Genomic DNA, 144179 nt, shown 5'->3' with positions numbered 1-144179 from the left:
TTAGAACTTTTATATGTTATACACAAAGCTCAAAAACAGATGCAAGGTAGGCAAAAATGCAATGCAAAAATGGGGAATAAAGGGACAAGTTTCTTACCCTTGTAGACCCTCTTCACCAATGGTGAACCAGCTGGTTCTTCAAGCTCAAACCAGCTCCACAACTCCAAAAACAACCCTCAAGGGCCTCAGCTCCAAGAAAAGGTGTGATGGTGGGTGTTTGTGTGCAAAACTAAGACAAAACACACACAAAACACAAGAGAGAGAGAGAGAGAGAGAGAGAGAGAGAGAGATAGAGATGGAGGATATATGAACCCTAACCCTAAAACTCAAAACCCTCTGAAAATGTTGTCTAAACTCTCTAACCCTTGAACAAGAGAGAGGAGACTCTCTTTTGTAGACATATGGCCTTGTAAAGCTTCCAAAGGAAGCTAACAAGAGGGCAATCCCTCCATACACGTGTATGGAAGGGGTGAAAGTGTATGCCAGCTGCATGAAAATATCTGCAAAAGCATATGCACAGTAGTCGGCCGGCCAAAAATGCAATTGACCAAAAAAAGATAGCCGGCCGGCCATCTATAGTGCCGGTCGGCCAAACATTTGGCCGGTGGAAGCAAAACACAGCCGGTGGCCTCAAGCCATGGCCGGTGGAATGTGGGGATGGCCCACAAGTCATTCCCTGCCCCTCCAAGGCAAAGCACAAGTGTTTGGTGCAAAACCAGACACAAAACAATCGAGTTGAGAGATCCTGAGGCAAGGCGCATAGCCGAGACCTCCGGGAACTCAAGACGAACACAAACATGGATGATCACCGAGTGTTCAAGTGGTGACGTCCAAGTGTTGAGGACGGTCAAAAATGGGGTGTCTACAACATGGCATATGATTCCATTCAAGATATGTGATGAATCACGTATTCAGGCATTGAATTTAAACATTTGTTCAGTATGATAAGCCGAACCTTGGATGCATGCAAGATAATGGATGCAAAGCATAAAATTGTTGATTTGAAAAATGGTACTCTACACTGCCATCGTAAGTAAATAAGTAAAAGGGGGAAAGACGTGGGGTTGGAAGACATACACATTATTAAATATTTGCCGTCGTGCAAGAGATACGAATCAATGTCCGAGAGTCCGAATTAAACTAACTATTACAAAACCGAATGAATGAATAAGTAACTAACTAGCTAAGTTATAGTTAACTAACTAGCTAATCTATTACAACAAAATAAACTATCTAACGAATCATTGCGACAACAGTATTAATTACAATGATAATAACTGTAACCATTTTGAGATCATTAATTTACAATTTACAATGGAAGCACAAGGATGGCATGCACGTAGCGGTTTCAGAAGTAACTATGTCTGCCTTCCTTGGAATATGTCCTATTTTACCTTCAGTCACTGCCCTTTACTTCTGCAAAACACACTGCCTTACCAAACATTGATTGCTTGCCAGCTCGTAATGAAGCACAGTCGGGCCCAAATAAGGTCGATCGTGCCTTAATTTTATGCAAAATTCTGTTTTTGTGCTCTAAGGTGAAAAGCAGACAGAATTTTCTGAGCTCTGTTTGTTCCCTTACCCTTCTCTGTCATGGAAAGCCTCAAGAGAAGAACAAAGTCATTTCCGAAACCATCAATGAGCAATTTGCTTGCTTGATGATTTTGGCTATGATTTGGAAAAAAATCAATGAATGCAATGAATAACAACCACCCCTCCCCTTTATCATGAAGTGAGCTCAAAAGGGGAGAGTAAAGATGCTTCAAGGGTCATCAAAACACCATAGATTAACGTGTGATGACTCTTGACACAATAGAATCGGCATAACGTCCAGCCAAGCCTAAGCAAGATAACTAATGTTCTTTATATTAATTGGTTCATTTTAAGCCAAATTCATTAGTCCTTACCATTCTTTAATCCATTTCTCCAAGGTAATGATTATGTCCAATAAATGAGAAGCATGCCAAACGGGAAGTGATTCTCAACATGAAAAAAAAGACCATGCCGTTAACGATGAACCTCTATAGACATTAAGCCATTAAGCATAGATCTCTAGTTCATGTTTTGAATAACCATCAGCCGGTTGAAACAACTCTAATGAAAGAAATGGACGGTAGGTTGCACGTTAAAATGAGGCATCTTATCCTGGAAATTAATTAAAGAAAAGCTAGAAAAACGTGCAACAAGCTTTGTATAAGGACTTATGATACAACAAACGAATTAATCAATGCTTGAATCAATTAAGAACCTACTGTAGACCGCCGGGAATTCTGCTCCGCGCGCGAGGGCGCGAACTGTTGTTCTTAGCTACTACTACAGTTCGGACTCGATAGCACGGTTCTGAATCTGGTCTCGCAAAGTGCAATGCGAGACCGATAAATCACCAAAGAGTCCAAATCCGGCAAATCGTTTTGGAAAATTGATTTTTGTAAAGAAGTGCCAAACATGGACTGCTTTGCCAGATACAGAGTCGCCACCTAAATATTTTATTTTGGAAAAATTTAGAAAACCCTAACTCGTGCCTAAGGCCACGTGTCAGTCATCACCAAAGTTACCTTGGCTCGGGAACTTGGGTACGAGAGGGGAAGGTCATGCAATGAGCACCCCCACTCGCCCGATCAAAGATCGGCCTTAACTAACATGATATCTTGTTTTGGAAATCACATGCGTTCTTATTCCAGTGTATTAACCTAGAATTACTATGTGATGTGCACAGCATACAAGTATAGACTAGATCGCCTAAGTTGGAACAAAACATTGCATATTTGTTTGTTCGAAAACAGTTTGAAGTTTGCTACTCGCAGGTAGGCTAAATCAAGAATTTCAATGAATTGGTCCAATTCAAGAAATCCAACCTTCATCCATAGGCATTCAGGCAGTTAATCAAATAAGCAATTGGCCTCATGGCAAGCATGCTTTCGTGGCAACATTAACACACATGCAGTATGCTAAAGCATAAACACTCACAGTGTACTCCGAGCCAAAATAACAACTAGTTAGTAATCAATGCATGATCTTAGTTCATGTTAAGATGGCCAATGCAATGCATGCAAAATGCAACTAGAAATAGGCTCGGCTATTCTAAGATGGCATATGAAATGCAACTTGATAACATGTATTCAAATCGGTATTGAAATACAATGTAGTTAGTATGATGCGCCGAGCCCGGTGCATGCAAGACAGATGAGTGGATGCACGCATGCAGACATAAGGATGCTAATGGAAACATGCCCTAAAACTAACCATCAAAAGCAGGTAAGCAAAAGAGAGAAAGACTTTAACTAATTAACAAATTAATTAGACTAACTATTACACAACCAAATTGAATAACTAGCTACAACTAATTATTACAAAACTTTAACTAATTAACAAATTAATTAAGTTACAAAACCGAATGCTAATTAACAAATAAAGCATTAAAATATGTAGACTAGGCCGCCTCAGCTCTGCCTTGAAGAAGTTGAAGATGCATGCTTGATTCCCGTCCCGAAAGCTCTCCAAATGCTCTTTAGAGGCTCTATCTACAGGGTGTCTTTGAGAACTTGCTGCTGGATCTTACCAAAAACATGCTGGGTGGTGCACCAATGACCTACCGGCCATGAGGAGCTTCTGCCGACCACCCTGCCGGGCAAAGAGTAAGCACTGCCGGCCAAGAATGAAGGTCTGCCGGCCAGAAATGGGAAGCTGCCGGTCACCAGTGTGCTGTGACACCAAGCTGCAATAGAGCACAAAATAGAGGAAATGGAGGGTCTCCCAAGGATATGTACGCACTATGCCACCCCATATCACCTCAAAACATCAAGGGGGAGGCATAATCGGATCCAAGACCATCAATCACGTATTTTGATGCATGATGGCCAAAGATCCAACATGTGTAAATTCAATGTAAAATGAATGCACAAATAAGCATATAAAGCCTAAAACTCTATCATGCGTCATCAAAAGCGTCGGCGACCGAGAATTGAGGCACATTTCATCACTTGAAGTAGGAAACGTACCTCGTTTCTCGTGCTCAGATTAATACTTGATCCAAACAACAATGCAACACAAGCATGGCAAACATGCAATATGACTTAAGCATGCAAAAAAATGCAACTACGTGGCATACTCAATGCAATGTGACATGATTAACTTATCAAAGCTAATGATATGCAAACAATGCTAAAGCATGCATGCACAATGCAATGCTACAAGGGCAAATTAGCAATGTTAGGGACATGCATACTCAATGCAATGTGAAATAACTTGGCATACACAATGCAAATAACCACGTGGCATGCACAATGCAATGTAGGATGGCATACTACATGCAATGAACAATATGGCATACCCAATGCAATATACATAGCATACTCAATGGACTTAAACCAAAAGGGTAGACCTCAGTCATGCCCAAACAGTGGCCATTAGTGATAAAATGATGGTATGAAAAGCATGAAAAGGTAAGGCAAACATGCATGCCAATTGGCTCAAGGATCAAAGCACAAAGATGGGACTCTTAAGCACACTTAAAGAGTGACAAGCATGGATATGTGAAAGCACCATAAGTTTTGAAAACGTGCATGGAATGGTGCCAAACCAACCTAGCAAGACAAACAAAGCATCCAAGAAAGCTCACAGCTCGAAACTAGCAAAGGGACTTAAGCCATGGCCATGCAAAGCAAGCCTCAAAGGGGCAAGGGCATCCAAAATAGTCCCAAGGCAGGTCAAGGTGAGTCTAAAAACATGCTTGAACCTAGCCATTACAAGTTAGAACAAAAGGCCAAAAACATGAAGCATGCAAGGCTACAAAGGGGTACTACACTGCACCTATAAAAACCAAACATGGCATGACTTAACCAATAAAAGAACAGAGTTGTGGCATGTCAAAATAAGCCCAAAAACCCAATAAGATGGCATCCCAAAGACATAAGCATAGAGGCATGCACAATGATCCATTCATGAGGCATAAAACACCAACTCTCCAAGGCATTGAAAGCATGACAAAGGCAAGTGTATGACCATGAAATATGCACTAATATAAACTTAAATGATGCCAAAGCATGCAAAAATCAAAAGTCAAGCATGCAAGCTCCCTCAAAACTCAAGGCTAGTCAAAGCATTTGCTCTATAGCTATATAAAACATAAGTGATATGACCATGGTAGCCCAAAACAATAATAGAACAGTCCACAATAGGAATAAAATCATGCTGGAGCAAAGCCAAAATATGCTAGAATGATGAGCCAAAACATCATGCACACATGGCTAGTAAGCAAGATTTGTTCTACAAGTACATGAACCACTCAAGAGACTACCAAACCAACTTTAGACAGAGTTATGAGATGTCAACTGATGATCAAAAAAACACTGAAATGGAGCCAATACATGCTACTTTGATGAGCCACAAATGGGATTACACTACACGTACAAGAAGCATGCACAAGGTGACCAAACCAGCCATGGACAGAGTTAAGGCAAGTCCTAAAAGTCACAAAAAAGTGCCTGAACTAAGCCTCAAAAGTATAGGGATACATGCTCCTTTGATAGGCCAATAACTCAAGCAAAGAAAACAAAAAGAGAAGGGGTCACCCCCCCTCTGATTTTAGGCCTCAAAACCACATGCCTACCACTGAGAATCCACTGAATTTCAGTGACTAAAAGGCCAAACAAAGACTAACTCAAAGGCCTTAAAGCATGGTACAAAACAAGGCCAAACAAGGCATACAAGAGGGTAGAACACGCTAAACACCAAAGAGGACTTAAACAATCATCAAAAGCACTTAAATACAGAACTTTTTTCAGTTGAAAGAAAGGCCTAAAACAATATGCAAATATGGCCAAAATAAGATACAAATAAATGCTAAAAAGGGGAATATACTCACCCTTGAAACTCAACTTCGAAACCAGCAACCTCAGGGGTCAAAAACCAAGTTTTAGAGCTCAAATAACACTCCCAAGAACCTCATCTCAAAGATGGTGGGGGTATCACTAGGTGTTGTAGTGCAAAAGTGAAAGAAAAAAGGACTTTAGAGCACAAACAAACACAATATAAAGAGAGAGAGAGAATGAGAAATATATAGAGAGAGAGAGATACAACTCTTCAAAATGTGCTGAACCTGTATAAGGGAGGGAGGGCCTCTCTTTATATAGAGGAAAACAATGCAAAGCTTGTTTAACAAGCTTGGAAAAGGCTTCATCCCCCCATACACGTGTATGGAGGAGGGATGAGTGAAAACGAGCTGGCTCAAAAGATCTGGCGTGAAATCTGCTGAGACAAAGGGTTCTGCCGTCCATCAGAGGTGGCCGGCAGTGTCTCATTGATGGCCGGCCGGCTTCATCAGTAGCAAGCAGGGAAGAATCCAAGGTCGGCAGTGCCAAACAGTGGCCGGCAGTGACCCATAAGAATCATGCTGAAAGGACCAACACATGGTCCAAAAATGCGGCAAAAAAGATACAGGGTTTGCAAAGCTCAAACCTGTGACGTTCCACCACGAAAGTCGAGTACTCGACGAGCAATCGAACTTGTGGTTGGATGTACCTGGAAGCACAACCAAGTCTTGAGGACGGTCAAAAATGGGGTGTCTACAGTTGCCCCTCTTTGACAGAACTCAAAAGTCACAAAGTGACAGGAGTGAATGTCAAAGCCCAAAGACGACCCATTTTTGACGAGGCCGAAGACTCAGGCTAACATTCAATATAACCAAACAGAGGTGTGCCCACAGGTTGGGAAAAAATGCAAATGACATACACGATGCAAGAGCATAACGTATGATTATACAAAGAAAGCTGTAATGAAACATTTATACACAATAAATGCGACAGTTTAAGCAGGCGAATTCAAACCAAACTACATTACATGCAGAAAGGATGTAAGAGAATTATACAATTCTCACCACGTCTCACGCGGAATAAATACAATACCGTCCGGTTCGCCTGGTCGCGCCAGCTTCAAATGAACCGTACAATAGGTATGATATCGTTAGAAACATGCTTAGCAATGCAAGTGAAACGTGCGTGACAATGCAAACGAAGTAGTGCATAACAATGCAAGTAACATGCGTAACAGCGCAAGTTAAAGAAATGCGTAACTGCGCAAGTAAAACATGCGTAACAGCGTAGGTTAAAGAAGTGCGTAACAGTGCAAGTAAAACGTGCGTAACAGCGCAGGTTAAAGAAGTGCGTAACAGCGCAAGTAAAACATGCATAACAACGCAGGTTAAAGAAGTGCGTAACAGCGCAAGTAAAACATGCATAACAGCGCAAGTTAAATAAGTGCGTAACAGCGCAAGTAAAACATGCGTAACAGCGCAAATTAAAGAAGTGCGTAACAGCGCAAGTAAAACATGTGTAACAGCGCAAGTTAAAGAAGTGCGTAACAACGCATGTTTTAAAAGTGCGTAACAGCGTAAGTAAAACATGCGTAACAGTGCAGGTTAAAAAGTGCGTAACAGCGCAACTTAAAGAAGTGCGTATCAGCGCAAGTAAAACATGCGTAATAGCGCAAGTAAAACATGCGTAACAGTGTAAGTTAAAAAAAGTGCGTAACAACGCAAGTAAAACATGCGTAACAGTGCAAGTTAAAGAAGTGCGTAATAGCGCAAGTAAAACATGCATAACAGCGCAGGTTAAAAAAGTGTGTTACAGCGCAAGTAAAACATGCGTAACAGCGCAGGTTAAAGAAGTGTGTAACAGCGCAAGTATAACAAATGGATGTTTAATATAAAAAGCAAATGCTAGGTGACAACGAAAGCATGCTTGATAATGACATCTTGAAGGCAACTTCCGGTTTACCTCTCGAAAGATTTGTGATGCGTCAAAAAGGATACACCTTATGCGCGTTGATGGGTGATAACCACCGTATATTGAGAACATGATTCTGGGATTCCACGGAGGCATTTTGAATCAAATTTTGAACACTCTGCAGTATTGTTGAAACCCAAGGACACATTCCAGGTAAAACAGGCACAGAATCTGGTGGAGGCCTGCCGGCCATCAGGGAAGGCTGCCGGCCCCCTGCCGGCCATCATTGGCCAGTGCCGGCCATCAATTAATGGGTGCCCGGCCACCGATGAGGGGGGTGCCGGCCACCGCTAGCAAATTCGGCCCTTTTGGTCATTTCGACCATGGGTGTTTAAATACTCCCAAAATCACATCATTTCCTTCAAACCCCTTGCACAAGAATGATTTCCCTTACTTTCTAGGTGTGCTTTCTCTCTAGATTCGCGCATTCTACGCGTTTCCCAACACCCTAAACAACCTTGAATCGTTTAAACCTCTTTGTCCTCTTCAATTTGAACCGATCAGAATTTGAATCTGAGGTGTCCTTTGTCATTTCCACCATTCAAGGATCATTCCCCCCGAACTTCTCTTGAGGTTAATTCACTTTTCTCGGGTTTTCAACATTATTTGAATTTTTCTCTCTCCTAGGGTTTGATTTGTTCAAAACTTCACCATTTTGTTCATATTTGCTCATTTTTGCATCTATCTCAGATGGCTGATGATATTCCGCATGATGGGGGGTTCCCGGCACTCCCTCCAGTGGAGCTTGCCGCGGACTTTGCGGCTAAGCCGGGGGTTAAGCCTCAGCCTTTACCACCGAGCATACGCCCTTTCGACCCCGCGAGGTATCACCCAAAGACTCATATTATACCAGTGGCGGGAGGCATCCATGCCTTTACTGATTTTGATGAGGATGCGCTAGACGACCTCTTGCTGAGGGAGCCGATGTCTCATTTGTCGGCCATTGTTATGGAGGTACCAACTCTACTTTTCTGCAACTTTACTTTCAATTATTTGTATTTCTTGCACTGTTTCGATCTGCTTGCATCACATTCTTTGATCTGACTGTATTTCGTACATTGTTGCTCTGTATTTAACTATACTTCACACACCATTGCCCTGTACGTACTCTATATGACTGTACCTCAGGCATCACTACTCTGAATTGGATTGTATTTTTAATACTTTACTGCTCTGAATGCAACTGTATCTTCAATACATCACTAATCTGAATGCAACTGTATTTTCAATACATCACTGATCTGATTTCAACTGTACTTTCAATACATCACTGATCTGATTTCATCACATAAACTGCCACAGGGCGGATCACGCTCCTTCAGAGGCTATGGTGCGACGACAGCTCGGGATTGGTATGGTGAGCTTCTTGCGAGGGTTCGCCAAATCATCGACGAGACCGGCTTCGGCCTATTTTGCTTCAGCTTGACACGGGTTATAGCGAGTCGCCCTCTCCTAGGGGCTCTTGTGAAGAGGTGGTGGGACACCACCAACTCTTTCCACTTCTCTGCGGCGGGAGAGATGACGATGACTTCCTTCAACATTGCCATGATTACTGGTCTGGGCGTTGGGGGTGATCCGATTCCTCTTGATCCCAACATGGGAGAGTGGGTGGCCGCATGGGATACATTACTTGGAGCGCGTCCACCGACACTTCGAGCGGGCATGGTTAGATATACCTGGTTCGAGGAGCATTACAGAGGGAAGGATCCCGAGACTGATGAGGAGGTGGAGCAGTACGCTAGGGGCTTCCACCTGTTGCTTTTCCGTAGCACCTTGTTTTCGAACAGGTGGAATACCGTGGGTTTATACTTCCTAGGCGCTCTGGTGGTGCTCCAACGAGTTCATTTTTATGACTGGGGCGCAGCTGGCCTCACCACTCTCTACGGATACATGAGCTCGACCTCTCGGATGTGCGGGAGGTTGATCGGCGGCTACTGGCGAGCTTCGGAGGTACACAGCTTAGTTCCCCCTTTTCATTATTTTGCTTAGTATTTTCCGTTTTCATTGTGTTCAACACTTGTACTTTCTGCAATCTCTGTATCTGCTCTTGTACTGTATGCTTTCTGCTTTGCATTTTCTGTACACCATACATACTGCACGCTACGTACCATACACTGCACACACAACATCTAACATCGGCTCTAGACCTGCACTCTTTATGCATTGCACTGCGTTCTGCTTTTTGCATGATCTGTACTCTGTTCATACACTATACTGATCACATCTTTCTCACCGCTGTGGGTGTACACATACTTCCTGACACTTGCTCCAGAGCCTGTGGAGAAGACCCCAGTGACAGTCCCATTTTCCGATGTATACGACGGCCAGCCCTGTCGTAGGACCCGAGAGAGTTTCATGTTCTTCCAACAGTTTTTTGATTCGATCACGGCACGCGAGGTAATTCTGTAACAAGATTATTTCAATTAACCCAATGCACCCACATTAGTTATTTGACAACTGATCGTCTTGTTCGTTCTCTTTTCTCAGATCACGTGGCAGCCATGGGATGTGATTCTGTCAAGACTCCAAGATCAGTACCACACTGCCCGGACTGTCTCTCACTACCACATCCTCTTCGAGGGCCCGATCTGTTGTGCCTGGTTTTTGAGTGAGTGCTTCGTACGCCAGACCTTGGGATCACTTGCTCCATTTGTACCGACAGCACCTCCACCATCGATAAGAGAGACACACAGGTTGTCCGTCGACTAGGTGATTCAATTCATGGTAGGATTGGAGCCGGATTACTTCCATGCGGAGGGCGATTATGCGCCCTTTATTCAGACACATCTGATGCCACCTTTGTCCGGTGTTCGAGGAGGAGAGGGAGCAAGGGCTCCGGCTGCGAGAGGGAGAAGCGGAGCGACCAGATCCCGTGGGAGCAGAGGTCCTGAGAAGAGACAAGGGACTGGGTGGCCAGAGCTGCCTACTACTATGACATGCCGACAGCGGGCTAGAGAGACTTTTCAGATTCCCATCGCTCCTCCTCCAGCTGTTCACGAGCCCGTCGGAGTTCGAGGCTCGACCCTGGTATGTACTATACTTTGCACTATGTACAGTCATTTCATTCCATTTGATACCCCGTAGAATACTAATGACTTCAACGCTTTTGCAGGCTCCTATTGAGTACACTAGTCAGTCTCTGGAGCTGAGCGCCTCGGTGATGAGGATGCTGCTGACAAGCATGGACCTGCTCAATATTTTCAGTATTCCGATAAGTTCTTTCAAATTACACGCCATCATTTGCACAATTCCACATTGCACTGATCTGGTACATTGCTCCCATACACCGCTCACAGTATGCATACACTGGAAATCATTCACTGCTCACAGCATACTATTCTTTGCATCTGATACATTTTGATTACTAATGCATTTTGACGAATTGCCCTTTTTCAGATTCCTTGCCTGATGCCAGGCCCATCAGATGCCCCAGCAGGAGCAGTGGCAGGTCCTTCAGCACCTCCCCGAGCAGCAGGGAGAGTGGGACGACGGACAAGTTCACGGGGGCCTACCCCAGATGATTATGAGTCTGACGAGGAGGCAGTGAGTTCGCAGTCAGAGTCATCTCAGGATGGAGATGAGGCTGGGGATGGTTCAGGTTCAGACTCTGATGGTGACGATGTTCCAGAGTCCTCTCGGTCGAGGAAGAGGGCGAGGAGGACCTCTCAGCCTTGAGGCGACTGGCGCTGATTCAGATGCTCTGTTTTTGCTGTATTTCTCTTTTTACTAGTAGTTTTTGCACCTTGTACTGTGTCAGGTAGGTTTTATTTTCTTCAAAACTATGTACTTTTGTAAAAAGAATCTATGATGGAATGGAACAGCCCTTTTTGTTGAAAAAGTGTTACATTTGTACAGTCTATGCATCACATCGCATCACATCACTTTACACAACAATGTAAATGAGATGGAACTTTGTTTTGAAAACCAAACACTCGAATTGCATTAACCAGGTAGTGAACCGACTAATCAACAAAACAACTCGATAAGCAAAACAAAGCCTTAACAAGTTTACAACTCGATAAGAAAGTTACGACAATTAAATAAATTAAAGGAAGATGATTACAACTCGATACAAAAATGAAAACTAAAAACGTCTTAGACAAGACACAACAAAGTCCAATAGGACTAAAAAAAAACAAGACTTTAAAAGACAGGAATAACAGGACTCCACTGCAGCAAACAACTGGACTTTCACCAGGAAGGCCAGTGAGCATGAGGGAAAGCCTGCCGGCCACAGGGGAAAGCCTGCCGGCCATCAATGTGCCACTGCCGACCACTGATGAGCCACTGCCGACCATCAGTGAGCAGGGGTCGGCCATCAATGGCAGACTCTCTGAAACGTCGACATCTGTCCTCCACTCACTGCCTTATCTTCTATAGGAGTTCCAGCTTCGGGATTTCCTTATTCTAACTCAGTTTTTACACCAAATGAAAGGATTTCTTGTCCAAAATCTCACAAATTCGATTGCCAACTTGGATGGCTCGGAAAAGCTGAATTTCAGGGGCTTTGGCATAAGTGCACTATTCACTTTGAGTCGCACCCCGCTGCATTTTCCGTTCCTCCATGCCGCAGCAAGGTTTTGGAATCCGGTAACACACATCTTTAGCTTTGGCGGGCAAGAGATGTGTCCTACCTTCGAAGATTTCCAAGCTTTAATGGAATCCGAGCGCAATGAAGAAATCTTGCCTCAGCTCCGGTTTGGCCACGTTCAAGCCTTAGGATGGATGTGCGGTCTTACTTTGCATGATGCTCGGTCATTGATTCGTGACAGAGAGCTGGACATTCTGAGCTTGGTTCGTCGGTTTTCTGATGCCGATGATCGCGGTGACCATCATTGGCAGGGTTATCGGCAACATGTGCTTTGCTTGTGCATGTTGCCTCATTTCTTACTTACCCTAGGCTCCAGTGGATTTAGCACTCGTTTGATTGAGGTCGCCGAGGGCTTAAGAGAGGGTAAGAGCTGCATCACCATGACGCTAGCCGAGACACTGATGGGCTTGGACGCTTTTCATCGCCGGGAGATGGCTAGATTTGCCAGGAGTCCACTACTACTACAGGTAATGTTTCCCACCCCATCTCACATATATATTGCTCACATCACTCGACCCTTAGGCTCGGTTTTTCTCTCAAAACCCTTTTCCTACTTTTCTCTCAGCGTACACCTCTCTATTTTTAATCTCTCATCTTTCATCCCTCCCCAGATGTGGCTGATGGATAAATTGAGAGTGGTGGACTCATGCCCGGCATACTCAGCTCGCAGCTATTTCTTTCAGCGATGTCTAGTCGATGCCCCGGATGAGGGATGGTGGTACAACTGGATGTGCAATTTGTCTGCTCTGGACATTCTTGGCGTTGTCCCTGGCTCAATCTACCGGCGATGAGTTACAGCATGACCCGCCAGCCCAGGATTCAGTTGATTGGCCTGGCACACTGTATTTTTTACTTTTCGTTCTGGATCCGGTGCCAGTTTGGACATGATCAGACTTGCCTGGAGGAGGGGATAGAGTACCCTGCTATATTTCTGGTCTGAGGCACATAGCTAGCTCGGTATGCCACAGCATAGAGGATGAGAGAGCTTCTGGCCCCCGCTCCCACTTTCAGCTGCACCCTTTCTGATGAGTGCATAGATTGGCTCAATGAAGAGGCACAAGTAGGGCCCACTTTGGCATCAAAGGCCTCCACAAGCTCTGGGAGGGGACGCAGGAAAACCTGACTATGCCCCGGATTTATTTGCTTTTAATCATAACTTTCAAGTTTTCTTTATGAATGTAATGAAAAGCAACTTCAATTTGCATTCAAGAGTAGGAGAACTCTATATTGAAATCAATGTAATTGAAGGTTGTGGGTACTGAAAAATTTTCGTTTGGTCCAAAAATGGTCTAAGTTGTAAAAAGATTAATTTGGGCAAAATCAACTTTTATTAAAACTTTTCAAAACCATTTTCGATATGGATCAGAACTAGACATGCCTGAGATCTATCACTGAGATGTACACCCCCGGATCCCAGCAACTGGAAAGTTGTCCCTAGTCTGAATAGCACTGTATCGGAGATCACAATCGCGCTCTTGAATGAAGAATAGACAAATATGACCAAAAATGATCACATGGACAAAGTTGATCGGGGAAGTGTTTATGGCTGGACTTTAGGATGAAGTTGCCTACGTATCCCAAAGATAGGAATCAAGCTTTACGTAGTTCGGCTTGGGTTCACTCGTGTATTAACACTCTCCTTTTGCGATCTAAATTTTGCCAAGGCTGCCCTTTGCGGGTTTTCAACCTTGCGAGCTTAGTTTTTATAATTTCAAATTTTTCATGCTCTAACTTTTGCCTAGGTCGCCCTTTCGGGTTTTCGGCCTAGCGAGCCACTCAGGGAAAATATTTCTTCAACTTGTCCACGTTGATCAGTTAGGAGAACTTTAGGCCATCTAGGTCCATTAGAATGACAGCTCCACCTGACCCAATAGACTTGATGATGTAAAGACCAGTCCAATTGGGTCTGAACTTGCCCCTAGGGTCGTGGGTGGGAGCTCGGTTGTCTTTGAGCACCAAATCTCCTTCTTTCAAATTCCTGGACTTAACCTTCTTGTTGAAAGCCCTTGCAATTCGTCGTTGATAACCCTGAACATGGTACAGTGCTTTCAGCCTTCTTTCATCAAAGAGCATGAGTTCTTCGAACCTACTTTACTGCCAATCTGCCTCAGCTATCTGACACTCAGCCAGTACTCGTAATGACGGAACCTCAATCTCGATAGGTAGAATGGCCTCCATCCCATAGACCAAGGAATACGGAGTTTCCCTAGTAGAAGTTCAAATTGAAGTTCGGTAGACCCACAGAGCAAATGGCAACTTATCTGGCCAGTGCCGGTTGGTTTCCACCATCTTCTGCAAAATGTGTTTGATGTTCTTGTTGGCGTCCTCAACTGCTCCGTTGGTTTGTGGCCGATATGTAGATGACTTATGAAAAGTCACATTGTATTTTTCCAACAAGTCGATCACTTCCTTCTTGAAGTGGGAACCATTATCTGAAATGATCTCGTTCGGGACCCCGTAGTGACAAATGATGTTGTTCCTGATGAACTTAGCAACGTGCGATGCCTTCAACACCGCATAAGATTGGGCCTCAACCCACTTTGTAAAATAGTCTATCGCGACCAGAATGAACCCATGCCCATTCGACCCTTTCGGAGGGACAGCCCTGATCACATCAATCCCCGAGACTGAAAATGGCCATGGCGAAGTCATGTTGTACAGCTTCGACGGGGGAATGTTCATGCGATTTGCATGGATCTGACATTTGTGGCATCGCCGGACAAAGCTAATAGAATCCTCCTCCATGGTGGACCAGTAGTAACCCTGTCTGAGAATTTTCCGAGCTAGCATCACCCCATTCATGTGCGCTCTGCACTCTCTCCCATGGATGGCCTCCATCAGGCGTTTTGACTCTTTACCATCAACACACAGCTTATGCATCCCAAGATGACGTCTCTTATACAGTTTTCCCCCATAGACGATGAACTGAGCAACCATTCTTTAAATTACCCTTTTGTCCTTCGCATTTGGCCCTAGTGGATACGCCTCTTTTTCCAAGAAGTTCCAGACATCGTAATACCAGGGGTTCTCATCTTGTACCTCATCTATGGCCACAATCAGCTCGTAGGCTGGTGCAGATTTTTGTTTGATGATGATTGGATGCATTCGGACTCCGAAAGGAATGTCTATCATGGAAGATAGAGTTGCTAGTGAATCTGCGAACCTGTTGTTCTCTCTTAACAGATGAGCAAAATTCAGTTTCTCAAACCAAGGAATAAGCATGTCCAAGGTCTGGTGGTAGATTCTCATCTTTTCTTCTTTGACTTTCCAATCTCCTTTAGCTTGAGATACAACAAGGTTCGAGTCCCTGATGACGTCCAACCGTTTTGCCCCTAGTTCTAGAGTTGCTTCTAGTCCAGTAATACACACCTCATACTCTGTTTCATTGTTCGATACTTTGAACCAGAGTTTGAATGCTAAAGGAATGCGGGAATTGTCGGGCGCTATCACCAACACCCCTATCCCATACCCGTATTGGTTTGACGCTCCGTCAAAGTACATCGTCCAAAACTCTTCTTCGACATGCAGAATGGCCTCGTCTGGGAATAGGTACTCAACTGTTTCATCCCCTTCCACTGGCTGATCGGCTAGGAACTCCGCTACTGCTCTCCCTTTCACTGACTTGCGCGTCACATACTTCAGATAGAATTCGGAAAGGAGAAGCAACCAACGAGCTAGCCTACCTGTAAGTGCCGATTTCTCGAAAAGATATTTGATGGGATCTAATCTCGAAACCAGTATTACGAAGTGAGCTAACAGGTAGTGCTGCAGCTTCCTGGTAGCCCATGCCAAGGCCAGACAAGCCTTCTCCAGCGGTGTGTAGCGAGTCTCGTAATCCAGCATCTTCTTGCTCAAGTAGTAGATAGCTCTCTCCACTTTGTCCTCAGACTCTTGTGCAAGCATGCAACCCATTGTAGTTTCAGTCACTGAGAGGTACAAAATCAACGGTTTCCCCGACTCAGGCGGTGACAACACAGGTGGGTTCTGTAAATATTGTTGAATCTGTTCAAAAGCAGCTTGGCATTGGCCATCCCATTGGAACTTCGTTCCTTTCTTCAGGAGACTAAAAAGTGGTTCACAAGTCAAGGTTAATTTAGCAATAAATCGTCTTATGAATTGCACTTTACCCAGAAAGCCTCGCACCTCCTTTTCAGTCCGTGGTGGTGGCATTTCTAAGATGGCCTTGATTTTGGAAGGGTCGACTTCGATACCTCTTTGTGTAATCAAGAACCCCAGCATTTTCCCTGTTGTAACACCAAACGTACACTTCTGAGGATTCAGTCGTAACCGAAATTCTCTAATCCTCTGGAAGAACTTTTGCAAGGCGGTGTAGTGGCCCTCTCTTTCCTTGGACTTGACAATCATGTCGTCCACATACACCTCAACCTCTTTGTGGATCATGTCATGCAATATTGTGGTCGCGGCCCGTTGATATGTAGCCCCAGCATTCTTCAGCCCAAACGGCATTACCCTATAACAATAGGTCCCCCACAGGGTGGTAAAAGCAGTCTTCTTCCGGTCTTCAAGTGCCATCACAATCTGGTTGTAGCCTGAAAAGCCACCCATGAATGAGAGCAATGCGTGCCCCGCAGTGAAGCCCACTAACTCGTCGATATGCAGCAGAGGGAAGTCGTCCTTCGGACTGGCATTGTTCAAATCCTTGAAGGGCACACACACCTGAATTCTGCCATCCTTCTTCGGCACCGGAATTATATTGGTCAGCTAAGTTGGGTATTCAGATACCAGCAGGAACCCTGCGTCAATTTGCTTGGTGACCTCTTCTTTGATCTTGAGAGCCCAGTCTGGGCAGATCTTTCTGAGTTTCTACTTAACTGGTCAGGCCTCTGGGTTAAGAGGGATCCGGTGTTGTACAATCTGAGGATCGATTCCAGGCATGTCTTCGTAGGACCACGCAAAAACATCTTTGAAATCTTTTAATAAAGAGACTAAGTGCTCACGCTCCTCCGAAGAAACTGTGGACCCGATCCGGACAAGCCGCGGGTCCTTCTCAATACCAACATTAATTTGGGTGATTTCATCAACCAGGGGTTTTACAAACCTCTCATTCTCTTGTTCTAGCAAATATTTCAAAGCCAGAGGAATTTCTCCGTTGTCGTTTTCATCGAAGTTTTAAAAGTCTGAGTTAATGCAATAAATCAAGGGCACAGAAAAGTACTCAAAAGCCACAGCCACTCCATTCTCATTAATCTCTTCCAAGTCTCTTGATTCCTCTGTTACAACCGACTCAAAGGAAAAAGAAAAAGATGACCTGGACAGGACTGTGGCATCCGGGTTGTCACCCCCAGGAATACCGGACTCAGACTCAGACGAGCTGGAACTTGATTCTGACTCTACAGACTCGGTGGAATCAGATTTCAGCTCACTACCTGACCCGGTGCTGCTCGATAAGAATCCCTCCTCGTACTGCCAGACGAGGGAAGGTGCTATGGATGCATCCAAAATGTTCAAAGATGGGCTCGCAGCCATTTCATTCCCGATCATAGACACTGAGAGGTCATCCCACAAGCACTCATGTATGATCGGAGGATCTGATAGTAGACAAGCCAATGTTACCCCCATTTCAATCTCTACACTCTTGGAATCCACTTCCTTACATTGTTCAACCTCAGCTAATAGGTCTGTCTGCTCCTCGGCCTCATCATACCCAGACAACTGTAAGTCAAAGAATATCTCAAAACCCGACAGCCGCCTCTTCTCTGCGTTTAGCCATGGCTCTGGGAAGCCATAGAAGGGAAAGTCTTCCCCCTCCCGGACAAAATGTCCGTTAAGGGTGCCTTGGATAGGCCGATGCATCAACTCAAAATGCCTTTCGATCTGCTTGGCTCTGGCTCTCCCAACCATTTCTTTGCCCTTTCTCACCCAGTCCTCTTTGGTAGGTAGATAACCTAGACCAAAGGTATGAGGATTATGCGGCACTTCGGCCGACACTACAATGCCCTTCTGGCCACTGTTTCGTAGTCCCATCCTAGGGATATGCTGGAGCTTGTTCATGAGGTACACTGACTAGGCGCTAACATATAACCCCTCATCAATAGCTAAGATGTTCTGAATAACCCAGGCCTTGGCCAGAGTAAATCTTGACAAGAACACATCCTCTGTGCCATGCTTGATTTTCAAAACCAGTGTAGACACCTCTAGCGGCAGATGGATTGACGAATTCCCAAAAACAATAGCCACTCCCTTCCCATGGGGCTATTTTAACATCTGATGCAGAGTGGAAGAGACCGCCTTCACCTGGTGCAGCCACGGCTGCCCTAGGAGTAAATTAAAGGTTGCGGGAACATCCAAGACAAGAAAGTCAATCTCCTGCTTTCCTGGACCAACTTGCGTCCGAATCTTTACGGTCCCCATCACTTCTCTGCTGGTATTGTCGTAGGCCCTTATCACCTGGGCAGTTGGCACAAAGTCCGCAGGCTTCAACCCGATTGCGTATGCCGTTCTTGACAGGCACACGTTAATGGCAGATCCTGTATCGACAAGAACTACCGGTATCCATTTGCCTCTACACTCCACAGAAATGTAGAGTGGTTTGTTGTGGTTTGCACCCTTGGGCGGCAGTTCCTTGTCGGTGAAGGTCAACGTCAGGGAAGCTCCTCCCGGAAAAACCAATCCTACCAGTTGCTCAGGTGTGGTGTCTATTGAAAGTTTGGCTTTGTCCATAGCAGAAAGGACAGCTTGTCGATGAACTGTTGAAGCCATAAGCAGTCCCCAGATGGAGATGTTTGCTTGTATCTTCTTAGGCTGTTTTAACACAGCCTCTTCTTCGAGTAATTTATCTTTCTGTTTCTTTGCCTCTTTGTCCTTTCCGGACGCCTCTGGTTGATCTAAGTGCGGGGGCTTGAAATACCACCCGCTCTTAGTCATATGGTCAACTTCACCAATATACCAGGTATCATCAGGCTGGCTTTGTCTCCAGTCTTCATCTGTGTGGGCAAGACATAGGTTATCATCTTCCCACCACATGCCATAGGCAACCGACAAACACCTGTCCGGCTCCGTTACAACTATTCTTGTGCCCACAACACCTTCTGTTCCTGTGCTCGCAGCATGTACCGTTCCTATACACACCGCACGTTCTGTCCCCGTAGGGGCTTTGGCCTTCCTGGCCCTCTCAGAATCTTCGATTCTTTCCCGCTCAAACTGCTTCAGTGCGGCCTGTTGTTCAGTATCTTCCGTACCCAGACTGCTCGTGTTCTAAGCAAAATTCTTAACACCGGTGCTCTCCAACGATACAAACTGATTCCCAGCCCTTCCGGCCACTGTTGATGTCCCCGTCCCTGATGGACCTTGTTCTAGCTGAGGTTGTTCAACAACATTCGGCTGGTCGTCAAGCCACCCAGTAGACTCTGCTGACCCATCAAACCAATTGACTGCCACGTCTCCTAAGTCTTGCTCTCCAAAGAACTACAGATTTGCAATGTCTTCTTCCAGATCTGCTAGGTCATCTAGTCCCTGATTAGGTCCATCCTCTCGTACTACACAAATCTCTGCCCCCACTAGCAATTCCACATTTGGCCTATCCTGGCCTACTGATGTAATGTAACCGCTCGGGTTGTACATGAAGCTCGCAGACCCCTCAAGCTCTAACTGATCATTCTCATCTGTTCCCACAGTGACTTAACTCTATCTTCGATAGCCACCACCACTACTTCTGGTTGGGTTTGGGAGATGTCCAACATGCACAAGTCAGTGTTGTCAGGAATGAACACCTCCGGCTTGGGTAGGTGAGAAAGGGTGATATATATGCTAGGGTCGTATGACACAACCCCAGTTTGGATCAAATTGATGCGTTTGGGAGGTGGAGCTTGGTTATGTGGTGGGAGAGGATTAGTTGTGACATTCGGCTTTTCTGGAGGCATAATCACCCTGTTGTCGATGAGATCCTGAATCTCATGACATAATCGAAAGCACTGGTCGGTTTCATGACCATGCTGTTGGTGATAGGCACAATACTTGGCCGGGTTATGGGAAGTAAGGAGTCTATCTGGTAATGGCCGCGGCTCTAGGGGCTTCAGGAGCCCTTTCCTGATCAGAACCCCCAGAGCTTTGGACAGGGACATGTAGAGTGGAGTGAAGGTTCTTTGGCCTTGAGGTGAATACCTGACTGCTTATGAGCTACTTCCGGATGCACCGGTGAATGGTGTAGCTGCAAGGGTTCTTGGGGTGGTGGCGGTGACCATTCCCACATCTGAACTTCTGACAGCTGCTGCACTGCTTGTGCCTGCATTTGTACTGCGGTTGAATGCCCTCTTGGGCTGCTCCCTCTCATGGTCGATGAGGCCCTGTTTCATGGCATCCTCGATCTGCACCCCTATCTCATGTAAATCTGCAAAGATGGAGAGAGGGAGAACGATCATCTTCTGCATGAGCTTGGGTTAGAGGTTACGCACAACCATCTGAATCTGATCTTTGTCAACAGGTCTGATGGTCATCATCGAGGCCTTAGCCCTCCAGCGGGTCACAAAATCGGAGAAGCTCTCCTTCGACTCTTGCCTAGTTGTTTCAAGATCACGTGTTGTGACCTCGATCTGTGTATTGTAGGAGTATTGAGCTATGAAGGCCTCAGCCATCTCCTCCCAATTCCTCTTAACGAAGTCCTCTAGTTTTGCATACCAAATGGCCGCTACACCCGACAGGGTCCGGCCAAACAAAGAAAGCTTCTGCAACCTGGAGAGGCCCATCAGCCTTAGTATGTCCGAAAACAGCCGCAAATGCACCATAGGATCTCCAAACCCGTCGAAACGGTCGATGTGCGGCATTTTAAACTAATCTGGCAGAGTCACAGCCGAGTCGGTATACCCATCATCAATATCCGGAATGGATTTCGTACCATGAGACTTCTTGAATAGCTTTTCTAGCTTGGTTACTTTTAGCGCTGTGGGGTTGTAGACACCCCATTTTTGACCGTCCTCAAGACTTGGACGTCATCGTTTGAACACTCGATGATCATCCTTGTTCGTGTTCATCTTGAGTTTTTGGAGGTTTTTGTCGCACGCCTTGCCTCAAGACCTCTCGACTTGTTTGTTTTGTGCTTGGTTGTATACCAAACACTTGTGTTTTTGCTTCTGAGGGCAGGGAATCGCTTGTTGGCCATCCCCACACCTCACCGGCCTTGGCTTGAGGCCACCGACCTAGTTTTCTTGCTACCGGCCAAATATTTTGGTCGGTCGGCATTATTTTTGGTCGGCCGGCCATTTTTGTTGGTCAATCGACCATATTTTCCAGCCGACCCCTGTTCATCTGCTTTATGCAGATATTTAGTGCCAGCTGGCACGCACAATTCACCCCCTCCATACATGTGTATGAAGGGATTTGTCTCTTGCTTAGCTTGTTTTGAAAGCTTTGCAAGATTGGAATTCTATAAAGAGGGAGCTTCTTCTCCCTCCAAAAGAGTTCTAGAGGTTCAGAGAATTAGGGTTAGAGACTTTGTATCTATATATCTCTATAGTTCTCTCTTTTTGCATTTGTGTGTATGTAATAGTGTCCTAAAGGTGTTTTTGTTCTTAGTTTTGCACTAAGACACTTAGTATTACACTATACCTTGGAGCTGAGGTCCCTTGAGGCTGATCTTGGGGTTCTTGGGTTGATTTAAACTCAGAAAAAGTGCTGGAGTGGTGTTCTTGAAGAAAGTCTACAAGGGTGAGAAACTTACCCTTTTATTCCCCATTTTTGTACAAGCTTTTAACCTTTCTTGCATCTGTTTTTAAGCTTAAGTTATAACTGATAAAAGTTCTTTTTTTAAGTGTTTAAAATAGTTGTTTAAGATCACTTTGGTGTTTGGGGTTGTTTACCCCCTCTTAGGCTTTGTTTGGCCTCATTTTTGTGCATTTTTTGTGAGCTTCAGGACCACCTTATATTGGCCTTCTCACCACTGAATCTTAGTGGTGGGGGTGGTGTTTTGAGGTCCGAAGAAGGAGAGGGCCATCCCCTCTCCTTGTTGTCTTCAATACTTGTCATATTTGCCTCATATGTGAGCACCTTGTTTAAGTTCATGTTGGCCATGTCTTAGTTGATATTTGGTGTTATTTTGCCATGATATAGTACTATTTTAAGTTGGTCTAGACATGCCATGTATGCTCTATACACATGTCTTGTAATCTCATGTTTTGGCCTTAACATGCATCATGTTGTAACATGTGGTTTTAGCATGATTTTGGCTCAACTTTGTGAAGCTTCTAGCCTTGTTTTAACATGCTTGAGCTCTGATTTTGGTTGTTTTGGTTGTCCATGACTTGCTTTGTATAGCTACCATGCAATCTAGCTTATAGGCTTTGAGTTTTGAACCCCCTAGCATGCATTACTTGGCTTATTTCAGTGATTTGGAGTCACTTACCATGTCATTTCAGTCCATGTGGCATGCTTGTTTACTTACATTTGATGCTCCTTTAATGCCTTAAAGAGTTGTAGTTTTATGCTCCATGTTTGGACCATTGTGTATGCCATCATGCTTAGACCATTTAGATGCCATCTAAGTGGGGTTTTGGGCTCATTTTAACATGTCATGTCTCTGATTTTTGTTGCTTGAATCATGCCATGTTTGGTTGTCTTAGGTGCAGGGTAACACCTCTTTGTTGGTTTTACATGCCTCATGTTTTGGGAGTTGTGTCCTAGAATGTTTTGGCCTCTTTCCTCGCATGTTTTAGGCTCATTTGGACTTGCCTTAGGACTGTTTTAGGTCCTATTGGCCCTTTGGAGTTTGCTTCATGTAGCCTTGGTTTGAGTCCTTTGGCTAGTTTCAAGTTTTGGGTTTGGTTGCATGCTTTGCTTGATTTGTTTAGGTTGTTTGGCACCATTTCTAACATGATTTCAGAGCTTACAATGTATGTCATTTGTCCATGTTCATCCACTTTTAAGTGTGCTTAAGGGTTGCCCTTTTGTGCTTAAAGTGATGGGCTATTAGCATGCATGTTTGTATGTGGTTTTGTCCCTTATCCCTTAGCATTTTGGCCACTGATTTTGGCATGCTTGGGAGCTACCCGTGTTAGTGTAAGTCCATCTCACCATGTTGTTGCATGCTTGTTTCATTTTGCATGTTGTTGCATGCTATACATGTCCACATGTTTAGGTTGTATGCCTATTGCATATTGCATGTTAATATGCTCATATTGCATTAGATGTGTTGCACACTTGAGTTATTTGCATGTTTGCTTGCTTGCCTAGGTTGCATTGCATTAAGCATGCATTCCTTACCTCTTGATCAACCATGATAGAGGTTAGGGATCTTTATGTGTTTGTGTGCATTTCATTTGATATTGAAGTTGCACACTTGACTTCTTGGGCCATCATGCATTGAAATGCGTGATTGGTGGCCCGAGGGTCGAGAACCATGCTCCTCTAAGTCTCAAACATGTTGAGGAGGGTGGTGGTGCATAAATTGCTTTGACAATGCATTGCCATGTCTTGTCTGTCCTCTGTTGCAGCAAATTAGTATTCTGCAGGAAGAAATGGCTGGTCGGCAACTTTCAGTGCCGGCTGACTATCAATAACCAGCCGGTGATCTAATTTTTGGTCGATGACCATAATTCCATAGCCGGTGGTGCTCCCCCTTGGTCGGTGACCTCCCACAGCGCTCAGGGAGTAGTCCAGAAGTGATCTTGAGACTTATGCAGTCCTTAGAGGTGCAGAGTAGTGTAAACAGAGGCAACATGTGACATAGCGGTGGATTTCCAAGCGAAACCGAACATGCATGCATTCAACCCTCTTTCCAAGGCCTCTTTACTGCTTTCTTAGCTTAATTACTTCATTTAATTAGTTAAGTGTTGTGTAATAATTAATTAGCTTGTAGTTGGTTAATTTGTATTATTATTTCGGACCCTCCTAGTGAGGGCACAATTGTAATAAGTGTGCGTGTGTGTGATGTCTGTCTTCCAACCCCACGTCTTTCTCCCTTTTATTTACCAGCTTATGATGGTTAGATTAGGGTACGTTTCAATTAGCATACTTATGCTCGCATGTTTGCATCCATTTATCTGTCTTGCGTGCACCGGGCTCGGCGCATCATGCTAACTGCATTGTATTTCAATTCCAATTTGAATACATGTATCAAGTTGCATTTCACATGACATTTTAGAATAGCCGAGCCTATTTCTAGTTGCATTTTGCATGTGTTGCATTAGCCATCTTAACATGAACTAGGATCATGCATTTGATTACTAACTAGTTTCTGTTTTGGCTTGGAGTACTAGGTAAGCATTTACGCTTTAGCATCCTTGCATATGTGTGAGTATTGCCATGACAGCATGCTTACCATGAGGCTATTTGCGTATGTGATATGACTGCCTGAATGCCTGTGGGTGAAGGTTGGATTGCTTGAATTGAGCCAACTCACTGAAATCCGTATTTTAGCCTACTTGCGAGTAGCAAAACTCAAACCATTTTTCCGAACAAACGGATATGCAATGCTTTGTTCCAAATTAGGCGATCTAGTCTAAACTTGTTTTGCTGTGCGCATCACATAATAATTCTAGCTAATTAACTGAAATAAGAACACATGTGTTTTCAAAAACAAGATATCATGTTTAGTAGTGGCCGATCTTTGATCGGGCGAGCGGGGGTGCTCAAAGCTGACCTTCCCCAATCGTACCCAAGTTCCTGAGCCGAGGCAACTTTGGTGATGACGGACATGTGGCCTTAGGCACGAGTCATGGTTTCCTAAATTCCCCACAAAATAAAATATTTAGGTGGCGACTCTGTATCTGGCAAAGCAGTCCATGTTTGGCACTTCTTTCTAAAAATCTGTTTTTCAAAATGATTTGCCGGATTTGGACTCTTTGGCGATTTATCAATCTCACATCGCACATTGTGAGATCAGATTAAGAACCGTGATAATTTGAGTCCGAACTGTAATGAGCCCAAATGAACAAAACAGGGATTCCCTTCCAGGACATTCGGGGACATCTACAGGGGTCCACCTCGAACTCAATGGGAGAATCCGGTAGGTTAGTGGGCGTGGGTGCCTTGGACAGTTGTGGTAAGATTGGGGGCGGAGCCGGCCCCGTTGGGATATTCGTGTCTTCCTGGACATTAGCTGTCTCCCCGAGTATTGGAACTCTTGGTGGGGGAGGAGCTTGGTGTGAAGCGGATGCTTCGGTTTGCTGCTGTAGCCTGGCAATTAACTCTGCCTGTTGGGCCATGAGCTCGGCCTGGCGTGCGGAAAATTCTGTTTGACGGGCAGCATCCTACTGCATGGTTTTCATACTTTCCTGGAGTTGATACATCATCTCTTCCAGACCTACCATATTGTCTTGATCTAACTGAACTACTGGTATATCTCTCCCTGGAGTAAAAACTGAGACCTCAGCCTGGCTGTTTACTGGTGGGGTAGACAACTGATCTAACGACCGCTATACTGATACACTACGCCTTACTGATCTCCGTCTGGTAACCGGGGATAAAGAAAGGTACACTGCTTGTCCGTCAATCAGATCCCTAGATCGATTAAGTCTACGACCTCTAACCCAGAGTGCTCGGGGAATATCTACCTGGTCGGATGCAATGGTGCTAAACTACCTTGCAAAAAGATAAATAAAGCATAATAAGGAAATAATGAACAGAAAAACGGACAGCATAACGGCTTAAATTAACACAACACATAGTTGGTAAACACAAGTTGAATGAACCGTCCTCAACCACTAATCACTGTTCCCAAATTATTGCCCCAAATCTGAATCTGATACCTGCAGGTAAACTGATTCTCAAATACTGATGCCCGCAGGCCTGATGCCCAAACTTGCAAACTGATACATGCATTCCTTATAGAGGCCAACTCCAAAAGCACATAACAAGCAAGTGAGAGCCAAAACACCCCTATGTTGGGGTAGGGTTTCCCTGTCCTATTTTGTTAGGAGCTAGGGTTTCACTACGCACGCAGCGGTTTCAAACAACCTACAATCGGGTAAACAACCTGTCCTAGCTTGGAATGGTCACTATGGATTTCGATATGCACTAGGTCGAATGGTCAAAAGAGGGTGCCCCGGTAAAAACTGGGTTTGTGTTCCCGTCGTGGCAGAGCCCACAACCGGTCAGCCTTATGGCTCGCTTCTCAAAGCAAGCCTCCGACAAACCGTTCAGGAATAGCATACTGTAAACACGGTGTCCTACGCGCACCAATGCAAATGCAATACAAAGAGAGACATAAGTGTAGTCAAAACAAGATATCATGACTTCGAGTCAAGTTCTCTAATTCCCCAGCAAAATCGCCAGAAACTGTAGACCGCCCGGGACTCTGCTCCATGTGCAAGGGCGCGAATTATTGTTCTTAGCTACTACTACAATTCGGACTCAATGTCACGGTTCTGAATCTGGTCTCGCAAAGTGCAATGCGAGACTGATAAATCACCAAAGAGTCCAAATCCGGCAAATCGTTTTGGAAAACTGATTTTTGTAAAAAAGTGCCAAACATGGACTACTTTGCCAGATACAGAGTCGCCACCTAAATATTTTATTTTGGGAAAATTTAGGAAACCCTGACTCGTGCCTAAGGCCACGTGCCCGTCATTACCAAAGTTGCCTCGGCTCGGGAACCTGGGTACGAGAGGGGAAGGTCATGCAATGAGCACCTCCACTCGCCCGATCAAAGATCGGCCTTTACTAACATGATATCTTGTTTTTGAAAACACATGCGTTCTTATTCCAGTGTATTAACCTAGAATATGTGATGCGCACAACATACAAGTATAGACTAAATCGCCTAAGTTGGAACAAAACATTGCATATTTGTTTATTTGAAAACAGATTGAAGTTTGCTACTCGCAGGTAGGCTAAATCGAGGATTTCAATGAATTATTCCAATTCAAGCAATCCAACCTTCACCCACAGGCATTCAGGAAATTAATCAAATAAGAAATTAGCCTCATGGAAAGCATGCTTTCATGGCGACATTAACATGCATGCAGTATGCTAAAGCATAAACACTCACAGTGTACTCTGAGCCAAAACAACAACTAGTTAGTAATCAATGCATGATCCTAGTTCATGTTAAGATGGCTAATGCAACGCATGCAAAATACAACTAGAAATAGGCTCGGCTATTCTAAGATGGCATATGAAATGCAACTTGATAACATGTATTCAAATCGGTATTGAAATGCAATGCAGTTAGTATGATGCGCCGAGCCCGGTGCATGCAAGACAGATGAATGGATGCACGCATGCAGACATAAGGATGCTAATTGAAACATGCCCTAAAACTAACCATCAAAAGCAGGTAAGTAAAAGGGAGAAAGATGTGGGATTGGAAGACATGCATCACACACACGCACACTTATTACAAAATTCACCCTCTCGAAGGAGGGTCCGAATGAATACGCTAAGTTAGCCATGCTAAGCTATTCTAATTAATCTAATAATCTAATTAGACTAACTATTACACAACCAAATTGAATAACTAGCTACAACTAATTATTACAAAACTTTAACAAATTAACAAATTAATTAAGTTACAAAACCGAATGCTAATTAACAAATAAAGCATTAAAATATCTAGACTAGGCCGCCTCAGCTCTACCTTGAAGAAGTTGAAGATGCATGCTCGATTCCCGTCCTGAAAGCTCTCCAAATGCTCTTTAGAGGCTCTGTCTGTAGGGTGTCTTTGAGAACTTGATGCTGGATCTTACCAAAAACAGGCTGGGGAGTGCACCAGTGGCCTGCCGGCCATGAGGAGCTTCTGCGGACCACCCTGCCGGCCAAGAGTAAGCACTGCCGACCAAGAATGAAGGTCTGCCGGCCAGAAATGGGAAGCTGTCGGCCACCGGTTTGCTGTGATACCAAGCTGCAGCATAGCACAAAACAGAGGAAATGGAGGGTCTCCCAAGGATATGTACGCACTATGCCACCCCATATCACCTCAAAACATCAAGAGAGTGGCATAATCGGATCCAAGACCATCAATCACGCATTTCGATGCATGATGACCAAAGATCCAACATGTGCAAATTCAATGTAAAATGAATGCACAAATAAACATATAAAGCCTAAAACTCTATCATGCGTCATCAAGAGCGTCGGCGACCGAGAATTGAGGCACATTTCATCACTTGAAGTATGAAACGTCCCTCATTTCTCGTGCTCGGATTAATACTTACTCCAAACAACAATGCAACACAAGCATGGCAAACATGCAATATGACTTAAGCATGCAAAAAAATGCAACTACATGGCATACTCAATGCAATGTGACATGATTAACTTATCAAAGCTAATGATATGCAAACAATGCTAATGCATGCATGCACAATGCAATGCTACAAGGGAAAATTAGCAATGTTAGGGACATGCATACTTAATGCAAGGTGAAATAACTTGGCATATACAATGCAAATAACCACGTGGCATGCACAATGCAATGTAGGATGGCATACTACATGCAATGAACAATATGGCATACTCAATGCAATATACATAGCATACTCAATGGACTTAAACCAAAAGGGTAGACCTCAGTCATGCCCAAACAGTGGCCATTAGTGCTAAAATGATGGTATGAAAAGCATGAAAAGGTAAAGCAAACATGCATGCCAATTGGCTCAAGGATCAAAGCACAAAGCTGCGACTCTTAAGCACACTTAAAGAGTGACAAGCATGGATATGTGACAGCACCATAAGTTCTGAAAACGTGCATGGAATGGTGCCAAACCGCCCTAGCAAGACAAACAAAGCATGCAAGAAAGCTCAAAGCTCGAAACTAGCAAAGGGACTTAAGCCATGGCCATGCAAAGCAAGCCTCAAAGGGGCAAGGGCATCCAAAATAGTCCCAAGGAAGGTCAAGGTGAGTCTAAAAACATGCTTGAACCTAGCCATTACCAGCTAGAACAAAAGGCTGAAAACATGAAGCACGCAAGGCTACAAAGCGGTATTACACTACACCTATTAAAACCAAACATGGCATGACTTAACCAATGAAAAAAAAAAGAGTTATGGCCTGTCAAAATAAGCCCAAAAACCCACTGAGATGGCATCCCAAAGACCTAAGCATAGAGGCATGCACAATGATCCATTCATGAGTGTAGACACCCCATTTTTGACCGTCCTCAAGACTTGGACGTCATCGTTTGAACACTCGATGATCATCCATGTTCGTGTTCATTTTGAGTTCCCGAAGGTCTCAGTTGCGCGCTTTGCCTCAGGATCTCTTAACTTGCCTATTCTGTGCTTGGTTGTGGACCAAGAACTTGTTTGTTTTCGCTTCTGAGAGCAGAGAATGGCTTGTTGGTCATCCTCACACCTCACCGGCCTTGGCTTGAGGCCACCGGCCTTGTTTTGTTGCTACCGGCCATTGGTGATGGCCGGTCGGCATTGTTTTTGGTCGGCTGGCCGTTTGTTTGGTCCATCGACCATATTTTCTGGCCGGGACTTCTTTTTTGCCTTTTTTAGGCATTGTGCATGCCAGCTGTGCCAGCTGGAGCACACATACATGTCCTCCATACACGTGTATGGAGGATTTGCACCCTCTGCACCCCTTTTGCTCTAGCTTCTTGAGGAAGCTTGAACCCTTTGCTCTAGCTTTCTCAAGAAGCTTGAACCTTTGTCTTAGCTTTCCCAAGAAGCTTGACCCCTTTGTCTTAGCTTCTCCAAGAAGCTTAGGCCCTTGTTTTATTCTATTAAAGAGGGCCTCCCTTCTCCTTGAGGGGGGTTGAGCAAATGAAAGATATATATCAGAGACACCCTAAGCTTCTTGGAGAAGGGAGGCCCTCTTTTATAGAACAAAACAAGGGCCTAAGCTTCTTGGAGAAGCTAAGACAAAGGGGTCAAGCTTCCTCAAGAAGCTAGAACAAAGGTTCAAGCTTCTTGGGAAGCTAAGACAAAGGTTCAAGCTTCTTGAGGAAGCTAGAGCAAAGGGTTCAAGCTTCCTCACAGGTATGTGTGCTCCAGCTAGCACAGCTGGCATGCACAATGCCTAAAAAAGGCAAAAAAGAAGTCCCGGCCAGAAAATATGGCCCATTGACCACACAAACGGCCGGCTGACCAAAAACAATGTCAACCGGCCATCACCAATGGTCGGTAGCAACAAAACAGGGTCGGTGGCCTCAAGCCAAGGTCGGTGAGGTGTGGGGATGACCAACAAGCCATTCTCTGCCCTCAGAAGCAAAAACAAACAAGTTCTTGGTCCACAACCAAGCATAGAACAGGCAAGTTAAGAGATCCTGAGGCAAGGCACGCGGCCGAGACCTTTGGAAACTCACAACGAACACGAACATGGATGATCATCGAGTGTTCAAACGATGACGTCCAAGTCTTGAGAACGGTCAAAAATGGGGTGTCTATAGTTGCCCCTCTTTGACAGAACTCGAAAGCCATAACAATGACGGGAGTGAATGTCAAAGCCCAGAGACGACCAATTTTTGACAAGGCCGAAGACTTAGACAAGCATGCATGGTAGCAAGATATGTGCTCGAAGGCAGGGGCAAAATGCAAGAACAATGCATGGTGCCGAACATAACTTATGATCATGCAAAGAGAGCTATAACGAAGCAAATACATACAATAAATGCAACAGCTTTAAGTAAGCTAAAAACCAAACTACATTACAATGCAGAAAGGATGTAAGAGAATTATGTAATTCTCGCTACGTTTGACGTGGAGAATACAATACATGTGCGGCTCATCTGGTCGTGCCAGCTTCAAATGAACCGTACATACAATATCGTTCCTGTCCGGTTCGTCTGGTCGTGCCAGCCTCAAATGAACCATACATACAATATCGTGCCTGAAAAAGAAAGAGAACTTAACATGTACAATATCATTAGATACATGCATAGCAACACAAGTGAAAAGTGCGTGACAACGCGAGTGAGAGGGTGCATGACAATGCGAGTGGAAGGGGTGCATAACAACGCAACCCGAGTGTGTGCATAACAATGCGATTTGAAACAAGCAAAACAATGCTATGAAGGCACAAACACATATAAGTAAAGTACATGTGACAACGTGTACAATGTGTGGAGGTGAGGAAAAGTATACACATGTAAGTAAAGCACGCGCGGAAACGTATGCAATGTGTAAAGCAATTGTGAAGATAAGCATGAACACGTGTAAGTAAAGCGTGCGCGACAACGCAAGCAATGTGTGAAAATAAAGGAACTTGAACACATATAAGTAAAGCATACGCGACAATGTGAGCAATGTGTATGGCAGGAATGAACACATATAAGTAAAGCATGCGCGCTAACGCAAGCAATGCGTAACCTCCTGAAAATATGCATGAACACATGTAAGTAAAGCAAACGCAGAAACGCATGCAATGTGTAAAGCAAGCAAGGTATGAACACATGTAAGTAAAGCATGCGCGCTAACGCAAGCAATGCGTAACCTCCTGAAAATATGCATGAACACATGTAAGTAAAGCAAACACGGAAACGCATGCAATGTGTAAAGCAAGCAAGGTATGAACACATGTAGGTAAAGTACACGCGAAAACGTGTACAATGTATAACCACCTGGGGGGATGCATAAATACATATAAGTAAAGCACATGCAGAAACGCATGCAATGTGTAAAGCAAGCAAGGTATGAACACATGTAAGTAAAGTACACGCGAAAACGTGTACAATGTGTAACCACCTGGGGGGATGCATAAACACATATAAGTAAAGCACACGTGGAAATGCATGCAATGTGTAAAGCAAGCAAGGTATGAACACATGTGAGTAAAGTACACGCGAAAATGTGTACAATGTGTAACCACCTAGGGGGATACATAAACATATATAAGTAAAGTACACGCGGAAACGCATACAATGTGTAAAGCAAGCAAAATATACACATGTAAGTAAAGCGTGCGCGACAACGCAAGCAATGTGTGAAAATAAAGGAACTTGAACACATATAAGTAAAGCATATGCGACAACGTGAGCAATGTGTATGGCAGGAACAATGCAAATGAAACGTGTATGGCAATGCAAAATAGGGAAATGCATGGCAATGCATGTACCGAAATGCATGGCAATGCATGTACCGAAATGCATGACAATGCATATACAGAAATGCATGACAATGCAAAATAGGGAAATGCATGGCAATGCATGTACCGAAATGCATGACAATGCATGATAAGGAAATGCGTGACAAGGCGTAATAAGGGAATGGATGACAATGCATGATAAGGAAATGCATGACAATGCAAATGCAGTGTGCATAACAATGCACGATGAGAGAAATGCATGACAATGCATGTACTGAAATGCATGACAATGCAAAGTAAGGAAATGCATGACAATGCAAAATGAGACACGCATGACAATGCATGAACTGAAATGCGCGACAATGCATGTTTATTGAAATGTACGACAATGCGTGTAATGCATAACAATGCCTGATAAGGGAATGCATAATAATGCATGTACTGAAACGCATGACAATGCGCGATATGGAGATGCATGACAATGCAAAATGAGACACACATGACAATGCATGAATTGAAATGCATGACAATGCATGTAATTGAAATGCATGACAATGCGTGTAATTGAATGCATAACAATGCATGTAATGACAATGCGTGAGAGGAAATGCATGACAATGCAAATGAGGTGCACATGACAATGCGTGACAAGGAACATGCATGGCAATGCATGTGAGGTGCGCATGACAGTGCGTGATAAGGAACATGCATGACAATGCATGTAATTTGAGATGCATGACACTGCATGTGAACTCAAATGCGCGACAACGTACGTTTATTGAAATGGATGACAATGCAAGTAAATTCAAATGCGTGACTGGGCGCATTTGTTGAAATGCATGACAATACATGTAAACTCAAATGCGAGACAACGCACGTTTTGTTGAAATGCACGACAATGCAAATGAACTCAAATGCATGACAACGCACGTCTTTTTTGCAATGCATGACAATGCAAATGAACTCAAATGCGTGACAACGCACGTTTGTTTTTGAAATGCATGACAAAACAAATGAACTCAAATGCGCGACAACGCACATCTCTTTTGAAATGCATGACAAAACAAATGAACTCAAATGCGCGACAACGCACGTCTCTTTTCAAATGCATGACAATGCAAATGAACTCGAATGCGCGACAACGCACGTCTTTTTTTGAAATGCATGACAATGCACGATAAGGAAAAGGCATGACAATGCATGCAAGGTGCGCATGACGATGCGTGATAAGGAACTGCATGACAATGTAAAATAAGGAAATGCACAACAATGCATGTTTAAGGGAATGCATGACAATGCGAATGAAATGCACGTGACAATGCGAGATAAGGAAGATGCATGACAATGCATGTAAGGGGTGCATGACAATGCGAACTAAAGAATGTGCATAATAATGCAAGTATGGCATGCGCGACAACGCACAAAATGTGTAAAGCAACGCGAGTGAAATGATGTATAACCAACACATGCTTATAACAAAACGTTATAATGCAACGCACGTAAAGCAATTTCCGAATTCCTCAAGAAACAAAAGGATACGAAAAAAAAGGATACCCCTCGTACGTATCAAGTGCCACGCACAGAAGACAAGGCTCAAGGTCAACATGGAGACCGGTTAAGCTTTGAAAGTGCATTTCCTTGTACTGCCTTGATAAATGAAGGTTTCAAACTATATGAATGACCCAACTAAGGGTGTGGAAGATGCACCGGCCACTGGAGAAGACCACCGGCCATCCATCGGCCATGAAATAAGGTCACCGGCCAAATAGTTGGCCGACCGGCCAAAAATTGCTGTATCGTGGCCGTTTTGTCAATTGGCCACGGATCTTTAAATATAGGGCCTCAAGTCCTATATTTTCACTTCCTCCTTGGTCGAAAATCTCTCCCCTCTCTCTCTAGGTGAGTTTCCTCCCTTCGATCCGAGTTTTCGCCGTATTTTAGGGCCCTTTTCGTCGTTTTGATTCGTGAAAACCTCCTTGTTTCGCACGTTTTGAACCGAACAAATCTTTGTTTCGGTGTACTTTTCTCGATTTCCACCACTTGGGGTTTGTTTCTCCCGAGTTTACCTCGGTCTTTGTGCCTTTTTTGGACTCCGACCTTTCTGCCCATTTTTCATCCTCTCGAGGTTGACTTTTGGGTTGATTTTCCACATTCTTGCCTGGTTTTCACACTTTTGGCCATTTTCACACTATTCTTGAGATGGCAGACGACATTCCAGGCGGTGGGGCTCCCCCGGAGTTGGACGTGGACCCTGACGCTGAGCTCCTGCCTCTTCATATTCGGCCGTTCGATCCGGCGGCCTACAGGCCGACGATACACGTGCTTCCTCCTGACAGCCTCCGTCACTTTAAGAGCTATGAGCGACGCGTGCCACTGGAGCTTCTGCTGCACGAGCTAGAGTCACATCTGTCCTATGGCGCTTCTGAGGTACACTCTTCCCTGTTTCATTTTCTGCAAAGTAGAATACATAACTGCAATAGTTAATTTTGTTCTTTAACTATTTTGGCCCGGATACACCGATACATTGCATACTGTAGTTCACTGCGAGCACACCCACACCTGATATCTTTTTGAATCTGAACACGTGTACACACGCTGTATTTTCCACTGAACCACTCAAGCACACTGATACATCACATGCTGTAGTTCACTGCGAGCACACCCGCACCCGATATCTGTTTGAATCTGAACACACGCTGTATTTTTCACTGAAACACTCAACACTGTATTTGTAACACTGCTTCGTAACTGTTTGTCCATGCCTTCCGGGGGTATGAGAATGTTGCCGCCAGAGGTTGGTATACGGAGCTACTTGACGCGGTTCATCGCATTGTTGACCTAGCCAGATTTGGGGCCTTCTGCATAGGACTCTCGCGTCTCACTGCGAGCAGGCCCCTTCTTGCCGCTCTGGTGGAGACGTGGTGGGACACCACCAACTCCCTTCACCTTTCTGCCATCGGGGAGATGACGATGACTCCCTTCAACTTCTCCATGCTCACAGGCATCGGAGTGGGGGGTGATCCGATCCCCTTTGATACAGACATGGACGAGTAGGACGCCGCTCAGATGTACCTGCTCAACGCTCAGCCACCTCTCGCTCCGGCAGGGTTCGTGCGATACTCATGGTTCGAGGATCATTTTCGGATCCAGGCACGTACTACCCAGGAGGAGGAGGAGCAGTACACTCACGGTTTTATCATATTTCTGCTAGGGACCACGCTTTTTGCCGACCGGGCAAACACCGTCGCCCTCTATTTGCTGAGCGCGCTTGTGGATGTGACACAGATTCGCTGCTATGACTGGGGTGGCGCCAACTTGGCCACTCTCTACGGGTACATGAGCTCATCTTCCCGCCTCAATGGGCAGTTACTCGGAGGCTACTGGCGAGCCTGGGAGGTACATGTTCCCTTTTCTGTCTTTTCAGTTCTGTTTTACATTATCTGCACTTTATACATACTGTGCACACGCAATCTGCTCTACATTGACTGTACATTGCACACACTGCACAACACACCGCACACATTGCACAATACACTGCACACTGTTTTTTGATTTTCACTTTTATCTGTACACTGCTTTATCTGATAAGCCTACTGGTGTTTGCTCTATTTCGTTTTGTAGTTATGGGTGTATGCCTACTTTTCGAGGCTTGCCCCAGTACCGGACGAGGAGATGCCCCCCATGGTCCCATTTTCTCACCGCTTCGACATGAGGTACGAGCGGAGGCCGCGGGAGCCCTTCATATTCTTCCGCCACTACTTTGACACCATCACCGCAGTCGAGGTATGTCAAACATTTCAGTTTATTGGCTTTTATTTGCAATGTACCTTAAATATCATATAACAAACTGTATTTACTGCTATTTGCTATTTGCGAATGTGTGGGTTCACGATGCACGACGCTCGATCTTTGATTTGTGACGGAATGCTGGATGTTCTGAGTTTAATTTGTCCGTTTTCCAATGCCGGTGACCGCGGTGACCATCATTGGCAAGGTTTTTAATGACACGCCCTTTGTTTGTGCATGCCATCTCATTTCTTGCTTGCCTCAGGCTTCGGAGGATCTAGTGTCCGGTTGATCGAGGTTGTTCAAAGCTTAAAGGAGGGCAAAAGTTGCATTGCCATGTCTTTGGCCGAGACATTGATGGGTTTGGATGCTTTTCATTGCCAAGAGACGACCATATTTGTGGAAAGTCCACTACTGCTGCAAGTAATGTTTCCCACCCTTTTCTCACATATATATTGCTTACATCACTCGGCCCTCAGGCTCGGTTTTTCTCACAAAAACCCTTTTCTTAGTTTTTCTCTCATCGTACATCTCTGTATTCTTTTTTCTCTCATTTTTCATCCCTCCCTAGGTGTGGTTGATGGATAAGTTACAGGTGTGGACTCTTGCCCAGCATACTCAGCTCGTGGCTACTTCTTGTGACAACGTCTAGTCGATGCCCTTGATAAGGGATGGTGGTTCGACTGGATGTGTAATTTGTCCACAGACCGCATTGCTTGGCGATGCCCTTGGCTCAATTTACCGGCAATGAGCTACAACATGTCCCGACAGACCAGGATTCAGTTGATTGGCTTGACACACTGCGTGTTCTACTTTCCTTTCCGATTCCAGCTCCAGTTCGTCCATGATCAAATTTGCCCGGTGGAGGGGATAGAATATCCTGCTGCATTTTCGGTCCGAGGCGCACAGCTTGCTCGGTATGCCACAGCATGGAGGACTAGAGATCTCCTGGCCCCCGCTCCCACTTTTAGTTGCACTTTGTCTGATAAGTGCATAGATTGGCTTAATGAAGAGGCGCAGATTGGGCCCAGCTTGGCATCAGAAGCTTCGACCAGCTCTTGGAGGGGACGCAGGAACACCTGACTATGCCCCTGATTTATTTGCTTTAATCAGAACTTTCAAGTTTTCTTTATGAATGTAATGAAAAGCAACTTCAATTTGTATGCAAGAGCAAGAGAACTCTGTATTGAAATCAATAAAATTGAAGGTTGTGGGTACTAAAAATTTTTCGTTTGGTCCAAAAATGGTCTAAGTTGTAAAAGATTAATTTGAGTAAAATCAACTTTTATTAAAACTTTTCAAAACCATTTTCGATATGGATCAAAACTGGACGCGCCTGAGATCTGTCACTGAGACACACAACCCCAGATCCCAGCAACTGCAAAAGTTGCCCCTAGTCTAAATAGCACTACACCGGAGATCACAACCGAGCTTTTGAATGCTGAATAGACAAAGATGACCGAGATGATCAAATGGACAAAGTTGATCGGGGAAAAGTTTATGGCTGGACTTCAGGATGAAGTTGCCTACGTATCCTAAAGATGAGAATCAAGCCTTACATAGTTCGGCTCAGGTTCACTCGTGTATTGACCCTCACCTTTTACGCTCTAACTTTTGCCAAGGCCGCCCTTTGCGGGTTTTCAACCTTGCGAGCTTAGTTATTATAATTTCAAAAAAAATTTATGCTCTAACTTTTGCCTAGGTCGCCCTTTCGGGTTTTTGGCCTAGCGAGCCTCTCAAGAGTAATATTTCTTTAACTTGTCCATATTGATCGGTTGTGAGAACTCTAGGCCATCTAGGTCCATCAAAACGACAGCTCCTCCCGACCAAATAGACTTAATGATGTAGGGACCAGTCCAATTGGGACTGAACTTGCCCCTAGGGTCATGGATGGGGGCTCGGTGATCTGCAATACGAATGAATCTACAGTATCCCGGTAAGCTCTTTCAACCACAACCTCAAACTGTGCATAATCTATTTCACACATAACCTGATGCATCGCACTGCCAACATGGCACTTGATACACGACCCTCACGGCATTTGATACACTGTAACCCACAGACTACTCATAGCATTGCTCACGGCATTCATACACTGCACTCAGTCACTGTACTCTGTACTGACACACTGTTCATAGCATTCATACACGGCATTCTGTACTAATATACTGCTCATAGCATTCATACGCGGCATTCTGCACTGATATACTGCTCACAGCATTCATACACGACATTCTGCACTGATATACTGCTCGTAGCACAACTGATATATCTACTATTTGTCCTTTTCAGCCCCCATTCCAGATACCGGCGGTAGGAGGTGCTCCAGCAGGACCATCCGTGTCTGCCCGAGAAGGAGGGAGAGCAGGGCAAGGGACCACAGTACCCCCCCCCCCCCGGCACCAAAGCGGGGTGCACTCATGTTAGGAGCAGCTCGCGGGCACCGATTCCAGATGATGATGAGTCCAAGATAGAGGCAGAGACAGAGTCATCTGAGGATGAGACTGGAGATGACTCAGGCTCGGGCTCAGATGGTGGGGACGGCGACGACGCTCCTGGACCTTCATCCAGGAAGAGGACGAGGACAAACTCTCGTGCCTGAGACCAGTTGACATTGATCTAGACTTTTGCTGCTTTTCTTTCTTTTTTCTTTATTTTCCTTTTGGTAGTTTGAGCACTTTGTACTGCTTGAGGCAGGTTCTACTTTCCCAAAACTATGTATTTGAAAGGATGATGGAATGAAACAAGCTTTTTGCTGAAAAAGTGTTGCATTTGTACATCGCATCGTATCATACCATATCACATGACAATGTAATCGGATGGAAATCGAACATGCATGTACTGCCGGGTCAGGTATACCAACATAATAAATTAACTCAATAAGCAAAAATGAGACCTTAACAAGTTTACAACTCGATAAGTAGAGAGCAACAACTCGATAAGCAAAATTGCGACAACTTGGTAATCAAATGAATAACAACTCAATAAGCAAATGAGTAACAACTTGATAAGCAAATGAGCGACAACTCGATAAGCAAAATGGGTAACAACTCAATAAGCAAATGAGCAACAACTCGATAAGCAAATTGAAGTAATACAGGTGTGACTTCGCAAAATCAACACTAGAAGGGACTAGAAATGGAACTAATCACAAGTTCTCAATATGTTCAACATATAGAGTGTTCGTTTTGAACACACAGCTCGCATCACAGTACTCTGTTCATTTTGGTCATACGGCGCATGCAGAACACTGTTGATTCTGAATACACAGCCCATTCTGAACATTGCTCATTCTGAATTCACAGCCCATAACACAACATTCGGTTTATTCGGCATACAGCTAATCCTGAACAAATAGTTCAATTCGAACAGACGGGATACGAAGGTGGGATTGGCAGAAGTTGAAACATACTCAGATGCTCCAAATGTGGAAGAACAAACGTGAAGAATGGCACAGCACTCTGAGCACAAAGAGATTCATTTTGAAAATCGAGAAATGAGTTCTCAATCAGGTATTGAGCCTACGACTGAACACAGTGAAAAAAGAGACTCAACAACAGAAAACAAAATGTATACAACCTAAAGACAAACACAGACACCTGAAACGACTCAAGACAAGAATCGAGACAAACAAAAGACACGACATTCGGACGTGCACAGGGACCCTATTTCTCTGTGTATTGTTTCCCAACCTTTCTCATTTGTGATTCTCACATCACTCGGCCCTTAGGCACTATTTTTTTGAAAAATGCCCTTTTTCTCACTTTTTCTCTCAGCGCACATCTCTCTATTCTTCAATCTCTCATTTTTTTATCCCTCTCCTAGGTGGTTTGATGGATAAACAAAAGGTTGTGGGTTCATGCCCAACACTATTAGCTGGCGGCTATCTCCTCCGGTGTCATTTAGTTAAGGCCCCGGAAGAGGGAATGGAGTAACTTGATCCACTCGAGTTCGTGGCTTGATACCTCGTTGCTCGGAGAATGTTGAGAGCTTTCGGCCCTTTGTTGTTAGCTTCAGCCGTGCGCTTTTCTGGCAGGTAGAGTGCCCTTTCTGGCAAACGCGTGGATAATGGGAAAAAGACAGAAAGCCTGACTCAACTGTGCCCCTAGTTCATCATTTTGACCCTTTTTTGTTTTTGCTTTTTACTAAAACAATTTTGATCAATATAAAAGTTTGATTAACATGCTCGTTCAATTTTCTGACTTAAAAATCATGCAAGTTAGGTTGTGAGCACTGAAAATTTTCCTTTTTAGGTCCAAGAAAATGGTCCGATTTTGGAAAAATAGAACAATTTTCGAGAAAATTAGTCAACCTTAGTAAAAATTCTCAAAAACTATTTTTGCAAACGGCCCTGTTCTACAAGCACGGAACCTACTCTTGAGATGTACAACCTTAGATCCAAAACAATGGAAAATTGCCCCTTGTCTGAACGGCATCGCAGCACACTGAATGGCAACGGAAAGTTGCCCCTTGTTTGAATGGTATTGCGGCGCATTGTATGGCAACGGAAAGTTGCCCCTTGTTTGGATAGCACCGCTGCGCATTGTAATCAGCCTTCAGAGTGACGATCACAACCAAACTCTCGGATATAGAGAAAACAAAGATAATCAAAACCATTACATGGACACAATCCATTTGGGAGTGTTTGTGGCTGGACTTCAGGATAAAGTTGCCTACGTATCCCAAACATGGGAATCAAGCCTTACGTAGTTCCGGTTAAGGGACACTCGGGTATTAACCTCTCTTTTTACGCTCTACATTTTGCCAAGGCCGCCCTTCTGGGTTTTCAACCTTGCGAGCTTTGTTCTTCTTTTCTTTTCATTTTTTTTCATTCTTTGCATTTTTCCCTTTTTTTTTTTTTTTTTTGTTCTTTTTTTTCTTTTTTCCTTGCTCTAACTTTTGCTTGGGTCGCCCTTCCGGGTTTTTGGCCCAGCGAGCCTCTCAAGGGTAAAAGTGTAGCTTTGTCCATGTCAAATGGTTTTGAGATCTCGAAGCTATCTAAATCCAGAAGAATGGCTGCTGTTTACTGATGATGTCAGAGTCCATCCAATGGGGGCTGAATTTGCCCCTAGTGTTGTGGATAGGAACTCAGTTGTTCCCGGGTAGTACTTTCTTCTTTCCTCCTTTCTGGGATTTGGCATTCTTGCCGATCTTCGTCTTGGACTCTTCGAGTGCATTATCTAACGCCTTTTGCCCCTTGTTCGAGAGGTGCTTCTGATCTGGCCATACAAGTCTCACATTGTGATTGACCGTTGAACATTCTGGACGCAGGTTCAACTGTTTGAAAGCGAAAGGAGGTCGAGTCTCGAGGCTAAGAGCGATCCTAAGCTGCACAATCTCAAGAGCGATTCCACACAGGTCTTCGCAGAAACGCGCAAAACATTTTTTGAAAAATTTTAAGAAAGCGACTAATCGCTCATGCTGAAGACAGTGTAGAACCAATCTGGATCAAGTCAGGATCCTTCTCAGTACTGATATTAACAAACATGATCTCATTCATTAAGGGCTTAGCATGCCTCTCTTTCTCTCAATTTGATCAAATTTTGCAAATCCCGAGGAATTCCTTCCTCTTCGTTTTCACCATAGTGTTCGGAAAATGTTTTGAAAAACTTAGGTCAATGTAACAATTTCAAGGCACAGAAGAGCAGGTGACGAGCACTGCCGTTCCATTCAAATCTTCTGGCATAACAGGCTCAAAGCAGAAATAGGCACAAAACATGAAAACCACTGTTGTTTCATTTAGATCTTCTGGTGTAACTAGCTCCACGGCAGAAATAGACTCAAAAGAAAGCAAAAAGACAAACACAAAACAAAATAGTGATGTCCGAGGTAACACTCCCGGAATCACCCAACTTCTGAACAACAGGACTGACTCGATACAAACAAGACAGACCCTTAATCAAAAAGACTGACTCAAAACAACGAGACAAACCTAAAATAAAACCCCAGAACTAACTCAACACCCGAGTCAGAAACTACAAAAGCTAGCATTTGCAAACGCTCAAAACAGTGCGTGTCATACGCCAGATCTGAAGTAAACCAAGCACCGCCCGCAGGTGGGCCAACCCCTGATCACATACTTGTATTATCTTCGAAGTCCACAAACTCAATAGTGACGGACTTTGTTGAGCTAGGTGGGAGGATGACCTCATCATCGATCAAGTCTTACACTTCGTGGCAAAGACGAAAGCAGTTGTCGGTGGTGTGACCAGCCTGTTGATGGTACACATAGTACTGGGTGGCATCATGTGAGAGAGGGAGATTACTCAGGAGAGGCCGAGGCTCAAGAGGTTTTAGATGACCTTTTTCCGTGAGGATTCGAAGAGCCTTGGACAAAGGCATGTAGAGGGAATGAAAAGCCCTGCGGCCTCGAGGCAGATACTTCGAAGTCTGTGGACCTTTGCTGGACGCACTAGCAAAAGGATCGGCAAGTGCTGTCTTGGCTCTCTGATCTTTTCCAGGTGTAGGATTAGGGTTAAGAGGAACGGTTCTGGTACGACGGTCCTTATCTCGATTTTCCCTTTGGCTTGACTGCTCTCGGTCTGAGTGGGGAAGATGTCATCCATAGTCTTAGCTAAAACTGCGAGTACTTATTGCTTATTCAACCCCCCGGCTTTCAGAGCCTTAACAGCTTGCTGGAGTTATGCATAGGGATCTGCAGCCTTCATCTTGTTCTTTCCACTAGCCTCAGCTTGGTGGGAGGTTTGGGTTGTTACTTCAGTGCGAAGCCCCGTTGTCGTTGATACGTCATTGTCAGAGTTCGAGACAACTTCAAGCTGGCTGAGCTCAATTACAATTCGCTCCAGTAGCTGGGGCTCCTGCGGCATGAAGTTCCCGGCATATGATGTCGTTGGTGACGAAGCCGACATCCCATAGGCGAGGTCAGCCACAGACCTTTGGAGGTCGCCAATCATTCCCATTAACTCAAACGTGGTGGGTTCACGAGCTTGAAACAACTGGGGCATCCAGATCGGGTGCACGACAGGCGACCTAGGCGGATGGGGTATTTCAACATTGGTCTCATCCTTCAAGATGATTCCTTGGTCCAATGTGGATGTCATAACCACAATTTCCTCTGAATTTTGTGTCATCATAAGTCTGCTGAATTGAACGGAGATGATGTAACCGGTGACTGACGGAGCAGGTGAACCGAAAAGCCTTAACTGGTCTTGCCTCAACAAAGGAGAACGCTGGCAGCTCCAAACTGAATCTCTGAACTAAAAGAGAAAGTAGACATGATCTCAGCCCAATTTTACTAGAACAGTCATAAGTATAACTGAATAACTGTATTTGACCACTAATCATTGTTCCCCAAAATTACTGCCCCAAATCTGAATCTAATACCCGCAGATATACCTGATTCTCAAAACACTGATGCCCGCAGGCTTGATACCCAGACTTGCAAACTGATATGTGCATTCCCTGTAGAGGTCAACTCTAAAGCACATAACAAACAAGTGAGAGCAAAAACACCCCTATGTTGGGGTAGGGTTTTCCTGTCCTATTGTCGGGAGCTAGGGTTTTCACTACGCATACAGCGGTTTCAAACAACCTACAATTGGGTAAGCAACATGTCCTAGTTTGAAATGGTCACTACGGATTCCGAATATGCACTAGGTTGAATGGTCAAAAGGGGTGCCCCGGTAAAAAATTGGGGTTTGTGTTCCCATCGTGGCAGAGCCCGTAACCGGTCAGCCTTATGGCACGCTTCTCGAAGTGAGCCTCCGGCAAATCGTTCAAGAATAGTAGATGGCAAACACGGTGTCCTAAGCGCACCAATGCACATGCAATGCAAAGAAACACATGAGTGTAGTCAAAACAAGATATCATGAGTTCGAGTCAAGTTCTCTAAGTCCCCAACAGAGTCGCCAGAAACTGTAGACGTCCCCGAACGTCCTGGGAGAAATCCCGTTTTGTTCATTTGGGCTTATTACAGTTCGGACTCAATGTCACGGTCCTGTATCTAATCTCGCGGAGTGTGCAATGCAAGACCGATGAATCACCAAAAAGTCCAAATTCGGCAAATCGTTTTGAAAAACTGATTTTTAGAAAGAAGTGCCAAGCATAGACTGCTTTGCCAGATATAGAGTCGCCACCTAAATATTTTTTTTTGGAGGAATTTAGGAAACCCTGACTCTTTGCCTAAACTCTGGCAAAGCAGTCCATGTTTGGCACTTCTTTCTAAAAATCAGTTTTTCAAAACGATTTGCCGGATTTGGACTCTTTGGTGATTCATCGGTCTTGCATTGCACACTCCGCGAGATTAGATACAGGACCGTGACATTGAGTCCGAACTGTAGTAAGCCCAAATGAACAAAATGGGATTTCTCCCGGGATGTTCGGAGACGTCTACAATAAGGCATAAAACACCAACTCTCCAAGGCATTGAAAGCATGACAAAGGCAAGTGTATGACCATGAAATATTCACTGACATAACACTTAAAATGATGTCAAAGCATGCAAACATCACAAGTTAAGCATGCAAGCTCCCTCAAAACTCAAGGCTTGTCAAAGCATTTGCTCTATAGTTATATAAAACATGAGTGATATGACCATGGCAGCCCAAAACAGTCCTAGAACAACCCAAAATATGAATAAAATCATGTTGTAGCAAAGCCAAAATATGCTAGAATGATGAGCCAAAACATCATGCACACAAGGCTAGTAAGCAAGATTTGTTCTACAAGTACATGAGCCACTCAAGAGACTACCAAACCAACTTTAGACAGAGTTATTAGATGTCAAATGATGATAAAAAAAAAAAAAAACACTGAAATGGAGCCAATACATGCTAGAAAGACATGCTACTTTGGTGAGCCACAAATGGGATTACACTGCACATACAAGAAGCATGCACAAGGTGACCAAACCAGCCATGGACAGAGTTAAGGCAGGTCCTAAAAGTCATAAAAAAGTTCCTGAACTAAGCCTCAAAAGTATAGGGATACATGCTCCTTTGATAGGCCAATAACTCAAGCAAACAAAACAAAAAGAGAGGGGGTCACCCCCCCTTTGATTTTAGGCCTCAAAACCACATGCTTACCACTGAGAATCCACTAGATTTCAATGACTAAAAGGCCAAACAAAGACTAACTCAAAGGCCTTAAAGCATGGTACAAAACAAGGCCAAACAAGGCATACAAGAGGGTAGAACACCCTAAACACTAAAGAGGCCTTAAACAATCATCAAAAGCACTTAAATACAAAACTTTTTTCAGTTGAAAGAAAGGCCTACAACAATATGAAAGGATGGCCAAAATGAGATACAAATAAATGTTAAAAAGGGAAATATACTCACCCTTGAAGCTCAACTTCAAAACCAACAACCTCAGAGGTCAAAAACCAACTTTCAGAGCTCAAATAACACTCCCAACAACCTCATCTCAAAGATGGTGGTGTATCACTAGGTGTTGTAGTGCAAAAGTGAAAGAAAAAAGGACTTTAGAGCACAAACAAACACAATATAGAGAGAGAGAATGAGAAATATAGAGAGAGAGATACAACTCTTCAAAATGTGCTGAACCTCTGTAAGGGAGAGAGAGCCTCTCTTTATATAGAGGAAAACAATGCAAAGCTTGTTTAACAAGCTTGGAAAGGGCTTCATGTATGGAGGAGGGATGAGTGAAAACCAGCTGGCTTAAAAGATCTAGCGTGAAATCTGTTGAGACAAAGGGTTCTGCCGGCCATTAGAGGTGGCCAGCAGTGCCTCATTGATGGTAGGCAGGCTTCATCAGTAGCAGGCAGGGAAGAATCCAAGCCCGCAGTGCCAAACAGTGGCCGGTATTGACCCATGAGAATCATGCTGAAAGGACCAACACATGGTCCAAAAATGGGGCAAAAAGAATACAGGGTTTGGAAAGCTCAAACCTGTGACGTTCCGCCGCGAAAGTTGAGTACTCGATGAGCAATCGAACTTGTGGTTGGATGTACCTGCAAGCACAACCAAGTCTTGAGGACGGTCAAAAATGGGGTGTCTACACCTAGGACGGCCCTAAAAACATCCCCTAATAAGTGAAAATCAGTGGCTCAAAGTGCATGAAAATAGCCCAAAAAGATAAACAACAAACAAAGAAAATAAGACTAGTAAGCAAGAACAAGGAGGGGTGGCTAACCCCTCCACCTTTCAAACCTCCAAGCATGACTTTTAGCCTCTTTTAAACTTTGAAAATCAATTTGGAGAACAAAGAAAAGGGTGTAAAACAAGGATTTGAGCTATAGGTGAAGGTGTAAGAAAGAGTGTTAACTCTATCTAACCTTTGGTAGCTATTCAAACCCAAGCTTAGACACTTGAAAAAGGATCAAAACAATACAAAAATATAAGAACTTGATAGTAAATGATAGAAATGAAAGCAAGGCTCAACCACGGTCCCAAGGCTAAGGTGTGAAGGTGTGTATGTGTAGCTAGCTTTTCGTGCTCATTTCGGAAGGCGAATAGCCCTACAGTTCGGACTCCACTTGTGGTTCTGAATCTGATTTCACAAGTGCAATGTGAAATAGTGAAAACACAAAAAGTGTCCAAATCTGACAATTCTTTTTGGAAAATCGATATTTGAATCAAATGTCAAAAATAGACTACTTTGCCAAATTTCAGAGTCACCATCTAAATATTTTTGAAAAATTTAGGAAACCCGAGACTCGTTCCAAAGGCCATTAGTTCGTCATCACCAAAGTGTCTCGGCTCGGGAACTTAGGCACGAGAGGGGAAAGCCATGAATTGAGCACCCCACTTGCCCAATCAAAGATCGACCTCTATTAATCATGATATTTTTTTTATTTACATTATATGCTCTTGTTCAGATTTATTAGCTATATTACTATGTGATGCGTACACAAGGTATAGACCAGTTTACAAAAATTTGAACACTTGATCTCATGCTTTGTTTCGAAATTGTTTTTGTGAATTTGTCACTTGAAAGAGTGGGCTAAAATGGACATTTAATCAAACCATCCCAATTCAAGCATCTAGCCTTCATCCACAGGCATTCAAACAATTATATCATTTAAACAATTAGCCTCATGGTATTCATGTTTTGACAAGGTACACAAACATTCAATGCAATATGCTAAGACAAGTAAATGCTCACCTAGTACACCAAGCCAAAAAGTTGAAACAGTTAGAAAAATATGCATGCTCCTAACTTAATGCAATATGACTAATGCAACGCACACATTATGTATTTTAATGGGCTCAGCTATGAGCATGGCATATGATTCCATTCAAGACATGTGAGAGAGCACATAGGCAAGTAATGAATTTGAACTTTTGATATCGGGTTAGCATGATGAACCAAACATTGGATGCATGCAAGCCTAATGGATGTGAATCATAAGAATGCTAATGAAACGTGATGCCCTATACTAACCATTGTAAGCAAATAAGTAAAAGGGAGAAAGACGTGAGGTTGGAAGACATACAACTTATCACAACATTGCCCTCGTGCAAAAGGGTGTGAGTCAAAGTCCGAAAGTCCAAATTAAACTAATTATTACAAAACCAAATGAATAAAATAAACGAAGCTAACTAACTATGCTATTACAACAGGGATAACCAAGATAAATAAACTAGCTCTCTAAGCTAATTAACTACAAGAATTACAAATAAATAATAATAATTACAACACTTAATAATTAACGAGACTAATTACAACAAACGACATTAAATTAAATTAATTACAATAATCAAAATATAAGCGAGGAAGCGCAAGAATTTCATGCATGCACATGCACACTGTTCGAGAACAACTCTGTCTGCCCCAAGCTTGCTCTGTTTCACCTCAGCCACTACCCTCTGTTTTCTACAAAAATACACTACTGACCAAACATTGAGGACCGACCAGCCCTCAATGAAGCCCGAGCGGGCATAGAGAAGGCCAGTCGTGCCTCAATTTTGTGAAAGACTTTGTTTTGTGTTCTGAAATGAAAACAGTGCAGGCAAAGTTGTTCAAGCTCTGTTTGTCCCTTTCTTCCTTCTCTGTCATGGAAAAGCCTCGAGAGAAGGTTAGAATTATTTCCAAAACCATCAATGAGCAAATTGATTGCTTGATGATTCTGGATACAATTTTTGGACAAAAATCAATAAAAGGCAATGAATAATGACCACTCCTCCCTCTTGTCATAAATTGAACTCAAAGAGGAAGGTAGAGACGCTTCAAGAATCATCAAAACGCCATGAATTAGCGCATGATCATTCTTGACTCGATAAACATGGAATAATGTCCGGCCAAGCCCAAGCAAGATCATTCATTTTCTTCATGTGTGTTCGTTACTTTTAAACCAATTCTTTTAGTCATTTCCAGTCTTTAATCCATTTGTCTGAAGTGATGATTAAGTCCTCTAAAAGGAGAGAAGCATCAAATGGGTAATAATTCTCAATGTGAAAGAGAGATTACGCCGTTGACAATGAATCTCCATACAAATTAAGCCATTAAGCGTGAATCTCTAGTTCATGTGTTGAATAACCATCAACCGATTGAAACAACTCTCAAATGAAAGAAAGAGGTGACGAGTTGATTCTTAAAATGAGGTTATTACTATGAAAGTTAGACAAAGAAAGACTAAGAACAACATAATATAGGCTATGTACAAAGACTAATGCTACAACAAATGAACTAATCAAAGCTTGAACCAATTAAATACAGTAGGACACCCCTAAAACAGCCTATAATAAGCCAAAACAATGGCTGAAAATGTAACAAAAGAGTTCAAAAGCTAAACAAAAGGGCAAAGGTAATGAAGCTATATAAGCAAAAACAAAGAGGGATGGCCACCCCCTCCAATTTTAAGACTTCAAACCATGTTTTTTGGCATTAGTTCAACTCTGAAAATCAGTTCAAAAAGTAAAGAAAAAGAGTGTAAAGGAATCAAAGGTTGAGCTATGAAAATAGGTGCAAGTAAGGGTGTTAACCTTACCACCTTTGGTAGCTTATCCAAACCCAAGTTCCAACACTTAAAATAGATGTAAAACAGACCAGGAATACAAAAAATGGGTAGAAATGAAGTAAGAAAAGCAAGAACAAAAGTTACAAGCTTATACCTCTCAAAATGGAGTAAGCTTTGGTTGATGATCAAACTCACTCTAGACACACTCTCAAGCTTGAATTACACTTCTCAAAGGTCAACCAAGGTTCTAAGATCATGAGTCAAGGTTGTGTATGGTGTATATAGATAATACAAGGTTGGTAGGTTAACTCAAAGGTAGCTTGAAATGGAAGAAGGAGGAAGGAGGAGCTCTTTCTATGTGTATATCCTTTCTTTTAATTGTTCAACCCCCAAAACAGAGGTATATGGTCGTATTTATAGAATTTTAGCACAAAAGGTGATAAATAACTTCAAAAATGGACAACTGGCGGCCTCCCGCCCAAATAGTATATCTCTCTACTGAAGCCCGGCCGGCCCTCAATAGCCACGGTCAGCCCTCAATGAGGCATGGCCGGGCCTCAATGAATTCCCCTATTTTTTCTATTTCAGCCTCAACACAAGGTAGCACAAGGTGTAAAAATGAATTTCTTGGGTATGATCAATGGAAATACAGAAGGTTTGGGGTTACTTCGAAGCTTGAATAAAACTCCTTCGTTGAGACCTCGAACCATGTACAGTAACACTTTTATCACCGAGTGTTCCAAGTAAAGCACTCAAGCTTTACAGGCGGTCAAATTGGGGTGTCCAAAATATGGTGTGTAGATATAGGTTAAAGGTGGTAAGCTTGCTCAAATGTTGCTTGCATAAGAAGAAGGAACTCTCAAGAAGGTGCTTTTTAGAATTTTTTTTCAACCCTCAAAACAGAGATATAACTTCATTTTTATAGAATTTGAGCAAAAGAGGTCATAAATACCTTCAAAAATAGACAACTAGTGGTCTCTTTCCTAGAACAATGGTCCTCACTACCAAGGCACGACCGGCCATAAATAGCCACGGTTGGCTCCAAATAGGGCACTACCAGGCCTTAATGTGATACCCTATCTCTCTGCTTCAGACTCAACATAAGGTGACACAATGTGTAAAAATGGATTTCTGGGGTTCAAACAGTGGGAATATGTAATTTTTGGGATTGTTTCGGAGCTTAAACATAGCCCTTTTGTTGAGACCTGGAACCACGCACAACACCACTTTCATCATCAAGCGTACCAGACTAAGCACTCAAGCCTTGCAGACGGTCAAAAATAGGGTGTCGACAGATAGATGTCGTTCAAGATTGGGAACAACCTAAAAATATTTTTGAAATCCGGAGTTTCTTGGGATTAGCTGGGGATTATCATTTGTTTGTAAGGGACTTCTCTAGACTAGACGCACCGTTGACCTGGTAGAAAAGGAAAGGTTTCAAATTTTTATGGAACAAGACTTGTGAGAATTCATTCCAAGAACTTAAAACTAGGTTGACTATCACACCGGTTTTCATAATTTTGGAAAGAGGCTTGGGTTATACTGTTTATTGTGATGCGTCCCGAGAAGGACTTGGTTGTGCATTGATGCAAGAAGGGAAAGTTGTGGCCTATAGTTCACGACAATTGAAAACTCATGAGAAGAACTACCCCACCCATGATTTAGAGTTAGCAGCAATAATTTTTGCTTTGAAGATTTGGAGGCATTACTTATATGGTGAAAAGTTTGATGTTTTCTCTAATCATAAAAGTCTAAAATACCTGTTTTCCCAAAAAGACTTGAATTTACACCAACAGAGATAGATGAAATTTATGGAGGATTATGACTTCAAGTTGCACTATCATCTAAGGAAGGCCAATGTAGTGGTTAATGCCTTGAGTCAGAAATCTGTGAGTAGTTTGGCAAGTGTGGCCATTCAGGAATGGGATATGCTAGGCGATATCGATGAGTTTGATTTGTAATTGGGCGAGTCTAGCGAGGGTGCTACCTTGTTTACCTTGATTGTCAACCTACCTTGACTAGTAGAGTCATAGAGGCACACCAGGGTGACCATGAGGTAGAGACAATCCGTGATAGGATCTCTAACAGAGAAGGAAGAGAAGGTTTTGAACATACACTCAGATTTGAGTGTGAGGTATCTAGACCATTTATTTGTGCCAGAATCTTGTAGAGAGAAGGTACTTCGAGAATTTCATCACTCACATCTTGCGGTACATCCAGGAAGCGCTAAAATGTACCATGATCTTAGTCACCAGTTTTGGTGGAGGGTTATGAAGCGTGATGTCGCCTTATTTGTTTTGAAATGCTTTACTTGTCAACAAATGAAGGCTGAGCACCAAATGCCAAAGGGTTTGCTATAACCCTTACCTATAACCAAGTGAAAATGGGAGCATGTTACCATAGACTTTGTAGTTGGGCTTCTTAGAACACAACGAGGCAATGATGCCATTTGGGTGATTGTTGATAGGTTGACTAAGTCTACGCACTTCATTCCGAAGCACATCGGCGACTCAGTTGAGCATTTGGCATAGTTGTACATTAGAGAGATAGTTCGACTTCAAAGGGCCCCTGTGACCATTGTTTCGGATACAGATCCTCGTTTCACTACCCGACTGTAGCAAAGCCTTCAAAAGGAGTTGGGAACTAAGTTGACCTTTAGCACCGCTTATCATCCTCAGACCGATGGGCAGTCAGGGCATACCATTTAGATTTTTGAGGACATGCTTAGAGCTTGTGTCCTTGATTTCAAAGGGTCTTGGGAGAGGCACTTACCATTGATTAAGTTCTCCTATAACAATAGTTATCAGGCTAGTATCGAGATGGCACTGTTTTAGGCCTTGTATAGTCGTCCTTGTAGATCACCCCTTTGTTGGGTCGAGGTGGGTGATGCACTGATTTTAGGCCCGGAGATTGTTAGAGAAATGACCAAGAAAGTTGTTCTCATTCGAAAGAGGTTAGCTAAGGCTCAAAACTAACATAAGAGTTATGCCAATAAGAGAAGGCGACCTCTATCTTTCGAGGTTGGTGACCATGTGTTTCTTAAAATCTCACCAAGGCAAGGTTTGATGAGATTTAGTAAGAGTGAAAAATTGTCTCCAAGGTTTATTGGACCTTTTGAGATTTTAGATCTAATTAGAAAAGTGGCATACCATTTGGCCTTACCACCACGGCTTTTAGGGGTTCACAATGTGTTCCATGTTTCTATGCTTAGGAAGTACGAACCTGACCCTTCACATGTACCTGATTAGGTTGATTTGGAGGTAGATGAGGATGCCTCCTACTAAGAGTGGCCGGTTCAAATTCTAGTCACCCAAGAACAAGTGTTAAGGGGCAAGACCATACCATTAGTAAAGGTGTTGTGGAGGCACCATGGGATAGAGGAAGCAATTTGGGAACGGGAGGCAGAAGTCCGCTCCAAGTATCCGGATTTGTTTGAGAACGCTTAATTTATTCTAGATTGTAAATTCTCTCTTGTGTTTGAGAATGAATAGTTGAACTTGTAAAAACACTTGTTGCTATGATTGTTGTTGTCTTTTAAGCAAAAAAACTGTTGTAGAATTGTTACAATTGTTGTTGGACTTATGCTTGTATTGGTTGTATTAGTGGTTGTTAAATTGTGGCCTTGGCCCATGGAAATTTTTGATAATGATGGTGAAATGTTGTTGAGATTGAGATCTTCATGCTATAATTGATTTGTTGCTATTATGGATTCATTTTGTCATTAGTGCCATTGTTACCACTCGGAGCCTTGTTGTTGTTTTGTTCTTTTTCCTTAGAGGTGTTGGTGAGAGATGTAACCAAATTTCGGGGGTGAAATTTCCTAATGGGGGGGAGTTTATGATGTCCCAGGTTTTGGGCTTGAATAGTATTATGTAGTAGGGTAGTATGCTTTTCTTTCGGTGTTTGGTTTACCATATCAAGTTGTTGAGATTCCCTTTCTACTCCTACTTAACCTCTCTTAACTTTTTCCGAGTTGAAAATTTTGAGTTTTAAGCATTGAAACTTGTTTGGGATTGCAAAATCGAACTCTGGGTTTCTCGGCAAAATCGCCTGTGCGAAATTGGGAGCTACCCGAGCAAATCATCATAGAGTCTTCTAGGTTTTCTAGGAAAAAAATAGCTCAAGCAGATTTTGCGTCCCGCTCAAGCAGATTTTGGTGAATTTTTCTGGGCAACTCTCTGAAGCAATCTGCCCGTAGGGCAAATATTTTCGCTTGTGCGGAATTGAAACCGCTCGAGCGGATTTCGGTGCTTCTGTCTCGAAATTCATGCTATTTTCCTCAAAACTGATTCCAAAAAGTGTTTTGCATAAAATTTTCTCTTCTCTCTCTCTCTCCCTATATATATATATATTCATTTTTTATCTCCATTCTCTCCAAAAACACACCCAAATCCAACTTCTCTCAAAGATTAACCTTCAAGAGTTTCAGGGGGGTTTTTACACCAAATCAAAGAGGGCGGCGAGAGCTACATTTGTAGCCGATTGGATCATGTTTTCATCAACTTTGATTTCTAGGGTTTTCTTCCTCTTCATCTCTCATGCTTGAGGTTAGGATAATCTTTGAGTTATATATATATATTTGCAAGATGGTGCTTGTTTGGAGCATTTATTACATGTTTGAGTTATGATTTTGGGTTGTTAAATCCTAAATGATGTTAGAATATGATTTTATCTATTTTTCCCAAAACTTTTGAGAATATGAGTTATGTTCTAAGGTGTGAGTGTTGTTGTGGAAAAATCTCTTCAAAAATGGAACAAAACCTAGTTTTGGTGGAAACCCTAGAATTTTGGGATTTTGGAAAAAAAATTAAGGTATTGCGAAAATTATGCTTAGTAAATTTTCATGTGATGTAATGATGGAGAAATTCCCATGGTTGTATCTCATGAGGGAATTTCATGAAGGAAATGAGAATACATGAATGTTGATATTGTTATATTATCTCTTGGAAATGTATACTATGATGTTATATTGATAAGAGATGTAGAATTTTATCACAATAGAGGATTGTGTAGATGAATTGAGAAATTGAGAAATTCCAAGGCATTGATATAGAAATATGTTGCATTGGCACTTGATTTCATTATCATCACATTTCGAATTGGCATTGTTGAGATATTTAAATGAAACTTTATTATTGCATTGGACATTTGCATCGCTATTCTATTTTGTCATTGATATAATTGATTTTGAATATTGCATGGGAAAAAGTATTGCTTGAGAAAGGAAATTGTTTTGTGAAATAAGATCATATTGATTTATTTTTGAGGAAAATATGTTGGTAAGTCTAGATAGGGGGTGTAGTTAGTATTGGTTAAGTTGGCCAGAGTGTCCATTGTAAAAAATCGAAAACACATACGGATGAGGTACCACGTGCCTTCTGGTTAATTAGCAACCGGTAAAGTGGGGATTGGTAATGCTTGTTATGCCTACTTGCAGAAACCAGCCTAGAGATTGCCTAAGTCGTATTTACCATCACTTTGAACTCCATTGAAAGTCTTGAATTGTTAAATTCTCAAGTTTGCATAGTGCACAAAAGTTTTCAAAAGATAGAGATATATGTTCTGAACATGGCATAGCATATGCATTCATCTCAGGAGATTGTATAAAATGTATATATTCTGTTAAGATTTTCCGGCTGGTTTTGTGCTCACCCTATGAGATTTTGTGCAGGAAATGATGTGGTAATCCCACCAATTTAAAGGCGTGGAATATATTTTGAGAGCACAAGATTCTATTCTTTTGTTGTAATTATTTTAACGAGCCAAGGGCTTTACATGTATGGATTCAAAAAACTATTTTTGTGCAACCGGGCTTAAGCCTTGGAATTTGTAGTCCTTGGGGGCATTAATTTGTACTTGACTTATTGTGCCACATGCTATAAATTCATGTTTTAGAAATGTTGAATTTATATTCGCAGGTAGAATATCTTTTCTAAATCTCTCAATGGTTACTGAATACAAATGTTGGAGATTTAGGGTTGATGTCAATATTGAAACTTTATTTTCGTTTGCATTAAACAATGGAAGTAATAAATTTATATTGTGTTAATTTTCGGGACGTGACAGTCAATATAATTTATCCTTTATATTTTCATGGGAACACTATGCACTTAGATTGTCCAGTTTAGTCTTGTGGGCCCATTACATTATTAAAATAAAAAATAATAATAAAAATATATAAATTATCGAATAAACTAAATCAAAATAAATATATGGATAAATTATTTTGATTTATTTTTTTATTATTTTTATGACTAATTTTATATTATATGTTTAGATTGTCCAGTTTAGTTTTGTGGAGCCATTACATTATCATTTTAATAATTTAATCCAATCAGTTTATAATTCTCTGTATATAAATTAGTCATAAAAATAATAAAAAAATAAATCAAATAGATAATTTTAACCATATATTTGTTTTTGAAAAATGGGAGCTTTTTTGATAAATCCATTTTCTAAGAGTTTTATTCCATCCAACCCATAATCTTTTTGACTATTCCATTAGGTCCAATTTGAGATAAGAAGACCAAAATACTGTTTTCATCTACTTATGTTCCATTTAGTTCACATTATTTTCTTATATTTCAATAAGTCCTATGGGTGACATAATTACCAAAATACCCCTAATGTGATTGTTCACATCCTCAATGTAAATGTTCATATCGTCAATGTGTAGAGGCCCGGCCCATGTCGATCCTCGTGGGTGCCCGGAAAAATTCGAGTCGGGCCGGGTGGCCCACAGACTAAAAAAATATGCCTGGCCTGGCCCGGCCCGGCCCGTTGATAATGTGAATATTCACATTGACAAGTTAACATTCACATTAATAGGAGTGTAAAATTGGCCCGCGGCCCGTGGGCAGCCCGAAGCCAGTCCACCGCCCGGAGCGGGCCTGGGCCGGCCCGTTCATAATGTGAATATTCACATTGACATATTAACATTAACATTGATAAGAGTGTAAAATTAGCACGTCACCCGTGGGCAGCCCGAAGCCTAGGCCGGGTCGGGCCCGGCCCGTTGACAATGTGAATATTCACATTGACATGTTAACATTCACATTGATAAGAGTGTAAAATTGACTCGCGTCCCATGGGCGGCCCGAAGTCCGTGGGTGGCCCGGGGCGAGCTCGGCTCGGCCTGGCCCGTTGACAATGTGAATATTCACATTGACATATTAACATTCACATTGATAGGAGTGTAAAATTGGCTCGTGGCCCGTGGGCGGCCCGAAGCCCGCCTGCTGCCCAGGGCGGGCCCAGCCCGACCCGTTGACAATGTGAATATTCACATTGACATATTAACATTAACATTGATAACAGGGTAAAATTGGCCCGTGACCCGTGGGCAGCCCGAAGCCCGGCCCCGGGCTGAGGCGGTCCCGGCCCGTTGACAACGTGAATATTCACATTGACATGTTAACATTTACATTAATAAGTGTGTAACATTAACCCGTGCCCCGTGGTTGCCCGAAACCCGCCCACGGCCCGTGGGCGGCCCGAGGCGGGCCTGGCCCGGCCTGTTGACAATGTGAATATTCACATTGATATGTTAACATTCACATTGATAAGAGTGTAAAATTGACTCGCGTCCCATGGGCGGCCCAGGTTTGGGTCCGGGCTTACCGCGAGCCGCAGGCGAGCTTCGGGCAGTGGACAAATTTTACACTCTCATCAATGTTAATGTTAACATGTCAATGTGAATATTCACATTGTCACGGGTCGGCCAAGCCCGCCTCGGGCTGCGATCTGGATTCGGGCCGCCCACGGGCTGCGGGCCAATTTTACACTCCTATCAATGTGAATGTTAACATGTCAATGTGAATATTCACATTGCCAACGGGCCGAGCCCGCCTCGGCCCGAGGTCGGGCTTCGGGCTGCCCACGGATCACGGGCCAATTTTACACTCTTATCAATGTGAATGTTAACATGGTAATGTGAATATTTACATTGTCTACAGGCCGGGCCGGGCCCGCCCCGGGCCGCCCACGGGCCATGGGCGGGTTTCGGGCAGCCACGGGGCGCGGGCTAATTTTACACTCCTATCAATGTGAATGTTAACATGTCAATGTGAATATTCACATTGTCACGGGTCGGGCCAAGCCCGCCTCGGGCTTCGGTCGGGCTTCGGGCCGCCCACGGGCTGTGGGCCAATTTTACATTTGTATCAATGTGAATGTTAACATGTCAATGTGAATATTCACATTGTCAACGGGCCGGGCCCGCCCCCGGGCCGCGAGCGGGCTTTTTGCTGCCCATGGGCCGCAGACCAATTTTATACTCTTATCAATGTGAATGTTAACATGTCAATGTGAATATTCACATTGTCAATGGGCCGGACCGGGCCGCCCATGGGTCGCGGGTGGGTTTCGCGCCGCCACGGGACGGGGGCCAATTTTACACTCCTGTTAATGTGAATGTTAACATGTCAATGTGAATATTCACATTGTCAACTGGCCGGGCCGGGTCGGGCCCGCCATGGGCTGCTGGCTAATTTTATACTCTTATCAATGTGAATGTTAACATGACAATGTGAATATTCACATTGTCAACAGGCCGGGCTGGGCCTGCCCCGGGCCGCCCACGGGCCGTGGGCGGGTTTTGGGCAGCCACGAGGCGCGGGCTAATTTTACACTCCTATCAATGTGAATGTTAACATGTCAATGTGAATATTCACATTGTCAACGGGCCGGGCCGTGCCCTCCCCGAGCCGAGGGCGGGCTTTTGGCCGCGCATGGGCCGCGAGCCAATTTTATACTCTTATCAATATGAATGTTAACATGTCAATGTGAATATGCACATTATCAATGGGCCGGACCGGGGCCGCCCATGGGCCGCGAGCGGGTTTCGCACTGCCACGGGACGCGGGCCAATTTTACACTCCTGTTAATGTGAATGTTAATATGTCAATGTGAATATTCACATTGTCAACGGGAAGGGCGCGCCCCAGCTCGCGGGCAGGTTTTGGGCCGCCCACGGGCCAATTTTACATTCCTACCAATGTGAATTTTAAAATATTAATGTTTACATCATTAAATTGCTAATCGTTCAAAAAATATTTATAAAGGTATCAAAATTGAATATAAGGGCATAAGTGTCCAAAAAAATAGTGTAAATAAAAAAAATGGACTTTATGGAATAAAACTATACATACATGGGACTAAATGGGTTAAAAAATTCCTTCATAGACTTTTTGGGTTAAAACACTTCTAAATTGGACTTATCAATGAAAATCCCTTAAAAAATATATAGTACATTCTCCAAATTATATTTATTAAAAATTACACATCAGTGAAATTTTTATAAAGGGTAAATTACAAATACACCTCCTAAAGTTTAATTAAAATACAAATCGTCCCATGTGATTCTGAAAATTACATTCCACCCCTGAGATTTCTAATTTCATAACAAATTGCTCATTTTATTAATAAATCATCAAGTCAATTAATAGTTTTTAATAATGTTAGAAACATGTTTCAATTAATAATTTAAGTAATTTTATTATTGTATAGGAAAATAATTATTAAATTCATTTTTTTATCTTAATTCTGTTAAATAAGAAATTCTGACTCCAAATTTATTCATCTAGAATTTTTTAGATGGATGATTGTGTGGTAAAAATTAAATTTATGTAATATAATATATATGTATAAAATAAATCTTAATAACAAAATAATAATTTAAATAATTTATGAATTGATAAGAAAGTGTTTATAATATTACTCTATTATAACTGCGGTTATTAAATCAATGCAAGTCTTGTCATTGATGATTTACATATAAGGGTTTAGAAGAGAATATTAAGGTTAAGTTTGGCATGTTTAGGAAAAGTTAAAAAATTAAAAAGTTACTCAAAAAGTTAAAAAGTTAACATTATTCACCAAAAGTCAACAATTACAGTTGCACAATTCTCAATGCTAATTTTCCTCTACAAATCAATTTTTACAATTTTTTGTTACACATTTTTTCATGAAAAGTCAAAAAGTTAAGCCAAACATCCATATTTTTTTCCTTAACTTTTTAGTCCAAAAAAATAAAAAATACACTTATTTAGGACACCCCAAACAACCCTTGAAATTATCCAAATAAGTCTCACAGTTGGCTCATAGGGTCACACTCAACTAAACTGCCTAGTTCGCTTTCGAAACACTAGAGACAATCAGCTTACTATTTTCATAATTTGGAATTTGGTTGAACTTGGACGCTCCAAGTTGTTTTATTTATTAATAATTAGTAGTTATATCAAAGAATGAGATGTAATTTCTCAAACGTAATGTACGAATCTGTATTTTTAACCAATGTCAATAGGTGTATTTATAATTTATCTTATTAAAATACGTAACATTTGTTATGCAAGTTCCAATTCATAAAACAGTAAAGAAAATAAGTAAATAAAAAATAAACACACAAAACACAATATCTATGGTCGACAATATGCTTATATCCACGGAGGAGAAAAAAAATCAAATCTACAATGCAAAATAGGGATTACAAGGCTTCAAACCTCTCAACTTGGCCACTCAAGAATAACGTCACACACTCGACTGCCTTGACCATTCCTCCACAAAAGGCTAATTATAATACAATAAAAGTTCAATTTCTGGTTAAGAAAACATCTGAAAGGCCAAAACTGCATAAAACATACTCCCTCCGTCTCAAAATATTAGCTCCTTATTTCATTTTTCATTATTTCAAAATATTAGTCTCTCTTCAAAAATCAAGTACAAAAATAATATAAATTTCCTATTTTACCCTTCTTTTAAATTAATAAACAGTATAAAAAGTACAATTATGACATTAATATTTTTAAAAAATGTACTATCGAAAAGGTAATTTTGAAAAATTAAATTTTTTTAAAGTGCAATAATTGTACTATCAAAAAAAATTAGATTCCCAAAAGGGACCATTATTTTGGGACAGAGGATGTAGGATTTTCCAATATATTTCAAACTCACGGTTTTAAATATATATATGTATGTATATACGCATTTTGCAACACAAATATTTGAACAATTCTCTAGATGTACTAAGCATTCATCTGTTGTAAAGATATTCCAAAAAGAAAAAGGAAAGAAACAAAATGCACACTGTTATTTTGCAAGGACAATATTGAAGTGAAAACCAACCAAGACAATTTGTACCATTTTTCTATTCTCTGTTTGCCCAATAATCAGAACTTGAATTGAGTGGGTAGGGATCAGTATTAGAAGTAGAAGAAGCAGTCAATGGCATTTCAACTAAGCTGTCATTCGTGTCTGTTTCATGGCTACGTTCCAGATCGGCCATCATTCCCTTGGGCGTCATCTTGTGACTAAAAACAGTTGAATCTGAAACCGACTCCTCAATGACAACTCTGCCTTCGAGCATGCTCACAACTGAAGACATAGTAGGTCTAATTGTTGGTGTAACATTTGTGCACAGAAGAGCTATATTAATCATCACAATGACCTCTTTTTCGACGAAGTCTGGTCCCAACTTCGGATCCACTAGCTCCATCAATTTCCCTTTCTCATTTAACTCAAGTGCCTACAGCGAAAGAAACACATTGCTACCATTGAATTCAAGTATTTATATCCATGAATTTTGATTTGAACAAGATTTTTTTGCTTCAAAGGAAATTGAGAACTTCATAGAGATCTGTATTAGTATATTATAAAAAAAAATAAAAAATTGGGTTCACATGCAAACTTGTTTAAGATTTTCAATGTTACGTTGCGTCAATTAGAAGTGTATGCCATAAATTACGCTCCTCTAGTTTTGACCATTGTTATCTGTTATTTCACAAAAGAATCAATCTCATGTTATAGAGTTCCAATTAGTAGCATTTTGATTTTTTTTCTTTTACTTTTTTGGCCCAAAATCAAGCTCAATTGGATAAATAAAAAGGGGATGTAGGTGTAACAAGAAGAGCAAGAAAGGAAGGTGTTCAACATACCCAATCAAGAAGATAAAGTGAGTCTTCCTTTTGCCTATTGCTAGTGTTATTTCTCCCACTGACAATTTCCAATGCAACAATTCCAAAACTATAAACGTCTGCTTTGTCAGTCAAGTAACCACGCATTGCATATTCAGGTGCCATATATCCACTGCATATTCACAATGATCACATCACATTTGCTATATGAATGAAATGTTGTCATATTCATTCTAATTTAGTTAAAAACATGATAGCTTGACTTTATTTCCGTAAGGCTACCCATGGTAAAGGTCGGTGTAATTATGAACAGTAATAATGCAAAAAAAATAATAATAACAAAAAAAAAGGGGGAGGGGGGGGGGGGAATGAAACAACGAAAACTATGAAAATAATGATAATGAATGTGAATGTGAAGCGGGACTCACTATGTTCCAGCTATTCTAGTGCTTATATGGGTATCATCTTCTTCATTAAGTTTGGCTAGACCAAAGTCGGAAATCTTAGGGTTGAGATTCTTATCAAGCAGCACATTAGTGGCCTTGATGTCTCTGTGAACAATCTTAAATCTTGATTCTTCATGGAGGTAAGCCAAACCTTTAGCAATACCAATGCAGATCCTGTACCTTGTTGCCCAATCCAATTTCAACTGGCACTCTTTTAAGCCTTCAAATCACAAAATGAACAACCCATATAGAAGTACTAGTCAGTTAAATCATACATGCTTAAATATATGTGTGCATGCAAAGCAGTTGCGTAAAGCTTTGAAGTTTACCAAACAAGGCATGAGCAAGGCTATTATTTTCCATGTACTCATATACTAGCAGCAATTGATTTCCTTCAACACAACATCCGTACAACTTTACAAGATGCGGGTGTTGCAGAGCAGAAATCATTCCTATTTCATTCAGAAACTCACGATTTCCTTGCTTCGATTTGGAAGAAAGCTTCTTTACAGCGATTATAGTCCCTTCTGGCAAACGTCCCTAAAATTTAAGATAAAATGTACATTAGAAGGATTTTTTTTTTTATGGAACGACATGCATTATTATGATAGTTTAAGTAATCCATGTGTAGAGTACCTGGTATACAGAACCAAAACCACCTTCTCCAATCTTATTAGCGACATCAAAATTGTTTGTGGCAACTTTAAGTTGCCGCAAGGTAAATGAACCAGTCTGCAAGTCAAGACCCTTTAGATCTGTGGAAGAAACCAAGTTAGGTAAGAAAGATTTAAACACCTGATCCACAAAGTGAATATCTGCACTTCGCATGCCAAAATTTCGAACGAAGCCATGCCTTGTATTGTATGTTAAACAGTTTGATATCTAAACAAAATTTTGAACAATAAAATATTTTTTAAGAAATTGAGACACATTATGACATGAATATAATATCGCGTAGCGCTCATAATAAATATGAAAATGAGGATTGTAAGAGAATTGAATTTTTCTACAATTTTAAGGTTTGCAAATACCATGTTCCATTGTATCTTTACGTAGTAGGTAGCCTCTCCACCAAAGAATAACTAGAAGCAAGATGATAACAAAAGCTACAGCAGCCACGATCCCAACCACAGCACCCACAGATATGTTTTCATTTTTTGATACATGATCTGCATAACATTTGAACACAATTAATTGATAATAAATGAATAAATTGATAATTTGTAACACTTGAAATAAATGAATTGATCAATATTAAAAATTGTTTTACAAAAGACATGCAAAACCATTTTAGCTTGCATCCTATTTAACACTAAACTGTATTTTTTACTGTTTTAATGTACATGAAAATATGTTGGAACCTCTCATCAAAATAAAACAATTGTTTGCTAATGAAATCCCTTAAAACCTTTGAAACTGTGCCCAATTGAATACCTACTTTAAATTTTATGATTCAGTGTGAGATGACATAAATAAAAAACAATAATGAGGTTATCAACTCTATAATTTTAAAAAGTCGATTCCTACATGACATCATTTTCATGCAACTTTTCTAATAAATTTTGCCTAACCAAAAATAATAATAATAATAATTTGTCTAATTGACAGAATATCACAAGAGACCATGAATAATTTTTTTTTTTTTTTTTAAAGAAAAAGGAAGAAAAGTTGTACTATGATTTGCTTAACTATTTCTAGAGACTAATACTCCAAAAATAACATAACTATGAATGTTTGTAATTCATTATGAAAGGAAGAGAGTAATCACCAAAATCATACTTATTTTACTGTGAATTTAGGTATTTTTTAATGTCCCAAACATTTGAAAAGAAAATGAAAATAGAAGCAGAAATAGGCCTTGCAACATCAATATTGATTTTCTTTTTTTTTTTTTTGGATAACCAGATGTTCAGGCTAGCTTACGCACATATTATATCGATTTTCTTAATAGAAATAAAAGCCTAACACAGGAAAAAGAAATTTGAATACATTTGGTGTCTCGACTCCCAATCATTAACACAAGAAACATAGAGTTCGAATGAGGACAGCTTACCAAGGTTGAACACAGAAATAGCTGAAATCAGAGGACCATATACTCCTCTCATAGGGATACCAGTTGTCCCTTGACCCGCCCAATACAGGCGGATCTCCAATGTACTATTAGTCACAACTGTAGTAAATGTTTGTATGGTTTCCTTATTAACCCCACCTGCTGCTTTCTCAATGTTAAAATTCTTAAGCTTAAGCTTTCCCTGCAACAATTTCTTTAGAAGGTCATGATTTTGCTTTGGTAAGCCTTCATAAAATATGAAAAATATCAAATGGTGTCCGAGCATTAATGAAAACTAAAATTCTAAATCACATGAAAATCAATTTTCTACAATAGTTATATGGGTGCTAAAATCACCTGAATGTAAATATCAAATATACGCCTTCCAAGGCTGCTATATGTTTTGTCATCAGTAAACATGATCTCTGCAAAGTGAAGTTGTACAGTGTAATTTCCATTTAGCAGACAAAGCCCATAATAAGTCAGAGATATAGGAGAAAGTCGTGCATCCATATACAACTCGAAATTTCTCATAGAGAGCCTTGATGTAGTTTTCACTATAAAGGAATCAGATCTATTTTCATCCAAGAAGCGACCAGTGCTACTAGATGCCCAACTACTTCCATGTTGGACAAACTGTGCAGGCCCACCTGAATCCAAATCATCTTCATAGTTGGCCCTTCTAGTAGAAGTTCCTTTTCCACCACAATTTATATAAAAGGAAGACCGATCTGACACAAAGTATAACAATACTATCCATCATTAAATGTAGGTAAAAGTAAAAATAAAAAGATTAGAAAGTAGACGAATTGAAGAAAAAAAATAAAAACTCTAGAGACATAGAAAGAACGCACAAAAAAGACACAGACAAGATGGTTGTTTGTTCGGTGCACTATTTGTGTTACTAGGATGAGTAAAAAAATACATCCAATTTAGTCCCTATTAGATGGAGTCTGAAAGGAGTAGATTAGGTCCAAAACCTAACCTACAAGAAATAAAACACAAATAAAAAAGAAGCCTAACAAACACCTTTCCCTATCTACCCCAACATCAGTAGTCACAAATTCAGTTTGAGATATACTTTAATTTTAGTAAGACTATCAATGCATTGCTATGTCATACCTCACCCTTAAGGCACCCATTGTGATGCACATTCTAGATAAAATGCCGACATCATATTTTCAGCTTCAAATGGCTTGGCATTAGCCTAAAAAAAATTTCCAGTGTCTAAATCATATATTCATCTACAAAAGCTCTAGAAGCGAGATAATTTTGATCAGAAAAATAAGAAATTATCTATGACAAACATGTTTTTACACACATGAAAGCTTTAAGCACCATAATTTTGGTTGTAGGACCTCTGGTCCACAAGAGACTCGACAAGCAACTGTATAGCTGAATTTCAATTCTATCATCATCATGAAAAATCATTTCAAGTTTTTGAGCAAAATTTGTTGAACTGCAATGAATACCGATAACTAAGATATGAATATACAAACTTAATTTCTTTTTAATTTTTTTTTTTTTTTTTTGTCAGTGTTAGTAGATAGCATGACATATCCAGACCGCAATGATCAAGCAAGACCTTAGTTGCATGAAGGAGGGACAGGAGGAGAAGCAAGGGCATATAGAATTTTCTTAGGTTGGAAGCAAATTGTCTTTATTGAGTATAAATAAATATTTTATAAATAGAAACTAGAATGAGTTTGAGTTGTGTTTCTTTTGTTTCTATGAGATTTATATGTTTGAGATTTATATTTCTTTTTAATTTTTTTTTTTTTTTTTTTTGTCAGTATTAGTAGATAGCATGACATATCCAGACCGCAATGATGAAGCAAGACCTTAGTTGCATGAAGGAGGGACAGGAGGAGAAGCAAGGGCATATAGAATTTTCTTAGGTTGGAAGCGGCTATGGGAGTGTGTATATATTATTTATTAAAATTATAAAAATATTCTAACAATTATTGTTTACTGCTTATAGTTGTAATATATGTATTAAAATATGAATAAATATATAAGAGATTCACGTCAACTTACAAATTGTCTTTATTGAGTATAAATAAATATTTTATAAATAGAAACTAGAATGAGTTTGAGTTGTGTTTCTTTTGTTTCTATGAGATTTATATGTTTGATAGGTTTCTATTCAGTTTGAAGCGAGTTTCTTTCTCAATAGGAGCAAGTTTCTTACGATTTTCTTACTTGGGAGCAAAGAATCGCATTTTTTTAGTAAGAAACGCCACTCAAGTAGAAGGTTCCTGCAACTAAAAGCAAGACACAGTAACTATCAAAGTTTTTGTTCAATAATCTTTCGATTGAATTACAAGCAGTGGCAGAGGTAAAGAGGGTCTAGGGAAGTCACATGCCCCCCTGGGTTTTGAATTTTTTTTTTTTTTTTTTTGGCAAACATAAAGAAAGTGTTTTAAATGAAAAAAAATTATAAAAATATTATTTAGAGAGAAATGTCAATGACATTTTTTAAATTATAATAACAATAATGGTTGTTTTGATTGAAAATAAAGAGACTATGATAAGTCATATTATTATTTATGAAAATTTCAATATAATGGTGATGTCTATCATTATTGACATGCAAACATAATTAATCTCAATGAAGATATGAAATTAGTGGATTATTAGTTACATTTGACATGTAGGGTTCATCCTCCATGTGTTTCTTTACTGTTGGTTAATGATATCACATGTCAATGATGACATGTTATTACTATTATATTTTACTCAAATTTTGTATAAAAAATTACTTTATTATTATATAATTTATTTTAAAAATTATGATGCTGTTTGGTGTAGCTGTTAAATAGATTATAGATTATAGCTTAACAGATTATAGATTATGACTTTAATCAGAAGCTGTTAATCTGTTTGGTGTAACTGTTGGATTATAAATTTAAGTTGCTGAGTAGTGTTTGTTAAATAAACTGTGAAGTAGCTTTTTCAATTAACTTTTATTTTTTATTATTCACTATTTGTCTACATTTCTCATAAAAAATAATAATAATATTCTATAATCCATTTGAGTCTTTTTCTATTTTTAAAAAAATAAAAAATAAAAAAATCTAAGAATATAATCGTGAATTAACATGTCCACAGCAGAAGCTGATAATCAGAAGCAAGGGGTGAGCAGCTTTTCAAAATCAGCTTTTTTGACTTAAAATAAGTTGTTAGAATCAGAAACTGTTTGAAATAAGTTTAGCCAAACAGTACAAAATAACTTTTTAAAAGTCAGAAGCCATAAATTGGCTCAAAAAAGCCCCACCAAACACTCCCTATATCCATGACTTTTTTATGTTGTCCATGATACACTAGTTACAAATAACATTAATCAGTTTTTTTTTCTTTTATCTTTTTGAAGTCAATCGTAAAAATTTATGTAAAATATTTTTATAAAAATTTTCAATGTTATAATTGATAAGTGTCCCTTCTCATTTAATTTATTCGGTTCGCCACTGATTACAAGTATCCATAAATTAAGAGAAAAAAAAAGGAGAAACAAAAAAAAAAACTTCAACTATTAACTTTTGTAGTTTAGCGAACATTTCAAATCATCTCCTATAGATTTATATATTTATTAATTTATACAATCTTTTTTTTCTTCACCATGTCAGACAACTACACTTCTTTAATACTCCAAGAAATAGATCTGAGGATATAAGTTAAATTTATATAGAGATTTCTTAATTTGGACATTTGGTTGATGCATTGGAGAAACTACCGAGGATAGCAACACATGACCGACATAGTACAAACACATCATAGCTAGAACAGTATCTAGCGACTCATTGGAAATGGGAATCTTATATCCCCTTAATGTGTCTAACCTTTCCTTCAAAAATGAGAGAGAGAGAGAGAGAGAGAGAGAGAGAGAGAGAGAGTATGATGTTCACATGGCCGCCACAAGTTTAACATGACACAGATTATTTTTTGTGTATGTCAAGATTTTAAATTGTCCAAAGAAAGATATAAATAAGATATATTGGTAACTTTATTAGTAAGATATTTTGGAAACTTTATCTTCCACAATATGCACTGTCGGTTGACAATTTAGTAGTATTTGTGAGATTTTGTACTTGTGATACATAATACCTATAGATATAAAAATATATATTATATATAGAATTTGTACGTTCACCATGTACAACATCTACTTTTTAGGATTTTGTTGTTTCTCCATATTCATCTGAAGTCAAGTGGATGTCTTGTGTATGAATGCACGCTCCAACAATTTTTATTTCTAGTTAATAGCAGTATAAATTATTCAGAGCAATTACACCAAAATAGAAATGTAAAGAAAACAACAATATTTATCTTACTTTGTACGCATTGAACGTCTTGCAAGCATGACACAATTCCACTGGCAAAAACATTGTGAGTTCATGAACTAGTCAACATCATATCATATGATAATTTAATTGATTTAACAAAGAATGAAACTGAAGCAATATTCAAATAGATTATGAAATCAGCAAAAATATTATGATCAAGAATCTTACAGAGGTTTAGAAACTTGCGACGGATTACCGTTTGAAGAGCTTGCAAACAAGTTCCTATAAAAAAAATCATATGGTGAAGAGTTTAGTCGGCGACACGAGAGATTTTTAAATTATTGCAATGATAAATTGAGTTTTCTTACACATTATTCAGGTGACAACCCAGAGGCCCAGAGCTAAAGTTGTTATATGAAAGATCACTGCATGCAAAATTCACACAATGATTTATCGTATGCTTGAATGTCACACAACATAGGAATTATATTTCATGCATTTTAGATGATGATATATGTTGCATGGAATCTTCAGCTTTGCTGAAGTACCCGAGTCGACACAACCTGACATTGCTACGGGTAATAGGATAGGGGATAAAATCCAATCCTTTTGTTTTGAAATGATCTAGTAGAGTCAACAATGTTTCTTTTGCTGAATTATAAGTACAATTAGAATTCATTTTTTGAGGACAGGATGAGAAGAAATAAATATTACGTAATAAAGCTATAGTTTTAAAAGATAACTTGGTACAAAACTGTGGTTTTAGCTAACTTACCTGTATGTTTCACGATTCAGTATCCAATTAGGCACAGGTCCACTTAGGAAGTTCCCAGTTAGATAACTAAACAACATCAATATCACTGATTTAGTCTCTCTCTTTTTTCTTTTCTTTTTTAGCAAAACCAACAATCTTGCACAAATATATAGCAATGACACTAATTTAAGCATTTCAAAAAGAGAAAACTTGATACGTACATCCTCAAACTCAAATATTATCTCATTGAAATTTAAATCCCGGCTAGACATCGTAAAATGGAATCCTACTTTTGGCCCATGAAATTTAAACTACTATACATATTCCTCTCCTTTGACCATTTAGCTTAGCTTTTATTTATCTTATTTGAGATAGATATCTTCGAAGGTTTAGCACTTGATTAATCTAATTTGCTACTTTCTAAGGGTGCTTTGGTTGCTTTGGGCCATTGGTTGGTTCTCTACTTCAATATCTCATTGGAATAATTTATGTTGCTCGTCATCCAACTTGAATAGTACCAATCAACAAGTGAAAAGTAGCAACTGTTAGATAATGTCTCAATGGGACCACATAATTAAATGTGGTGTTATCATTTATAAGAAGCCTACAATTTAAGTGATTCAATTTAGTTAATAGGCTTAAGGGTATATATGTGTTATGGACCTAATGTGTAGATACTAGTTGTATAATTTCTATTTCTATGAGGGGCAGAAATAGAAATTAAAACATATGGGTTAAAGTTGGTTTTCATTACATTTCAGTTTTAAAACCAATAATAATAATGGTTAATTTATTAGTTTTTATTACCTTTCAGTTATGAAACCAATAATGGTAATTTATTGGTTTTCATTACCTTTCAGTTATGAAAACCAATTACAACCTTTAAAAGGTTATGGTCCCTATTCCTTCCCAAGAGTGAAAAAAAACAAGAATACTGTTTTGTTTTTCTAAATCCTCTCAAGGAGAAACATAAGGCACATAAGGGAAAGGATTAGAAGGCTCTAACAAAGTCAATATTAAGGTTTTATTGACAATCAGACGCTTCCGTTTAACCGTTCATCAATGGATTCAGGTATGTCATTTTGTCTTGATCTCTTGATAATACACATGGTAAATGATCCAAAGTGTAAGGTTTATGTTCTGAAATTTATGTTTACAAGTGGTATCAGAGCGGTTATATCATGTGTATCATCAGAATAGATATGCTTTTATTCATCCTATTTAGTTTCTTGGAATCAGATTCTGTTTTTTGTATTTCTGTTTTTCCCTCTGCTGCAAATTCTGTTTTGTTTTCTGGAAATGGAACATAATTCGGATGGGTGGCTCATTTTTCAAATGGTGAACATCATGTATTTATATATATATATATATATATATATATGTATATAATTGGGATTGCTGCAGATTATATAACATATACGGGGTAACAAATTTAGAAATCTTTAAATTTAATGTAATTTCATACAACGTCTACAGAAATTTAATTTTCTAATGTTCTAAATATAAGTCAATTCAAACAAGATGTCACAAAAGTGATCTCTCTTGTCTTGATTATTTTATATGGAATGTTTTGAAGTTCATGTCTGTGTATCTCATGCGGGTATTTATCAATCCAAAGACATGATTAATACTTGGCAGAATTACACACACATTTTGTGGTGATAAACATGTGCCAATTGTCAAGGAAACCTAATGTGAATAATAAATCCATCAAAAGATATATTTGTTATTTGACATAACTTATTGTCAATGTTTGATCATTACAACAAGAATACCACTTACAGTTAATATCACTGCCCAAAGGCTTGGTATTAATGTTGTGCTAGGTATCTTGAGATGTTGTTATTAAATTAATTTATTTAGAGATTATCTGTTTGGTAACTTAATGTGAGCATAATTGTTTAAAAGGTTATCCTGTTGAGGCGAGGCCTTATAAACCTCATGAACAAAAATTGGACTCTAAAACCATTAGCAGCTACTTTATTGGCTATGCCGAACGATCACGGGGTTACAAGTTTTATGATCCCACAAATAGGTCAATATTTGAGACGGGAATTGCAACATTTTTTGAGGATGTTGAGTTTGGGGGGAGAAATCCAGTTAGAGACATTGTCTTTGAGGAGGAAGCAGGAGTAATCCCACTTCCTACTACTACTTTTGACCAAACACAGGTTCCTATACCTGTCATTGCTCGAGAAGTAATTTCGGATCCTCAACCAGACAATGTTGTTCAAGATAATATAGTTCAAACCCCCATTCAAGATCAACCTCAAGAATCTGTGCCATTAAGGCGATCCACCAGAGAAAGGAGATTTGCATTTTCAGATGATTATATTGTATATCTCCAGGAACATAAGGTAGAAAATGGAATGTCGAAAGATGATCCAATCAACTTTCGTCAAGCCATGGAAAGTTCCAACTCTCATAAGTGGATAGAAGCCATGAATGAAGAATATAAGTCTATGCAAGACAATAAAGTTTGGGAACTTGTCTCATTACCAGTTGGTGCGAAGCCCGTAGGTTGTAAATGGATATTTAAAACCAAAAGGGATTCAAATGGTAATGTGGAGAGGTATAAGGCACGTCTTGTAGCCAAAGGCTTTACTCAAAAAGAAGGAATTGACTTTACTTCAGTTTCTTCGAAAGATTCTTTTAGGACAATTATGGCGCTTGTTGCATATTTTGATCTTGAGTTGCATCAGATGGATGTCAAAACAGCTTTTCTTAATGGTGACATTAAAGAAACAATTTATATGGTGCAGCCAGAAAATTTTGTGTCAGGAGACCCAAAGAATATGGTTTGCAAATTGACTAAATCCATCTATGGACTCAAACAAGCTTCTCGTCAGTGGTACTTCAAATTTCATCAAGTTCTCACTTCGTATGGTTTTGAAACTAACGTTGTTGATGAATGTGTGTATCACAAGTTCAGTGGGAGTAAACACATATTTTTGGTTTTATATGTTGACGACATATTGCTTGCCACAAACGATATAAACTTATTGCATGACACCAAAAGATTTCTATCTAAGAATTTTGAAATTAAAGATCTTGGTGATGCTTCCTTTGTATTAGGAATCGAAATACTCCGAGATCGTTCTCGGGGTATTCTGGGATTATCACAAAGGAGCTATATCGAAAAAATACTCATTAGATTTGGCATGCAAAATTGTAAATCAGGTGAAACCCCGGTTGCTAAGGGAGACAAGTTTAGTCTCAGCCAATGCCCGAAGAACAGTCTTGAAATTCAAGAAATGCAGAAGATTCCTTATGCCTCAGCTGTAGGGAGTCTAATGTATGCTCAAGTATGTACGCGTCCGGATATTGCGTTTATAGTTGGCATGTTAGGCAGATATTTAAGTAATCCTGGCATGGATCATTGGAAAGCAGTCAAGCGTGTTATGCGATATTTACAGAGAACAAATGAATATATGCTCACATATAGGAGATCGGATAAGTTAGAGGTCATTGGATATTCCGACTCCGATTTTGCTGGATGCCAAGACAGTAGGAAATCCACATCAGGCTATATTTATCTGTTAGCTGGCGGAGCAATTTCTTGGAGGTCTGCAAAGCAGACGCTCATAGCTTCATCCACCATGGCTGCAGAGTTTGTAGCATGTTATGAGGCATCAAACCAAGGGATATGGCTGCGGAATTTTGTCACTGGGTTGCGTATTTTGGAAGGCACTGAAAGACCACTTAAGATATATTGTGACAATAAGTCTGCAGTTTTATATTCCAATAACAACAGGAGCTCGACAAAATCAAAGCATATTGATATCAAGTTCCTAGTTGTAAAAGAAAGAGTGCAGAGTGGACAGATTTCCATAGAACACATTGGGACAAACTCCATGATAGCGGATCCACTTACGAAGAAACTACCACCCAAGGTCTTTCATGAGCACACTGCTCATATGGGTGTTTTTCTATTTGAGAACATTCTGGTTTAGTGGGAGTTTGAATTTATATTACTGCTTTATGTCAGCCTTGAGTTTTATCTATGTAATTAGATTAATTTCTGCAGAAATGAGGTATTCAGTTTATTACACTCTGTTACGTACTGTGAAGTATTGATCTCAATAAAGTTAAGTAGGACCAGTTGGAAATAGGCATGTATGGATCACATCACATGTAATTTCCATGCTACGCATCCATGATTGATCTATGTCATTTAGCTGTATTCGTATACGTGACCATTGGTGGGTCGAGTTACGATTAATGTAACGAAGACCGCTTTGATCCTATATTAATATAGTTAATGGACAAGATTGTTTGGATACCCTCAAGTTATGATAACAAATTTCTGAGCTCACTAAAGTTAAGCACATTTTTCAGGATACATATGTGGTCCAGTGGGAGATTGTTAGATAATGTCTCAATGGGACCACATAATTAAATGTGGTGTTATCATTTATAAGAAGCCTACAATTTAAGTGATTCAATTTAGTTAATAGGCTTAAGGGTATATATGTGTTATGGACCTAATGTGTAGATACTAGTTGTATAATTTCTATTTCTATGAGGGGCAGAAATAGAAATTAAAACATATGGGTTAAAGTTGGTTTTCATTACCTTTCAGTTTTAAAACCAATAATAATAATGGTTAATTTATTAGTTTTTATTACCTTTCAGTTATGAAACCAATAATGGTAATTTATTGGTTTTCATTACCTTTCAGTTATGAAAATCAATTACAACCTTTAAAAGGTTATGGTCCCTATTCCTTCCCAAGAGTGAAAAAAAACAAGAATACTGTTTTGTTTTTCTAAATCCTCTCAAGGAGAAACATAAGGTACATAAGGGAAAGGATTAGAAGGCTCTAACAAAGTCAATATTAAGGTTTTATTGACAATCAGACGCTTCCGTTTAACCGTTCATCAATGGATTCAGGTATGTCATTTTGTCTTGATCTCTTGATAATACACATGGTAAATGATCCAAAGTGTAAGGTTTATGTTCTGAAATTTATGTTTACAGCAACTACAACTTAAAAAAAAATAGGCAAATTATGCTGATAGTCCATGTATCTTGGTTTTTGTGTCATTTTGGTCCACATAATTTCAATTAGCTCGATTTTGACTTTGAATTTATGATTTTGCCTCAATTTAATCTAATTGATTACAATTGTCAGCATTTTTTAATGAAAAATGTGCATATAAGTGACATGTCATACTTTTCAAGACAAAATTATAAATTTGTTTAACTTAGTAAGTTAACTTCAACCAATGTAGTGATAATTTCTATAAAGAAAACACATGGCATTATCAATTGGACTAAATTGAAACAAAATTTAAAATTAAGAGTAAAAATTGAGCTAATTAAAAGTGTAAGGACCAAAATAATAAAAAAATGCAAAATGTAGCGACTCTTGGTGTAATTGTCCAAAAAAAAAAAAATCGTATAAAATATCAATATCCATACATGTAACGTAGATTTGGCAGACTAGTCCCAAAGTTGTTTGATATTTCTCCATTGAGTTTGTTGAAGCTGAGGTCTCTGCAAGAGAGATAATAAATACGAAGCTTTCAAAAATAAGAAGCTTTCAAAATGACTTAAATTCTCACAAAACTGTGATATTTTTGTAACTTTTCCAACTTAGGAGTGTTTATATAGTCATGTTCAAATGATCACAGCAGATTAGTTGCCTCCATTGTTTTGCTTGGTTATTTTTAAGAGCATTATCCACAAATGGAGAGCGATGTACACCATCTATCAACACTCCGTGATGAACTTCACAAATATTTAATGATTAAATTGATTTGTCATATCACTATGGAAAAACCTTTAAATAGAAAGTTACCGGCTTAAATGCAACTAGACAAGGGGAAAGAGATAAATCTACTAACAAGGTTGTCAATTCTGTCAAATCTCCAAGAGATGTAGGTAAGGGTCCAATAATATTGCAACTCCTCAATATCCTGCAATGCAATTAAATTCATGCTACTTCAAGTCAGCAATTAACACATTCATGTATTCTGTAAAATATACTATTACATAAGCAATCAATTCAACTTACAGTCTACTCATGTTTTTCATATTATTAAGATGTGGAAAAGTTGATTCCATTCCATTTAAATCACTAATTCTCCTGCAAGAAAAGAACAAAATTAACCATACACTATTGTGAAGTAGTTAAAAGCCATGGAATTAGAAGGTTTTACTGACAAGTCCATCATTTTTGTCAAAGAAGCAATCTTAGGAGGAATTGGACCATCTAGACCACTAGCCTGAATCGCTCTGCATAACAGAAATTGAAACGTAAATGCTAAAAAATATATTATAAAATTAAACAACAATTGAGTCTAACAAAACAGGGCAAGCTCTCACAATTTATTGAGATTTGTCCATTTTTGAATGAAATTGGGTATATTTCCAGTAAATTGGTTCCCACTGATCAGACTGCATTATTCAAACTAATTAGTTGATAATTCACTGAATATGGAAAAGGGTAACTAATTTTAATAATATTAAAATCACCCATAAAGGGAAAAGAAACTTACAACTCCCTCAAAGTGATCAGCTCTGCAAGTGTTCCCGGAAGCTCCCCAGTAAAATAGTTTGATGTCAAATGTCTTCAACAATAAAATGCACTCAACTAATAAATCAATTGACCTTAATCTTCGGTGCGTAGTTGTCAAATCAGGAATTCAAATGGCCTTGTACCGAATCATGAGTCGAATCGAATAACGAATCATAAAGATTCGGGGATTCGGTCACATTTTCTAAATTACTTAGAAAATATATATATACACACTTGGATGTTAAATATATCTTATAATATAAAATAGTTACTTAAATGAAAATTTTATTTTGAATGATGATCATGTTGTCTAATATGTAAAAAGTTAATAGAGGTTCCTATGTAAGATCACCATCTTACCTTTTCCTTTGTTTAGATATTGCTTACTAACAATTTATTAAAGAAAGTAAATAAAGACAAACTCTCAATTTTCAAATAACAATAACTCAACAATATTGATATTTCATAAGATTATCACTATGGGGGTGCGAAAGTATGTTTACGGGTGCAAATCCTTGTAATTTTCAATTATTTTAAATTTGATAATATAATATATGATATTTTTCAAATTTTGGGGGATGCGGATACCGCACCCCCCTAGATCCATCCTTGCATACATACCTTTACAAGTAACAATGACTCAATACTAAAAAACTTGCCGAACCATTAGGTTTAACTGACCTCACCCATGTAATATTGAAGTACATTTATTTCAATAAAATAGTAATACATAATTTATATTGTAAGTTACTTTAACCTTAAACATCTTTAGAATATACATTATCATTTCTTTTAAGGAAAAAAAATATAAAGAAAAGGTTAAAAACATATTGGGTCTATATATTGGTTGTTTCCATACTAAACACTATTAGAAGTTGTATTATGTTATTTTAATTATAAAAGGGGGGGGGGGAATCAAAATATGTCGGACATGATAGTTTCATGAATTGCATGAATTGTGAAAAGTAAATCGAATCGTAAATCGATTGTGAATCGTGCGATTCACTAGAGATTCACTTACAAAATAAATTCACTCATAAATTCTTATCGATTTTACAAAAAATATAAATCGAATCGTTAATCAAATCACGAATCATAAGATTATGAAACAGAGCTTCAGTGCCAAGGTACATTTTCTCCAAAAGCTTGAGTCGTTAGAGAGATGTGGATATGAAGATAATTCTCAACAATAGTTTCATGTTTAGATCTAGCAAATAAGCCTTCCACTTGACCAAAATTGTATATTATTAGGAATGCAACATGATTCAAGCACAAAACTATCCTGCTTTGATCAACTATCTAAAACTTTAACGTAATTATATATTCCAAAAGACATGGAACTTTTGTAAATGAAAAAAGGTATCCCGATGCAAGGGACTCTAGTCACTACAGGATCTGGGAAAGGTTAAATGAACACAATCTTATCCCTATATGTAGAGGGACTGTTTCTATTCATGGAACTCATAAATGATTGAAGAAAAATAGGTTCTTACATGTTGTTTATCTGAGAAAGATTCCCAAGCTCTAGAGGAAGGGTTCCTGATAGCTGATTGAACTCCAAGGTACTAAAAACATCAATATTCAAACCCATAATGACAAAATGTGATTAAAAAAACAAAAACAAAAATCATATGCATATATAGAAAAGAATAGGGTAGTAGTAATTTTACATATGCTGAAGTGTGCTGATGTTTCCAATTTCTTTCGGGATTGAACCCGTTAATCGGTTTCCAAGGAGGGAACTGCAGTGAAATCATTAACCATAAGGAACTAAGAACAATAAAATCTCCAAGATGGCATAAGCCTTGAGATGGTAATGACATAAAATGTCTCATATTTTGAGTTTTCAAAATACCCCTATAGTTGATATTTATGTAAAAATTGTAATTAAGCAGAGGACGGGCCGTGAAACCAAGAACATGGATTTGGCAAAGAAGATCCTGACCACTTGAGCAACACATACTATGTGTGCATTCTTCTTTGTCATTATTCTTATACTATTATTTTTTGTTGAGTTGCATACACATCGCTTGTGCAGACTGCTAACATATGTAAATCAAACACTGGAATGGCATGGAGGTCTGTTAAAATTGATGTATTATTATTGATTGTTGTATTGATATGTTATATTACAAATCAGAGTGGCATTATATAGGAGAGGGTTTGGGTAGTAGGTGAGGAGTAGGTGAGGGTAAATTGGTGGTAGGTGGAGTGTAGTAGGTGAGTGGGAATGGTAAATTCTAACAGCCCCCCGCAAACTCAAGGAGGATAGAAACTAACCAACTTGAGTTTGAAGAGAGGAACAAAACAAGAAAATACATAAAAAGAAACAAGAAAATACATAAAAATAAAAAAAAGATAGGGGACACTGTATGGTCGTGTCAGACCGTCGGTGAAGACTCTGAAAGGTGGTGCCATAACGTGGTAGAGGACACTGGATGGGTGTGCCATAACGGTGTAGAGGACACTGGATGGTGGTGTCATAACGGTGTAGAGGACACTGTAGGGTGGTGTCATAACGGTGTAGAGGACACTGTATGGTTGTGTCATAACGGTGTAGAGGACACTGGAGGGGTGTGTCATAACGTTGTAGAGGACACTGTATGCTAACCGGAATCAATGTCGGGACAGTTTATAGGGTCATGTCGGACCGTTGAAGATGCTAACCGAAATCAAATGTCGGGACAGTTTATAGGGTCATGTCGGACCGTTGAAGATGCTAACCGGAATCAATGTCGGGACAGTTTATAGGGTCATGTCGGACCGTTGAAAAAGTTGCACCCTCAAAAGGTGTGCCCAATTTTGTCAAAAGGCGTGCCATCAAAAGGCGTGCCCAATTTATCAAAAGACGTGCCGGACATGATGGCGAGGCACGTGGGCGCCTTGGCTTGTGCGCCCGTGTTGTCGGCTGGTGGGAAGAGGCGCGCGATGCGCGTGGCTGCCTCGGCTATAAGACAGAGGCTGAGGCTGAGGCAAAAAACCTGCGAGAGATTTTGGAGAGAGATTCTGTAACACTCTGTTTTCTGAGAGAGAGTTCTGAGAGAGATACTGTGTAACACTCTGGTGCCTAGAAAATGGCTTCATCGTCTTCCCGCGGGCTGCTCACCCTCTTTCCCGACCTCAACGAGTCAACGAGAGAGAGAACTGGTGCGGTGGCACTGGAAACTCAACCAAGCGCCCCGGAGTTTGCTCCGTTGAACTTTCCGATGCGGGCTGTGGAGCAAAGAATGGCTGGGCAGTCAGATGTTGAAGCCAATCAATATACACTGAAGTCATGTGTGGAAACCATGACTGCGGTTACAAATTTGTCGAACCGGCTGCAGAGTAGAACAAATGAGGTGCAGCATTTGAACGGCCAACTGGCGCTGCTCCAACGCATGTATAAGGATGCGCGAGCAGAGATAAGCGTGCTAAGGGCAGAAAACAAGGAGCTGAAGCGGAAGGCCACCGTGATGTTCCGATTTGGAGGTCCTCCATATGCTGCAGTGGAGGAGCAGGGAGTAGTGATCGTGCCCAGTGGAGTAGGAAGCACAGAGGCAGCACCGTCAAGGACCGTCCAGGACGGAGGCAAAAAGAAGAGACCGGCGGCAGAGAGTAGAGAAGAAAAATCCCACCTGTGGATGTGGTGGTTCGTTTGTATTGTTGTTTTGTGTTTTTTTTTTTTTTTTTTTTTTTTTTTTTTTTTGGTGTAAAAATGTGGATCAGGGTTGATCTTGATATGAATAAAATGAGTGTATTGTGCTTATTTTTTTTTTTTTTTTTTGTTTATTTATTTATTTATTTATTTTTAAATAAAAAAAGAAAGATAAAAAAAATAAATAAATAAATAAATAAAGTGGAGCAATAGGAGTGGACAGCTGGCCCATTATTTTGGTGAAAACCAAAAAAAGCAGGAGATGGTTGGGTGATATAGTTTTAATATTTCAGTGAGTGGGATGCATGATGGGTTATATGAAAAGATGGGATTTGAGAAAATGCTCTGGACGGGAGGGTATAGGATAAAGAGAATAAAAAAGTAAAATAAATAAATAAAAGAAAAAGTGTGCTTGTGAGTGTGGGCTGTATCAGTCAACAAAGGGACACACTGTAGAGAGATTGGATAATGCGCTGAAGGAACTGGTAAGATTGCCAGTTAAGATTGACATTCTCCACCACTCGTTTTCCAATTAGGTAGCTGCGGAGGATTGTTCAGTGAATTGTAGATAACCTGAAGAGCTTGAACGTCAGACGAATCAGTAGTCCCTTCAACAACACGGAGAGCGAAGATCGCCGTCGCGATTAACAGAACAAAATCAGCGAAAAACCGAGAGTGAGCTCTACTACTCTTCTCCATTTCAGTTCCTTTTTTTTTTTTTTTTTGTTTTAACAGAGTTTACAGTTGGAGAAGAACTTGTGCTGACCTAGAAAACATGCGAGACTGCAGAGAGGAGGACTTGGCCTGGAGAGAAAGAAACTCTCCGGCAGTCCGAGCTTGAACCGGAATCCGAAACCAGAGAGCTGCCCTTCCGTTCAGCTGGAGCAACAGATTCATCAACTAGGAAGCAGTGGTGGTGAAGGAGAGAGGATTTAGGCAGTGATGGAAAGGTATGGGTAGAAAATTTTAGCAGAATAGGTTGAGATCCGGCGGGCGGCCAAGGCGAGGTTGCCGCCCGCCGGTGAAGCGAGAAATACTAAGATCTTAACCTTGCTCTGATACCATGTTAAAATTGATGTATTATTATTGATTGTTGTATTGATATGTTATATTACAAATCAGAGTGGCATTATATAGGAGAGGGTTTGGGTAGTAGGTGAGGAGTAGGTGAGGGTAAATTGGTGGTAGGTGGAGTGTAGTAGGTGAGTGGGAATGGTAAATTCTAACAAGGTCACAGTTTTTGGTTTCCCAAAATTCTCTAACTGTCACTGAGCTGCTAAATTCAATCATATCTATAGGTCTATATATCTATTCTATTAGCTATTCTATTATATATAAAAAGAGCTAAGTTGGTGTTTGACACTTTTGTGTCACAGAATTTTATTCTCAAATTACCATTATGTAACTAAGGATTAAAACACAATTTTTTTATTATGATTTTTACTTTTGAAAAACTACCTATTCAATCTATAACAACCAATTTCAATTTTCAACCCACGTGAAAATTTCAAAGAGTGGAAAGTTCAAACACAACCATATGGGTGTTCAGAAACTCTAGTGTGTGTATATATATTAGCGGTTGGCGCATGCAATGCGTGTGCCAAGTTAAATAAATAAAATAAAATAAAATATTGAACATATGTGGGTTGTAATCTCACCAGGTAAGAGTCTTCCTTGTTAATTTTGTGGTCGTAAGTTCAGGACTTTTCCCATCATATTATCTAATTTTTTTTTTTTTTTAAATATTATCTTCCTTTTTTTTTTTTAAATAACTGTACACTTAAGCATAAAGAGAGAAAGTTTCAATATAAAGATCCCAGTTATGACCCAGCTCTTGTGATATCCCGGACTCGGGGTTGGCAGGTATTATCAGAGGTTTGTGAAGGATTTCTCTAGATTAGTTTCACCTTTAACTAGGCTAACGAGGAAGAGAGTCAAATTTGTATGGGATGAGACTTGTGAGAAGTCGTTCCAGGAACTTAAAGTTAAAGCGACCACTACTCCAGTTTTGATTATTCCGAAGAAGAGTTTGAGCTATTCAGTGTATCGTTATGCCTCACGGGAAGGTTTAGGTTGTGTTTTGATGCAAGAGGAAAAGGTAGTAGCCTATGGCTCACGACAGTTGAAGACACATGAGAAAAATTACCCTATCCATGACCTAGAATTAGCAGCGGTGATCTTTGCCTTAAAGATTTGGAGGCACTATTTGTATGGTGAGAAATTTGAGGTATTTTCCAATCATAAGAGTCTAAAGTATCTATTTTCACAGAAAGACTTAAATTTGAGGCAGACAAGGTGGATGGAATTCATAGAGGATTATGATTTTGAGTTGTATTATCATCCAGGAAATGCCAATGTTGTGGCCGATGCCTTGAGTAGGAAGTCAATTAGCAGTGTGACTTGTATTGCCATTCGGGAGTAGGAGATGTTGGGTGCTCTTGCGGAGTTTGACTTGCATCTTGGCGAGTCTGTTGAATCTGCGGCTTTGTTTACGGTAGTTGCCCAACCTACAGTTGTGAACCGAGTGTTAGAAGCGTAGAAGAGTGATCTCAAGGTAGAGTTCCTCCGGGAAAAAATCTCTAATAGGAAAGTAGAGAAGGGCTTGACTGTGTATCCCGATCAGAGTGTGAGATACCAAGATCATTTATTCGTACCGGAGTCTTGCCGAGAGGATGTACTCCGAGAGTTTCACCATTAGCGCCTTGTGGTGCATCCGGGAGGCACAAAGATGTGGCATGACCTAAGTCGCCAGTTTTGCTGGAGAGGTATGAAGAAGGATATAGTTGTGTTTATATCGAAATGCCTTACTTGTCAGCAAGTGAAGCCCGAGCACTAGAGACCAACGGGTATGTTGCAACCCTTACCTATAACCGAGTGGAAGTAGAAGCATGTCACGATGGATTTTGTTGTGGGCCTTCCAAGGACTCAACAGTGTAGTGATGCCATTTGGGTGGTAGTTGACCAGTTGACCAAGTCAGCGCATTTTATCCCTATGCTCTTAAGTGACTCAGTAGATTATCTTGCCGACCTTTACATTAGGGACATAGTGAGGTTGCATGAGGTCCCTGTGACGATTGTTTCGAATAGAGATCCGTATTTTACAGCCCGTTTGTGGCAAAGCTTGTAGAGTGCCTTGGGCACTAGATTGACCTTTAACACCATGTATCACCCTCAGACTGACGGGCAATCCGAGAGTACCATCCAGATCCTTAAGGATATGCATCGAGGTTGTGTCCTTGATTTTAAAGGATTGTGGGAGAGGCACTTCCCCTTAGTGGAGTTTACCTATAATAACAGTTTCCAATCAAGTATTGGCATGGCACCGTTTGATGCCTTGTATGTTCGACCTTGTAGATCTCCAGTGTGTTGGGCCAAGGTAGGTGATGCACCTTTGTTGAGCCCAGAGTTAGTTCGAGAAACAACAGAGAAGGTAGCACTTATTCGTAAGAGGTTGATTGCAGCTCAGAGTCGCCAAAAAAGTTATGTCGACCGTAGGAGGAGACCCTTGTCTTTCGAGGTGGGAGATCATGTCTTTTTGAAAATACCACCTAGACAGGGTTTGATGAGGTTTGGGAAGAGTGGGAAGTTGTCCCCTCGGTTTATTAGTCTTTTTGAAATCCATGAACAGATTGGGGAGGTTCTTATCGTTTGGCGTTACCGCCACAACTTTCCGGAATGCATGATGTGTTTCATATTAGTATGCTTCAAAAGTATGAGCCAGATCCATCACACGTATTGGATTGGACCAACTTGGAGGTAGATGAGGATGCCCCGTATAAGGAGAGACCGGTGAGGGTCTTGGATAGACGGGACTAAGTCTTGTGAGGCAAGACAATTCCCTTGGTTAAAGTATTGTGGAAACATCACGGAGTCGAGGAATCGACTTGAGAACGCGAATTAGAAGTCCGAGAGAAATATCCAAACTTATTTGTTGATGTGTAAAGTTATATTGAGATATCCATTATGTGAATAAATGTAAAGACATTTTATATGTTATGGGCATGTTGGAAACATGGACTCAATATGAGAAATGTGTATGCTTTGAGAATATGAAATATTGTGGGTGTTGTATCGCTTTTAGAAGCATTGTATATATTGTGAAAATTTTGGAAACTTAGAGTTTTAATTAAACATTGTAAATGTTTTGAGAAATTGTAAATTTCATTTTAATATGGAACTTGTGTATCGAATCAATAAGAATGGATGACCATAGAATGGGTCATGGTACTGAATTTATGGGAATAACATTGTTATGAGTGGTTTAATGTTGATTTTGAACTTGAATTGTGATTTCGGGGCCGAAATTCCTTAAGGGGGGAGGTTATAGTGATCCTGGTTTTGACCCGACTCTTGTGGTATCCTAGACTCGAGTATAATGCTTTCGTATTGTTGTTTACCTCTTGTTCCCCTTGTATCTCTTTGGTGCCATTTGGTAACACTTACGTTTTCTGTTTTCTGTTTATATTTACAAAAATTTAAAAAACTAAAATAAAAACTTGTTTGGTAAAATTTTTGATTTATAAATCAGTGGTCTCAATTTATAAATTTGACTAAAAAATGAAAACACAAAAAATGTGTTTCCGTTTTGAGTTTTCAGTTTTTTTTTTTTACCACCCAACACTAGCCACCACCCGCTACCATTTTCCACCACCGTCTTCCGCCACCACCACCCACCCCCCACCACCACCTGCCACCACCACTCACCACCCACCTGCCACCACCACTACCCACCAGTCACCACCCACCTCTCACCCACTCGCCACCACCACCCACCCCTCGCCACCGCCACCACTACCACCACTACCCACCACCCACCTGCCATCCACCCACCACCCGCCACTACCATCCACCGCTCGCCACCACCACCTGTCACCTACTTGCCGCCACCACCACTCATCACCAGCCACCCACCACCACCACCCACCCGCCACCACCGCCGCCGCCACTGCCACCGCCACCGCCATCACCCACCCGCCACCCACCTGCCACCACCACCCACTCGCTACTACCTACCACCCGCCACCGTCACCCACCCACCCACCACCACCACCACCACCACCGCTACCTACCCGCCATCCGCCACCCACCTGCCACTACCACCCACCACCCATCACCACCACCACCACCTACTCGCTACCACCCGCCACCGTTACCCATCCACTCACCCACCATCACCACCCACCATCCACTCACCACCACCCACCACCACCCGCCATCTGTCACCCACCTGCCACCACCGCCCGCCACTGTCACCCACCCACCCACCACCACTACCCGCCACCACCACCCACCTGCCACCACCAGCCATCCACCACCCACCTACCACCGCCACCCACCACCCGCCACCACCCACTCGCTACCACCCGCCACCGTCACCCACCCACCCACCCACTACCACCACCCACCGTCACCACTTTCCACCACCGTCTTCTGCCGCCACTTGCCACTACTTGTCATTTCTCACTCTTTTTTATATTTTTTAATTTTTTTAAACATTTTGTCAATTACCAAACGCGTTTGTAGTTTATGTTTTTCTAAAAATAAACAAAAAATAAACAAAAACCAGTTTATAAAATTTTTGTAAATATAAACTAAAAACGCAAACGTTACCAAACACACCCTTTATAATTGGCTTTCGGATTATGGTTGTGCGTTTAGAACAGGTTTGTTGCTTGTTTTTCCAAACCTGTGTTGCCCAGAATTTTGGTTTTCCGCTCAAGCAGGGGTTCCTAACCCTTAATATTTTGCTCGTCTGCAAAATATTGGAAGAGTATCTTCCACGATCGAGCGACGTTTCCTACACTCGACCAAGTGGGCACTCGAGCGGACCTTCCTACGCTCGAGTGTTGGTCTATAATCTGCAAAACTTCTGGATGTGTGTTATCTACGCTCAAGCGGCCTTTCTTGCGCTCGAGCGATGAGTGTCTTGTCGATTGTGTCTTGGTGCTTGAGCGGCATTTCTTACGCTCGAGCGGAACAAAATTTTGTGTCTGACCCTCGAGCGTCAACTTCTCTGCTTGAGCGGACTGTGCGTATATCAGATCGTGAAAGTGACGTTTTATATCACTTTTTCATCCTTCTCTCTCTCTAAAACTCTCCAAAAACCTAGATCTTCACTCTCTCTCTCTAAAATACTCTCTCTTTCTACATTTTCTCTTAGATCTGTTGATCTCTCCATCCTAGTGTCTTTGGAAAAAGGGTAGAGCATCTTGAAAGCTCCGTTTTGATCCGATTGGAGTTTGATTTCAGCGCCATTGAACTTTTTCCTCGTTCCATTGGTCTCCTAACTTGAGGTAGGGATCTTTTTACACCTTCATATGACCTTTAGCTTAATTATTTGTCATTTGTGTAACAATGGTGTGATTTGGGAATGTTTTAAGCAAACTTAGGGTTTGGGTTCAAGTTTGAAAAGAGGGGTTTTTGGTAAATGAGAGATAAAAGATTGTGCGGTTTGAAAATGGTGTTGTATTGTGTCCAAACTGATGATTTTAGTACTTGGTGAATACTTTGGGAAGAAGGGAGATTGTGCCCTAATGGGACCAAATTATTATTTTGTGTAAATAATTGAAATTGGCATTAAAAATGTGAAATCGGAGGGTTATTGATATGAATGACGAGATTGGTTATGTATTATCCCACTCTTTGGAAATTTTAAGTAAATTATCTGTCTTGAGATTGAACTTCTGTTTAGAAATAACTATATTGGGCTATCGGTAGAGAATAGCTATGATTATTATAGAAATTGCATGAGGATTAGGTGAATTAAAACTAATTCATGATTGATTATCATTGAATATGATCATGTTTAAATACATTGTATATGTATGATTGTTTGGGAGAAGAAAGAGGATACTCCATGTTTGATTATATGTTTACATACATTGCATATGTATGATTATTTGTGAGGATAAAGGGGATGAACTCCATTGTTTGGGAGGAGAAATGGGATGGACTCCACTATAATTAAGTTGGTTGGAGTGTCCTGGGTGAAAGTTCTGAAATTTATACATGGGTGCCAATTCCACAGACGAAATATCCGTAAAATGGCGGTTTGAAGTGTTTATGCATGTTTCGTATGATTGGAAAACCATTGAGTTATAGTCTCAGTTTGGTTATTGAAAATGATGAATTTAACTCATAAATTGAGAAAAATAAATGAACGGAAATGAATTGAAGGAAACCGGATTATGATTAGAGATTTTATATAATTTGAGTATAAGAATCTGTGGACGTTTTATCGCAGGCATTGTATATGCATATAATACTTATACCTTTGCTAACTTTCATATACTGTGTTAGATGATTCCTACTGGGTTGTGGCTCACCTTATTTGGGAATAACATGTTCAGGTGATAGTGACATGCCTCCGACAAGGCAATAGCTTGGACGGTCTTTTGGGAGCAAGAGCTTCTTTACTTTTGATTATTTTTTTTTTTTTTGTAAAGCCAAAGGCTTAAAATGTATTGAGCAAAGCTCACTTTTGTGTAACCAAGTACTAACTTGGAAAGATGTAAGCCCATAGGGCATTTGATTATATGTTTAACTTCATCTCTTTTACTATTACAACACGCGATGTAGATTCATGATGAACATTTGTAAATGTGTAATACATGTGTTAACTTTTGTAAATGATCTCTGATGAATGAAAGTATTTTATTTCTATCATTCTTCCGTTATTGAATTGTATTTGTTGTACAATTTTGGAGGCGTTACAACTTAGTATCAAAGCGTACCGAATTTGAATACTTTGGGTACGTGGGAAGTGGTTAGTACCACAATGGGTTTGTCTCGCTTGGCTGAGACGTTAGTATGCATTGTATGCTTATGTGATAACATGCTTATTTGATTATATGTGTATGGGATTTAGTTCCTAAGATGTTGATTGGATCTACGAGTTTCTGGAAGTCCTATTAGAAGAGCATTTGATCACTGCTGTTTCTAATTGGAACTCTAGCAATGTCGTGGGACGGTCACTATCTAAGAAGGAAATTCCTATATGTTTATGTGATTATGTGCTTATATGGAGTGAATTATTGTTGTCCAATGCATTAGGACGCGAGTGAGTTAGCTTCGGCACATTTGTGAATGTGCTAATTTCTTGTGTTACCTTCATTAGGATGTCAGGACGTGATCGTGGTGGTAGGCGTGGTAGGCCTAGGAGGCACGAGATGCCTATATCGGGTGAAATTCCAACACAGGAGGAAGGAGTTGATCAGGCTAATGTGGCTAAACCAGTAGGTCAACAGGCCTGGAGCTTTGTGGGAATTTGTGGACATTCTCAAAGCTGAGAATCTAGTCCAGGCCCAGGTTGAGGTTGCTGAGGCAAGGCCATCTTTTTTGAAAAGAGAGTTTTTCTGGTCAAATCTGGATGAGTTTTGGGTGATCCTAAGGAGCCACTGAAGGCAGATGAGTGGCTTGAACAAATAGTGAAGACGTTCGAGATGCTTGGCATAGAGGACGACCAGTTAAAGGTGACCTTGGCGTCTTTTCAGCTAAAAGGGGATGCAGGTCAGTGGTGGAAGTATGCACGTGGACGCATTGGAGTGACTTGGGAGGCTTTTGTTAGTGCCTTCCAGTACAAGTTCCTACCTCCCACGGTTAGGGAGAAGTTAAGAGATCAATTTTCTCAACTTAAGCAATTGAACACGCTTGTGGCCGAGTTTGAGGCCACCTTCACTAGCTTGTCCAGGTTTGCACCTGAGCTTATGGCGACTGAAGAACACCGTTGTTTGGAGTTCAAGAAGAAATTGAGGACCGGACTCATGTTTAGAATGGCCAGATCTATGATTAGAGACTATAGGCGCCTTGTGGAGGCGGCGGCCCATCTTGAGACTATTATGCAAACAGAGGAGGAGGGGATGAGGGGCATCCCGGAGGAGTCAGAATATTTAGGGTGACGGTAAGCGGCAGAGGGGTTCTAACCCTCAGTAGTCCCAAGGAGCACAATCGAGGTCTACTTTTCTAGTGCCGATTTTGGGCTCTGGGAAAGGTGATCAAGGAGACATCACTTGTTTCAAATGTGGACAGTTGGACCACAAGTCTCCAACTTGCCCGTAGAGGGGAGGAGGGCAGCGAGCAGTATCGTCTTCGACTTGTTCTTAGGGCCAGAGCCAAGGGAGAGGGCAGTCGCCCACTTATTATCAGTATGGGCAGGCGGGGCACCTAAAGAGGTTTTGCCCACAGTTAGGTGGTACATCTGGTGTTTCTAGTTCGAGGCAGACACAAAGTCACCAGCCTACATAGTTAGTACAGGCCTCGAGGGCCAATCATGGAGCTTCTTCAGCCCAATCTGTGCATCTGGCTTATGGTCCGAGGGGTGAGTAGGTAGATCAGAGGCCAACAGGGTGTATGTATCTTGTTATCGCGCCGGACCTTGTACCGGCTCCTTCTGTAGTGAGAGGTACCTTTTTGCTTTGTAATTCAGTTGCTAATGTGTTGATTGATAGGAGTGCATGCCATTCTTTTATCTCGTCTGCATTTGCATCGTTTTTTGGATTGTAGTTGGCACAGTTAGCATCTCTTATTTGTGTAGAGTCACCTATTGGTGGTGAGCTCATCTTGAAACAGGGGTGTCGGGGTTATGACATAAAGGTCATCGGTCGTCGACTTCCTTTTGCATTTGTATTGATTGATATGTCTAGTTTTGATGTTATTTTGGGTATAGACTGGTTATCATCATACCAGGTTGTCATAGATTGCTTCCGTCAGAGGGTTACTGTATGTACTCTAAGCGGTGATTGTTTTTATTTCTTAGGGGACCGGGTGGATAGAGTCTTATCACCGGTGTATGATCCGCGTGGGCTGATTAAACTTAGTTGTCTCCTTACTAGCTTTTTGAGTAGTGAGTGTGATGAAGTTCGAATTGAGTTGCTAAGAGTGGTTTGTAAATACCTTGATGTCTTTCCCGAGGATCTTATTGGTTTGCCACCTCACCAAGAGATCGAGTTCTCTATTGATTTAGTGCCTGGTACGGCTCTGATTTCTATGGCTCTATATTTCTTTGCACCTACTGAGTTAAGTGAGTTGAAGATTCAACTCCAAGAACTGCTAGACAAGGGTTTTATCCGCCCTAGTACTTCACCTTAGGGAGCACCAGCTCTCTTTGCTAAAAAGAAAGATAGAGCGTTACGACTTTGTATAGATTACCGGAAGTTGAACCGGGTAACTGTTAAGAACAAATACCCAATGCCTCGTATAGATGATCTGTTTGATCAGTTGAAGGGGTCTTGTTGCTTCTCTAAGATAGACATGAGGTCAAGTTATCATCAGTTGAGGGTAAGGGAGGAGGATATCCTGAAAACAGCATTCTGTACGAGGTATGGCCATTACGAGTTTCTAGTGATGCCTTTTGGGTTGACCAATGCACCGACTGTTTTATGGATTTGATGAATCAGATCTTCCATGAGTTTCTAGATCGTTTTGTGGTCATCTTTGTGGACGATATTTTGATTTACTCACCCTCCGAGGAGGAACACGAGCCCATAAGTTGTATGCTAAGTTTGGGAAGTGTGAATTCTGGCTGAGAAAAGTTAAGTTCTTAGGTCATGTGGTATCCGGGGAAGGGGTGACTGTAGATTCATCCAAGATAGAGGCAATACAAGATTGGGCACAACCTAAGAATGCCTTTGAGATCCGTAGTTTCCTGGGGTTGGCCGGGTATTATCGGAAGTTTGTGAAGTATTTCTCTAGATTAGCTTCACCTTTAACTAGGCTGGCGAGGAAGGGAGTCAAATTTGTGTGGAATGAGACTTGTGAGAAGTCGTTCCAGGAACTTAAAGTTAGATTGACCACTGCTCCAGTTTTGATTATTTCGGAGAGGGGTTTGGGCCATTCAGTGTATTGTGATGCCTCATGGGAAGGTTTGGGTTGTGTATTGATGCAAGAGGGAAAGGTAGTAGCCTATGACTCACGACAGTTGAAGACACATGAGAGAAATTACCCTACCCATAACCTAGAATTAGCAGTGGTGATCTTTGCCTTAAAGATTTGGAGGCACTATTTGTATAGTGAGAAATTTGAGGTATTTTCCGACCACAAGAGTCTGAAGTATCTATTTACACAGAAACACTTAAATTTGAGGTAGAGAAGGTGGATGGAATTCGTAGAGGATTATGATTTTGAGTTGCATTATCATCCGGGAATGGCCAATGTTGTGGCTGACTCCTTGAGTCGGAAGTCAATTAGCAGTGTGACTGTATCACCATTCGGGAATGGGAGATGTTGGGTGCTCTTGGGGAGTTTGACTTGCATCTTGGCGAGTCCGTTGAATCTGCGGCTTTGTTTACGGTAGTTACCCAATCTACGCTTGTGAACCGAGTGTTAGAAGCGCAGAAGAGTGATCTCGAGATAGAGTTCATCCGGGAAAAGATCTCCAGTGGGAAAGTACAGAAGGGCTTAACTGTGTATCCCGATCAGAGTTTGAGATACCGAGATCGTTTGTTCGTGCTGGAGTCTTGCCGAAAGGAAGTACTCCAAGAGTTTCACCATTCACGCTTGCGGTGCATCCGAGAAGCACAAAGATGTATCATGACTTGAGTCACCAGTTTTGGTGGAGAGGTATGAAGAAGGACGTTGTTGTGTTTATATCGAAATGCTTTAATTGTCAATAAGTGAAAGCCGAGCACCAGAGCCCAACGGGTCTATTGCAACCCTTGCCTATAGCCGGGTGGAAGTGGGAGCATGTCACGACGGATTTTGTTTTGGGCCTTCCAAGGACTCAATGGGGTAGTGATGCCATTTGCGTGGTAGTTGACCGGTTGACCAAGTCGGCGCATTTTATTCCTATGCGAGTAAGTGACTCGAAAGATTATCTTGCCGACCTTTACATTAGGGACATAGTGAGGTTGCACGGGGTCCCTGTGACGATTGTTTCGAATAGAGATCCGCGTTTTACAGCTCGTTTGTAGTAGAGCTTGCAGAGTGCCTTGGGCACTAGATTGACCTTTAGCACCGCGTATCACCCTCAGACTGACGGGCAGTCTGAGCGTACCATCCAGATCTTTAAGGATATGCTTCGAGGCTGTGTCCTTGATTTTAAAGGATTGTGGAAGAGGCACTTGCCCTTAGTGGAGTTTGCCTATAATAACAGTTTTCAATCGAGTATTGGCATGGCACTGTTTGAGGCCTTGTATGGTCGACCTTGTAGATCTCCAGTGCGTTGGGCCAAGGTGGGTGATGCACCTTTGTTGGGCCTAGAGTTAGTTTGGGAAACAACAGAGAAGGTAACACTTATTCGTAAAAGGTTGATTACGACTCAGAGTTGCCAGAAAAGTTATGTCCATCGTAGGAGAAGACCCTTGTCTTTCAAGGTAGGAGATCATGTCTTTTTGAAAATATCACCTAGGCAGGGTTTGATGGGATTTGGGAAGAGTGGGAAGTTGTCCCCTCGGTTTATTGGCCCTTTTGAGATCCTTTAATGGATTGGGGAGGTTGCTTATCATTTGGCATTACCACCATAACTTTCCGGAGTGCATGACGTGTTTCATATTAGTATGCTTCAAAAGTATGAGCCGGATCCATCACACGTATTGGATTAGACCGACTTGGAGGTAGATGAGAATGCCTCGTATGAGGAAAGACTGGTAAGGGTCTTGGATAGACAGGACCAAGTCTTGCGAGGCAAGACAATTCCCTTGGTTAAAGTATTGTGGAAACAACACGGAGTCGAGGAATCAACTTGGGAATGTGAATTGGAAGTCCGAGAGAAATATCCAGACTTATTTGTTGATGTGTAATTTTATATTGAGATATCCATTATGCAAAATAAATGTAAAGACATTGTACATGTTATGGGCATACTGGAAACATGGACTCAATATGAGAAAAGTGTATGCTTTGAGAATATGAAATATTGTGGGTGTTGTATCACTTTTGGAAGCATTGTATATATTGTGAAAATTTTGGAAACTCAAATTTTTAATTAAACATTGTAAATGTTTTGAGAAATTTTAAATTTCATTTTAATATGGAACTTGGGTATCGATTCGATGAGAATGGATGACCGGAGAATGGGTCATGGTACTAAATTTATGAAAATAACATTGTTATGAGTGGTTTAATGTTGATTTTGAACTTGAATTGTTATTTCGGGGCGAAATTCCTTAAGGATGGGAGGTTATAACGATCCTGGTTTTGACCCAACTCTTGTGGTATCCCGGACTCGAGTTTAATGCTTTCATATACCTCTTGTTCCCCTTGTATCTCTTTATAATTGGCTTTCGGATTATGGTTGTGCATTTGGAACATGTTAGTTGCTTGTTTTTCCAAACCTGTGTTGTCCAGAATTTTGGTCTTCTGCTCGAGCGGTCCTTCTTGCTCTCGAGCAGGGTTTGCAAACCCTCAGTATTTTGCTCGTCTGCAATATACTATAAGAGTGTTTTCCACGCTCGAGCGGCGTTTCCTACGCTCGAGCGGACCTTCCTGCGCTCGAGCGCTGGTCAGTAATCTGCAAAACTTCTGGATGTGTGTTATCTACACTCAAGCGGTGAGTGTCTTGTCGATTTTGTCTTAGCGCTCGAGCGGAACAAAATTATGTGTCTGACGCTCGAGCGTCAACTTCTCCGCTCGAGCAGACTGTGCGTCTATCAGATCACAAAAGTGACATTTTATATCACTTTTTCATCCTTCTCTCTCTCTAAAACTCTCCAAAAACCTAGATCTTCACTCTCTCTCTCTCTCTAAAATACTCTCTCTCTCTACATTTTCTCTTAGATCCATTGATCTCTCCACCCTAGTGTCTTTGGAAAAAGGGTAGAGCATCTTGAAAGCTACATTTTGATCTGATTGGAGTTTGATTTCAGCGTCATTGAAGCTTTTTCCTGGCTCCATTGGTCTCCTAACTTGAGGTAGGGATCTTTCTACACCTTCATATGACCTTTAACTTAGTTATTTGTCATTTGTGAAGCAATGGTGTGATTTGGGAATGTTTTAAGGAAATCTAGGGTTTGGGTTCAAGTTTGAAAAGAGGGGTTTTTGGTGAATAAGAGATAAAAGATTGTGCGGTTTGAAAATGGTGTTGTACTGTGTCCAAACTGATGATTTTGGTACTTGTGAATACTTTGGAAAGAAGGGAGATTTTGCCCTAATTGGACCAAATTATTATTTTGTGTAAATAATTGAAATTGGCATTAAAAATGTGAAATTGGAGAGTTATTGATATGAATGATGAGATTAGTTATGTATTATCCCACTCCTTGGAAATTTTAAGTAAATCATCTGTCTTGAGATTTAACATCTGTTTAGAAATAATTATATTGGGCTATCGGTGGAGGATAACTATGATTGTTGTAGAAATTGTATGAGAATTAGGTGAATTAAAACTAATCCATGGTTGGTTACCATTGAATATGATCATGTTTAAATATATTGTACATGTATGATTGTTTAGGAGAAGAAAGGGAATGTACTCCATGTTTGATTATGTATTTACATACATTGCATATGTATGATTGTTTGGGAGAAGAAAGGGGATGGACTCCATTGTTTGGGAGGAGAAAGGGGATTAGACTCCACTATAATTAAGTTGGCTGGAGTATCTTGGGTGAAAGTCCCGAAATTTATACATGGGTGCCGATCCCGCAAACGAAATATCTGTAAAATGGCAATTTGAAGTGTTTATGCATGTTTCGTATGATTGGAAAACCATTGAGTTATAGTTTCAGTTTGGTTGTTGAAAAATGATGAATTTGACTGATAAATTGAGAAAAATAAATGAATGGAAATAAATTGAAGGAAACCGGATTATGATTAGAGATTTGGTATAATATGAGTATAAGAATCTATGGACGTTTTATCGCAGGCATTGTATATGCATGTTGTACTTACACCTTTGCTAACTTTCATATATTGTGTTAGCTGATTCCTACTAGGTTGTGGCTCACCTTATTTGGGAATAACATTTTCAAGTGTTGGTGACATGCCTCCGCCAAGGCAATAGCTTGGAGGGTCTTTTGGGAGCAAGAGCTTCTTTACTTTTGATTATTGTTTTGTAATGCCGAGGCCTTAAAATGTATTGAGCGAAGCTCACTTATGTGTAACCAAATACTGACTTGGAAAGATGTAAGCCCATAGGGCATTTGATTGTATGTTTAACTTCATCTCTCTTACTATTACAACACATGTTGTAGATTCAAGATGAACATTTATGAATGTATAATGCATGTGTTAACTTTTGTCATTGATCTCTGATGAATGAAAGTATTTTATTTCTATCATTCTCCCGCCATTGAATTGTATTTGTTGCACAATTTTGGGGGCGTTACATTCAAGAAACTAGTCTAAGTACTCAGATATATATAACTAGAGGTGTAAGCCTACCTGATGGGTGTGCTATTAAATTAGTAAAATATAAATTTTAATTTTGAATTAGAAATGTATATATAGTGTTTGTTGATCAAGTGGTAAGGGTGTTGTTTTCCAAACTCAAGATCTTAGGTTCAAATCTTGTGCACTTCACTGCAGGACACTAAAGTAAGTTGTTCACATATATAATAGTGTAGATTTTTTTTTTTTAGCAGAATATATAATAGTATAGATAATTACTCACATATATATATGGAGAGAGAGAGAGAGAGAGAGAGACATACATATGTGTTACTTGTTGCAGGGAACCCCATTGTGGAGGGATTGTACCATTAAGGTAGTTACGAGTGAGGTCACTGTAAGAAGAGAAGTGTTTAAAGTATTTTTTTAAATTCAATGATGGATTTGCAAAACTGAGCATTAAAAATGAGCAAAATGAAAACTGATGCGGGCAAGAAATAGGTTTTTCTTTTTAAATACACCCATTTAATTTAGGGATTTTATGAGCATGGCACCATCTTGAGTTATATTTTGAACATTTATTTCAATTATTCAAGGTCGAACATACAATATTTTCATAGTAGTTAAGGTCTCTCAACATTTTTACAGAGAAAATTCAACTCAAAGAAATTTTGTCCAACTCAGAGAAATTTCAATTTTCATAGAGAAATTTCAAAATTTCTTTGTGATCATACCCGAGAATTTCAAAATTTCTCTAAGTCAGGGCTGAAATTTCTCTGAGTCAAGCGAAATTTCTCTGAGTCGGACAAAATTTCTCTAAGTCAAATTTTCTCTATAAAAATGTTCAGAGATCTTAACTAATAAAATAAAAACATTTTGGACCTCTTCTACTACACAAAGTTAGAGATGGATGTTTCACTAATTTTCCCTTTAATTTTAGGGATTTTATGAACATAGCACCTCTTTGAGTTTTATTTTGAACATCTATTTCATTTATTTTTATTTTTTTAGGTATTCAGACTATAAAGTCTAATTCTAAAAAATTTGGGCTAATATACTTAAAATCTATTCTTTTAGGGTCCAAAAGATAATTATAATTTAAAAAATCATTTTACTACTATCTACTCGGCTATTTATTCATTGCCTACTTATCTATCTATTTGTCTACGTTACTTGTTTATCCACCCATGTGTTCACGTGTCATCCCACTATTTGTCCATGTGTCACCTATCTGTCAACGTTACTTGTTTATCTACCTATGTGTCCATATGTCATCCCACTATTTGTTCATATGTCACATATTTGTCCATATTATCACCAACCATTACTGTCAACTTTTCCAATGCACTTTCTACCGCCGGGGAATTTTTTGCGGTCCAATGGTGGTCCGGTGGTGTCCGACAATGGAAATGTAATTGGAAAAAAATTCTTCAAAAAAAAATTTGCTCTTCGTACTAATCAATTTCATTAAAGAACATTCTATTTGCACACCATACAAACTTTCAATACACACCACAAATGGTATTTAGATATAAAGTTCTGAACAAAAGTCAAATGTTCGGATTCAAAATTATGAACAAACATAAATTGTTCAAATGTACATTCCATTCAATTGTTTTTATTTGAACAACTACTTTATGTTCATAAAATTATATCCAAACATTTTATTATTGTTCAAAAATTTATATTCGAAAACTCGTTTGTAATTTGTACTGAGAGTTTGTTTGGAATGCAAATAGAATTACCCTTTCATTAAATAAAAAATTAGTGAAACATCCATTTCTAACTTTGGGTAGTGGGAGAGGTCCAATATGTTTGTTTTTTGTTAGCTAAAGTCCCTCAATGAAATTTTTCTGTGTCGACTTTTCTCTGTAAAAATGTTAAGAGACTACAACTACTATAAAAATATTATATGTCTATTATCTTATAAAATCTTAATATCAGGAACCTTAAAAAAAATTAAAATTAAAATTAAAAAGAAAAGAGAAAATTGGTGATAAATCTACTTTAAAGGGTGTCTAAGGCATTAGATCCAGTGTATTTTTTTATTATTAATGAGAAGTCCACCATTTGTAAAATAGTTTGGTGAGAGGTCCTTTTACTTGTTTTGAAGGATATTTTGTTTCTAATTTTACCCCTGTTGACTTTTTGTTGACTATTTGTTCAAATTTTTTTCTATCTATTCAAATTTTTTTTCTATGTGTTCAATTTTTTTTCTATCTGTTCAATTTTTTTGTCATCTATTCAAATTCTTGTGTTATTTTTTCCTATCTGTTGAAATTTCTATCTATGTAAAATTTGTGAAATAGTTTGGTGAGATCTCCGCAACAACAATAGAGCTATGTCGGCAATGAAGAGCGACAGCCGTATCGCAGAGGTTGTTAGCCACGATGGCGACGCGAGGCGGAACGGTGGACGGCGAGATTGAAGAGGAGAGAGAGTGAGAGTTTTGATTTTTATTGATTGTGTTCGCGTATATCAGTATATATATATATATATATAAAGAGTATTTTGGTCATTTTATTTGAGGTTATCCTTTTGGACAATGTGTTTTCCCACCTGGACCTTTAGTTAAATAAAATTGTAATTTGAATTTTCAAATCAAGTGTCCTAAAAAAAATTCTCCTTCATTAAATATGTCCTTATCACCCAAAAAATATCAAACATTGGACTAAATAACATACGACTCTATGGTTATAGACTTTTCACCAATTATTGATATTTTTTTAACATCCGATCATCCATAAAAATTAAATAAAATAATAATTTGTATATTTTAGTAACATAAACTGTGTATATTTTTTATACTTTAATCAGTGAAAAATAAAAAATAACATATACATTATTATTCTTCTATTCTAGCGAAATACTTGTACATATGGAGGGATTAGGGGATTTCTAAATATATTTATTCAACTTCTCATTCCATCCACTATATTACATGAAAAAGATATTTAGGGTTGGTTTGGTAACTGCATTGCATTTTAATTGTTTTCTTTCCTTCTTTTTAAAAGCTTTTTTAAGAGTAAAATTGTTGTTAAAAAAGTTGATACATTTGATAACTGTTTAAAAAATTAGCTTTGTTGTTATTCAAAAATTTTAAGTAAGTTTTTTTTTTTTTATTTAGTGATTTTTTTGAAAAAATAAGAAGTTTAATTTTTACAGTGATTCCAGTTTTGACCCGACCCTTGTTATATTCTATATACGAGTTTCATGGTTTCGTAGTGTTTTTCATATCTTGCCTCCCTTCTTTTTCCTTAAATTTGGCTATTGGATTGTTATGGATGTATTTGGGACAGGATGGTTGCAAGGTTTCCCAACTCTTGCTGCCCAGGATTTTGCTCATTCACTCGAGCAGCAATTTTTGCGCTCGAGCGGGCTTTGCAAACTCTCAGTACTTTTGCAGGCCTGCAAAACTACTGGGAGAATGTATTATGTGCTCGAGCGGTGTTTCCTACGCTCAAGCGGTCGTGAGCTCAAACGGCCATTCGTGCACTCGAACGGCCATAGTCTGTTGTCTGCAAAACTACTGGAAGTGTGTAATTTGCGCTCGAGCGGCGTCGCCTTTCTTTATTGTGTCTTGGCGCTGGAGCGTCACTTCTTGCACTTGAGCGGAGCAACTTATTGTGTCTGATGCTCGAACGGACTGTGCGTATATCAATTCGCAGCAGCCACTTTTTACATCACTTTTCATCTCTTTCTCTCTTAAAAACATTTCAAAACCCTAGATCTTGACACACTCTCTCTCTAAAACTCACTCTCTCTCCACATTTTCACCTAGCTCCACTGGGTTCTCTAGCCCAGTGTCTTTGAGGACAAGGTAGAGCACCTCAAGGGTTTCGTTTTGATCCGAATAAACCTTGGTTTCGACGTCTTTGGAGTTCATCCATTGCTTTGCTTTCCATCTCACTTTGAGGTAGGGACTTTCTTCACTCTCTCATGAGTTTTAACTTCGTTATTTATTGATGTGTAGAGAATATTGGTATTTGGGATGATTTTGAACAAACCTAGGGTTTTGGTTTGAAATCAAAAGAGGGGTTTTCAAATGAATGTATTGAAAATGGTTATGGGTATAGATATGAGGATGTGTTATGTTAAATTTGTTAATTTTCACATAGATTGGATTTGGTAGGTAATGGAGTTTTGCCCTAAAATGTTCTAAATAATTATTTTGTTTAAATAATGAAATCGGTATTGGGAATATGAAATTGGATAGATGTTTATATAAATGGTGGAGTAAGATATGTATTATCTCACACCTATGGAAATTTGGATAATTTATCTATTGCAAAGATTGTAAATCTGTTTAGAAATATCTGTTTTAGGCTATCGGTGGAGGATACTCATGATTGTTGTAAAAATTGCATGAAGATTAGGCGAATTGAAACTAGTCCCTTAGTCGTTATCATTGAATATGATAATGATGTGTATACATTGTATATATATGATATTTGGGAGGAGAAATAGAATGTACTCCATGTTTAGGAGAAGAAAGGGAATGGACTCTAGTGAATTAAGTTAGCATGTGTATCTGGGGTGAAAGTCCCGAAAACCGCGCGTATACATGGGTGCCGATTCCTGCGGACGAAATTTCCGTAAAATGGCAAGTGAATGTATTTGTATGATAATTATATTCATTGGAGACCTGTGAGGTGTATCCTCTGTTTGATTGATTAAATGAAGTGAGTATAACTAATGAATTAAGATGTGAGTATAACTAATGAATTGAGATGTAAGTTTGACATAACATGGTTTTGGAAAACAATTATAAAAGATTTTGTCATTGGGCATTGAACATGTGCATCATACTTATATCTTTGTTTAGATTCATATATTGTGATAGATTGTCTCTACTGGGTTTTGGCTTACCCTACTTGAGAAAATCATTTTCAAGTACTGTTGGCATGCCTCCTCCAAGAACTTAGCTTGGGAGGACCTAGGAGCTAAAGCCTCTATTTTGTTGTTTTGTATTTAATGTTTGCACAGCATAAGGCTTTATATGCTTGGAGCTTAAGACGCTCCTTTCGTTATAACCAAGCATAGTCTTGGAAAGCTGTAAGCCTATAGGGCATCCATTTTGCTGTTCATTAAGTTGATATCACATGCTATAGATTCAGGGTAGAGCTTATGAATGTATAACGCATGTGTCATTTGTTGTAAATTAACTTTGATTAATGAAAGTATATTATTTTGTTTATGTCATCTTGTACTAGTTTTTTGCATATGAATTATTGTAATTATTTTGGAGGCGTTACAATTTTTGGGGAAATTATTATATTAAAAAAAAAGATTTGACCTTATAAGAAAATAAACCACAACTTTTTAATTCTACCAATTTAAACCCTAATCTTTTTATTTGTTTTCAATCTAAATGATTTGTCTATTAACCGAGAGAGAAAAAAAAAATGATATCGTAGTCATTAAACTCAACGTAAAAATATATTTTAGACATTTTATATATACCTACATTTAGTTTAATGACTAAAATATTATTTTGGCCGTCGGTATTACTTAAAAAAAATAAGTGAATGGTTTAGATTGAAAATAAAATTTAAATCGACAAAATTAAAAATCTAAGATTCATTTAATACAAGGGTCAAACTTTGAATATATTTTTATTTTATTTTTTTTGTAATCTTTTCTTAATTTTTTTTAACAATTTTCAAACTGGGATGTATCTTATAATTTTTTTCCTTCTCAATTGTTAGCTAAACAAATAAAAACTAATCAGCTAAAGCTTTTCTATTTAATTCCCTGTTTGGGAAGGGAGAAAATATCCCAAAAGCTAAAAAAAGGCTACAAAATATCATATCACTCTTTCTATTTTTTTTACATATATTTTCATTAAAAATCAATTAAAATAATAAATTCCGAAATGAGTGTTGACCAAACAAGGCCTTACTTACATTACTTTTAGGAAGGGGAGCTTGACAAATTCTGCTGGGAGGGTCCCTGAAAGATTCTGTGATTTGAGGATTCTGCACTTCAACAGAAATTGAGTTATACTTGCACCCAAAAAATAAAGATTGTTTACTAGCAAAACATTACACAGAAAAATATTTTTTTAATTGCGATTTTATTTTATTACTTTCTTATTTTTTTTGCAGCATGTATAAATTTAGGGAAATGTTCAGGTGTGCGTCCCTGTAAGGGTGCATATTATATGCAACCTATCACAAAATGTACAATTATATCACAAAATTTTGTAATATCAACCACAAAATGAGTAATCTCGCCACAAATTGGCATAACAAAAATGTTCAAAATTTGTGGTTGATTTTGCAAAAATTATGATTTGATTACGACATTTTTGTTACGCCAATTTGTGGTGAAATTACGCATTTTATAATTGATGTTATGAAATTTTGTGATAAAGTTACACATTTTTGTGGTAGGTTGTTGTGCACACTGGAGGATTTTCCATAAATTTAAATTTATAATACTTAAATTTTGTCCATATCTTTGCGTCTGTTAACATAATTAAGTTGGGAAACTAAATTGAAATTGTTTTTATACATTGGGACCAGATTGACATAATTTAAATATTGGGAACCAAATTAAAATATTTTATACATTAGAGACCAAACTAATATAATTTAAATATTAAGAACCAAAATAATACATGACCCATAATTTGAAAACTGAAACTGTAATTAACTCTTAAATTCTCCTAGTTGTCAAGTAATGAATGGACATTTTTCATGGTTAATGCTCTCCATGTATGACGCTATCCCACTCCATAACAAAGGCTAGAATAATTTGACTATCCTTATCAAATTTAGGTGTTTTTTTAAATGGTTTTTTTGGCCCTTTTAGCAGTTAAAAAAATTGTGTTTGAAAAATTGTATAAGAAAAAGTTTTTTTTTAATGAAAAAATTGATACGACATTAAACTTTTTTAGCTGGTTGTAAATATCTTAGTGACTTTTTAACTTTTTTTAACTAATTCCCAAACACAGTTTTTGTGGACTTTATTGAATATTTTTATCAAATAAAAAAAAGGAACTAACAAAACTAAATAATGGACAAGAACTAAATTATTGGCCATAGGTCATTTGAGAACAAGAAGGTTGTGAATGTGAATATAACCCCCTACCCATAAGTAACTCCATCCAAAGTTTTAACATAGTTGTAATCAAATTAATTATAATATGTTTAGTAATTGTTATGTTTACAATTATCTATTTTTGTTTTTAGAAAATTTAAAAATTGTAAATGGAAATAGGTTTGACAACTGACTTTGTTTCCAACAAAATAAAAAACTGATTTTCAAAAGTTAAGGGGAAAAAATTGTGCTTTAATTGTTTTGAAAACTAATTTGTATTCCCTCCTTCCTTTACCATCTATGGCCACATTTGGCTATCCCTACTGGTCACGCACCACTCCTAACAACCCCACACCTTGATGACTTATCAACAAAAAAAAAAATATATATTCTTTTAATATATGTGTAAGCCAAACATGGTTTTTGTTTTTATTTAAAAATTTTTTAAAAAAAAGTTATGTTTTCTCTAAAGAAAAAACAAGATACCTATTAGTGTTTTATTAGATAGATAGGTGTTTTTTTTTTGACGCATTAGAAGTGAAAGGTAAGAGGAAGGAGGATTGAGTTAGAGGAGTCTATCGAGGGGTAAAAAAATGACCCGAGACCAGCCAGCGGCCCGAAGTGAGCCCGGTCTAGTTAGGCCCGAGCCTAACCCAGGACGTTGGGCCTAAACCTGGGCCTTTCATTTGAAACCCAACACGGCCCATTGGCCTGGCCAAAAAAGGCTTGCAACGGTTAAATAAATAATAATAATAATAATAATAATAATAATAATAAAAAAAAAAAAAAAAGAGGGTCTTTTCGTTGCACAAGGAGGCAGAACTGTTGCCTAACCCCTGCTGCCCTGCCCTACCCCTTGCCATGTATGTGCCATCACATCATTGCAATTTGTAATGAATGGAAAAAAAAATTAAATGCCGACACCTCTGCAGACTAAAAGAAAAAAAAGTTAATAATAAAAATAATATTTTAATTTAACAGTCACATTACTGTTTAACACAATGGTCAAAAAAAAAAATTTATTTACAAATTTACTTTAATCTTTCAAATTTCTATAAATATCTTTCATTTTTCAAAATAAATCTCACAAATAATTCTCTTTCTTAAATTCTCAATCTCTCTCAACTCTCAATTAATTTTGCAGTGTCATCCCTAAATAGCAATTGTAATTGTGCAAGAAGAAACTTTTATCAGAACAAACTAATTTTTGTATCACATTCGCCAGTCAGTAACATTAATTAGTGTTAGGTTTTTATTCTTGACAATCCCGTTTGACAAAATTCTTTTCAGTTGTAATTGTATTCGATCTTTTATTTCAGTGAGGTTTTGAGTTTTAGATGCGAATCCAACCCGAATTGTGCCTTGCAGAGAAGTTTCAGAGGATAATTCTTTCATGTTTGCCACTTCGCTGATGATGTCGGGGATCGAGTTGCCCGGTCAGCTAGCGGGGGTCCAGGGGCCGTTTGTGCACTCGAGCGGAGAATGTTTAGTTCTAGAAGTTTAACCTTTCTACAAAAGTACTGGAAGCTGGGATTTTACGCTCGAGCGTACTTTGCTGCGGTCAAACAAGGTCTGTTCGAGCGGCCATTCCTGCGCTCGAGCGGAGATCAAGGAACAGTTTGCTATAAAAGGTGCAGTTCAGTCAAATTTTAGGGTACGCCTTCCAGATCTTCTTCTTGGATATTAGGGTTTATATCTGGGGCTATTTTGCTAGTTTTCTTTTATGTTTGATTGAGTATTTAGCTCATGGTTTAAGAATTATACATCAAATGATTGTTTGTTTATTCAATACAAAAGAGAGAGTTATTCTTTGGTGGATTCTAGGGAATTCGAGCCTGAAGCTTTGGTGGATTCCGGAATGGCTCATCGTCGTGATTCGATATCAGCGTTGTGGATTCAATGTTAGGCAAGGCAATTCCTAGATAATTGAGAGTACACTTGTGTAATTCCTTTATGTCTTCTTAGTGGATTGTTTTGTGACTTTTTCCCGTGGTTTTTATCACAATTGGAGGCACTCCAATTGTGATTTTTCTACGTAAAATCGTTGTGTCAATTTGTCTTTAATTGTTTGATTGGGATTGTTATTAACTGTTTAAAATTGATACCTAATCTCAAATCAATATCTAGGGGATTTCTAGATTTTTTAATTAGTTTAATTAAATTTATTAGCTACTTATTTTTTTACATTAATTATTTCTGAACATATATTAATTATTATCTTTTACTCATTATTGTTACTCTTTATTTAAATTAATTGTTAATTCAAATATATTATTTTACTTACAATACTATGGATCTTAATATTCCTAATGTTTATGTCGATGTTGATACATATACTACACAACATGAATCTGTTGATTCTCCTGCTAATATCCCTCTTCCAATAGTTAGATCATCATCTAGGGGCACAACTAATAGTGTTTGAGAACATTTTGAAAAAATATCTATAATAATTATGATAGTACAATTGCATTTAAAGCAAAATATAAATATTGTGCACATTTATTTAGTACTGCATCGACAAGGGATACTAGTCATCTAAAAAAGTATGCTAACAAACGTTTACAAGGTCAACAGCCTAATATTAGAAGTTAAATGCAATTAGGGGTTTCATCAACTGATCATTTGCAAACATTTTCATATGATCCTACACGTACACAAAATTCTATAGTTCGTTATATTATTAAAAAGAATAACATTTTACTACTAGTGAATGTCCCAATTTTACCGAAATGATACACAAAAGTTTTGCACCGCAATATCAAAGTTTTTCAAGAAATACTACTAGAAACAGGATTTTAAAGATATTTGAAGATGTTAAAAGTGAATTATTTGACATATTTAAAAAATTGAATGGGAGAGTTTGTTTAACATCTGATCTGTGATCAAATAATGGTTTAGAATATCAATGTATCACTGCATATTTTATTAATAATAGTTAGAAATTAAATAAAAGAATTATTTCATTTAAATTAGTTAAACTTCCACACACTGGTCATTCACTTAGTATAGAAACAAGAAATGTATTATATGAGTGAGCTTTGCAAAAAAAAATATTTACAATTAGTTTAGATAATGCAACATATTATAATCAAACTGTAACCCATTTAAAATCAACTTTACAATTACTTGTTGATAGTGATTTATTTCATATTCATTGTTTTGCCCATATTTTAAACTTGATTGTTAAAGAAGCTATGTATGTATACAAGACTTTTGTACTTGTAATAAAAAATGTAGTTGTTACTATTATGTTTTCTGCTAATCTAATTTCCGAATATGGAAAAAATTGTCAATGAGAAGGTATGCCATTTAAAAAATTAATTTTAAATATAGATAATAGGTGGAATTCAACGTATAATATGTTAAAAAGAGCTTGTAAAAAAGAGTAATATATTTATTTTTTTGCAATAATATCAATAAGAGGAGTACTGACTCTCACAGAACTTAATTGGAGCCAAGTAACCTTGTTTAAAGATTTTTTAAAAGTTTTTGTATATTGATTTCGGTTTTAATCCGACCCTTTTGTATCTTAGACTCGAGTTTTGTGGTTTCATAGTGTTGTTCATGTCTTTTCCCCTCATACTTCCTTGAGTTTGGCTATTGCATTATTATAGTTGTGTTTGGGACAGGTTGGTTGGTTGGTTGGTTTTCAGACTTTTGTTGCCCAGAATTTTAATCTTCCGCTCAAGCGACACTTCTTGTACTCGAGTCGGCTTTGTGAACTCTTAGTACTTTTGCAGGTTTAGAAGAGTGTATTCTACGCTCAAGCGATGCTTTCTACACTCGAGCAATCTTTGCTCGAGCGGCCTTTCTTGCGCTTGAGCATTGGTCTGTTGTCTGCAAAACTACTAGGAGTGTGCATTTTACGCTTGAGCGTCACTTCTTGCGCTCGAGCAGCACAACTTATTGTGTCTGACGCTTGAGCGTCACTTCTTGCGCTCGAGTGGACTGTGCGTATATCAGTTCGTAAAAGTTACTTTTTAAATCACTTTTTCATCTCTTTCTCTCTCTAAACATTTCAAAAACCCTAGATCTAAAGTTTCTCTTTCTAAAACTCATCTTCTCTCTTCCAAAACACCTAGATTCGTTGGGTTCTCGACCCGAATGCCTTTGAAAAAAAGGTAGAGCATCTCAAGAGCTTTATTTTGGTCTGAACAAAACTTGGTTTCGACGTCTTTGAAGTTTCTCCATTCTTTATTAATCTCTAGCTTTAAGGTAGGAACTTTCTACCCTCTTATATAAGTTTTAACTTAGTTATTTTTTGATGGGTAAAGAATAATTGAATTGTGGATGATTTTGAACAAACCTAGGGTTTTGGTTTAAAATCAAAAGAGAGGTTTTCAAATGTATGTATTAAAAATGGTTATGGGAGTAGATGTGAGGCTATGTTGTGATAAATTTGTTGATTTTGATACTCGAGATGGATTTTGGAAAAGAATGGAGTTTTGCCCTAAAATGTTTCAAATAGTTATTTTGTATAAATAAATAAAATTGGTATTGAGAATATGAAATAGAATGAATGTTTATATAAATGGTGGAGTTGGATATGTGTTATCTCTCACCTTTGAAAATTTGGATAATTTATCTGTCTTGTAGATTGTATATCTATTTAGAAATATCTGTTTAGGCTACCGGTAGAGGATAGCTATGATTTTTGTAGAAATTGCATGAGGATTAGGTGAATTGAAACTAATCTCTTATCTGTTGTCATTGAATATGACTACGGCTTTGATACATTGTAAATGTATGATTTTTGAAAGAAGAAGGGGAATGTACTCCATTTTTAGGAGAAGAAAATGGATGGACTCCGTTGAATTAAGTTGACCTGTATGTCGAGGGTGAAAGTCTCGAAAACTGCACGTATACATGGATGTCAATTCCCGCGAACGAAATATCCGTAAAAAAGTGGAAGTAGTTGTATAATGGTTGTATTGGTTAGAGACCCACTGAGTTGTATCCTCAGTTTGGTTGTCTAAATGAATGGTGAATGGCTTATGAATTGAGTTAAAATGAATTGAGATACAAAACTCGACATAGCATGGTTTTGTGAAAGAGTTATGAATAAATTTATCATGGGCATTGGATATGCATATCATATTTATATATTTGTTAAGATTCATACATTGTGTTACATTGTTTCTATTAGGCTTTGGATCACCCTATTTGGGAAAAACTATTTTCAGGTGTCGGTGATATGCCTCTGCCAAGACAGTAGCTTGGAGGGATTTGGAGCAAGAGCTTCTCTTTTGTTGTATTCATTTTGTGTAGCCAATGGCTTTAATTGTGTTGAGCTAGACTCACTTTTGTTGTAACCAAGCAGTGACTTCAAAAGATATAAGCCTTTAGGGCACATAAATATATGTTTAGCCTTCGTTTCTTTTTATTACCTGTAACACATGTTGTAGATTTAGAATGAGCTATTTATGAATGTATATCGCATATGTCACTTTTTTTTATTAACTCTGATTAATGGAAGCTTATCGTTTCATTTATGTTACCTCGTATTAGTTGTCTTGGGTTGGATCATTATAATTATTTCGAGGCATTACATTTTGATACTTCAACAAAATTATTTTATTATATATATATATATATATATTCCTATTTCACCATTTGTTTTACATATGCGAACAGAAAAAAATTAAAGTTTTCGTAAAATATATGGGTAATGAATATTATGTAACCATTATTACTTTAATGAAAGCAAAATTTGATAAATATTTTGATCATTTGCCTCATTTTTTAGGTTTAGCCATAATAATTGATCCTAGGTGTAAAGAAATTGGTTTACAAGAAGTTTTGGAACGTATTTTTGCTAATCAAAAATAGTTTGCCCTATTATGCAAACATGCAAAACATTATTTGAAAAATACAGAACAGCTGAATCTGTAAATACACCTACACACACTACACTAGTAGTCTCATCTCGAGGCGGGAGATTAACTGTTTTCTCAGAAATAAAAAGTAAAAGAATATCTTAACATATAAATGTAAGTAGTTCTGAACTACAACGTTATTTGGAAAGCCCTTCAGTGGATGATTTCGATGATTTTGACATTTTGGATTGGTAGAAACAAAATGAAACCATGTGGCCTGTGGTTTCACAGATGGCCAGTGATAGATTAATCGTTTTTATTTCTACAGTTGCTTCAGAAACAGCTTTTAGTGCAGGTGAATGGGTGCTGAGCAAGTACCGCAGCAGGCTTTCACCCCAAATGGTTGAGGCACTGATGAAATCCAGAGATCATATGCATGTGCTTACGAGAACACAAAATTATAGTGAAAATGAAAGAATTCAAAATGATTTGGATGACATATTCTCGGGTAACGAGACTGAATTGTTTGTCTCCTGCGACGATTGATCAATAATTTATTTTTTAGTATTTCATTTCATTATTTTTTTGTATTAGATTATTGAGGTGGAGTATAATGCAAATGATTGGTAAGCTAGTAGGTGCCAATATAGTTGGGATGTACTTCACCTATAGTGATACAATTGTTCTACCATCATCACTAATCTATACCTATTTTATTTAATGATATAAATTTTTGTAATATTTTATTTCATTTTGAAATAAAACTTATTCATTCAATAAATGTTATATAATTAATTTAATTATTGTAATATTGAAAATTTCGTTTTCATATTTATAAAATTATTCATTTCAAAAGAAAAAAAATTACATAATTGCATACTTTTTTAGTTATAAGTTCATAATTAAAAAAACGTAAGTCATACATACTTAAATTTAAATATCACCATACATGAAACATAACCAAACATCTCATTAATCTTAACTAAAATGCTCTAGTACAATTTTTCTTTTATTTTTTTCCCTAATAAATAATTTACATAGATAATATATTTATCGTTCATTTTTCAAACCAAAAAACACCTAGGCCCTATTTTGAGTTGGTCTGGGCCCCACTTTTGGCCCATGGGCCAGCCCAGCCCAGCCCGGCCCGGCCCGCCAAAATTTGTTAAAATCAAAAACAAATTGACAATCAAAAAGGAGAAAATTTAGAGGGAGTAGCATTGATACTCTTCTCCGAACCATCCCAAATCAAGTCCTTCATGCCCCATATCATGCACCATCGCAAAATCTTTTCACTCTCCCCTTTTGACCATCTCCAATTGTCGTTTTTAATTCCCTCCCTCAACCACCCTTAAGCCTTCTAACCGTACAGTCGACCTGTAATGTGTTTTGTTAGTTTCCCTACTTCTCTCATATCTATCCCATATTAACTAAACTAACCCTGTATAAATAATATCATCAAATTGAATAGTTAGTCTGAAAAGAGGTTTACGTAATTTACAAATAGTATGAAATAGTTATACAGAGGCACGGTCAAATTAGGCCATAATTAAAAATATAAATAAAACGTCAGACATAACTTTAGTTTGGCATAAACTAAATAGTATAACTTTGGGCCATGATCTCTTTGCGCAAGCCCATCTAATGCTATCTATACAATTTCTCATACCTAAGGAGATGTTTAGTAGATAAGAACTCAGAAAAATCTAGAAATTCCCTAGATATTAATTTGTGATTATGTATCAATTTTAACCAATAAATAGCAATCATAATCAAACAATCAAAGACAAATCAACACAACGATTTTACATGAAAAAACACCTCCAATTGTGATAAAAAAAAATCACGGGCAAAAGCCACAAAACAATCCACTAAGAAGATATAAAGGAATTACACAAGTGTACTCTCAATTACCTAGTGAATCCACATCCGAATAGAACCAACCCCTATGTGTCTCTTCTAGTCTCGTCTTCACCTCGGAATTGCCTTGCCCAACGTTGAATCCACAACGCCGATGTCGAATCACGACGATAAGCCATTTCGGAATCCACCAAACAACTCTATCTCTCTTTTGTATTGAATGAAACAAACAATCTTTTGACGTATACTTCTAAAACCATGAGTTAAACTCAAACAAACATCAAAGAAATTAGCAAAGAAACTCCAGAAGAAACCCCTAATACCCAAGAAGAAGATATGGAAGTCGTAACCCTAAAAACAGACTGAATCGCAGCTTTATAGAAAACTGAATCGCGATCTCCGCTCGAGCATAGAAATGGTCGCTCAAGTGCCAAAACGCGACTCCCAGTACTTTTGTAGACAGTTCAAACTTCTAGAATCAAAGATTCTTCGCTCAAGCGCATAAACTGAAAGAATTAACATTACAAACTCCTCTGGAAGGTACAATTCAGATTGGATTCGCATCTAAAAACTCATAATCTCACTGAAATAAAAGAACGAATAAAATTACAACTGAAAGGAGTTTTATCAAACGGGATTGCCAAAAACAAAACTAACAAACTCTAATTTGGCTTAATATTTGTTAATTGAATAGCTTGGACCGAAAGAATGGATTGATTCACAGTTAGCATTAAAGATTATGCATACTTATAATTTACCTAGATAATAATTAGATTTTGTATCTTATAATTTACCTAAAAATTTATAAATTTTGTATTTTCAATCAATTGTGCATAAATAAAAACTTTATTTGAATATGTGAAAATAATAACTATTTTAAGTTATATATTTTAAACATGTATATTTGCAATAATTGTATGAAATTTAAATTTCGCATTAAGTTTCGTGTAGCATATTTATGCTACTTTTGGATAATGAATCTAGGGAAAGCAAAATAAAATTATCTAAACAAAATGGATATATTTTTTTTGACAATTATCTAATTCATTTTTCCATTAATCCAACCAAAAAAAAAAAAAAGAAGCTTCTTTCACTTCATTTTTTATCTATGATCTTTTCTCTGCAAATTAAAAAAAATAATAATAAAAAAAAATTTAATCCATCATAATAAATACAAAGTTTTGTACTTATTCAAATTATCTTGTCTTAAAATGAAATATAAAAATAATAAAATTTTTATCTTAAATAATACCATTTGCACCTACTGAATTCTAAATGAGTTGGGATGATTTTTATAGGATGATAAAACATATTTTCTTAAATTAATTTTTCCAATGATATTTTGTTTATCTTTGACCTAGACCTTGCTATCATAAATGGTCATGTGAGTCATTTGGCTCATACGAAACAGGGGCGAGTTACTACAAATTCGCTCCAAACTTTGACCATGACCATTAATCCTTTTTTTGTTTTTGTTTTTGCTTTTTTAGACAGATATTTTCAAGTAGGGCTAGATTGAAAAGAGTGTTAGGTAGCGCTTTTGTATCAAGAATGGGATTGATGCCTACTTTTATTGGCCATTCAAGTCAAAGAAGGTGTTCTTAGAGAATTTTATTTGGGTGATTTTTTATTTTTTTTTTTAAATTTAAATTGGAATTTGAGGGGTTCATGGAGTCCACCACAAGTCCTATTTTGATGATCTAAATTATTAATTTTATAGGGACCTTAGTATATATCATTTATAAAAAAAAAATAATAATAAATTAGAATCATCCGATAATCATGACATTTTTATTTGATTGCACTTGTCTTCGAAAAATGAACAATAAGTATATTTTTTAAAACAAATCATTTATTTTTTGGAGTCAAACACAATAAAATAAAATAAAATAAGTTATGATTATCAAATCGACTTACACGAAATGTCCTATAAAATAAATGATTCAGATCATTTAAACAGGGGATAGGCTAGGCTCCCCTCCATACTTCATTTCTCTATATTTCTCCGTACTCTTATTAGGTTCAATTATAAATCCACACTAATAATCTGAATCATTTACTTTGTAGACATCGCAATAAAAGCTATTCATACAAAAAATCAACTTCATCGGACAACTATAAACATATGAATAAATAATATTTTATTTAAAAAAATTGATAGATTAAGTTTATAATCATATTTGTCATTCGTTTTATAAAACAAAATGTGTTTTTTTTTTTCTTATGTTTATAAATGATTGATGAAATCTATTTTTTATATAGATGACCTTTATTGTGAAATTTACGAGATAGACGATTCGGATTATCAGTACGAGTTTATAATTAAGTCTCATAAGAGGAGTATGGAGACGTATAAAAAAATAATGTACGGAAGAGAGTCTATCTCTTCAACAGTACCTGTGACAAGCCACAAGGGCCCCTAAAATTGATAGCTAAACTTGAGAAAATCTCAACCTTATACAGCCTTCATGTTTGAAAGTGATCTAATTTTTGATACGACTAAGATTTAATTTTAAACTTACTATCAGTACTTGTAGTATTTTTGTACTTTAATTTTTATAAAATTAAATTTCAATCATAAAAGACATCACTAATGCTTTTAAGAACAAATTGTGTGGCCATGGTGGCTCTTGGACCAATTCTAAGGCTGATTGGACTGGGGTGTCCTAATAACGCCACAGGAATTAAGGGGAGTTACGGGCCGGTCCTATGAACCGGTCTTATTATTCAGTAAGTTCTATCTAAAAAAATTAAATAGTATTTTTTATTTTTACTCCTAAACTCAACATTGTAAATTTATCACTGGTTTAAAAAAATTTATCACTGATTTATTACTGGTTTAAACAAATTTATCACTGATTTAAACAAAATTATCACTGGTTTAATCACTACCTACTCAGATTTGGTAGCAACAATACAAGAAGGAGAGAGAGAGAGAGAGATGAGAAGAGAAGAGAAAATAAAAAATCTACCAAAAAAAATGTTCACAATCAGTTTTTACCACCATAGATCAATACAAGATCAAGAAAATAACCAAAGACACATTCAGTGATAAATTTATCACTACGTGATTTGTAAAAACATTACATATGTCAAATCTGACCAATTCACTCAGTCACACTCATTACTCACAAGACACCTCCTTTTATACACATACATAACAAAATAGACTGATAAATTTATCACTGATAAAGAAATATGTTGTAGATCTACTTTGAAAAATAAAGAGAGACAAAGAGAAGAAATAGGGAATGAGATCTTAAAAAAGTCTTGATCTCACTTGCAACCATGGACAGTGCCAGATTGGAGCTGAAGATAGTAGATCTACATTGAAAATACCTAGATCTAAAGCCATCGAGAAAGTTTGCCATCAAAGACAATAGATTGGTAATGGAGGATTATGACAACGACAGTGATGTCGATGGCAATCAATAAGGGTGGGTTACAATGGTGTGGGGTGAGCGACGATGGCAGCGAGAGAGAAGGACAAGGACGGTGGTTGATGTAAGAACCATTGATAACAAAGAGAAGGACGTTGGTTGAAGTGAGCAATGGTTGCCAGCGGTGGATGGTGTCGATAGGTGTAGTAAGAGTGGTGGTGTGTGGTGGTGGTGTAGAGAGAGAGAGAGAGAGGGAGAATATATTCAAATGAGAATAATATGGACAATTGAGGAGTTAATGGTGTATTTAAAAAGTTAACAGGACTTATACGTAATTAATTTCATTTAATGGGACTGACCAGTGGATAATTCACTACTCTTACTTTCTTCTTCCCTTTCATGGCCCCCTGCTGGTAAAGCTCTCTTTTGCATTCTTATTTGGGTTTGGCTTTTCTTAATAAAAAAATTCAAAAGTTAATTTTGTCATTTGTTAAATATTAATTTTTTTAAATAAAAAATAATATATTTTAAAAATAATTCAAAAAAATAAAAACGTATAACTTATTTTAACTAAACTACTTTATTCCTTTGGCTTCAGTTCAAAATTTGACTTATTTTTTGCTTATTTCAAAAAGCTCACTAAATAAGTCCCCCCCCCCCCCAAAAAAAGTTCAACAGCTAGATTATAAAGAAAAGTTATTAAAAATTCAAAAAATCAGTAAACTTATCAAATAACATGATTTACTTAAATAATTACAAAACTCAAAAAGTAACAAAAATATCAAATGACATAATTTATTTTAACCTCAAAATTATATTTTATAACCCAAAGTAGCTAGACAGAATCTATTTTCTAAATATTCAAATTATATATATTCAGAAATTATATTTTATAACCCAAAGTAACAAAAATATCAAATTATATATATTCAGAAATTAGATGAAGAAGTCATAGCCAATAACACTCTATTTTCTAAAATAAATAAATAAATAAATAATTCTATAAATATAAAATTCAATTACAGAACTAGACAGAATCTTCTTATTTTTTCTGCTAGTAGTCACTCGAGTTAACAAGTTTATAGCTTGTTTAGAATTTTTCAGAAGGTAAAAATAAAGAAATAAAAAAAATTAAAAAGCTATGAAAAGGGTGAGAGGAGAGAGAACAACATACATCTTGGTAATATGGCAGAAGCTGGAAGAGGTGCAATCACAGGTGACATTATTATTCGGCACTTTAGCCCAACTGCATGGATCTGCTTCTCCATTGAAGTTCCAATCATTATTTCCCAACGTCTTCCCAATTTGCCTCAAAGATTCCACTGTAGTAAATAATAATAATAATAAATAAATAAAGCAAATCAAGCAAACAAATCAAAAAGCATATACAAATTTCTTTATTATTTTTACAGCAATGGTTGAGGGTCACAATTTTTGTGGCTCAAATGACTCGAAATTGTCAAAACGACGTCGTTTTGAGTGCAAAACAACATCGAAATTGTCAAAACGACGTCGTTTTGACAATTTCAAGCCATTTGAGTCACAAAAATTGTGGCCCTTAAACATTTTTCTGATTTTTATTTCTTCTTTTCTCAATAATGTTACATTGAAGAAAAAGTAACTTAAAAATTAAAACCAGTTGGATCAGATTTGAATTTACACCACATAATCTATGTACTTGTATGGATTTTTTCATCACACAAAGCATTTCTTCTTTTTTTATATTATCTATCTATATGCATATACATATAGAGAGAGAGAGACAGTGAAATATTAAATTCACACCATTAAGCACAGAAAAATATAAAAAAATACAGTGTAGTGTATGAAACACACTAAAATTAAATTTTTACCACACAAAATTTTCTTTTATTATTATTATTATTATTGTTTTTGGGTATACTTTCTGTGTTTTAATTATGTGCATATAGCATGTTTTTGACACACATAAACATATATGTCATACCTTCATCAGGAGGGAGACGAGTGGCTGCAGAGGCAAAAGTTGCCAAGTAAACGAAGAGAATAAGTGAAGTGAAGATATATGGGAAAAACATGTTGAGAGATGATGATGATGGTGATAATGATGAGAGGAGAGAAAGAGAGAGCTTGAAGATGACACATATATAGAATTGGAGGATAGAAATTTCATAAATACACTACAATTTCAATCTAAGAGACTAAGACCAAGAATCATTCATAAGTCGTCTCGTGCCAAAAAATAAAATAAAAATAAAATTTATTTTTTTAAAAAAATTAGGATTTAACCCTTATAACAATATAAATTTTGAATTTTAATTTTGTCAATTTAAATCTTAATATTTTGATTTATTTTCAATTCAAACTATCTCCCTTTTTTCATTAAGAAAAATTGGACCAAAAAAAAAGGAGAATATTTTAGCCATTAAATTCAATGTAAAATATACATAAAATGTCTAAAATATCATTTTCTGTTAAATTTAATGACTAAAATATAATTTTTTGTCAGTTTTATTTAACGAAAATAAATAAATGGTTTAAATTGAAAATAAACCAAAAGATTATGCCTTAAATTGACAAAATTAAAAGTTTAAGATTTATTTTAATACATCGATGAAACTCATAAATTTTTTTGGTAAAATTTGCAAACTTTGATTTGAAATTCTGAACAATTTTTTAGTCTTTTTTTTTTTTTTTTTTGATGTGAGAAATTTCAATGCAACAATGATACCATATCATCTTCGATACATGATATGACCATTCAATAATAGAACTGAACCTCACCTTCTAAATATAATCACCCTATCCGACTCATCCCATTAACTAACATATATGCATAGTGACAGTGAGATAAAATGCACTTACATGGTAAGCTATGATTGGTAAGCCGTCACTGTAAAAAAATTAAAGTTTTAGTCATCAAAATTTAGAAATAAAATTATGTTTTAAGAACCCAATATTTTTGTTGCAAAAAGTGTTTTATTATATTTTTAGTAACAAAAATTGGACATTAGTGATGCATTATTATCCTTTTAGAGACCAAATTTTTTGTCCCAAAAAATAAACCATTTCCAGACCAAATTATTTTGTCCCTAAAAATCTATTTATTAGTGAAATTTTCAAATTTTAGTCGCTAAAAGCCTTGTTTTTGACTTTTCAAAACGATGTTTTAACGACTATCCTCGTGACGATAGATTTTGATCCCTAAATATCTTTTGCAATAAAATTTTTACTTTTAAAAACTAAAAAAATTAATTTCTAAAACTCTTATATGATGTAGTTCATGCCTCCTCCACAAACGACTAACTATAATACAATAAAAATGCAAGACACCTTACAATAATATTCTATTCCAGTTTGAGAAACTGGGAGACCAAAAAACATCTAAAAGGCCAAAACTGCATAAAGCATAGGATTTGCCAATGTAGTTGAAACACATGGTTTTAAATATATAAGTATATATGCATTTTGGAACACAAATATTTAGCCTGTGTTTGGCAAGTGGGTTTGTAGATTTTTTTGGCTATTTTAGCCACAAAAAATAAAATAGGCTATTTTAACCATAACAAACAAAACATCACATTCAACCCATAATCATTACATTCTTCTCTCACAAAAAAACTCAAAAAAGTCAAAAAGCCAAAAAGCCCTTCCCAAACCAAACTTTTAAACCCAGGCTAAAATAGCCAAAAAAACCAAAAAATCAAAAAGCCAACCCACTTCCCAAACGGAGGCTAAGCATTCATCTGTTGTAAATGGATTCCAAAAAGAAAAAAGAGAGAAAATATAGATTGTTATATCGCAAGGACAATACTAAAAAGAAAACCAACCAAGAGAATTTGTACCCATTTCTGTATTCTCTACTCTCTATTTGCCCAATAATCAAAATTCAAATTGAGAGGGTAGAGATCAGCAGCAGAAGCAGAAAAAGCAGTCAACGGCAATTTAATTAAGCCATCATTCATGTCTGTTTCATGGCTATGTTACAGATCAGCTATCATTCCATACAGCGTCATCTTGTGACTAAAAACAGTTGAATCTGAAACCAACTCCTTAACGACAGCTCTGCCTTCGAGCTCACAACTGAAGACATAGAAGGTCTAACTGTTGGTGTGACATTAATGCACAGCAGAGCAACATTAATCATCACAATGACCTCTTCGTCGATGAAGGATGGTCCCAACTTTGGATCCACTAGCTCCATCAACTTCCCATTCTCCTTTAACTTGAATGCCTACACAGAAAGAAACAGATTGCTACCTTTGAAATTCAAGTATTTACATCCATGAATTTTGATTTGAACAAGATTTGTTTATTTCAAAGGAAAGAGGGAACGTCATAAATCTGTATTAGTAGATTATAAATTATTTTTTTGGGTTCACATGCCAACTGGTTTAAGATTTTCAGTGTTACGATGCTTGAATTAGAGGTGTATGCCATTAATTACGGCTCCTCGAGTTTTGACAATTATTATCTTTTCTTTCACAAAAGAATTAATCCCATGCTATAGAGTTGCAGTGATTTCTTTTTCTTTTTCTTTTTTGTCCCGAAATCAAGCCCGATTTGATAGATGAAAAGGAGGTGTAGGAGTTACAGGAAGAGCAAGAAAGAGAGGTGTTCAACATACCCAATCAAGAAGATAAAGTGAGTCTTCCTTTCGCCTATAGCTAGTGTTATTTTTCCCACTAACAACTTCCAATTAAGGTGACAATTCCAAAACTATAAATGTCTGCTTTGTCTGTCAAGTAACCACGCATTGCATATTAAGGCACCATATATCCACTACATATTCACAATGATCATATTACATTTTCTATATGAGTGAAATGTCATCGTATTCATCCTAGTTTGGCTAAAAACATGATAGCTCGGCTTTATTTCCATAAGATTGCCCATGGTAAAGGTTGGTGGTAATCATGAACAGTAATAATGGAAAATGAAAAAAAAATTAAAACAACGAAAACTATGAAAATAATGATAATGAAACTGAATCAAGCATGGGGACACACTAGGTTCCAACTATTCTAGTGCTTATGTAGGTATAATCTTCTTCGTCAAGTTTGGCCAAACCAAAGTCAGAAATCTTAGGGTTGAGATTCTTATCAAGCAACACATTAGTGACCTTGATGTCTCTGTGAACAATCTTAAGTCTTGATTCTTCATGGAGGTAAGCCAAACCTCTAGCAATACCAATGCAGATCTTGTACCTTGTAAGCCAATCCAATTTCAACTGGCACTCTTCTAGGCCTTCAAATCACGAAATGAACAATCATGTAGAAGTACTAGTCAGTTATGCTTAAATATGAGTGTGCATAAAAGTAGTTGAGGAAAGCTTTGAATTACCAAACAAGGCACGAGCAAGGCTATTATTTTCCATATACTCATCTATTAGCAACAATTGATTTCCTTCAACACAACATCCGTACAACTTTACAAGATGAGGGTGTTGCAGAGCAGAAATGATTCCTATTTCATTCACAAACTCACGATTTCCTTGCTTCGATTTGGAAGAAAGCCGTTTTACAACAATTATAGTCCCATCTAATAGAAGTCCCTACAATTTAAGATAAAATGTTGAGGGGGGGTCACATTAGAAGGTTTTTCTATGGAACAATATGCATTATAATAGTTTAAGTAATCCATGTGTAGGGTACCTACAGAGCCAAAACCACCTTCTCTGATTTTATTAGCGGCATCAAAATTGTTTGTGGTAGCTTTAATTTGCTGTGAGGTAAGTGAACCAGTCTGCAGGTCAAGATCCTTCAGATCTGTGGAAGAAACCAAGTTAGATAAGAAGAATTTAAACACTTGATCCACAAAGTTAATATCTGCATTTCGCATGCCAGCAGAGAGACTAAATGAAGCCATGTCTTGTATTGTATGTTAAACAATTTGATATCTAAACAAAATTTTCAACAATAAAATATTTTTTAAGAAATTGAAACACATTAGGACATGAATATAATATTGCCTAGCGCTTATAATTAGCTGTTAAATTAGAATTATGAAAATGGAGATGGTAAAAGAATTGAATTTACTACAATTTTAAGATTTGCAAATACCATGTTCTATTGTATCTTTTCGTAGTAGGCAGCATCTCCACCAAAAGAATACCTAGAAGCAAGACGATAACAAAAGCTACTGCAGCCACGATCCCAACCACAACACCCAGAGATATGTTGTTTCTATTTTTTGATGGCTGAGGTAAATAATCTGCATAGAGATAGAAAAAAATAAAAACATTTGAAACCAATTAATTGACAAGAAATGAATGAATTGATAATTTGTAACACTTTAAATAAATGAATTGATCATCATTACTATTAGTCCTAAAAGAAATTGTTTTACAAAAGACCTCCAAAACCATTTTAGCCATGCATCTGATTTAACACTAAATTGTCTTTTTTACTTTTTTAATGGACATGAAAACAAGGTAGAACCTCTCATCAAAATAAACGAATTGTATGCCTAATGCAATCAAGATGACATAAATGAAAAACAATAATGGGGTTATCAGCTCTGTAAAATAAAAAATCCCATTCCTGCATGACATCATTTTCATGCAACCTTTCTAATAAATTTTGCATTACCAAAAAAAAAAATATAAAAAAAAATGAATTTGTTCAATTGACAGAGACAGAGAGGAGGTGTATTATGATTTACTTAACTGTTTCAAGAGTCTTAAACTCCAGAAATAACATAACTATAAATATGTTCAATTTTTATTATAATTGATTATGAAAAGAAGAGAGTAATCACCAAAAGTAGACAATTTTTACTGTAAATTGAGGTAGTTTTTTGATGTCTCAAACATTTGAAAAGAAAATGAGAGCAGATGCAGAAACAGGTCTTGCAACATCTATATTGATTTCCTTAACAGCAATAAAAGCGTAACACACAAAAAATTGTGAATACAATTTGAGTCTTGACTCCCAATCATTAAGACAAGACACATGGAGTTTGAAAGAGGACAACTTACTAGGGTTGTACATAGAAATGGCTAAAATCAAGGGACCATATATTCCTCTAGCAGGGATACCAGTTATCACTTGACCTGCTCAATACAAGTGGATCTCCAATGCACTATTAGTCACAATTGCAGTGAATGTTTGCATGGTTTCCATACCAACCCCACCTGCTGCTTTCTCAATGTTGAAATCCTTACGCTCAAGCTTTCCCTACAACAATTTCCTTAGAAGGTCATAATTTTGTATTGGTAAGCCTTCCTAAAATTTGATAAGTATCACACAGATGAAAAATGAAATTCTAAAGCACATGAAATTTATGTTCTACAACAGTTCTATTGGTGTTAAAATCACTTGAATGTAAATATCAAATATACACCTTCCAAGGCTGCTAAATGTTTCGTCATCAGTAAACATGATCTCTATGAAGTGAAGCTTTACAGTGTAGTTTCCATTTAGCAAACAAAACCCATAATAGGTCAAAATATAGGAGAAAGTCGTGAAGCCATATACAACTCGGAGTTTCTCATAGAAAGCCTTGACAAATTTGTCGAAATCAAGGAATCAACATTATTGTCATCTAAGAAGCGACCAGTGCTACTAAATGCCCAATTAGTTCCATGTTGGACAAACTTTGCAGGCCCACCTCCCTATAACAAAACTGAGTTTTTATGACTTCACATCAACGACATATAGTAAATGCAAGCTGTGGTTTTTCACTTTTACAACTTGCTTTTTTTGCATGTCGTAAATAATTTCCCAATCACGACGTGCTGATTGCGTATGTCGTGAATGCTAATAATGATGATTTTTTTAAGGCTTGTAATGTTAGCCGTAAATAATAAAACTTTCTATGACGTGCATATGGCATTGTAGACACCCCATTTTTGACCGTCCTCAAGACTTGGACGTCATTATTTGAACACTCGATGATCATCCATGTTCGTGTTCGTTTTGAGTTCCCAGAGGTCTCGACTGCGCGCCTTGCCTCAAGATCTCTCAACTTGTCCATTTTGTGCTTGGTTGTGGACCAAGGACTTGTGTTTAGGGTGGCTTGTTTTCCATCCCCTCAACCCATCGGCTAAGGCATGAAGCCATCGACCTTGTTTTCTTGCCATCAGCCAAAAGTGTTGGCCGATCGGCACTCTTTTTAGTTGATCGGCCCTTGTGTTGGTCGATCGGCCATGTTTTCTGACTGAACCCTGTTCATCTTCTTTATGCAGATATTTTATTCCAGCTATCACTGCTGGCATGCACAATTCACCCCCTCCATACACGTGTATGGAGGGATTTGCCCCTTTGCTTAGCTTCCTCAAGAAGCTTTGCTTTTGGTTCTCTATAATAGAGAACCATCTCCTCCCTTCTGAAGGGTTCAGAAAATTGAGTCTTGAGTGATATATATAGTTTTGTATCTATATTCTCTTGTTTGTTCATATTTTGTGTTCAAAAGTGTAGTATTGTCTTACTATTGTACACAAACACACACTAGAACACCATCCTCTTGGAGCTGAGGTCCCTTGAGGTTGATTTCAGAGTTCTTGGGTTGGTTTGAGCTTGGAAAACCTGCTAGAGCTTTGTTCTTGAAAGTGTTCTTCAAGGGTGAGCATTCTTGCTTTTAATATCCCTTTCTTGCTTAAGCTTTTAGACCTTCTTGCTTATTGTTTTAAGCTTAACTCTGAACTACAATAAGTTTTGATTTTTGATGCTTTAGATCTTTTTTTTAAGATCACTTTTTGATTTGAGGTTGTTTCCCCCCTCTTAGGCCTTGTTAAGCCTTGTTTTAGGCCATCCCTTTTGGCCCTTGTTCTTAGCTTTGCATGACCTTTCTACCACTGAAATCCAAAGGATTTTCAGTGGTGGAAAGGTGGTCTTGAAGTCCTAAATAGGAGAAGGTCATCCCCCCTCCTTATTGTCTTGAATGCTAGTATAAATGGCTAATATTGGTAGCATGTTTGCTTAGCTTGTTTTAGCTTCATTTCAGCAAGTATTTGGTGTTATTTTGCCATGTTTTACCTCTGTCTAAGGTTGGTTTAATGGCTTCTTGCATGCACCATGTACTTGTCTTGTAATCCTCTCTATTGTCTTAACATGCATCTTGTGTTTAGACCATCATGCTTGCATATTTTGGCTCAACTCAAAGGAGCTTTTAGCCTTGTTTTACCATACTTAAGCTCTGTTTTGTGTTGTTTTGATCATATATGTCATGCTTTGTATAGCCATAAGGCATTCTAACTTGTTAGCCTTAAGTGTCCAAGTCACTAGCATGCTTTACTTGGACCATTTCAATGATTTGGCATCATTTGTTATACTCTTTCAGTCCATGTTTCATGCTCAAACATGTGCACTTGTCACTCCTTTAATGCTTTAAAGAGTTGATGTTTTATGCCTCATGAATGGGTCATTGTGTGTGCCATCATGTTTAGGTCTTTGGGATGCCATTTAAGTGGGTTTTTGGTCTTGTTTTACCATGTCATAACTCTGTTTTTCATTGCTTAAGTCATGTCATGTTTGGTTTTGATAGGTGTAGTGTAACACCCCTTTTGTAGCCTCGCATGCCTCATGCTTTTGGTGTTGTGTTCTAGCTTGTGTTGGCTAGTTTCGAGCATGTTTTTGGTCTTTCCTTGACCTGCCTTGGGACTTTTTTGAGTGCCCTTGGCCCTTTGGGGCTTGCCTTGCATAGCCATGGTTTGAGTCCCTTGGCTAGCCTTAAGCTTTGGGCTTTTTTGCATACTATGCTTGCATTATTTAGTTGGTTTAGCACCTCTCCATGCATGATTTCAGAACTTACCATGTATGCCACATGACCATGTTTGTCCTCTTTTAAGTGTTCTTGAAAGTTGCCCTCCTATGCCTAGGTGTTGGACCATTTACATGTGCATATTTGCTTTGCATTTTCATGCTTCTAATTCATGACTTTGGCCACTGATTTGGGCATGTTTAAGAGTTGTCCACTTTAGTTTAAGTCCATGTTTGCATGTTGTTGCATGCTTGTCTTGCATGTTGTTGCATGCTTGCTTCATTTTGCATATTGTTGCATGCCATGTATCTTCACATGTTCAGGTAGTATGCCTATTGCACATTAGTTGCATTGCATGATCTAGCTGCATACTTGTTGCATGCTTGAGTTGTTCGCATCATGCTTGCATGTTTGCATTGCATTATGTGTGCATTTGTAGACGCGCCCCCGAACGCCCCGGGAGGATGAGTCCCGTTCTGTTCATTTGGGGTTACTACAGTTCGGACTCGACTTGTGTCACGGTTCTTAATCTGAACCAAAGAGTCCAAATCTGGCAAATCGTTTTGAGAAACAGATTTTTGAAAAAGTAGTGCCAAACATGGACTGCTTTGCCAGATACAGAGTCGCCACCTAAATATTTTAAAATGGGAGAATTTAGGAAACCCTGACTCGGTGCCGAAGGCCACATGTCCGTCATCACCGGAGTTGTCTCGGCTCGGGAGCTTGGGTACGATCGGGGAAGGTCAGCTATGAGCACCCCCTTTCGCCCGATCCGAAGACCGGCCTCTACTAACCGTGATATCCGTTTTTGAAAACTTTACGTGTTCTAAAACCAATTATTAGTCTAGAATTAGTATGTTATGCGCACAGCAAACAAGTATAGACTAGATTGCCTAATTTGGAAAGAGACATTGCATATCCGTTCGTTTTGAAAATGCTTTGGAATTTGCTACTCGCAAGTAGGCTAAAACACGGATTTCAATGAGTTCTTCCAACTCAAACAATCCAACCTTCACCCACAGGCATTCAAAACAGTTTAACACATAAGCATCTAGCCACATGTTAAGCATGCTGTCATGGCGATATTCACACTCATGTGATATGCTAAAGCGGAAATACTTACATAGTACTCCGTGCCAAAACAAAGAACTTGTTAGCAAATATGCATGATTCAAGTCCATGTTAAGTGCCTAATGCGTCGCATACAAAATGTCGCTAAGATAGGCTCGGCTAATCCTAGACATGTCATGTGAAAATGCACAATTATCACATATTTAATTTTTTATTTGAAATACATATGCGGTTAGCATGATGTACCGAGCCTAATGCATGTAATACAAATGCATGGATGCACGCATGCATAGCATAAGGTATGCTAACATAAATGTGCCCTAATCTACCATCATAAGCAGGTAAATAAAAGGGAAGAAAGAAGTGAGGTTGGAAGACATACACACCACCCACGCACGCTTATTACAGATTTGCCCTCACTCGGAGAGACCGAATAAATATTACAAATTAATTAACTACACCAGCTAATTAATATTACAAATTGCCTAATTTAATTAACAAATTAAATAGACTAATTAAAACAGGAAAACGCCTCGGGAAGCGCGCCGCCATGCGCAAGCTGCCTCTGTTTTCTCTCCTATGCTCCTCTGGAGGCTGTCAAAACCTCAGGGTTGCATCCCTAGGCACTGGGGAGTACCACCGGCTGAGTGGAATCATCATCGGCACTGGCATGTGTCCATCGGCACAAAATTGAGTCTGTCGGCAGAGAAAAGGTTGCCGGCCGGCACCTTACACTGCCGGTCGGCAAAGAAAGTCTGCTAGACCTGCAACTCACAGCAACAGAGGGCAAAACAAGGCATGGCAGCACAATTCAAGGCATGTATGCACCAACCATGTCTCTTATCATTGTGATGACTCAAAGGGACATGTGCCTTGGTTCTCGGACCACCAATCACGCATTTCCATGCATGATGGCCCAAGGAACCAAGTATGCAACTTTGATTTCAAATACATGCAAACCAATCAAACAAATTAGGCCTAATTCCTATCACCATTTCAAGGAACAAGGCATGCATGCAAGATACAATGCAACCTAGGCATACAAGCTAAGGATGCAATATGGCATGGCAATTAACTTATGCAAGCATACAAGCATGCATATGGCAATACAAATGGGTGCAAAGATGGACTTAAACATAAATTAGGCGACTCTAAAATAGGCCTAAAACAGTAGCCATAGTGCTAAAAAGTGAGGGCTAAATGGCATACACACACACATGCACATAAGGACCGACACTTAAGCACAAAACGAGCAATATTCAAGCACACTTGAAAGGAGGAATCATGGACTAATTAGCATGCAACATAAGTATTGAAATCATGTTAGGATGGTGCCGAACCAAGCAACAAAATCAAGCCAAAACATGCAACGAATAGTCCAAGTGTTCAAAGCAAATCAATAAGGCATTGAACTACACTTAACATGACCAAACATGGCATGAAAAGAAGGACCAAAATCAGAGGTTTAGCATGTTAAAACAAAGCTAAAGGACTACTTAGATGGCATCTAAATGGCCCAAATACAAAGGCATACACCATGGCCAAAACATGGAGCATTGCAACACATGCTTCCAAAGCATTAAAGAGACATGCAAGGCAATCAAACAAGCATGGAAATGGGACTGAAATAGCATGTAGGATGATTCCAAATCATCAAAACAATGCAAAGATGCCATGCTACACATGCACATACTCAAGGCCAACAAGCCCAAATACAAAGGAGCTATATCAAGCATGCCAAAATCGACCCAAATACTTATGGACAGACCTAGAACATGGCAAAATAAGCACATAATCTTCACAAGACAAGCCTAAAACATGCTCCAACAAAGGCTAACAACCTAAGGCATATTAAGGCATAAACATGGCATTACATGGCAACTATGCTAAGCATGCATGGAGTTCCAAAACCAACTTGAAATCATGTTATATTATGGACATATAAGTATGAAAAACAAACCAAATATGCTCAACACACACTTAAGCATAGGCTTCCTTAAGAGGCCAAAATATGCCCTTTTCAAGGACAACAAGGAGAGGGGGTGGCCCTCTCCTTCTTGGGACTTCAAAGCATCATCTTCACCACTGAAATCCCTCAAGATTTCAATGGTGAAGAGACCTCAACACCAAAATCCCGGAGCTAGCACAAAATGGCTCAAAATGAGGCCTTTTGAGGCCTAAGGGTGGTCAACAACCCTCAAACAACAAAACACTCTTAATAAACAATAAAGAGGGCCTAAAAACAGAACTTTTTTATATTATACAACAAGCACAAAAACAGCTCTAAGACTAGTAGAAAATCAATGCAAAAAAGGGGGATAAAGGTGTAAGTTTCTTACCCTTGTAGTCCTCTTCAACAATGGTGCTCCAATGGCCTCCTTTGGCTTGAATCCAACACCAAAATCTCAAAACAAACCCTTTAGAACCTCAGCTCCAAGAGGAAGGTGAAACACTAGGTGTTTGTGTGCAATAGTGAGACACAAAACACCTAGTGTGCAAATAAGAGGGAAAGAGAGATAGAGAGTGTATATCTAACCCTAACCCTAGAAAAACCAGAGCTTGGTCTGTATTTTCCTCTCTCAAAAATGTCTAAAAGCTCTCTTGCCTTAGAGAGAGCCTCTCTCTATATGCCTCTTGTAAAGCTTACAAGACAAGCTTTGCAAGAGGGAGATCCCTCCATACACGTGTATGGAGGGGAGCAAAAGCAATACAGCTGTCTAAAAATATCTGCAAAAGCAGATGAACAGCAATCGGCCGGCCAAAAATGTCATCTTGGCCAAAAAGAGTGCCGACCGGCACAAAAGAGTGCTGACCGGCAACAAAGAGTGCCGGCCGGCAAACTATATTGCCGGTGGCAACAAAAAACCAGCCGGTGGCATCTAGCCACTGCCGGTGGTGGGTAGGGATGGTCTACAAGCCCTACTCTGCCTCTCAAAGGCAAGATGCAAGTGTTTGGTGCAAAACCAGACACTAAACGGTCGAGTTCAGGGATCCTGAGGCAAGGCGCACGAGCCGAGACCTCCGGGAACTCCAAACGAACACAAACATGGATAATCACCGAGTGTTCAAACGGTGACGTCCAAGTCTTGAGGACGGTCAAAAATGGGGTGTCTACAGTTGCCCCTCTTTGACAGAACTCGAAAGTCATAACAATGACGGGATTGAATGTCAAAGCCCAGAGACGACCCATTTTTGACAAGGCCGAAGACTCAGACAAACATACAAGACAAATAAGATATGCGCCCGGAGGCAGGGGCAAGATGCAAGACAATGCACGAAGCCGAGCATAACTTATGATCATGCAAAGAAAGCTGTAATGAAGCAAACATGCGACAATTTTAAGCTAGCATACCACACTACACTACAATGCAGAAAGGGTGTAAGAGAATTATGGAATTCTCAATACGTCTCACTCGGGAGATACAATACCTGTGCGGCTCGTCCAGTTGCACCAGCTTCAAATGAACCGTACATACAATATCGTGCCTGCAAAGAAAACAAACTTAACAGGTACAATATGGTTAGCAACATGCATGACAATGCAAATGCGGTGTACTCGAAATGCGTGACAGCACAAAGCAAGTGGGGAGCATGACAATGTTGTGGAAATACAAACATGCAAGTGGAGCATGCGGTCTACGCAGTCAACAAAATTGATCATGAACATGCGGTCTACGCAGGTGATGATATTTAGCAAATATGCGGTCTACGCAGGTGATGAAACTGAACATGCGGTCTACGCAATCAAGACATGCGGTCTACGCAGGTAATGAAATTAAGCATGCGGTCTACGCAATCCAAGACATGCGGTCTACGCAGGTAATGAAATTAAATATGCGGTCTACGCAATCAAGACATGCGGTCTACGCAGGTAATGAAATTAAGCATGCGGTCTACGCAATCAAGACATGCGGTCTACACAGGTATTGAAATTAAACATGCGGTCTACGCAATCAAAACATGCGGTCTACGCAGGTATTGGAATTAAACATGCGGTCTACGCAATCAAAACATGCGGTCTACGCAGGTAATGAAATTAAGCATGCGGTCTACGCAATCAAGACATGCGGTCTACGCAGGTATTGAAATTAAACATGCGGTCTACGCAATCAAAACATGCGGTCTACGCAGGTATTGAAATTAAACATGCGGTCTACGCAATCCAAGACATGCGGTCTACGCAGGTAATGAAATTAAATATGCGGTCTACGCAATCAAGACATGCGGTCTACGCAGGTAATGAAATTAAGCATGCGGTCTACGCAATCAAGACATGCGGTCTACGCAGGTATTGAAATTAAACATGCGGTCTACGCAATCAAAACATGCGGTCTACGCAGGTAATGAAATTTAAACATGCGGTCTACGCAAGTAAGACATGCGGTCTACGCAGGTAATGGAATTAAGCATGCGGTCTACGCAATCAAAACATGCGGTCTACGCAAGTAATGAAATTTAAACATGCGGTCTACGCAATCGAAGCATGCGGTCTACGCAGGTAATGAAATTAAACATGCGGTCTACGCAATCAAAACATGCGGTCTACGCAGGTATTGAAATTAAGCAATTATGCGGTCTACGCAAGCAATACATGCGGTCTACGCAAGTAAAGAATTAATATGCGGTCTACGCAAGTAAAGAATCAATATGCAGTCTACGCAAGGAAAGAATTATCATGCGGTCTACGCAGGTAAAACATTGACGTGCGGTCTACGCAAGTTAAGAATGAATATGCGGTCTACGCAAGGAAAGAATTAATATGCGGTCAACGCAAGTAAAGAATTGACATGCGGTCTACGCAAATAAAGAGATGATTACAAACATGCGGTCTACGCAGGTAATGTAATTAACATGCATGACAATGCAAAATGCAATGAGATGCGCAAAACAGCGCGACGGAATGCAATGCCCAAAACAATGCGACGATTTGAAATGCACAAAACAGTGCGATGCGCAGAGCAGCGCAAACAATTTCGAAATGCACAAAACAGTGCGATGGTTTGAAATGCACAAAACAGTGCGATGGTTTGAAATGCACAAAACAGTGCGATGCGCAGAAAAGCGCGAGGTTTGAAATGCACAAAACAGTGCGATGCCAAGTGTGACATGCATGCCACACGGAATGTAAATGGGCTTAAACGCGCAACAACGCACGTATTCCAGAATGCATGACAATGCATGGAATGGAAATGCAATGATGATGCATGGGAGATGTGCACGACAATGCAAAGGGGTGCGTGTTGCAACGCATGTAACACGTGCATAACAATGCAAATGTGTGGCGCACGACAGCGCGATGTAATGCATCGAAGTAGTGTGATGAACTTGTGCAACACACATGGTGTAACTTTTGAATTCAAAAGGATACAAAAAGGATACACCTTGTATGAATTCGAGTGCCACGCACTGGAGACACGGCCCGCGGTCAGAACGGAGGCCGGTTGAATGTCGGAGATGCACTTTCTTGCACTTTCTTGAGCTATGAAGACCACGAACTTCTCATATGGCCTAAACAAGGCTGTGGGAACCCCACCGGCCGAAAGATGAGGCCACCGGCTGGCCATCGGCACAAAAACAATTCTATCGGCACAAAAAAGTGCCGGCCGGCACAAAACATTGCCGACCGGCAAACAGTTGCTGGTGCGGGGCAGTTTTGTCTTTTCACCTCGGGTGTTATAAAATAGGGCTTCAAGCCCTATTTTCTCATTCTTCTCACGCCGAAATCCTTTGCTCTCTCTCTCTCTAGAGCTTTTCCCCCTCCTTTTTCGTCCATTTCTTCGCGTTCTACGCCCGTTTCGTCGTCGGATTCGCGATCCTCTTCGCGTTTCGGACATTTTCCACCGATCACATTTTCGTTTCGGTGCCTCGTTTGGCGTTCTAGCCTTTTCGGGGTTCATTCCCCTCACTTTGCTCTTCGTTTCCATGCCTCTTCACATTCCGGCCTTCCCGGCCATTTCCGACCCTCTCAGGAGTTGACTTTCCGGTTGACTCTTCATATTCCGGCTCGGTTTTCCTTTTCCGGCCATTTTCACACCATTCTCTACATGGCGGACGACATTCCACGTGGCGGGACTCCCCCGGACCACGAGATGGATCCCGGGGTCGAGCTCTTACCACTGAGCGAGCGCCCGTTCGACCCGGCGACCTACCGGCCGGCGATCCACGTTCTGCCCCCAGACGGCCTGCGTCAGTTCCGGAGCTTTAAGAGGTACGCGGCGCCTGAGCTACTACTACGCGAGCCTACCTCCCACCTTTCATTCGGCACTTCCGAGGTAATTCTCTTCTTTCTGCTTTACTTTCTGCAATGTAGGATACAAAACTGCCATAGTTAGTTGTATTCTTTAATTGCTGAAATCTGATATGCCGTAGACCGTAGTTGACTGTAAACATACATACAACTGATATCTGCTTGAGACTGACACATGCACACACACTGCACTAGCCCTGAATCACTCAAACACACTGCACACACTGTATTTCACTGTACACACTGGTACCCAGTATTTGTCTGAATCTGTTAAACTTGCATACATGCCACATCTGTTCTGAAACACTCAAACACGCTGACACAGCACACGTATTTCACTGTAAGCACACCGGTACCCGGTATTTGCCTGAATCTGACAAACTTGCATACATGCCATATTTGTCTTTTCAAAATTGCATTTTGAATGTTGTCTTGCAATTGTCATTGTCTGTTTGCAGGAGGGTTCCCATACCATTCGCGGGTATGGGAATACTGGTGCGCGGGAGTGGTATGATGAGCTCCCTGATGCGGTCCAGCGCATCGTGGACCGAGCGGGCTTCGGCACCTTCTGCCGAGGGCTCTCTAGGCTCTCCACATGCAGACCTCTCCTTGCTGCTTTGGCGGAGAGGTGGTGGGACACCACCGATTCTTTCTATTTTTCTGCTGCAGGGGACATGACGATGACCCCTTATGACTTCTCGATGCTCACAGGCATCGGGGTAGGGGGGGATCCGATCCCTTTCGACACCGACATGGATGAGTGGACCGCCGCTCAGGTCCATTTACTGGGGGAGACCCCACCACTAGCTCGTCCAGGCTTCGTGCGGTACTCCTGGTTCGAGACACAGTTTCGGGTCCAGCCCGCATTGGGGGAGGAGGTGCAGATGACCCCGGAGGACGAGGAGAGGTATGCTCGTGGCTTCCTCATGTTCCTGTTCGGGACTACCATCTTCGCCGACCGGGCAAACACCGTGCCTCTCTGCCTTCTCAGCGCACTGGTGGACGTCCGGGATATCTTGCACTACGATTGGGGCGGCGCTGCTCTGGCCACCCTGTACGGATACATGAGCTCGGCTTCTCGCGGCAGCGGCCAGCTGCTTGGAGGTTACTGGCGGGCTTGGGAGGTACATTTCTCCTCCACTTTTTCATTCCTGTCTCGTACTTTCTGTACCCTGTACACTGCACACACTGCGGTCTGCTTTACACTTACTGTATACTGTACACACAGCACACACATACATTCTGCTTTACACTGACTGTACACTGCTCACACTGTACACTGCAAACAATACACTGCACAACACACGGCTCTGCCATTTCTACTTTATTCTGTATATTCTGCTTTTTCTGATAGTCATACTGACATCTGTTTTGCAGTTGTGGGTTTACGCCTACTTCCCTAGGCTTGCACCCGTACCAGTCGCGGAGCCTCCTCCGGCTGTCCCGTTCTCGAGTCGCTTCGACGGGAGATGCACCCGGCGACCACGTGAGACATTCGGCTTCTTCCGCCGATATTTTGACACCATCACCCCGGCCGAGGTATGCTTTACTTTCAGTTTATTTAGCTTCGCTTTCCCACTGCATGTTTCAATAACAGTAGATAACAAACTGTCTGTCACTTTCAGATCACATGGCGGCCATGGGCCTCCTTGCCGTAGGCGATGCGGGGTCGGTTCCCTGGTGCTGAGGAGACCTCGCGTTTCCGGATCTTGCTAGAGGGCCCGGTCTGTCGGGCTTGGTACCTGGGGGAGCGTTTTTTACGCCAGACCCGCGGGTTACCTGAGCAGATAGTCCCGGCTCACCCTCCTGCAGAGATGAGGGAGACCGAGGGGCTGACCACTGAGCAGCTGGATGATTACTCCATCGGCTGGGAGGAGGTCGGCTTCCGAGGTACCGGCGACTATCAGGAGTACGTGCGGACGTACCTGATGCGTCCCCTGAGCGGTAGTCGAGCAGAGGGGGCCAGGCCTGTGGCATCGGCGACTGGGGCCGGAGCGGGAGCAGGGGCTGGATCTTCGAGGAGGGCCCGGGTCCGTGGTAGGGGCGGAGTGCGGGGAGGACGAGGAGTTGGCTGGCCTGCCCTGCCTGCTGTACTGACTTTCCAGGGGCAGGGTGGGTCAACCTATCAGATCCCCCTCGCCCCTCCACCGGCTGGTCACGAGTTCATTGACGTCCCTGACCTACCTCCGGTATGTATTACTGCATTTCTGTACAGTCATTTCATTTCAGTTTGATATTCCACAGAATATTGATGCATCTGATACTTTTGCAGGCTTCTTCTGAGTACACCCGTCAGTCGTTGGCGATGAATGCCTCGATGATGGGGATGCTCCAGCGGACCTTTGACCTCCTAGCCGTCTACAGCATACCGGTATGTCCTTCTGACACTGGCCTCAAACCATTCATACACTGCTTTACATAATCTGATGCACGGCACAACACCTGATACACTGATCTCACGGCATCTGACACACTGCATACGCTGCATTCTGCACCAAACTCTGTACTGATAAACTGCTCACGGCATTCATGCACTGTAATCACACACTGCATTCTGCACTGATAAACTGCTCACGGCATTCCTACACTGTACTCTGCATTGCATTCTGCACTGATAAACTGTCTACAGTATACTAATGCATTTCCCTTTTGTGTACTTTTTCAGCCTCCTTTCCAGATTCCCATGGCAGAAGGTGCGCCAGCGAGACCTTCTGTCCCTGCTCGGGGGAGAGATGAGGAGGGTAGGATATTTCCCCGTACCAGGGGAGGGCGTACTCACGTCGGGAGTAGCTCGCGAGCTCCAGTCCCGGATGATGACGACGACGAGGAGTCAGAGGCGGAGGCAGGGTCATCGGAGGAGGAGACCGGAGACGGTTCTAGCTCAGGCTCTGACGACGATACTGATGATGCTCCTGGACCCTCGTTCAGGAAGAGGACTAGGACGGACTGACAGCCCTTGGAGTGCTCGACATAGATGCAGATTTTTGCTATCTTTTCTTTCTTTTTTGTACTTTTCTTTTGTTGGTAGTTAGATTACCTTGTACTGCCGCAGGCAGATTTTGTTTTCTTCAAAACTTGTACATTTGAAAAGATAATGAAATGAAACGGACTTTTTATCTGAAAAAGTGTTTACATTTACACATTTCATGCATTGCATCGCATCTCATCATGTTACACCTCAATGTAAATGAAATTGATTGGTTATCTGAAAATTGAACACTCGCACTGTAATAATCAGATAACTTAAAAGCCGACGGCCAAAATAACCCAAGCAACCCACTGCCTGATTCTTAGACACACAGCCCTTACTCTGTTAGGGATTAATCTGCATACAGTCCATAACACAGCATTCGGTTCATTCTGCACACGGCAAATTCTGAACAAACGGCCCAATCTGACAAGACGGCCTCAAAGGTGGAACCGGTTGGAGTCAAAACACATTCAAATGTAGAGAATGGCACAGCATTCTGAGCACAGATGTTTTTTGAAATTGAATGAGGGTTTTTCAAACCGGGATATCGAGCCTACAACTGAACACAGCGGGGAGGACTCAAACAAAGAGATACACGACCTAAACACAACGAGGCACGCTCGGGAGAGACTCAAAACAAAAGACGAGACCGTCAAATGAAAGAGACACGACACATAGACTCGTAAACGAAGATGGGAGACCTCGGACCACGAGGAGCCAGTTCAATCTGGGTATTGTTTCCCACCATTTCTGATTTGTGATCCTCACATCCCTCGACTCTCAAGCTCGGATTTTCTCTCAAAACCCTTTTCCTCACTTTTCTCTCAACTTACACCTCTCTATTCTTCAATCTCTCATTTTTCATCCCTCCCCGGGGTGATTGATGGATAAATAGCAAGGTGTGGGTTCATGCTCAATACCGTTAGCTCACGGCTATTTCTTCCGGCGGGTAGAGCGCCCTTCTGGCAAGTACGTCGATGACCGGGGAAAGACAGAACGCCTGGCTCGACTGTGCCCCTAGTTCATCATTTTAACCATTTTTTTCGTTTTTGCTTTCTACTAAAACGGTTTTGATCAAAACGAGAGTCGGATTAACGTACTTGTTCGACTTTTGATTTGAAAAGCATGCAAGTCAGGCAGCAAGCACTGAAAATTTTCCTTTTTGGGTCCAAGACAATGGTCCAGTTTTGGAAAATGAAATAGTTTTCGAGAAAATAGTCAACCTCAGTAAAAATTTTCAAAAACTATTTTTCAAACAGTCAATGCTCAACGAGCATGAAACTTACCCTTCGAGATGCGCAACCTCGGATCGGAGGCAATGGAAAATTGCCCATGGTTTGAAGGGGGGGTGGGAGGCAACGGAAAGCTGCCCCTAGTTTGAATGGCGGCTCACAGCGGCTCGTGGCAACGGAAAGTTGCCCCTTGTTTGGATGGTGCCGCAGCAGTCTGTAAACAGTCTTCATTGGCGATGGTCGAGCTCTTGGACACAGCGACGACGAAGACGGTCACAACACATATATGGACACAATCACCTTGAAGGGTGTTGGCCACTGGACTTTGAGGTGAAATTGAAACCATTGCATGGACTGAGACGCTTATGGAAGCGTTGGGGGCTGGACTTCATGATGAAGTTGCCTACGTATCCCAAACATGGGAATCAAGCCTTACGTAGTTCCGGTTAAGGTCCACTCGGGTATTTTAACCTTTACTTTGTTTGGCTCTCACTTTTGCCAAGGCGCCCAATGCGGGTTTTCAACCTTGCGAGCTTCTTTTCATTTTCTTTTGTTCGTTTCTTTTTCTTTTCTTTTTCTTTTTCTTTTTTTCTTTTTGTATTTTTCTCTTTTTTGTATTTTTCTCTTGCTCTAACTTTTGCCTGGGCCGCCCTTCCGGGTTTTCGGCCCAGCGAGCCTCTCAAAGGGTAAAAGTGTAGCAAGTCCATGCCAAATGGTTTCTTGAAATTGAAGCCTCTCTTTGTCTAGGAGAACGGCTGTTGCACTGATTTGCGGAAGAATCCATCACGGTTGCTCCACGAGCTTCTTCCGGCGAGATCCACTCCTTCTGATTTGGCTTTTGGTGCCTCTTGCTCGAGGGCTACTTCAAAACTGGCCACACGGGCCTCCTCCAACGGTTGACTGTTGAATGTTCCGGATGAGTTCGAGGTTCAAGACAACAGGTCGAATCTTGAGGCTGAGAGCGATCCTAGGCTGCGCAGTCTCAAAAGCGATTCCACACAGGTCTTCGCAGGGCCGCGTAAAACATTTGCTTTTGAAAGTTTTTAAGAAAGCGACAAATCGCTCACGCTAAAGATAGTGTGAAACCAGTCTGGATCAAGCCAGGGTCCTTCTCAGTACTCACGCTAACAAGCATGATTTCATTCATTAAGGGCTTAGAATGCCTCTCTTTCTCTCAAATGATCAAAATTTTGCAAATCCTGAGGAATTCCTTCCTCTTCGTTTTCACCGCAGTGTTCAAAAAAAGTTTTGAAAAAACTTAGGTCGATACAATGATTTCAAGGCACAGAAAAGGCAGGCGAAGAGCACTGTCATTCCATTCAATACTTCTGGCACAACTGGCACACGGCAGAAGCAAACACAAGAGTGTGAAAATCACTGCTGTTCATTCAAATTTGTTGGCACAACTGGCTCCCTGGCAGAAACAGACTCAAAAGAAGGCAAAAAGACAAACACAAAACAAAATAGTGATATCCGAAGTAACACCCTCGGAATCACCCGACTTTAACAAAAACAGGACTGACTCGATACAACAAGACAGACCCGACTGACTCAGTATGAAAAAACTGACTCAATACAAATTGAGAAGACTGACCCAATACCCAAGTCAGAAAACACAACCACTAGCATTCGTAAAATGCTCGAAACAGTGCATGCCAAACGCCACATCCGGAGTAAACTGAGCGCCGCCCACAGGTGGTTCATCCCCTGATCACATCACATTATCCCCCACAAGTTCACTGATCCAATGACGATAGACTTTTCTGAGTTGGTGCGACGATGACCTCATTGTTAATCAGATCTTGTATTTCGTGGCGAAGACGGAAACACCTATCAGTGACATGGCCAACTTGCTGATGAAAGGCACAGTACTTGGCCGGATCATGGGAGGAAGGAAGTCTATCTGGCAGTGATCGCGGCTCCAGGGGTTTCAGATCCCCCTCTTTAATCAGGACCCTCAAGGCCGTTGATAGAGACATGTACAGTGGTGCGAACACCCTCTGGCCTCGAGGTGGGTGTTTTGAGGTTTGTGGAGTTTTGCTGGATGCACCAGCAAAGGGATTGGCAGGCGTTGACTGGGTTTGCTGATCGTTTTCGAGCACGGGATTAGGGCTGAAGGGAACATTCCTGGTACAAAGGCCCTTCTCCCGGCTTGCCCCTTGATTCAGAGGGCTCTCATTGTGAGTGGCGAAAGTGTCATCCACAGTTTTTGTGACAACCGGGAGGACTTGCTCTTTGTTCAGTCCCTCAGCTTTCAAAGCCTCAATGTCCCACTGAAGGTGTTCATGGGGACCAATGCCTGCTCCTACCTTGTTCTTACCAGTCGCTTCCACTTTGTCAAAAGATTGGCCTTCTTCCAATGCAACCCGTCCCAAAGTTGGGGAGCCTTTAGACATGAACTCCCTGGTACGTGATGTGGTTGATGATGGGGCCAAAACCCCAAAGGCCAGATCTGCCACAGTTCTCTGAAGATCTTCGATCATCCTCATTAGTTCAAATGTAGTAGGCTCGCGAGCCTGGTATAGCTGGGAGGCCCAGACCGGGTGCGCAACAGGCAACCTGGGCGAATGTGGTGCACCACCATCGATCTCGCCCTGCAAACTGATTCCTTGACCTAATGTGGCTGTCATAACCACAGTCTCTTCTGAATTCTGCGCCATCATAAGTCCTGCCTCAGCAAAGGGGGGACACTGGCTATTCTGTATCACCTCTCCGACTCTCTGAACCTTCAAAGGAAAAACAAACAGCATTTCAGCCCAAACTGATCAAACACGGGCGTAGCCAAACAACTGTACCCTACTGCTGATCACTGTTCCCAGAAAATCACTGTTCCCAAAATACCGAATCTGATACCCGCAGATAACTGATTCTCAATTACTGATCCCCAACAATACTGATTCTGGTGCCCTCGGGCCTGATACTCAAATGTGCAAATTGGTATATGCATTCCTGTAGAGATACACTCTAAAAGCACATAGCAAGTAAAGAGAGCCAAAACACCCCTATGTTGGGGTAGGGTTTCCCTGTCCTATTTTGTCAGGAGCTAGGGTTTCACTACGCACGCAGCGGTTTCAAACAACTTAGCATCGGGTAAGCAACTTATCCTAATTTGGAATGGTCACTATGGATCCGAAAATGTACTAGGTCGAGTGGTCAAAAAGGGTGCCCCGGTAAAACCGGGGTTTGTGTTCCCATACTGTCAGAGCCCATAGCCGGTTAGCCTTATGGACATGCCTTGACAAGACAAGCCTCCGGCAAACCGTTCAGGAATGGCAGATGGCAAACACGGTGTCCTAAGCGCACCAATGCACATGCAATGCAAAGAAACACAAAAATGAAATCAAAACAGGATATCATGAGTTCGAGTCAAGCTCTCTAAATTCCCCAGCAGAGTCGCCAGAAACTGTAGACGCGCCCCCGAACGCCCCGGGAGGATGAGTCCCGTTCTGTTCATTTGGGGTTACTATAGTTCGGACTCGACTTGTGTCATGGTTCTTAATCTGAACCAAAGAGTCCAAATCTGGCAAATCGTTTTGAGAAACAGATTTTTGAAAAAGTAGTGCCAAACATGGACTGCTTTGCCAGATACAGAGTCGCCACCTAAATATTTTAAAATGGGAGAATTTAGGAAACCCTGACTCGGTGCCGAAGGCCACATGTCCGTCATCACCGGAGTTGTCTCGGCTCGGGAGCTTGGGTACGATCGGGGAAGGTCAGCTATGAGCACCCCCTTTCGCCCGATCCGAAGACCGGCCTCTACTAACCGTGATATCCGTTTTTGAAAACTTTACGTGTTCTAAAACCAATTATTAGTCTAGAATTAGTATGTTATGCGCACAGCAAACAAGTATAGACTAGATTACCTAATTTGGAAAGAGACATTGCATATCCGTTCGTTTTGAAAATGCTTTGGAATTTGCTACTCGCAAGTAGGCTAAAACACGGATTTCAATGAGTTCTTCCAACTCAAACAATCCAACCTTCACCCACAGGCATTCAAAACAGTTTAACACATAAGCATCTAGCCACATGTTAAGCATGCTGTCATGGCGATATTCACACTCATGTGATATGCTAAAGCGGAAATACTTACATAGTACTCCGTGCCAAAACAAAGAACTTGTTAGCAAATATGCATGATCCAAGTCCATGTTAAGTGCCTAATGCGTCGCATACAAAATGTCGTTAAGATAGGCTCGGCTAATCCTAGACATGTCATGTGAAAATGCACAATTATCCCATATTTAATTTTTTATTTGAAATACATATGCGGTTAGCATGATGTACCGAGCCTAATGCATGTAATACAAATGCATGGATGCACGCATGCATAGCATAAGGTATGCTAACATAAATGTGCCCTAATCTACCATCATAAGCAGGTAAATAAAAGGGAAGAAAGAAGTGAGGTTGGAAGACATACACACCACCCACGCACGCTTATTACAGATTTGCCCTCACTCGGAGAGACCGAATAAATATTACAAATTAATTAACTACACCAGCTAATTAATATTACAAATTGCCTAATTTAATTAACAAATTAAATAGACTAATTAAAACAGGAAAACGCCTCGGGAAGCGCGCCGCCATGCGCAAGCTGCCTCTGTTTTCTCTCCTATGCTCCTCTGGAGGCTGTCAAAACCTCAGGGTTGCATCCCTAGGCACTGGGGAGTACCACCGGCTGAGTGGAATCATCATCGGCACTGGCATGTGTCCATCGGCACAAAATTGAGTCTGTCGGCAGAGAAAAGGTTGCCGGCCGGCACCTTACACTGCCGGTCGGCAAAGAAAGTCTGCTAGACCTGCAACTCACAGCAACAGAGGGCAAAACAAGGCATGGCAGCACAATTCAAGGCATGTATGCACCAACCATGTCTCTTATCATTGTGATGACTCAAAGGGACATGTGCCTTGGTTCTCGGACCACCAATCACGCATTTCCATGCATGATGGCCCAAGGAACCAAGTATGCAACTTTGATTTCAAATACATGCAAACCAATCAAACAAATTAGGCCTAATTCCTATCACCATTTCAAGGAACAAGGCATGCATGCAAGATACAATGCAACCTAGGCATACAAGCTAAGGATGCAATATGGCATGGCAATTAACTTATGCAAGCATACAAGCATGCATATGGCAATACAAATGGGTGCAAAGATGGACTTAAACATAAATTAGGCGACTCTAAAATAGGCCTAAAACAGTAGCCATAGTGCTAAAAAGTGAGGGCTAAATGGCATACACACACACATGCACATAAGGACCGACACTTAAGCACAAAACGAGCAATATTCAAGCACACTTGAAAGGAGGAATCATGGACTAATTAGCATGCAACATAAGTATTGAAATCATGTTAGGATGGTGCCGAACCAAGCAACAAAATCAAGCCAAAACATGCAACGAATAGTCCAAGTGTTCAAAGCAAATCAATAAGGCATTGAACTACACTTAACATGACCAAACATGGCATGAAAAGAAGGACCAAAATCAGAGGTTTAGCATGTTAAAACAAAGCTAAAGGACTACTTAGATGGCATCTAAATGGCCCAAATACAAAGGCATACACCATGGCCAAAACATGGAGCATTGCAACACATGCTTCCAAAGCATTAAAGAGACATGCAAGGCAATCAAACAAGCATGGAAATGGGACTGAAATAGCATGTAGGATGATTCCAAATCATCAAAACAATGCAAAGATGCCATGCTACACATGCACATACTCAAGGCCAACAAGCCCAAATACAAAGGAGCTATATCAAGCATGCCAAAATCGACCCAAATACTTATGGACAGACCTAGAACATGGCAAAATAAGCACATAATCTTCACAAGACAAGCCTAAAACATGCTCCAACAAAGGCTAACAACCTAAGGCATATTAAGGCATAAACATGGCATTACATGGCAACTATGCTAAGCATGCATGGAGTTCCAAAACCAACTTGAAATCATGTTATATTATGGACATATAAGCATGAAAAACAAACCAAATATGCTCAACACACACTTAAGCATAGGCTTCCTTAAGAGGCCAAAATATGCCCTTTTCAAGGACAACAAGGAGAGGGGGTGGCCCTCTCCTTCTTGGGACTTCAAAGCATCATCTTCACCACTGAAATCCCTCAAGATTTCAATGGTGAAGAGACCTCAACACCAAAATCCCGGAGCTAGCACAAAATGGCTCAAAATGAGGCCTTTTGAGGCCTAAGGGTGGTCAACAACCCTCAAACAACAAAACACTCTTAATAAACAATAAAGAGGGCCTAAAAACAGAACTTTTTTATGTTATACAACAAGCACAAAAACAGCTCTAAGACTAGTAGAAAATCAATGCAAAAAAGGGGGATAAAGGTGTAAGTTTCTTACCCTTGTAGTCCTCTTCAACAATGGTGCTCCAATGGCCTCCTTTGGCTTGAATCCAACACCAAAATCTCAAAACAAACCCTTTAGAACCTCAGCTCCAAGAGGAAGGTGAAACACTAGGTGTTTGTGTGCAATAGTGAGACACAAAACACCTAGTGTGCAAATAAGAGGGAAAGAGAGATAGAGAGTGTATATCTAACCCTAACCCTAGAAAAACCAGAGCTTGGTCTGTACTTTCCTCTCTCAAAAATGTCTAAAAGCTCTCTTGCCTTAGAGAGAGCCTCTCTCTATATGCCTCTTGTAAAGCTTACAAGACAAGCTTTGCAAGAGGGAGATCCCTCCATACACGTGTATGGAGGGGAGCAAAAGCAATACATCTGTCTAAAAATATCTGCAAAAGCAGATGAACAGCAATCGGCCGGCCAAAAATGTCATCTTGGCCAAAAAGAGTGCCGACCGGCACAAAAGAGTGCTGACCGGCAACAAAGAGTGCCGGCCGGCAAACTATATTGCCGGTGGCAACAAAAAACCAGCCGGTGGCATCTAGCCACTGCCGGTGGTGGGTAGGGATGGTCTACAAGCCCTACTCTGCCTCTCAAAGGCAAGATGCAAGTGTTTGGTGCAAAACCAGACACTAAACGGTCGAGTTCGGGGATCCTGAGGCAAGGCGCACGAGCCGAGACCTCCGGGAACTCCAAACGAACACAAACATGGATAATCACCGAGTGTTCAAACGGTGACGTCCAAATCTTGAGGACGGTCAAAAATGGGGTGTCTACAGCATCCCTTGCCTCTTGATCAAGCATGATAGAGGTTAGGGCCCCTTATGTGTTTTGTGTATTTCATTTGATATTGAATTGCACACTTGGCTCATTTGGCCATCATGCATCGAAATGCGTGATTGGTGGTAGAGATGGCAATCTGAAACCGGCCCGATGGGGACCCGACCCCCCGATCCCGAATATAACGGTTATTCCCCGAAAAATATCCCTGGCGGGCCGAGGATGGTGATAAAAAATTAATCCCCGATGATATTCGGGCCGGGGACAGGGATACGTGTTTCAGTCCTGGCCCGGCTCGGCCCTTAGCCCCGCCCCGTTTGTCTCCCCGAATGATATATATATTATATATATACTTTTTTAATTCTCACCTCTATCTTTTATTAATATATACTTTTTTGATTCTCATCTCTATATTTTATTCATTTAGATCTACTCTCTCTCTCATTCATGTAGATCTACTCTCTCTCTCTATTCCAGATCTACTCTCTCTCCTTCTCCATTCCTCACATCTCTCTTCCTCTCCACCGTCTCTGGTCTCTCTCTCTTCTTCACCATCTCTCACCGCCACCTCCTCCTCCACCAATCCTCCCACCACTCCCCTCATCCCTTCTCCTCCTCCTCCACGGATCACATCGCCATCGATCTTTTCTCTAGCCCCATGTACTCCGACCTCGACATCTCCTCCCACTCCCCCGAACCCCTCCAACATTCCAGAACATTTAACCATGATTTGGTCGGCCCTAGGGTTTTCTTCTGTGCCGACTCGGTCGTTGATCTCATGCTCAAGAGCACCGAACATCGTCGACGTCGACAAGTGCCACCTCCTCCTCCGAGCACGACCTCCTCCTCCACCGGTGTTTGTTCACTCTGCCATGACTCTCTCTCTCTCTCTCCCTCTCCCTCTCCCTCTCTCTCTACTCAGATCTCTCTCCCTCTTTCTGAATCTGTGATGTTGATGATGTTGTTATGAATCTGTGATGTTGATAATGTTGTTGTTAATGATATTGTTGATCATTGATGTTGTTAATTTCTTGTTTGTTGCTGTTTGGGTTTGATATTTTTTTTTTTTGTGGTCCGGGGAATTTTCGGGGTCGAGTTAACCCGATCCCTGTTAGGGGGAGGGGACGGGGACGGTGATAGGGCCCTCGTCGGGGATCGGGGCCGAGGACGGGAAAAATTTTACCATCGAGGATCGGGGACAGGGAGTGTGATCCCCGGCCCCGCCCCATTGCCATTCCTAATTGGTACTCTGAGGGTCGAGAACTACACACCTCTGAGTCTTAAACATGATAAGGGGTGTAGTTGTGCAGACATTGTCTTGTAAATATATTGCCATGTTCTGTTTGTCCTCCACTGCAGTAACAGGAGCTTTTCACAGGAAGAAATGGTCAATCGACCATATTCAATGCCGATCGGCAACAAACACTTGGCTGAGAGCCTTATATTTGGTCGATGACTAATTTCTCATGGCCGATGGCCCTATTTCTTGGTCAATGGCCTCTCAGCATGCCCACAAGGTGGTTCAGAAGTGTCACAGAAGTTGGCACAATTTTCAGAGGTACAGAGCAGTGCAAACAGAGGCAACATGAAGCATGGCGATGGATTTCCGAGCGAAGTCGTCCAAGCATGCATTCATCCCTCGTCTCAAGGCCATTTCAGTGTTTTAATAACTTAGAATAGTTATTTATTTCGATTTGGTTGTGTAATTAATTAATTAGCTTGCTAGTTAGTTAATTAGATTATTTGTATTATTCTTTTGGTCCCTCTATTGAGAGGGCACAATTTTGTAATAAGCGTGCGTGTGTGTGATGCATATCTTCCGATCCCCATTTCTTTCTCCCTTTTACTTAACCGTTTACGATGGTTAGTTCTAGGCATATTTCAATTAGCATCCTTATGCTATGCATGTTTGCACCATTCATCTGTATTGCATGCACTGGGCTCGGCGCATCATACTAATTGCATTGTATTTTAATTCTAAGTTGAATACATGTATCGAATTGTCGCATCTCATATGCCATTTTAGATTAGCTGAGCCTATTCTAGTTGCACTTTGCATGCGATGCATTAGCCATTTTAACATGAACTAGGATCATGCATGATTTCTAACTAGTTTCTTGTTTTGGCTCGGAATACACTGTGAGTGTTTATGCTTTAGCATCTTGCACGTGTGTGAGTATTAACATTACAGCATCCTTGCCATGAGGCTAACTGCTTATATGATGTAACTGCCTGAATGCCTGTGGGTGAAGGTTGGATTACTTGAATTGGAACAATTCATCAAATCTGCATTTTAGCCTACTAACGAGTAGCAAACTTCAAATCATTTTTCAAACAAATGGATATGTGATGCTTTGTTCCAAATTAGGCGATCTAGTCTATACTTGTGTGTCATGCGCATCACATAGTAATTATAGCTAATTAATCGGAATAAGAACGCATGTGTTTTCAAAAACAAGATATCATGTTTAGTACAGTCTGATTTTTGATCGGGGGAGCAGGGGTGCTCATAGATGACATTCCCCAATCGTACCCAAGTTCCCGAGCCGAGGCAACTTTGGTGATGACGAACACGTGGCCTTAGGCACGAGTCAGGGTTTCCTAAATTCCCCCTCTCCAAAATAAAATATTTAGGTGGCGACTTTATATCTGGCAAAATAGTCCATGTTTGGCACTTCTTTACAAAAATTAGTTTTCCAAAATGATTTGCCGAATTTGGACTCTTTGGTGATTTATCAATCTCACTTCGCACACTGTGAGATTAGATTAAGAACCGTGACATTGAGTCTGAACTGTAGCATGAAGCCCAAGGGCGCGTCTACATGCATGCCGTTAATACATCAACTATACACGAAAAGCGTACACGAGCTGTTAAAAATATTGAACATTTCACGGCACACAAAAGGCCAGCCATTAAAAATTGCATTTTCCACGACGCACAAAAAATCAACCGTTTATAATATTACACTTTCCACAACACACAATTGCTGTCGTGAAAGGTATGACCGAAAAAGAAAATAGCGCCAAAATGAAAATTTCGAGCACCAAACACCAAAAAAAAAAATTGAAAAAAAAAATTAAAAGTATTTTATACATATACATATATATACATGCAACACACTCTCACTCCAAGTACTGTACTTGTGCTTTCTCTAGACTTAGAAAATGTCGATCACAAGCAAAGAATCGACTCATTCTCCTACGATCGGCAAGATCAGACCTTACACAGTCTTCGTTACTCCTCCGGCGACTCTTTCACCTAAACCCTCCACTTCGATTTTCGAATCGCCGGCTAAAAATGCTCCTTTTTCGCCACCATTTCAGCCTCGCACTCAGTCGCCGGTTCAGACCCCGCAACCTCTCACTCAGTATGCATACTCCAAACTCTCTCTCTCTCTAAGCTGAGTGAACATAGGTTCTACTTTTTGCAAAAATTGTAGAGGCCAAAGGACTCTTTCCAGATCTCTCTCCTCATTAAGCGCATCAAGAAATGAAGTTCTTGTTGAAGAGTCTCATACTTCTCAAGATGAAGAACATCAAGATGGAAATGACGAAGACAATGATCTCAAAAGAAGAATATTCAGGCTTAGATTCCGCAAATGTAACGCCTCCAATGTCCTCCAAAAATGGGTCTTCGAAGGCCGCAAAATTACCACCTCTGACCTCCGACGCATCTCCAGTGACCTTCGCAAGTCTCGACGCTACAAGCACACCCTCGAGGTTTCTTTCTCTCTCCCGCAATTTAAATTTATGTTTGGTTGCTGAGAAAATGAAGAGAGAGAAAAATAAAATAAAAGAGAAGTTCTTTTTTCCCCTCTTTAGTTGTCTTCAATTGAAAGAATGAGTCTCTTTATTTTGACCTATCTGCTTATGCATGTGAATTTTGGTTTTTTGGTCAA

The 144179-nt window shown here is 39.8% G+C and overlaps 1 protein-coding gene and 1 pseudogene across 3 annotated transcripts; both read right to left on the bottom strand.

The window, feature by feature from the left end:
- Positions 1 to 59909: 59909 nt before the first annotated feature.
- LOC145795380 (putative LRR receptor-like serine/threonine-protein kinase At1g07650) lies at positions 59910 to 114101 on the bottom strand. 3 transcript variants are annotated; one of them, XM_082879566.1, is made up of 24 exons: positions 113886 to 114101; positions 113094 to 113241; positions 99723 to 99794; positions 94140 to 94211; positions 76592 to 76663; positions 76415 to 76486; positions 74902 to 74973; positions 74729 to 74800; positions 74567 to 74638; positions 74418 to 74489; positions 74248 to 74319; positions 73823 to 73897; positions 68420 to 68485; positions 68013 to 68069; positions 67873 to 67926; positions 67693 to 67733; positions 63719 to 64092; positions 63365 to 63563; positions 62343 to 62480; positions 61948 to 62066; positions 61785 to 61851; positions 61294 to 61531; positions 60887 to 61037; positions 59910 to 60477 (listed from the first exon to the last, which is right to left on the bottom strand). In XM_082879566.1, exons 1-24 carry the CDS (start codon positions 113974 to 113976, stop codon positions 60100 to 60102), a joined length of 2844 nt encoding a protein of 947 aa, XP_082735692.1. In that variant the 5' UTR covers positions 113977 to 114101; the 3' UTR covers positions 59910 to 60099. The 3 variants fall into 3 exon arrangements, with proteins under 3 accessions (XP_082735692.1, XP_082735690.1, XP_082735691.1); XM_082879564.1 differs by having other exon boundaries at positions 61641 to 61851; positions 113886 to 114099; XM_082879565.1 differs by lacking the exon at positions 94140 to 94211 and having other exon boundaries at positions 61641 to 61851; positions 113886 to 114099.
- A 1537-nt stretch (positions 114102 to 115638) lies between these two features.
- LOC145796215 (putative LRR receptor-like serine/threonine-protein kinase At1g07650) lies at positions 115639 to 141079 on the bottom strand (annotated as a pseudogene).
- Positions 141080 to 144179: the final 3100 nt, after the last annotated feature.

Source organism: Camellia sinensis, chromosome 7, assembly GCF_055761805.1.
Source record: "Camellia sinensis isolate YWXY chromosome 7, ASM5576180v1, whole genome shotgun sequence".
Taxonomy (NCBI): Eukaryota; Viridiplantae; Streptophyta; class Magnoliopsida; order Ericales; family Theaceae; genus Camellia; species Camellia sinensis.
Note: the sequence above shows the minus strand (reverse complement) of the source record. Positions and strands in the feature narration are given on the sequence as shown.

Coding starts and splice junctions, on each gene's coding strand:
- LOC145795380 (XM_082879564.1), bottom strand. CDS start 113,976: ATGTTTTTCCCATATATCTTCACTTCACTTATTCTCTTCGTTTACTTG. Junction 94,212..99,722: donor CTCCCCTTCCTAAAAGTAAT/GTAAGTAAGGCC, acceptor CTCTTCTTACAG/TGACCTCACTCGTAACTACC. Junction 61,852..61,947: donor GTTTTGGTTCTGTATACCAG/GTACTCTACACA, acceptor CTTAAATTTTAG/GGACGTTTGCCAGAAGGGAC.